This window comes from Amblyomma americanum, chromosome 3 (assembly GCF_052857255.1).
Source record: "Amblyomma americanum isolate KBUSLIRL-KWMA chromosome 3, ASM5285725v1, whole genome shotgun sequence".
In the NCBI taxonomy this organism is placed as follows: Eukaryota; Metazoa; Arthropoda; class Arachnida; order Ixodida; family Ixodidae; genus Amblyomma; species Amblyomma americanum.
Genome location: NC_135499.1, coordinates 84475398 through 84619576, shown reverse-complemented (window position 1 = coordinate 84619576; position 144179 = coordinate 84475398). Strand labels below are relative to the sequence as shown.

General features: G+C 45.8%; 1 protein-coding gene and 1 non-coding gene across 2 annotated transcripts; both read left to right on the top strand.

Annotated features, from left to right (window-relative positions):
• Positions 1–66596: 66596 nt before the first annotated feature.
• Positions 66597–66670, top strand: TRNAP-CGG (transfer RNA proline (anticodon CGG)). Its single transcript has one exon. It is a non-coding gene; the product is annotated as a tRNA-Pro (tRNA).
• Positions 66671–69761: 3091 nt separating this feature from the next.
• On the top strand, positions 69762–137639 carry LOC144123119 (alcohol dehydrogenase [acceptor]-like). The gene is made up of 11 exons (XM_077656021.1): positions 69762–69888; positions 80384–80586; positions 104013–104199; positions 108655–108786; positions 117638–117762; positions 117940–118107; positions 121323–121467; positions 122638–122792; positions 125682–125859; positions 131717–131936; positions 137454–137639. Exons 1-11 carry the CDS (start codon positions 69762–69764, stop codon positions 137590–137592), a joined length of 1779 nt encoding a protein of 592 aa, XP_077512147.1. The 3' UTR covers positions 137593–137639.
• Positions 137640–144179: the final 6540 nt, after the last annotated feature.

The window sequence follows — 144179 nt, the reverse complement described above, 5'->3', positions numbered from 1 at the left end:
CACGAGCCTGCAAGACCAGCGAGAGCTGCTCCGGAAGGCCTGCAGGATCGCGGCGGTACATGGTTGCGACGCATTCCATACTCGTTCCATTTAGCAAGGCAATACGAGCGATGAAAAAGTGTGTTCCATGCAAAAAAATGTGAAATAATCTTCCACACAGGCAAAATTTTGAGAAAAGATGTTTTACCTGGAACGTAGGTTGAACCAAGAAACGTTTACGTGGAACTGACATTAGGAGTGAAGATGAAGTGGTGTTTCCGTTGTTTTTAAAACTTCAGCGTTTGCAGCGAAATGCTTTCATTACCAGATTTGAAATGGTTCATAACCACCACGGATATCAATACTTTCCCACTCTATACGGTGATTGAAAAATAGTCTAACGTGAGAAAACAATCCCAACATTACAACGCATGAATGAAATGGGAAGGGCTTTTTTTAACTGAAAGCACATTTAATTGCTTGCACCAGCTTGTATTTAAAGTTTAAAGTGTCCATATTTTCCTTCTATAAAGGCTTCTAGACGCTTCCCAAAATTATTCAAAATGTCCGCGATGCATTTTACAGTGATTTCACTCCAGGTCTTCTGAAAAGCATGGTTCAACGATTCATTGGATTTGCGCTTCGAACAGCATGCTTTTTTCTTCATTATCCCCTAAACAGGGATGTGCTGTGAATTCAGATCTAAGAAATTTCACGGCGAAACTATGGGCTAGAGGGGGACGTCTGTTCGTCGGAGCGCCGGAGAGATAACAACAATTCAAGTCGATGTGGCGGCGCTGCCGTCGACAGTAAGGTGCTTCCGCGCGCCGTCTTGCCTCCGCGCCGCTAGGATTTTCCTGTCTTGTTTCGCAGCGTCTTGCAACGCCTAATATGTGTGTCCTAAGGGACCTCTGAAGTATCAGAAAATTTAGTATATGCAAAGGACCTATATTGCACTTAAGTCCGCTTATTGCATTTTTGACTGTTAGTTTAGCGTGCAGATTCGCCCGTTCGAAACAACTCAACGCTATGAATGCCGAAAGCTCCCGAACCCTCGGTTGCTATTTAAATAGCAATTTTGCCGTTTGTAGCTTTTAGGCTGCTGTAGGCAGCTCTTTATGTAACTCTTGTTTGATCTATTCGCACCAATTATCGAATGGCAGTTGCACGACGGGTGTGATGATTTGTGAGATAACCGCGGCACTGATTTTTCAAGCCGACGCTCACCGATTAAGAGAAATAATTTTCTTTCGGTACTGCTTGTTTCAACCCATTCAAGAATTAAACGAGAGCTCAGTGCCAAAAACGAAGCGTCAGTATGAGATAAAGAAAAAACACAAGGCAGTTTATTTCTCAGCATTAAATATTCGCGGACAGCTTGGTCGGGTAACCGCGGTTTTCTCTTGTATAGAACGAAAAGATGTATTTTTCCAGTACAATAATGAGCACAAATATGCCCGAAACCTGAGAAACTAATTGCATGGTTCCTGTCATTTCGCTGATTTTTTGTATGCTCAAATAAAAAATACAGCGCAAGCAATGAATTCGAAATTTAATTAATAAACCAGTTAATGCTGCAGTTATGTTCAATGCAGAAGGGCAGCAGAAAGTGTAGGGCAGGTCAGTTTTGAAAACCATGGTGGATGCGTTGGTGTTGAATATATGCTAGGGCGGGCATATGGGCGCATTGATGTAGTGTGGGCTATAGGGAACCTGTGTTGATTGCATACTTGTAGGCAGCAAAATTACTCTACCGCTGCGTCAGAACTACTTGCCTGGCATTAAGTTACTTTACAGTAGATGGAGGCTTCATCCATTCCCTATCCTTGTCTGCTAATTTCTTACCTTCAGGCATTTTAGACGATTGGCTCACTGCCCCAGCACAAATATTTCTCGGTGCACCTGCATCTCCTAATAATAAACTTTCGCTAACGATGGGATGAAAGCAGAGCGGATTGAGAAAAGGGGAATAGAGGGGGAGGTGCTGTGTTTTCTACAGAAAAAAAACTGCACTGGTCTTTCATTTTCTTTAGACGAAAAAGTTCAAACGTATTGTGAGAAAAAGTACTTTCTACAGCTTGTTATCCGACTTTTGGTGCAAGAATTGACCGTACAGCTTTCCTGGAAAATGAAAGTTGGAAAAATTTTATGAGCGAATGTTTCTTCGGGGCAAATAGCCGATCATTTGTAGCAGACTTTATAAATATACGGTATCTTGCATCGCACAGCGTAACTTCTCAAATGAACTTTCTTTCCTTCATTTTAAACACTGCAATTAACTCGGGAATTAAGTGCCGACTGGCAAACGAGATTTGTACACAGTTTTTACGCAACATCATAATTTATGAACAACTAAATCTGGCAAGCAATACCGTAAGCTGTGCAAGTTGGTTCATGATGATAAATAGCTCGAAGGGAAGAAGAAAGACAGACAGAACGACGTACACAAGCTGATGTGTACGTCGCTCGGCTCGTTTCTCTTCTATTCTTGGCGTTATTTGCCATCATGGAATTGATGAAACTAAGCGCCCTTTATATCAAATACTGTAAATTCGTGCTTCATCTTCTTCTGGCGGAAATAACTAATATCCTCTGCCTACACGCAATAATCGGACCGAGGTGAAACGCCAACAACCACACATGCTGGAATTTATACTACGCACCGAAATATTTCATGTATTATAACCAGTTCACAAATATATACTCTGCTTGCTTCATTATGCAGGAACAAAAGCCGCACTAGGTCAGTACTGTAGCTGAAAGTAGAAATGGAAAATAGTGCTTTGCTCGTAGGAGCTGTTCGTTTGTTTCATTCCGGCCTGAGAGTGCACGAGTCTACTATTGCATTTTTGAGTTCCGTAAGTTCATCTTCGTGTTCTTCTGTGGCGAAGAGAATCTGTAACGCTCTGGCAGCGAGAAGAGCAAACAGTGTCGAGGCTGACGCAGCTAATTACGTTAAAGATTGGCGCAAAAACGCGTGCTCGAAGCTTACGCACACAGCATCTCACTGCAGACGTGCGCGCCACCCATCGTTGTCGTGAAAAGGTGAAACGCCAGCACGCACAGCGCAGCCCAACCGATGCGCGCACCTCCCCCCTCTAGAATCATAGCCAAACTTCCTCTGCCTAGAAGCTGAGGAGGTTTGCTTCAAACCCGCTCGGGGGTCCTCTCCGCACCTTGCGCTGGAACCAAGTCTTGCCGAAGCCCCTAGTAAATGGTTCTTGCATTCTCTTGAGCCCAGGAATGATTAGGTCGCAGTTTGTCTTCGCGTTGATTCTGGCCTATGTTTCTACCAAAAAAAAATGCTTCATCTTCACAAGTCCTGAAATCTCGCCAAAAATCATGATGCCCTTGGTCAAACGCTTTTTTCTATTCACAGAATTCGCTTCGGATCGTTCGGCAGAAAGTCTCAAAGATTTTGCAAATTCCATGCCAATGCGAGAGCGAAAATCTTATCGTTGAACAGAGTCCAGTGAGGGGATTTACCGCCGTTGAGCTGCTTCATCATGCGGCAGTTTTCTAGTATGGAGGCCTTCCTCAGGTCCCTGAGCAGCTGTGCTTTTGCTAATTTGGGAACTTATCGAGTTTGTTTTCTTCATTTTCCCCTGCAATATCAGGCCAATAGCCTTAAAATAGCAGTTCTATATGAAAAAGAAACGGAAGAAAAACGAATGCAACAATACCGCTACTCAAAAGTGCAGACAAAATAAAATAAAATAGTATTTTTTTGAAGCGATGTTTACTGCCTCAGGGCATAAAAACTATGAAGTGAAAGATGAGTACATGCTTAAATAAATGAAAAAAGGTGGGCTGATTTGATGAAACTAAGAAGTGAACGATGATATAGACCCTGTGTCCAGGCAATATAAAATAGTATTGATATATAAAATAGTATTCATAGCGTGTTACAGTACTTTTCGGTCGCCCTGTAATTTTCACCGTTTATCGCCCTTGAGTCACTGCTGATTATTTTGACTGATCATTTTGCTTCCATCAAATGCAACGCAATAGGGGCTTGTTATTTCATTCCACCATATATGGACCAAGCAAATTCTCAAGAACGTAAAAATGAACAAACAACTCAGTGTGCCTATTGAGATATGCCATTTTCTCCTGCTTTCAACTGGACTTAATGCACATCCACCCGAACCCAAGAGCCAGTAGAATCTCTTTTGATTTGGACTTTAAGGAGATCTGTCGCACAATAACGCATCGCTGCGAATGCTTTCTAGGAATGTTTGGTTGCAAAATAGTGATTTCTCACATATCGGTAACAGACAACATACGTTATTTTGCAATCAACCTTTGTTTATCATAATTGTTTTCTGGTGCAGTTGATGCTGCAGTATAAATAGATAGTTAAGGACACGACAAGTTTATATTACAGCACCTAATTTCTGTCTCTAGATTTTAAATCTCTAAGCGACGCCCGGAGGACGTTAGAAGGCGCAGCATTTCTCCTGCCCCATTGCCTTTCTCCGCTTTATCCACATGCCTCTCTTCCCAAAATGTTGTTCTGATCACCTCACAGCAGCTGGCACGATACCCGTCCTCGGTGATCCCGCCTCAGAACATTTTCGATGGATAGGGTTGCCTGTCGATAACATTTTTCACGCGCTCTCTATGATAGAGCAAAACTTTTTATTTCCATGCACACCGAAAACATGAAGAGGGAATCCCGTAGATTATAAGAAAAAAATAATAATGAGAAAGCATTTTGAAACGCATCAGGGCTGCAATTTTTAATCGCTCTCCGAAACGCACGTGGTTGCGTTCTATGAATTTCGCAGACGCAAAAATAGAAACTTCGCATTGCCAGCTGTTGAAAATGCAACTGTCGTTATTATTAAGCTTTACTAATGCACAAATGAAGTCTTGGAAAACGGGAAAATTGTGCACCACCCACTGGGCAGGTGGGCAGCCTGCCACAAAACAGGATTCAGACAAAGAAACAAATAAATCAGCAAACACACTAACGGGCAGACAAACAAATATGCGAAAAAAATAAACAAACACATGGACTAAATGCGGCGAATGGCCGATATACGTGCCAAACACTGGCAGCAAAACAGAACCTTGAAGAACGCTATATGAGCCTTTGTGCCAACTGTGATCAACCGGAGGATGGTTAACGCGGAAATAGGAGGGGAGCGGCGAAGGAGTAGGAAGGTGTAACTGGAGGGTGGAGGGGGGGGCTTACAACAGGGACTGTCCAGAAAGTAGTTGCCGAAGGAGGAAGAGGAGAGTTAGCGGCGAAGGAGGAGGGTACGGCGAGAGCACAGAAAAAAGCCTCAGGGTGGTTACCACAGGAGCCACTCGTAGGATGGTTGACGGGGAAGAAGGAGGAGGCTTAATGCGGCAGAACGTGTTTATGACGAGGAATATGTAACCGGGAGGTGGTTACCACGAGAACTACCAAGAGGGTGGTTACCGTGGAAAGAGGAGGGATAGTTTCGAGTAAGTGGAAGAATAGAGCATGGTCCCTCTGCGGCAGCTTTTGCAAAGCGTGTCGCCTGAGGAGAGGGTCAGCGGTTGCGCCGCGTGGCTAGAGCGGCGGGCTTGAGCGGAGAGCTTGTCGAAAACGAGTATGTATGAAAAACTGAATAGGAGATTAAACTTTATTCTCAGAGGCTTCTCGATAGGAGCAGTGTAGGTAGCTTCGGTCTGCTTTATTTCAGTCCAGGGCCGCCACGCAGACAGCCGCCGCACAGGCGCGGTCTGTGAAAGTGAGCTGGTCCTCTAGAATATCGTGCTGGTCAAGGCCGCCTCTCACTCCTCAACTGCGGGAGTGTTGTGTGAAGTCGATACTTTGTTAGTCGGCAGACACACGTGGTGTGGAACAGTGTAGCCCTACCCCCGTAAGTAGACACCTATCCTCATACTTGGTGGGATAAATTTTACTCAGTATGTTCAGGCAATTTAAGGTGCCTGTCTAAAGCTGGCGCCAACGTGCCTCCTCCTCTCTGCTGAACTTGTGGTGAGGAGGAAGGTCGATACCTTCTGCCTCATCCCCTGATATGCCACGTTTGACCACCCGCTCTCTATGTGTGGCTTCGTGCAATGGCGTCAGCCGCGTGGTACCCACTGAGCCCAGCGTGTCCTGGTGCCCATAATATCTGATGTTTGATTCCAGGTCTTGCCTCCATGTAACCTTGCACCCGTAAGCAACCTTTTGCTAGTGAGCTGTGGTATGATCTTCAGGTCATTCACTGTTCACGGGTTAATGTATAGAAATTTCGTCGTGTATTCGCAATGCTCATAGGGAAACATACATAAAAGAGAGTGCAAAAAACACGTATTTTTCGGCGAGTCCGCCATGGTAGGCTGAGTGTGACTCACATGTACTTGCGATAGCTTGTAAGCACATTTCTTTTCTTCCATGAGGTTCCAGACTCCTTCGTGCAAAGAGTGTGCCAGTGTATTAACACAGTCTGGCTGTGTGAGTAGCATGAATTCTCGGCGACTGTTTTCGTTACTTCAGGGGGACAACTTTACCGAGTAGTGCAGGGGGTTAGACGAGTTGGTAAAAACTCATATTAGTGAAAAAGAGCGCGAGCTAGACTGGCTGCGTCAAAGAAACATGTCGCGGGTCAGCGCTTGCGGTGTAGTCTTCTGGTCATGTGTTTTGTCAAGTTTGGGCTGTTTTACCCAATTTGCAATGTATTTTGCCTGCCGCTTCCTTGAATCTCGGTTCTCTTCTTTTCCAAGAGAAAAGCTCTATAACTATCTGGTTGATTATATTCAGTAGTGTCTTGATTAACAAAGACTGGGGGCTAGTCGTTGACTCTAGTCGTTGACAGGGGGGCTAGTCGTTGACGGTGGTAATACACTGCAAGCGCTGCTGTGCAGGACTCTTTGCTATGCAGGCCCAGGCCAGAGTACTATATAACACGTCAAAACCATGCGGGTACCGGGTAGCGTCAAAAAAAAATTTCTTTAAATTGCACACAACAACGTCGGAAGTGAAGACCTACTACCAGGAGAAGGGCCTCTTATTACCATGTGGAACCGAATGACTAATTTTTCATGAAGCGAGAAAAAATTAAACCTGTTTTCTTAGACTGTTGAGTGGGCCATGTCTCTGGGATATTCTCATACGAATGTTGAAAAGAGACCCAAGTAGGTGCCTTAGTTGCTTTGGCGTTCGGCTGTTGATCCCTAGGTTGTGGGTTCAACACCAGCAGGGGCCGCCGTATATCGCTGCGGGCAAGGTAAAAAAATATCAATCGATTTGGGTAATTTCGCCACATACGGCTTTGTGCGCTAGCATGACATCAACTGTCGGCTGGAGCTACGACTTACTAGGTGGTGCCAGGCTACCACCTAATTATCCCCCAACTTGTTCTTCCGTTTAGCTACTGTGCAATCATCATTCGAATTACGTTCTCGTCCTAACCTGCTGCTGCTCATTCCGCTTTGCCCGGTGCAGTTGGGGACATTGCGCCGCCTAATTAGCGCCCAGGTTCTCGCCTGTTTACCGCGTGCTGCACCTTGGCAAGTAAGCCACCACGAGGGCAGGGGAGCAGTGGCGCAGTGGCACAAGGCAGGTGCTATGGCAGGTCTTGCCACCGGTTGGACTTGGGTTTCCTGGGTTACGTTGTGACCGAGGTTGCTCTTCCCGAGCAGCCTCTCATAATTAAAAGCGTTGCCGTCTGACATGGCGGGCAGGTTGCCCTACTCCCCGTTGGAAGGTGTGCAGCCTACTAAAAAACCGGCTTCAAACGAACAGGCGGACAAACACACAACGCCCAAATGCGGGGAATGGCCAGTATAAGTGCTAGCGCACTAAAAAAACGCCGCGTGCTGCGCGATGTCAGCGCACATCAAAAAACCCTAGCCGGGATAAATAATCACGGAGCCCTCCATTACGTCTTCCCTCGTACCTCGTGTGTCGCCGCTGAACACAAAACCACACGATTCACACTTTGCACGTGAAAAAGACGTTCCAAAATATGATTAGGAAATTATGTTTCTACCAGTGGTAGGTGATGGCGGCATGGAACTAGTTGGATACAACTCAAGAAGGCAGCAGCAAATACCCCTCAAACGAAGCCCTGCATCAAATGGCGTCAACCGATTGCTATGACGTCGCGGTTAGTCCCAGTTCACGGAGCCACCTGCCGGTCACCTGTTATTTCAAGCCAGGGGTTAACCGCGACGTCATGAAAACAGGTCGGCGCAATTTTGAGTGACATTCCCTCTTTTGAGTGACATTCCCCGCTGTCTTCTTGAGTTGTATCCGACTTTTGATATGACAACACTCTGTTACCTACAAAGCACTTGGAATTCCAGAATGGTACCTAGACATCTTGATCAGGATGCTAGGTCTCTGAGGTTGTACTGCGAAGAATCCATCAGCAACGTCACCGAAATGCTGATGCACCCGGTTATGCCTCCGAAGAACAAAAGTTTACATTTTGCGTGCTTGTAGCGGTCCGCAGCAACTACTTTGATGATGTGCATTTAAGCTTTGCTGATAGCCTTTAAGATGAGGGCAGCTGTTCCGGCCAGTTTGTGTATCATGACGAAAAGTAGTGCTTGTTCAGTCAGGACAAAACAGAAGGGAAATGAAGGGCATGTGGTGTCCACTACGTTTTGTCCTGTCTGATCGAGCGATACTTTTCGTCAGTTTTTAGGAGTCCGTGAAACCTTCATACAAGACGACATTCGACGATAAAAGCGCAAAAATTCTATTTTATTTAATCGCTGAGACCGCTTACGGATTCCAACCCAAGTAACGCGCTGTCTCACACGTTGCCTGAAAACGAGGGAAGCGGGTCGCTCATGCAAGCGTTTTTGACAATAGCGACCGGTCCCAAACTCGACACTCGTCACCTCCTCATAAAAACTCAAAATGACCTGGCCATCCTCGCCTAGTTTTTTCGCGACATCCAAGCTCCGCTTATCGCAGTATTTTGGCTATGGACATTGGTCCTATATGCAAATTTTTTTCGTGCTCATCGTGCACAGTGAAGATCTGTGTACTTGATTAATGTTTATGGCAGCATTAAAAAAAGAACTCTACAGCACGGCTTCGCCCATGAAAACGGCAACGGCATGTCCGCAGCGCAAAGTTTAAACCTGGTTTCGTGAACCTCTTGCAACTGACGCTCGAGCGCCGTTCACATCTGCCGCTGAAACTTGTGCAAATGCCCCGGCTTGCAGCTTTGAAACTTGTGCAGTAGGAATGTCTCTTTTTTTGGCGTGAGTCTTTTGTGCAATTACACTGCTAGCTCGCAATTCGCGCAGGTTCTTTGTTACATGACGTAATATTTGCCTCATTATATGCTGTTAACCTCTATGCCAGCCTTGGCGGTGGTTTTTCTGCTGATTCGGTGACGCCTGACCCGACATAGAGCAAAACACTTTTCGTTTCACAGATATTTTTCGTCAAATGCGGAGCTCTTCGGTACGCTTCAGCAGAAGAGTGGGCTTGGAGATATTCGCGGAATCAATGCAAACACTTGTGATATCGCCCTGCCTAGTCACATGATGTATTACGTGTTACTTTTTAAAACGAGTGCCTCGTGGCGACGTTAACGAGCGCCAGCGATTAACAAGCAACAAAACGGCAACGCTAAGCACTTTTGAAGAAAAAATTATTTGCCCACTTGCATATTAATTACATCTAAAAGGCAGATGGCATAAAGTGTGTTTTAACCAGGGTACTTGGATTATATTTTGAATGGCCAGCAGATGAAAGCGGCTGAGTTGAGACAACACATCTTTCGACGGCGATGACTCTAATGTGGCGCACCTACTTTATTCTCTAGCCAAATGACTCGACATACAAGGTGAAGATTGGAATGACGTACACCCAAAGCGCACACAAACAGAACTTATGACATCAGAAGACCTCCCGCATACTGTTCGCCTTTAGAGTTATCTATAGCTGTGAATTTTTTTCTAAGTGCAAAATTTTTCCCTGTATTGCTCTGCACTCCGTGTTGCCTCTTTCACCTCGATTTTGTACTGTTCATGCTGGCTTCCAAGATATAAGCAGGCACATTGCGCAACATGTTGCATACATTATAAACTGCTTTAGATTAAGATTAGGCAGGCTGTCGAGATTTCGAACGATTTCTCTCGGAACATTAACAGGAGAAGATGATTACAACTAAAACCTCGGTAAATAAATTTATTGAGATGGCTGATTTTCTACCTCTTAATTGTATATCACGTCACCAAATTGCGGATCTAGAGGGCGTTGCAGTGGGCTCAAGGATCTTCAATAATAATAATAATAAATAATTGGTTTTTGGGGAAAGGAAATAACGCAGTATCTGTCTCATATATCGTTGGAAACGTGAAGCGGTCTCTGGACCCGCCCTCTTGCAAAATTTAAGAGTGCAATTTTTGAGTCGGTAAGGACGTACCGAGCATTAGTTTGTGTAAGAGCAAGCGCAATTGCCGCCTCTACAGAGGATTCTATGGTGGATGTGGCAGGAAGATGGAAAGTGGCGGTGGGTCGGAGTGTGTAGTCGACGACTGCAATTCTCGCGTCTTCGCCCGTGCAGGCTAAGTACACCCATAGGCCGTCGCCTTCGAAGCGGGGTATTTGTGGAGAGCTTTTGCACGGGCTTTGCGGTGGACCGAGTGACAGGTGGCGTCGGTGTTCCGAGGGAGGGGTTTTACTAGGCTCTGTGTGTATGGGTCGGGAGACTGGTAGTAGTTTGGAGCCAGCTGCTGGTGTGCGAATTTGGAAGGTGTCAAGTATACGACGTTCTTCGAAAGATTGAGCTAGGCGAGTGCATTGGGCTTATCTGTGGGCCTCTATGACCTCGTGTGTAATATTGTGGAGGCCAAACTGGATAAATTTAGGGGTTTGGGTGTTAGAGGGAAGTGTAGGGCCTCCTTGTAAGCTTTACGGAGCATAGCATCTGAGGTGGCAATTACTTCTTGTCGGAGTCGGAGGTATGGGACTGTGTAGTGGAAGCGACTGAGTATGAGGGCATAATGTTTGCGAGAAACTCTGCGGATGAGGTGCGAGAGAGCCTCCGTCACCCACTAGAGTTTCCTTGTAGTAAATGTGTTCTGGCCGTTGTTCTGGGTGTGAAGACCCAGTATCTGGAGTGTGTCAACCTCCGGGACAGGGTGTCCGTCCAGAGTAACGGTGTTGGAGGCCGTGAGCAGGGTACGTGGTGAGGAGTGTATAAGGAGCAGATCAGACTTTTCTGGCGAAATGAGAAACCTATACTTGGTGCGTGTTGTTGTGTGATGTCTACAGCAGTTTGTAAGGTTTCCACTTTGGCGCTATTACTACCATGGGTGGTTCACAGAGTGATGTCCGCATAGAGGGTGCGTTGGAAGGGAGTTACAAACTTTGTCCGTAAAGTTCTGAGACTGAGTCCATTAAAAATAGGCGTTTAGCATTGAAATAATTTGTGCAGCACCCCTTCGAAATAGTCTCCCTTGCAGTCTATACAAAGCTTCAAGCGCTTCTTCAGGTCTTAGAAACAGTTGGAAAATGCTTCTTTTGGAAGGGCTGTCAGTTCCTTTATCGTGGCGTCTTACATGGCCTCCACGCTCCCATCGAGCGAACTTTTAGGGATCTCTTCAAAGGAGGAAACAGTAAAAAATCGCATCGGGAGAGGTCAGGAGAGCATTGCGGATGAGGAAGTACAGTAATGCTGTGCTTGACGAGGACATTTGTCACGCTCAGAGCAGCGTGCGGCCTTGCGCTATCGTGGAGAAGGCTCCATTGTCCAGATGCCCATAAGTCAGGGCGACGGCGTCGCTATGCATACGCGAATGTATTGGAGCACGCGGATATAAATCTCCTGATTCACCGTCTGCCCTTGTGAGACGAACTCGTGGTGTATGACACCTCTGGCGTTTAAAAAAAAACTATCAGCATCGTCTTTGTTTTAGACTTCTGTCGCCGCACCTCTTCGGACGCTGGAGAGCTTGTGGGCCGCCATTCGGCGCTCTGCTTCTTTGTTTGAGGATCGTATTGAAAACAACATGTTCCGTCTTCAGGAATGATGCTGTCGAGGAATGCAGCATCCTTCTCTCAGCGCTCATTGATGCCCGCGTGTCTTTCTGGTCCTGTGCGAGGGAGTTCGGTACAAGTCTGGCATTCAGCTTTCGTTCCCCACGTTCTCACCCAAAATTTGGTGACATGTTGTCTTACTAATGTCCAGAGCATCTGATAGCACGCGGACTGTAATGGTTTGGTCTTGCTGTACGATTTCCCTGATCCGAGCCACGTTGTTTCCATTCCGTGAGGTTGGAGGGCGCCCCTGCCTTGTGTCGTCTTCAACCGACGCTCTCCTCGAAGCGAATCTCTTGTGTCACTCGAAAACTCGCGCCCGCGATAATGTCTGGTTGCCGTAAGTGTCAAGAAAGAGCTCATACGTCTGTGTGGCTGTCTTGCCAAGCTTCAAACAGAATTTTATGTTTCAATGCTTTTCGAGGTGGACGAGGTGGCGACATTCCATGGCTTGCTTTGCAACTTCTTAAAGGGACGTCCACTCGTAGGCGTAGAGAGGTTAAGGTAAGATCTTGCCGTGGAGGACGGCTGACGCCTATGCAGCAGGAAGAAAGGGGCAAATCTGATGGTCGATTGCGTGGCGGTGTTGTAAGTGTAAGTCACGAAAGGAAGGACAGCATCCCTGTTGGTCTGATCTGTTGTGGCCTACATCGGGCGGATGCCCCAGAGATTAAGATTAAAGCCCTCGGTTAGCACATTAGCTTAAGGGTGGTAGGCAATGGTGGTCCGATGAATAATGCGACAATCTACAAGCAGTGATTCAAAGATGTGGGAAAGAAAGGTGAGATTTCTATCGCTTAGCAGCATGAGTGGTGCGCCGTGGGGGAGGTAATGTTCTATTATTCTGATATGTAGCAAAATCTTTTTTAAAGTGTTTCCAGAGATCGCATCGCACAGCTAAGACTGCCATAAAAAACCAATAGATGGCGCTTTTGGGTAACGTTTGCGACCAGATCGGTAGATGAAACGGAGGTCAAACTCATGGAGGCCGAAAGCTCATCTATCAAGGCAACTGGGCGGGTCTTCTAGACATGAGAGCCACCAGAGCGCGTGAAGTTCCGCGATGAAGTCAAACTGCCGACCGTACCGATAGGGCCGGAATATCGTTGGCGCATACACGACAGGTAAACACTCCTTCTCCTTAACGGAGTATTTACATTCAGTTTTTCCTAGCATGTGACGCATCGCCAACGACGTATTCTTCGGTCTCAGCTTTCCTCGAGACTTCAAATGGTGGCCAACGCTAAGGCTGGCGACGGACAATTTTTCCCGAAATGGTGGTACGAATGCTCTCTCTCTCTCATTAAATTAAAATAGGTCCTGAAAAATGGCCATTCCCACGGGTAGTGTAGGAGTGTGGCCTTACAGACGGAGGAGGGGGGGGGGTGGTAATGTAGCAGTTTGTCTGCAGTTGCCGCCAGAGGGCACTGTAGACAGAAAATGGGATACCTTCATAAAGTGTAGAAGGGACGCATCCTATTTGATTAATGAGAAAATTAGAAGAAAGGGTGCCCAATGGATGTCAAAAGTAAATAAAAAGGATAGAAAAGCAGCCCAAAAATTCTGGAAACATCTAAATGCAATGAGTAATAAAACTAGGCTAGAACAAAGGTTTATTGTTACAGATGAGGGTATTCGACTAGAAGGGGATGAAGCAATAAAACACATAGGAACAAGGATGACGGAAAAATTTTCAGCAAAGCACGTGGTACATAATTTATCGAAGGAGGATAGACCGGTTACAGCAATAGCTTCACTTGAGCAAGGAGAGTGGGAAAGGGCAGAGAAGAAGGTTCCTAGTGGCACATCAACAGGACCAGATGGTATCCCGATTATGTTGATAAAGAAGGTAGGACCAAAATCCAAGCAAACATTAATACAGGTAGTGAACAAAACGATAGTGGATGAGAAAGTCCCCGATGAATGGCGATTAAGTAGAATGAACATGATATATAAGGGAAAGGGGGACAAAGCAGACGTAAGTAACTATCGCCCCATAACAGTGACGTCTGTGGTTTACAGGGTGGTGATGCAAATTATAAAGGATAGACTGCAGGCTTGGGTGGAGAACGAGGGGGTGCTAGGGGAACTACAGAATTGGTTCCGGAAACAAAGGAGGTTGGAGGACAATCTATTTTCATTGACACAGTGTATAGAAATTGCGGAAAAGGAACATAGGCCCTTATTGCTAGCATTTCTGGATATTAGGGGAGCCTATGACAACGTTACTCAGGAGCATTTGTGGGACATATTGGGCACATTGGATGTGGAAAATGGAGTAATTAATCTTTTAAAAGATATATATAGATGTAACAGAGTGCTCATAAAATGGGAAAAAAATGTATCAGGGCCTGTAGAGATACAGCGGGGGCTTAGACAAGGATGTCCTCTGTCCCCTTTGTTGTTCATGTTGTACCTGCAAGGTTTGGAGGCCAAGCTAGAGGGGAGCGGACTAGGTTTCAACCTATCTTTTTTCAAGCAAGGGGAATTGATTAAACAGACATTACCGGGACTAATATATGCGGACGATATAGTGATAATGGCTGACAACAAGGAAGACCTGCAGAAGTTGTTAGACATATGCAGTACAGAGGGAGATAGATTAGGCTTCAAGTATAGTAAGGAAAAATCTGCAGTCATGACATTTAATGAAGAGGGCGGCGAGCATAGAATACAGGAGTTCGTGCTATAGGTAGTGAATGAGTACAAGTATCTTGGGGTGTGGATAAATAACAGTGTTGAGTATCTGACAGAGCATGAAAAATATGTAATGAATAAAGCTAGTAGGAATGCAGCTGTCATGAAAAATAGGGCACTGTGGAATTACAATAGGTATGAGGTGGTAAGAGGGATCTGGAAAGGGGTGATGGTCCCTAGCCTGACCTTCGGGAATGCGGTCCTGTGTATGAGGCCAGATGTTCAAGCAAGGCTGGAAATTAGGCAACGGGGAGTAGGGAGGTTAGCTTTGGGAGCACATGGCAATACACCAAATCAGGGGGTACAGTGTGATATGGGATGGGCGTCTTTCGAGAGCAGAGAGGCTAGCAGTAAGATAGCATTTGAGGAACGATTGAGAAGGATGGAGGAAAAGCGGTGGGCTAGGAAAGTTTTCAGATACTTGTATATAAAGAATGTTGACACGAAATGGAGAAAGCGAACTAGAAAATTGACAAGCAAATATCTGGACAGCAGTAAGGGGGCAAATCAGCAATTATCGGTTAAGAAAAAGGTTAAAGGAACAGAGAGAGCTTTGTGGAAAACAGGGATGCTGACGAAATCAGCACTAGAAACATACCGGACCTTTAAACAGGAAATTGTCAAAGAAAATATCTATGATAATTGTAGGGGAAGTTCTTTGTTGTTTGAGGCCAGGACTGGAGTTTTGCGGACTAAGACGTTTAGAGTCAGGTACCAGGAGATAGACACTTTGTGCATTGCGTGCGGAGAGGAGGAGGAAACGGCTGAACACTTGATACTTTTCTGTAAAGGGCTTCACCCTACAGTGGAAGGCAGCGGGGCTGACTTACCCAAGGCATTGGGGTTTAGGGATAGTGAAGGGAAAGTGGATTTTAAGAGGTTAGAAGTAACCAAGCGAAGGTTATCTGATTGGTGGCTAAAAGCAAGACAGGAGTAAAATTTCACAAGACATGGCTAGGTGGCTTGAGCCACCGCCCGATGTAAAGGGTTCAGCCGTATCCATCCATCCATCCATCCAGTGCGTGTAGAGGGGATGGGAGGGTGAAGAGGATGAATTTGTAATGAGTTGTGGTTTGGTGTGGTATTTGAGTAGAGCCCACGAGGTTTCCTGCGTTGGTTTGGGTGTTTCATCTTGCAGGTCCCGGAGGGATAGCTCTCTTGCCATCACATGAACGCGCTGATTACCGGGGATCCAAGCATACACAGAAACCTGGGTAACTTCAGACACGGCCGTCATGGTTCGCTATTATACAAGTATAACACAATATCGACGAATAACTTGGTTCATGATGTAATATTGAAAGAGGTATCGTTGCATTATATTAAAGATATCATGGGCCATCAAAATTTACGATCTGAGGATGTATACTATCACTTGTAAAAATGGATTGAAATCTATTGAACAGGCGCTTTTTTGCCCATCTGTTGACTATATTATGTGTTTATGCTGTTCATTTTGCATATGAGATGATCATGAGACATACGATGAAAGCCCTTTGCAAGATCGGTGAAAACTGCATCAATTAAAATTATCTGTTGCAAAATGTGCTGAAAGTAAGTAAGTATTTCGAACCGCAGCGATTCGCAAAAACTTGAGCGCCGGAATCAACGGCGGCTCGAAAACATGATATTATTGAGAGAGATATGACACTTTGATGTGCCGATAGGATATTTTGCAGTAAATTAGGGATGTAAGAGATTTGGAGCTATGTTGGCTATATAATTCATATCACCTTCTTTGAATATCGGTACAACATAAGCAGGTTTATAACAATCAGGAATATACAGATATCAATGGCTGTTTAATCATGAGTGCTAGGATCCATGATGCATACGGTAGAATAGTTGTCAGCACATTTTTTACAGATTTCATCTAGACCAGGGCTCGCTAACGTAGGCCGACAGTCAACAGCACTGAGGATAATCTGAGAATGTGTTTAAATACAAGGCGGTGTGTAGGACAAAAACAAAAATGAGTAAAAAAAATTGCAGGCCAGCAAAGTAAACTGCGGTAACATTTGTGGAAGCTACGCGCGGAAGTTCCTTTTCTAGTGCGGAACAAATACATTTCCAGACTACTCAGGATGAATTTTTGAGATGTTAGACATATCGACATTAAAAGTTTATTTTTTGCGTCGCCCGGTATTCACTTGCATGATAGCAAAGTTTTTGTACGATGTCAAATCTTTCTGCACTTTTTAGCGCACTTATTTCTTATATAGTTGTTTCTTTTTGCTCACACATAGTTTGCTATCACTTTTGAGCCATTGTTGATTATTGCCGTTGAAAGAGACCTTTTGGGAACGCATGTCTCCAGCGACGTTTTCAACACATCATAAAAACCTACGCAATTTTCGAACACTGCGATTAGATATGTTATTTCAAGAGAAGAACAGCAGCGCTAAACACCGTCGTTTATACCGCCTACGTCTTCTTTACAAAATAATTTAGCAATTTTTAAGACACGGAAGCATTTGGTGTAACTGATCGATACATACGATGAACAGGATGGCCGTTAATGCTATAGTGCACATTTTCAGACACGTTCGGGTAGGTTGCAAAAACTAAACCAAGAATGGAATCAGCTCGTCTTCGAAACGCAAAGTCGGTGCCAGTTGAAAGAAACTCGGCAAATCAAAAAAATTGAACAGAAACCCGGCGCAGACAAGCATAACAAAGTGAAACATATTACCAATCAGGCCGCCGCGGTGGCTGAGTGGTTATGGCACCCGGCTGCTGGCCCGAAAGATGCTGGTTCGACCCGGCCGCGGCGGTCGAATTTCGATGGAGGCGAAATTCTAGAGGCCCGTGTACTTTGCGATGTCATTGCAGGTTAGAGATCCCCGGTGGTCGAAATCTCCGGAGCCCTTCACTACGGCGTCCCTCATAGCCTGAGTCGCTTTGGGACGTTAAACCCTAATAAACCAAACCAACTTAATAAACCAACATATTGCCAATCAGTATCGCGGAAATTAACATCACCGGCGCGGATGTCAGGAGAGTTTGGCAGTGCGTTGTGGACATGTGTGAAAACGTCGCTTATTTCTGCAGCGAAGTCAGCAAAATTGTCTGGCTGTCTGTAATACGCAATGAGATCTAGGGTAACGGTCAGGGAAGCGCAAGCAGTTCACATATTTTGAACTGTACAAAACATGATAGGCCTAGTATGTGTTTAACTCCAACGATGATCCCATCAGCTTTTTTCATCTGGTCTGTTTCTAAGCAAGCAAAAAACTTCAATCTTATGTTCTGAGCTTCGAGTTTCTGAAGTTTACGATGTTTATTTACCAACGATGGCATTAACAGCCCAAATACGGAACAAGGGGGCAATCTGGTGTTTATTTACAACGCTACGAAAATTTGCTTTGCCTAAAAAAAACCGCAGATGTTTCAGTAGCCTGTCGTCAAACTTCAGCTTGTGATGGCTGGTGAGTTTGCGTAGTGCACATGCGTACTTGGACGCTTGCAGAATTATAGCGATATTTTTTGCCTCAGAGAGAAAGTTGATCAAAAGGACACGCGACGTTTTCATTGATGCTATGAATTTCACGAAAAAGTCTGAGCGTTTTTTGGGGAGAATTTAAATTCGTATTAAAAAGCCTTCTGCCGTCCAAACTTTGGGGCTGTTGACGTCTTTGAGTTTGAATGCACTACTAGATTTCATGCGTATAATTACGTAACTAAGGGATTTAACAGTTGTGGAGTGATGTTCACCTTGGTTTCGAGCATCGAAGCGACGGTCAGGGTCAATGTGGGCGACCTGTAGACCACTTAGCTTATCGCCAAAGTCGTCTTTTACTTACCTTAAGGGTAAGTGACTTCTTTTGTCTTTCTCAGATACACCTTGAAAACCAAAGTTCTTGTGGTGTGTATGATTGTTCATGTCGTCCGTAAAGTCGGCCAGTTTCCTTTTTTCGTTACGAGAATGAGAAAATACTAATGCATGTCTTTTCATCTTATTGACAGTGTCTTAACATTCGAGGCAGTTTATAAGCTTTTTCCGAGCTTATCTGCCGTTTCGTGAACCGTTGAAAGAGTTTATTTATTTCTGTTATAGCAGGCGATACAGCCTTGATAATAACAAGCACCACTCAGAGTGAAGCCGTATTGTTGAAGCCTTCGATTTGATTTGATGAAATTTGGCGGGACCCGGGTTCGTGCCCAAGTCGTCGCAATAGATGAGAAGGTAAGCCAAACAGAACCAAAGCATGACAATGTTACCTTAAGGGCAATACACTGCTGCCAAAACGATGCGCTTTGGCAGAGCACACGATTTGCGCGTGGTATGTGACAGTATTGACACCAATTTAAAAACAAAAGCTGCGCTCATAGAATTACATTTACGGAGACGTGTAGAATCAAACAGACACCAAGAGAAAAATAGCTAAGAGCATATGAATGTGGTGGAATGCATTTGGCAAATACTCTCTTGTCATGAACAGCAGCTTCAACACAATCGCTATAAAAACAATAGCAGCTTACAAGAATACCTCACTGCACAAGTATTTAAGAGTTGTATTTTTCTAGCACCCACCCAGAGATTAGAAGCTTCGAGGTCAGCAGAAAAGCTTGAAATCAAGTTGAGTTCAGTGCAGCGAAGTATGAAAGGGATGACGATTTATTTGTAACCCTAAATGACAGGAAAAGAGCAGCATGGGACTAAACGCGTGAGAGTGATATCCTAATTGATATCAACAAGAGGAAAAGACATCGGTGGGCAACTTATTGCTGAAGCCAACGGCTGACGGTCGCTCAAACTTACGGAGTGGATTTCAAAAGAAAGAAGGCATAGCAGTTGACGAAAAACTATCAGGTGGGTGGATGATATTACGAAGTTTAAAGCGATTGGCCCTCGTTTTTGCGGCCACGGCAAAGGATTGGGCTACAAGGCTATCGTTGAAAATGTCCTTTGTGGGGCAGTTATTTTGAAGCAAAAGGCACTATGGGATATTGCTAATACGCCTTTACGAAACTTATTTAAGTGATGTAATGCTCGGATTGAGCACACCAAGCGGTGTTGCACTCTTGAAGTATTCAGCAAAGGGAAAGTGCGAAAATGATTTTTTGTTATATGACATCAGTGGACGTAAAAGAGCCACATATGGTCGAAATGTTTCTGAAGCCCTCCGTTATGGTGATAGTCACAGTCCACATGCAGCTCCGAGGCCTTGAATCTTATCCATTATTACACGCTTTTACTGGAGTTAAAGCAAGGAGCTGAAGTACACAGAACTCTATGGATATATCGGCACCGATAAAGCAATATGTACGCTAGCTGTTATGAATTTGAATGTGCAAGCGACATCGAACAAAAGGGGGCGAAAAAAAGAAAACAGAGAAGCTTACAGGAAAATGGCAATGTTATCGGCAGCGTTTTAATGCAGCATTATTAGCTATCATTATTTCTGAAATGACAGAGAGGCGCGGACGCATGCAACACCAGCCCATGTCTCCCCCCTCCCCCCCCCCCCCCTCTAGTTATTTCCCACGTGAGCCGATAAAAGAGCGTACAGGCTTCCATACGACTGACTAGAACACTCGAACGGCAAACGAGGGAGAACACCTGTGTCTTTTAAGAGCCGCGTAGGCCTCGCAACGTGTCTTCCCGTGCATACACATTACCATGGGCTGTGTTTAACTCCTCTTGTCGTTAAAAGCGGTTTCAGGGCTGTCGGGCAGCGGTGACTGTCAGAAATGCACAGCAGAGAGCCAATCAAGCGCTCTAGAGGAGAGTGTTGTCGACTGCAGACAGTATTGCGCACACATTCAACAATGTTTTATGGCTACAGATGAGGCGAGTCTCCTTCCCAAAGCACTGTAAATTCATGTCACAGTCTGTCTCTGAAGGATCGCAAGGTTTGCTGGATGTTTACTAAGAGAGGGCTCCACCCTTATTCAGCAAAGAGCCATGCTTGCTTCGGTATAGTCTTGCAGCGGCTGACGCACAACGCACCAAACCCGTTGCTGGAAGATGCCTTTGTCACCCACGGTATGTAAGACAGCCCGGAATGAGAATAACAATAATGATATCAATTATGTATTGCCACATTACTGTGAACATATAAAGCCAGTGAAGCTTGAAGGACTAGGCACGGCAATGTTGGAAAGCGAAAAAGAATTTGCACTAAGTTGCAGAAATTTTAGTAATGAACAGACACTAAAAATGCAAAAGGAACATACCGCATTTAATTTGCAATGATTACACGCACTGTGCGCTTTGGCGCAACAGACAAGTGGCGCAGTAATTGTCTCACTTCTAGGTGGATGCCTCAACCATGCCCTGAGGGAAGGGAGGCAAGCGGTAGTGAAAGAAGAGAGCAAGTGGTGTCGTAGTGGAGTGCTCCGGAGTAATTTCCACCACCTGATGATCTAAAATGTTCAATAATATCGCGTAACACAAGGGTGCGTTTGCGTTTCATCTCCATCGAAACGTGACCACTCTCAGTCGTGTTCGAATCCCGCTAATTCGGCTAAGACAAACAAATCATAGCTAGGTTTTTAACACCTGCTTCAGGTTAGCTTTGAGCGCTGCGAAAAATACGTCACCTGTTAGGTTATTACGAATAGTAGGCACATATACACATCACCTTTCTTTACAATATCTCGTTAATTAATGGGGCAGAACCCGTATTTGTCGTTGACGTAGTGCGCTGGCAGCCACAAAGGAAACCGAATTTCTCCGACATGACAGTCAGACAAGACCAGTCAAGCCCTTTGAGGCATTTACAGACATGCCATCTCTCTTTTGGTTTTCTTTATGTAGTTTATTTAGACTAGCAATGTATAGTCTTTATGAACTCTTTAGACATGCAAGACCAAGTGCACTGAGCAAGAGACATCAATGGGAGAGGAATGGCCATCGGCAACAATTTGTAACATAGTTCTTACAATTGTCTATACGAAAGTTCCACTTATAAGAAGAATCAGCGCAAAGTGTTATTCGATACTGCAGGACGCTGCATGCAAGAGCATGCATGGTCGTCTTTTTCGCAGATAGAATGAGAAAAATTTAACAGAAACAATAAGTAGGCAGTGGTGCGCTGTCTGCTACAAATTAACGCAATATGACTGTTCTACGAAAGATCACTGTCAATCTACGCAGCTGTATATTTTATAGAACCGATGCAATAAACTGGAATACAGTGATGGCACTTAACATTAGAACTATGAAAAATATAGGTACAGTAAATACAGGTGTCTTCAAAGGGTTTTAACACCCACGACTTTAGCTTTCTGTAAGTTCACCGAAAGGCCCTCCATAGCAAACCAATCCATTGCGATGCATATATTTTCTTGATGTAAATCAACAGATGTTTTGCAGGAAACTTGTTTTCGAGTAAAACTATACCGCCTGAATTATTAACGACCAAAGAGTTGGACACTGCTAACATGAAATCTTTTATAAGCAAATTTTATGAAGCAGCGAAAAATTGAGCACCTGAGGTACACCACATCTCAGACTTCGTCGACTGCTAACGGCTGTGCTGCTGTCTAGGGTACGTCTTGTGGACGATTTTGCAAGTTCTTTTTCAATAGCTAGTGAAACCTCTAAAACTGAATATGCGCCATTTTGATTAAAGCGTTTCTTAGTTAACACTGTTTAAAGCTGTCGCAATAAAACGATACAGATACCAGGCAAACCGATTCTGATCAATATACCTATGCAACTGACGAAAGCATTCTTCGTACCGTGAAAATGCGCAGCAGTTCTCAATAAATCCAAACGAGTCGGTTATATAAAAGAATTTTTTTAAAATGAAGTCATGCACTCCAGTATTTTGTTTCTAAATTTGGGAGAGTACATTTAAAAGCGATTTGCACCTTTCAACATTCTTACATTTCCCAAATTTGTGTAAACGTCACACAATGAAGTTTTCAGTTGGTATTGGAGCAATTTATAAAAAACCTTTAAAACATGAAGTGGGCTTTTCTCAACAACATCGAAGTTACTCTGAAATGAAGGCAATGCACTGCCGTCATGATATAGTGGTTAATTGCGTTTCAAATTTAAGGCTGTGGGAACAAGATCATCTGCTGAAACTCTAAAACGCCGGAAGCACCTATGATATTTTTCAGAGAATAACTGCCCCGTCGCAAAAAATCATCGAGGCTAAGGCACACGTGTGGAGTATTTGCGACACATTTCAAGCGCTTCCTGAGAATCGCCTGAAAAGATTTCATGACGAAATAAATTTTTTCTATTAGCGCTTTTCGTGTGATATACCATTGGCCGTGGTTTGGCCGTGTTTCGAGCAGGTGGTAAAAACTGGCATCTTAAATATGGCCGTTTGGCGAAATGAATAAGAGAAGGAACTCCATATCCTGTGGCGCTATATTCCAACTGAAGTTCAAGGATTATAGGTGAGCGTTTACATCGCTTTTATAATCCATTGCAATGAAAAACAGTTTGCATTGCTCTGTTGAGCCTGGTATGATTACGTCCTCCTGTTTTACGCATGGCAAGGTTAGACATTTTTTCACAAGTTTTTGATATTTAGCAAAACATACAGAAACCTAATTTAGGCGGGTTCGAACTGCAGAGACATCACCTGTCAAAGATTCAAATTCAGGTGTGTAATTAGCTTTGATAAACTCCAGTGATAAAGGATTTATTATTCGCCTTGTCTCCAAATGACCCATCCACTTCGTTGCGTGTAGTGTGCTCAATGAAACAGCAGGCTGTAGGGTACTCATCCACCTAACCTATCGCTCATCACTTCCTCGCGAGGTGTGTTGATAACGTTTTCTATGGCAGAAGCTGAGGAAACAGCAAAGTAATCTGCCGCAAGAAATCTTATACGGCATGGCGCACCTATATATAAGCTTCCGTTACGCAGAACTTATCTATTTTCTCACACAATACAGATTAAGGATTCGACTTCAGATCCTCCCGAGTGTGCCACATTTTTGAGATTATTATGTACCCAATTCTTTAAGGTCGCCGACCGTCTTCGCCAGCTTCAAGATTTGTGCTTTCAATAGTACCGATCAAACTACTTTTACGAGCACTTCTGGTAGCAAGTCAAACTTCTATCTGATTGCTCTTACCGTGGCAGAAATTGCTTTCGTGCTGTCTCCTGCTGTGACGACGAAAACTATAATGTAGTTTTGTTTTATAGGTATCGATTTACCCTGTTTCAAGCACCGTTCTCTGCGGATTGCCCGTCCACATTTTACGACTGTTACGAGCTATATATCTCACGAGCTTTTAAGGGATAAGTGTACTGGAGGACAATACTGTTTTTCGCTGGTTTAGTTTTACTGTTTTATGTTAAGTCGGCTTGTAAGGTGCAAAAGGCAAGCACTTTATCGTACCCAGCTTAGCGAAATCTTCACATTCTCAGAAAGTGATTAGAAGTGAAATGTGATAGAATTTTAACGAGACTACATGCATTAAAGCAGCATTTAATGGGCTCCACTTAAGCGCTTTTCAACCTCAGGATGGCCCACATGGCTCCGCGGAAAACAAACTTGACTCGCTCTTCGCCGCGAGTTATGGCTTTCCTGTCCAATCGCGGTGATAGACGTGTCGTAACTCGAAACCAATCAAGGATCGCGAAGGTTTTTTTAAAATAGCATTCCGTGGTTCTATTTTTTTTAGTGTTTTTGACAAGTACTTCGCCGTAAGCGTCAGTGTGCCGAGATTTTGCTGCGGTTCGCCCAAGGTCGCACCTTTGCAAGCATTGCAGCGCGTCTGACCCGCCCACTTCGGGGAAACAGCTGCGAGTGTTCTGCTATTACTGTAACGCGTCGCATGACTTCCACAACGCCACACGCATCGCAAAACATCTGTTGTCCTTTAAAAAGTGTCCCCAAAAGGTCAAGGATGTGCATGACGCATCCGAACACAAACAGTCTGAGAGCTCGTCGGTGGCCTCGTCGAGTACGAAAGCACCAGGATCTGAGTGCAACCATCTTCGCTTAAAAATTCGCAAATATTTTGCCTTTTTTCTTCATGATAACATGTGAAATGATATAAAAAACTGATGAAGCCTTGACTTGGGATGTGTAAGGAAAGAAAAACTATTTGTCTTTATCGGTAAACGAGTGCTGGATCGCTGTCTTAAAGGTACCCCGCGACATCTATCAAGCATGAGGTATTTATTTTATCTGCAACGTAAGAGACATTGTGACCACTGAACGGCTAGAGAGACCACCGAAATCGTAATATTTAATATATTGATCTTCTCCAGACATGCTCGTTTCGAGGCGACGGTGTAGCAGCGCAGCGACGACTTTCGGCAACGAGAATGAGATGGCAGCCAGATTGCGCTCTGCGTTTTTGATTGGTTGGGCGTCCAGTTTGAACCTAGTGTCTTTACGCTCGCAAAATCAATCCAAAATACTGTCTCTCAGCACTAAAAGCTTTTCGCATGCAGGAAAAACTGAAATGAATCAATGAAAGCGAATGAAAACTAATAAGAATAACGCAAGGGGCAACACATTTAATTTCACCCTCATATACACCAAAAAGGCACCTATCATGCTAAAAAATGTGAAGGGAGAAGCCGGACAGGAGTCGGTTGGAGGGAGACCTAACAACATTGTCAACAAAGAAACCTCGGTTAGCTTCCTTTGTAGAGTTGGTCCCTCCTGCCCTGTCTATGGGGCCTATACGTGGGAACGACGCCGTCAAAATGCGCGGCACTGGTCTGCCGCGGCAAAGCAACAGTTGCATGCGAGGCTCCGCTGCGAGTGTGCTAGCCGCGGTATTCATTGGTAGCGCCCATTCTCAGCGCTGTGGGGTGGGTGGGGTGAAAGGGGCGACTGAAACTCGTTTTTGTGTGACCTTTCTATATTGAATTCTAATTTATACTGAGATATATGAGAATAAAGTTCGTTTCGATGCCCCAATTTCAATAATTCTTATCGCACTGGTGTCTGGAACCCAAGGGGAATCCATTTAAACGATTAATCTGCATTGAGGATAATATAGCGGAGCTTCTTCAAAAATAAATCGGCCTTCATACACACCACATAGCCGGTACTTTTTGAGCCACCGACGGCTTGGCGCTCAGTATGCGCGATTAGAAACTTACGTACAAGAAACTTATGAATGCGATCTGCCTTACCGCGCTACGAAGAGTCAATGGTGAATTTCGTCATCACTGCGCCGCAACCTGCACGTGTTTTACAAATCGGTTGAAACAGGCACGAATCGGCACACCGCGGTCTACATCAGCTACGGGATCTGTAACGTCATTCATTCTCTGAAACCGAACAAAGTACTTTTAGTTACCGACAATTTCAGTAATATGCAGTCAGCATGGCAGAAAGTTTTAGAGAGATTTCCGCGCATTGTAACCCTTGGATGCCCAGCGCATAGGCTGAAGCCGCTCCTCAATGACCTCATGCGCCTAAAAGTATTAGAACTATCTACAATCGTCCAGCAAAAAAATCAAATTTGCGAGAAACAGTCACGTTGTTGTCGCTGCGCTCCCACAAAACCAGGAGTCAAGGTACGACAAAGGATATTACCAAACACTCAAACTGCCTAGCGATACAAGATTTGGCTCTGTGACCCTCTCACTGATTTGACTTGAATGCCGCCGCTGGCAGTGCACTTTAGGCAGTGTGTTGGGGGTGCAGAACGAACATGAAAAAGGGTGTATTGTGTCCCTGCTTTCAGCATCAAAGCCTTGGCGCTGAAGAGACCTCAAGTAGCTGACGCCGGGCAGGGCACAGGAGAGCCAGCGCCAACGAAGCACCCGTCTTCATCCTTCCGACCTGCAATCAGTGCCCACGAGCTTTGTATTTGAAATACAAAAATCCGTACGATACGAGGCGAGCGAGTCAGCGGGTGGCGCATTCTGCGGCACGCGATGATCTGGGGTGAGGCGGCGCGCATTGCACATTTTACGAGCAACTCGTAGAGCGCCGTATGGGATGAGAACTCAATGGCCAAGGGGCGTACCGTGCAGACAGTGCGCGCGTAGGATACCGCCATGTCTGCTCTGAAGTGCATTGTTGTGGGCCGTTCACGCGCGGAGCTGAGGTTGTGCCAGACGGCTGACGCAACCTGACACCTAGCTGAGCAACGACAGCCTCCATGCTGGGGTTCCTAGCGGCCCGTTGAGGATCAGCGTACGAGCCTGTGTTTACGTTTGATGCTGGCCTAGTGGCCGAGGTATATAAATGAGCACAGCGGAAAAGAGTCCTCACCGGCGAAGAGTTTGGGACCATCGGCATCAGCGACCGATCCGACCGTAGCGCTGAAGAGAAAGCCATGCTCATTGATGGAAAAAATTACAGAATGTTTTTTAAGAGCGGCCGCCTGCTTTGTTCTTCGTGATTGTATTTTTTGGCATCTTCCTCAATGTAGCGCCTATTCATTGTTTTACTTTGAAAATGTCTCCTCGTCCTTGCTCCTTCGGGGCCACCACCGCGGACCCGAGTGGCAGCAGCGGTTACAAAGTCAGGAGTTATATTTGTTCAAACTGTTTCACCACCAGTTTTTGACAGTGTCGTGTGGACCGCGGTCATCAATTATTTAACTGTTGCAATGGTCGCACCATACCATCCTCTAGGCACTGGCAAAGTTTGTTTGGTATTGCTTACAAAGTCTTAACGAACTAGTTTTCTCACTCCAAATGTGGGATTATAATGCCTTGTTATTTCATTGAGCCATATAATGACTGATAATAACTTTCAAGAAGTTAAAAATTGACTGGGACGTTCACGTTCTAAGTTAGATCGCCAGTCTTATCTGAATTTGACAGAACTTTATGCGCACTCTCCCCGAACCCATGAGTCAAGAGAATTGTGTGTTGGTTTCGACTTCAAGCAGGCCTGGCGCACAATTTATGTATTGCTGTGATAGCTTGGAAGATAGTTCTGTTCGCACAATACTTCCTCATAGCAATTAAAATAGTGTCAGTTTGTATTTTATAAGCAATCTAGCCCCGAATCAGAACTAAAAGTTACCCGCTTCCCACAGGCAGTTTAGTTGGGTCATTTATTTTTATATTTTATACAAATGATATCGTGTCTACATATCCTAATCCGAACTTTATAATCTATGCTCATGGTACTAGTGCATTTTTCGTCTCACTCTTACTCAAACTTTATCAGCCACTGGAATGATGTCAGCATAAACATGGTGTTTTGTCAAACGAAAAATGCCCTAAAAGACGATTAGAAGCCTAAAGTCGTCAATTTTCATACAAAAGGTACATATTTTCCCGCCGACCACATCTTAGTATTAACGTGAAAAAAATTAGGTCATCCAAAAAGTAAATTTTATTGGAACATTTATCGAAGCCAACTACAGTGGGATGAACACGTTCATTTTGTCCTCCAAAACATTTTTATTTCACTTGCCTGCTAAACCGCAATGGGTGCACTTTATCCACACCCGTCAAATTATTGGTATACAATGCACTGTTTCTATCACAGATTTATTACCTTTGTCTGGTTTAGGGAACGACCGCTGCCACAAACAGACATAAACTGCTCATAATGGAGAAAAACATTTTGAGTGCCGTACCTAACGTTTCATATAAGGAGCTCTCGCTATCACTTGTTTGAAAAATATAAAATAACTAAGGCTTACGAATGTGCTTATAGAATTGTGTGCTTTTGAGGAAATTTTATTTTGGCGTTAAGCAAGCTAACATGACGCTAATAGAGATTTCAAGTCTGCATAAAAATATTGCAAAATATGTGATTAGATCTGAAAAGGTAACCAACATCATCTTTTATTCTCATCGTAACTTTCAGAAATTAGAAACACTTCCAGAACGAATAGCCAAAGCCTACAAAGAGACAAAAATGGAATACGTGGAATACAAGAAAAAAATAGATATAGAAAAAGGCATGGCAATGAGTAAACTTGAATGAAAACTATTCATGCGCTTTATGCAGCGCCGACTAAATTCTAGACAAAGGCCCAGACAATCTATAGTGTTCCTCAACTGTGAACTAATTTTGGGCATCAAAAGCTGGCTAATACTCTACCTAGAATCTTGAACTTACACACCCCATAGAGCATAAATCAGTCATATCTGACACTTGCCGACATTAACAAACTCTAAAACCCTTGTTCTCAGCTCGCACATTTTCCTTGAATTATGTTCCGTCCTATGTCTTTGTTTTCCCTCGCGATGTATGCCAAATTTTCCGGGTTTTCTTCTGTATGCACTTGATATTGAAGCACACAGAAAGTTCTGTAACGTTTGTACACAAGTCGCAACCAAGAGGAAGAAATGGGCTTGGGCAGGGCATGTAATGCACAGGCAAGGTAACCGCTCGTCCTTAAGGGTAACAGAATGGATTCTAAGAGAAGGAAAGCGTAGCAGGGGCGGCAGAAAGTTAAGTGAGCGGGAGAGATTGAGAAGATTGCGTGCATGCGGTGGGCGCAGCTGGCAAAGGACAGAGTTAATCGGAGAGACATGGGAGATGCCTTTGCCCTGCAGTGGGCGTAGTCAGGTTGAAGATGATGATAATGTCAAATCGAACCAATGTTTTTAAAGCACCTACTTTACAGATATTTAGTCACTGATTCATTTTTTTTCTTTCATTGTTGAGTACAACTGTACTTATATGTATGCTCTGCCCTGCGGCAATTGTAGTGAGCTCGAGGCTCTTCAAGCGGCTCAATGCAGCTTTTGCACCAACTTCTATCAATTTCTAAATGCAAATAAATAAACAAATATTGCTGTAAGAGGGCTTCTACACAAGTAGAACGGGGAAGGGGGATGCAATTCCCCAAAAGCTAAACGGCGCGCAACGCAAAAAACCGCCAATCTAACCGCAGCAGCGACCTCGCGCCGTACGGCGGCGCTTCTTTTTTCTTATTGCCATATTCTGTGGCAACATCAGGCTTGGACTGCGACTCAGGCTCTGGCTGCTCTGCTCAGCTGTGAACGATCGGCTACGTTTCGGGTGCCTTCTCGTTTTGTGGGCTTTGAGCACGCGTTAAGCCGTAAGTCCGGGCTATGTCTACCCAGTCTCCCGTCCAGGGGAGCTCCCCCTGGTCGGCTTCTCTATCCCCTGACCTCCTGCCTTTGGAAGCTTTTTTGCGCAGCGGCGTTCGCAGCATACCTGTTGCGCTGGTGCTTCAGGATGGCGGTGCAATCAAGGTGACCAACCCTGGAGCTGTTCGGGCTGCTCTGCAGTCAGCCACTTCTCATTATGAGTCAATCTCAGAGGTACGCCAGTTTGGACGCCGAGGGATTCTGTGTAGATCACGAGATCTCGACTGTGTCAGAGATTTACTAAAGGTCTCTTCCTTTGCCTCGCTTCGGGAAAGTTCATTTATCCTTTCACAACTGGCTTGCAAATAAGTTATCGTTAGAGGCGTGGACTCTTCTCTGTCTCCAGCAGAGACTCTTGAACTTCTGTCTACTGCAGCTGTTGTTGCTGTGCACCGCTGTATCCGGGATGTAAACAACATGCGGGTGCCTACCGAATTTGTGATTGCCACCTTTGTCGGAACTTCCTGCCTCTCTGAAATCAAGGCACGACCTCTAATTTTTCGGGTAGACCCTTTGTCATCTAGGCCTCTGCAGTGCAACAACTGCTGGCGCTATGGCCATAGCGCCGGCGGTTGCAAATCCAACTTGCGATGTTGCAACTGTGGGGGCGGTCATGCAACGAGCACCTGCACTGAGCAGAACGAGAAGTGTTGCCTGTGCGGTGGGGCCCACTCTGCAAACTACTCAAATTGTCCCTCCCGGGCGCATGAAATCCAAGTTCTAGAGATAATTGACAGAAAACACTGTTCGCACCGTGACGCTATTACAAAGTAGAAAGAACTAGCCCATGGTTATGCAGGTGTGACCGCTCGTCAAGGAGTCCCGGCAATTGCGGCTGGTGTGGAGGCTTCAATGTCTAAAATGGTAGAAATGATTGTCGCAAGTGTATCGAAGTGCCTTAAAAACGTTCTAGCGACTCAGTTTACACTTGCTGTGCAGGCCGGTTTGGCCCTTCTCTCGACAGCAATTCCGTCTACTCTTACCAGGTCTACAATTCCTAAAGCACTTCAGCCCCAGGAACGTACTACAGCCCCTTCCGCAGTGTTTACCTCGTGTATTTCGAGTGGTGATGATATCATCTATGATTCCGAGATGATGGATTCGGATGCGCGGGTTCTCAAGCGCAGCGGGTCCTAAATGTCTCATTCGTCTTCTTCTCCGCGTACCCAGCCCAAAATCAAAGAAGCAACAGCTTGGCACCAAGCCCATGGATACCATTTTTGGCAGGCAGTTGCTGCTGCTAGGCTTTCGCAACCATAGCGTCGTTGAGAGTTCTGCAGTGGAACTGTCGCTCTATTCTTTCAGCTTCTGCAAGAAACCGGAAAGAAACAATATTGCAGAACCTGGCTTTCAACCGACAAACATTTTCATTTTAAGAATTACCGTTCATTTCGCCTAGATCGCCAGTCAAGAGGAGGTGGTTTACTAACTTCAGTCTCTTCAAAATTTTGCCACAGGGCTAAGGTATCTTTTCAACAAATGTCTCCTGACTCCTGACAGGCGCTTTTTTGCCCATCTGTTAACTTTATTATGTGTTTATGCTGTTCATTTTGCATATCAGGTTATCATAAGACATATGATGAAAGCCCTTTGCAAGATCAGTGAAAACTGCATCAATTCAAATTATCTGTTGCAAAATGTGCTGAAAGTCGGCAATTACTTTGAACCGCAGCGATTCGCAAAAACGTTAACGCTGGAATCAACGGCGGTTCGAAAACATGATATTATTGCAAGAGATATGATTCTTTATTTTCCGACAGGATATTTTGCAGTAAATTACCGATGTAAGAGATTTGGGCCAATGGTTGGCCATATAATACATATCACCTCTTTTGAATATCGGTTAAACATGAGAAGGTTTATAACAATCAGGCGTGTACTGATATCAATGGCTGTTTAATCATGAGTGCCAGGATCCAAGATTCATGGGGCAGAATAATTTTCAGCACATTTTGTGCAGATTTCATCTAGACCAGGGCTCGCTAAAATAGGCCGACAGTCAACAGCACTGATGATAATCGGAGAATGTGTTTAAATACAAGGCGGTGTGTAGGATAAAAACACAAATAGTACAAAAAAATGAGTAAAAAATTGCAGGCCAGAAAAGTAAACTGCGGTAACATTTGCGGAAATTAAGCGCGGAAGTTCCTTTTCTAGTGCAGCACAAATACATTTCCAGACTACGTGAGGATGAATTTATGAGATCTTAGGCATATCGACATTAAAAGTTTATTTTTTGCGTCTCCTGGTATTCACTTGCATGGTAACAAAGTTTTCGTACGACGTCAATTCTTCCTGCACATTTTAGCGCACATGTTTTTTATATATAGGTATTTCTTTTTGCTCACACACAGTTTTGTATTACTTTTTAGCCATTGTTTATAACTCCTGTTGAAAGAGACATTTTGTGAACGCATGTCTTCTGCGACGTTTTCAACACATCATAGAAAGCTACGCAGTTTTCAAACACTGAGAATAGATATGTTATTTCATGGGAAGAACAGCAGCGCTAAACGCCATTATTTATACCGCCTACGCCTTCTTTACAAATAATCAATTTTTAGACACGGCAGCATTTGTTGTAGCTGATTGATTCATGCAATGAAAAGCATGGTCGTTAATGCGCATGTGCACATTTGTAGACACGTACAGGTAAGTTGCAAAAACTAAACCAAGAATGGCATCAGCTCGTCTTGGAAATTGAAAAGTCGGTGCCAGTTGAAAGAAAGTCATGGTGTCTTCGGCTGGTCGTTTTTGAGCGCTCTAGAGCGCTACGAAACGGGTGGTTGTATTCGGCTGGTCGAAAAAGAGCAATTGGCATGTATTCGGCTGGTTATTTCCGAGCGCCTCTGACTTGGAGCGCTCTGTGCCAGAGGTCTCCGAGATGCTCTCACTTTCCCGACGGAGCAACGAAAGCTCGGCTGGAGATCGCATCACGGGATAGCCACGTTTTCCGGTGTTGGGATCCGCGCCAAGCCAGGCCAAGCCAGTTCCGTAACCTGCTGAAAAATTTGGCGCCAACGCACGAACAGATCGAGTTGCCTCTACACCGCTGTGCTAAACTTTTTGGTTGTTTTAGCTCTGCTGAGTGCACGCAGTTTCGCAGCATCATGTCGAAGCGGAAGCGCCTAGTGGCGTTAGCGAAGCCATCAGTTCTTTTATTAGCTGCAAATGACAGCACCGACAGCAGTTCCGACGAAGATGACACTCACGTGTATATAGCGATGTTCACAGAGTTGTTCACTGTGCCGGCTAAAATACCCAAAGTGACAAGTTACGTGGACACGACGGTGCGACATTATTCTGAATCAGAGGTAAGGGCCAAGGTGCGGTCAATATTGCTAGCTCTAATTTACATGTTCAACAGTTCCGCAGGAATTTTCGCCTTCCGCGCAAGGCTTGCTACGAGCTTGTCTCCAAGTTCGAGGGCTCCAATTTCTATCCTTCAAGCAGAAATCACGGTGGCTCACCCGCCAAGACGGCAGAGGAGCATCTTCTTTCGTTTCTTTGGTAAGTTTTCTGAAATTTCTCTAGCATGATAAGTAGTTAAACAGTGTTCTTGCTCCACGCGATTTGAATTTACAACTAGGCATTCTTGCAGGGTTCGAGCTGAATTGCCGCCTGAAAACATCTTTAAAGCATTCTTTGTCTGTAGCTAATTTCTTGGACTGTGTCATTTGCTCGGTTGGCTATGTTTAAAAGTGGTCAATCTACAGCTGACTAGTTGGTACTGCAGTGTTTAGAATTTTTCGTCGCTAGCGCACTGCTTTCCTGAATCCAACCCAGTTAAATAGCCCACACATCGACCTAAAGGGGTTACTTTTACATTGATAATTCATAAAACGTGCAACATGCATGAGTAACATTGCTTTATAATTGTAATCGCATCAAAGCAATCTTAATTCTATGTAGCACTTGCAATGCATCAACATGCTCAAGAATGCGGTATAATAATGGCTTTACTCTTGTTTTTCAGGTATGCAAGTAACAAAGCATCCATGCGAGAGGTTACAGTACTCTTTAACATGGCAGAATCAACACAAATGGCAGTGATAGACAGAGTTCTTCAGTTTCTCTGTCATATAGCACCAGAAGTCATTAACTTCGGAACCGACAAGGATGCCATCGCTAAGGATTTTGAAAAAGTATGTACACTTACTGTTCTATTGAGTAGCACTATGCAAGCGCAGGCAGTAGACGACAGCCTGGTGAAGGTTGAGGTAGCTCAAAGTATCAAGTGTAGTCAACGCCTATCTTGCGCAAAAATCACTTTCTAGAGCGGCACTGATATGCAAACGCCTTCAACGCTTCATTTGAAGGTACCGCAATTACATTATGGATGAAAAATATTTGCATGCGTAATAGCACAAGGTATCGTTTTATCTTCTTGATTTTCTCACCTTTTCCAGGTTGCTGGCTTCCCCAATGTGATAGGATGTGTAGACGGCACCTACATACCCATGCGCTGCCCAAAGAACAAAGTGCGGTCCACATATGGAAACCGGCACGACCAGGTGTCTCTGACTATGCAAGGCATATGTGATGCAAATGCAAGATTTGAAGATGTGTTTACTGGCACGTCTGGAAAAATTCACGATGCTAGAGTGCTAAGGCTATCCTCTATCAGTAGTGATCTTCCAAGAATTTGTGAAGTAAACAAATATCATCTGCTCGGTGATGCGGCTTACCCTGTCAGGGAGCATTTGCTCACCCCATATAGAGACTATGGCAACCTTACTGCAGCAAAAATTGCTTACAATAACCGCCACACAGCCACGAGAGTGAAAATAGAAAATGCGTTTGGGCTGCTAAAACAGAGGTTTCGGCAACTCAGATACATTGAGCTAACCACGATTGACAAGATAACACAGCTTATAATAGCATGCTGTGTCCTTCACAATGTTTGCATTGATGCTGGAGACTCTACAGATGATCTGTTAACAGAGGAGGAGGTGGTAGAAAGAGCACTACACTTTGCCCAGCACTCATGGCAAAATGAAGTGGACCCTGAGCAATGTAGAGCGGGTCAGACGACACGTGAAAGTGTGCTACGTCATCTGGGGGAGCTGAAACGAGAGAAGCTAGCCGACCTCTTCCTAAGACGTGCTAGAATGAGGGTGCAGCATGATGCAAACTAGGCAATGCTCCCCTTGTTTGCAACCATGTACAGAGCTGTGGCTTTCTCTTTACATTCATTAAGGCATTACTTTATCACTTTTATTTTTGAGTTAAATGTTATCTTATTTTGTGCAAGGTGTTATATTCTGCTCCTTACATTTGACTTCACACTGTGAGCTTAGAAATTTCAGTCAATAAAATTGCACCTGGCTGTTTCATTCTTAGCAATGCAGTTGCAGTGTATTATTCATCTCACTTTCTGCTTCACAGTACTTTATTGCAAAGAGGTGAAATGACAATATTCAATTGTGCTCCAAACACAAACAAAAAAAGCTGTAAAAAATAAAGTAGGAATCCGTAACATATGGTTGTGGATGGAAAAGTTAAAAACAGCTGTGAACTGCTCCACAACTCTGTGTAAACAAGAAAATGATAAAGTAACACAGCTGCAGCTTAACAGCAATAAATAAAATATTGATAAATATGCTGACTATTGTAATAGTAGACTAGTAGTGTAAACATTGCCAAGATGTGACGATGTCTTCTCAGTCTTCGTGATGCAAAATTTTCTTCAGCGTTTCCATGTGCTCTGCATGTGCCCTAAGCAATTCCTTATGACATTCTTCTCTCTTCTTCTCTCTTTCTTCTTTTTTGGCTTCATTTTCTTGGACAATTTCTCTCATTTTCTCAAAAAATAAGTCTATGTGCTTTGCTCGTGAAGTACTTGGCCGCATGCTTCTATCTGCTTTGCGCTTTTTGCACGGCCTGACTGTATCTGGTTCCTCCAAATTACTTTGGCACAGATCCTCGGCTAACAAACCCTCAGATGCAGTATCAAGCTCTGCAGAGCCCTGACTACTATGGGATGAACTTCGCACATGTGTTGCTGGGTTTTTGTAATGGACATTTCCAATGCCTCGTAGCACCTCGGGCTCCAAGCTATCATCAATGGCCCATATAGGGGAAAATTCCTCTTCAAAAGTTGGCCGACAGGGAGCTTGTCCCGACGTTTTGTTGACCTTCTCTTCGCTCTTCTTTCTTTTAGCTACAGTTTTAAATCGAGTTTCACACTGTATTGCAGTGCGCTTGGTTCCAAGGACCACCTCTATCTCACGAGCAATCTGCTCGTACATGGCGCGCTTTGTCCGGAACCTCATCAGTGGACCCACTTTCGGCGTATACAGCGCATATTTGTCAAGGAGGTACTTCGTTTCCCCAGAGGTCCAGGGCGCTGTGTGGAAAACAAAGAGAATACTAATACATTTGGGTGTACTTGCGGGCCTCGGCAAAACAGTGACGCAGAAATTGAACAGCTACTTAATGCCAGCTACTGCAGTACATGCTTAATGCTACTGCAGTACAATAAAATCGATTTTATGCACAGCAGCTTCACATTACTCCCTGCAATGCACAACTTTTTAAGCGCACAATGCCCAACTGCTATAAAATGGCCATGGAAAATATTAAATAGATAGTATTAGTAGTATTTTTATTTCGCCATATAATAAAATATGCCCTCGAGGTGAGGCAAAAGGAGGAAGACGAGGAAAACCTCCTGACGAGGCCTACACCCCGAATAATACATCGAACAGTGGCCGCATGAAAAAAAACACACTTTCAAAACAAGGAACAAAAGTTATACGATAGAAATAGCAAACACTGAAAAAACGATGCAAAGATAATAAACAGCAATTGGCAGAAAACATGATACGCACACTCGGAAGTAAAGGAAGCAATGCAAAAGACAAAATATACAAAGTTAGCTGAATTTATAGAGGAAAAAGAATCTTCAGTTTTTTCTTAAAACCAGATACACTATGACTTTCTACAGCGATTTTTATTACAGACTGATAAGCATTACACAATGTTACAATTTGGTTATCTATGGTTTGTTTTCCATAGTTTGTTCTAGGTCTTTCAGTGGATAAGGCGACCGCACGTAAACCTTACGTAAGATTTCTTGAATTATAAGCATTTTGGAAAGACCTGAAATTATGCTTTACTTTATAAAAAATGTGAACAGCCAAACTCAAATTGTAGGAATGAAAGAAAGTGCGAACATGAAATGTTTCGAAAAGATTATTTTCGACAACTGGGCTTGAACATAATGAGCATAGAGCTCTTTTCTGAAGAGAAAGCAATTTATACGAATCAGTCTTGTTGCAAGTTCCCCACACCAGGTTGCAGTATACAAGATGGGAAAAACCAAGGGCAAAGTATAATTGTCTTCTAACTTGTAGTGGAAGTAGATGCCTAATACGATAGATAACACAAATAGACGAAGAAGTAAACGTGGGGAAGGGCGCACTAGTGCTGCATTTGAAATATTCCACAATCTCCATATTAGCAAATGAAGTCCGAGGAAACAGGCTAGACCATGCAGACGCTTCAGCATCCATGCTACTTGGCTGTCCATGCTCTGGGCTTGAGTACCGAGGCTCATCAGATGTGCTTGGCTGGCTACCTGAGAGAACATAAAGAAGGCAGGAGAGTCATCATATGATCGCTCAATGCGACGACCCTCACCCACACCGTGTTCTATGTTTACCAACATCAGTGTGTGAGGAAGAGCAGCATTAATTGGCCCCGACCTATAAATATGCCTATAAGTTGATATCAATACAGCTGAAGAAAACAAATCTGATACATTTTTTTTAGCGATGTGAACGACACAAAGTGGCCACTTTTTAAGGCAATAGCACGATTTTTTTATTTCCAAATATATTTTCATGCGCGTAAAGAAACTGGGTGGGCAGTTAAGAAAACATAAAGCGAAAACAACCGAAAATTAGATGCTGGCGAGGAAATACAAGCGGGGTCAATAGCTTTCCCACGCAGCGCTCTTGTCACTGTAATCGCTAGATAAGTATTATTTCGTAATTTATGTTTAACGCTGACAACTGTATCTATCATCGACCAGTTCGTTGTGAAGGCCCTAATATGCCACGTCATTGAGGAGTGTCAACAAAAACTGAAAAGCAGAGAGCTTGACGAAATGCGCCTGCATTTAACGTGCTACGGAGCACGCAAGTGGAAGCGCAGGCGAACAGCGGCAAAGTAGGAAGAGAGCGAAAATGATTCATCCAAACGCAAACATATGCGACTGGGGTTTAGATGCAAATTAACCTTCCGTATGTCGCTTGCGCAGAACATCTTCTTTCTTGAAAATAGCCCACCATTTAGGCGCCAACGCCACAGCGAGTTGTTGCTACACATAAGAAATTTGGTGCCAGCACTCGTGTTTGCACGTTTACATCAAAGCAACTGGTGCTGAGTTTAAAATGAATGCATTGCAGTCGCTGTTAACTTACCGTCCAGCATTGCGTACAGTAGCTGTTCTGCCGTAGACGGACTCGAATCCCCGCCAACGTAAACGGACGCCATGTTGTTTGTTGCTGAGCGGCGAAACCGCGAAATGTTGGCGCTGCTGTCGAGCGCTTCCGGCCGCTCCGAAATGCACCCTTGTGTTCGGCTGGGGCGCCGTGCCTCCGGCTCGGATCACGACCCGCCCGCAGATTGGTTTGCTCCTGGGTTGCTCTGATTTGGAGCCTCAAAGCGACCAGCCGAAGACGCCATCAGAAAATCAAGAAATGGAACAGAATCCAGGCTCAGACAAGCATAAGCAAGTGGAACATATTACCAATAAATATCGGTGAAATTAACATCTCCGGTGAGGATGACAGGTGAGCTCGGTAGTGCGTTGTGAACATATGTGAAAACGTCGCTTATTTCTGCAGTGAAATCGGCGAAATTGTCTGGCTGTCTGTAATACGCTATGAGAGGCACGGTAACGTTCAGGGAAGCGCAAGCAGCTCACATATTTTGAATTGTACAAACTATGATAGGCCTAGCGTGTGTTTAACTCCAATAATGATGCCATGAGCTCTTTTATCTGGTCTGTTTTTAAGCAAGAAAAAAAAAACTTCAATCTTATGTTCTGAACTGTGAGTTTCTGAAGTTAACGACGTTTATTTACGAACGATGGCATTAACAGCCCAAATATGAAAGAAGGGGGCAAGTTGGTCTTCTTTATTTACACTGCTACGAAAATTTGGTTTGCTTAAAAAAAACTGCAGATGTTTTAGCAGCCTGTCGTCAAACTAAACTTGTGATGGCCGGCGAGTTTGCGTGGTGCACATGCAGACTTGGCCCCTGGCAGAGTTATAGCGATATTGTAGAGAAAATGTTGATCAAAAGGACACGCGACGTTTTTATTTGAGCTATGGATTTCACGAGAACGTTTGGTAGTTTTTTGAGGAGAATTTAGATTTGTATTGAAAAGCCTTCTGCCGTCCAAACTCTAGGGCTCTTGACGTCCTTGAGTTTGAGTGCACTACTAGATTTCATGCGTATAGTTACGTAAGTGAGAGGTTTAACATTTGTGGAGTGATGTTAACCCTGGTTTCGAGAATCGATGCTACGGGCAGGCTCAATATAAGTGACATGTACACGACTTAGCTTATTCTCAAAGCCGACAAATAGTTACCTTAAGGGTGACTTCTTTTGTCTTTCACAGATAAACCTTTAAAACCAAAGTTCTAGCGGCGCGTACGATTGTTCATGTCGTGCCAAAGTCGGCCAGTTTCCTTTTATCGTTACGGGAATGAGCAAAGGCTAACGCATGCCTCTTCATCTTGTCGACAGTGTCTTAACATTCGAGACAGTTTGTAAGCTATTCCCGAGCTCTTCTGCCGTTTCATGAACTGTTGAAAGAGCTTATTGATTTCTGTTATAGCAGGCGATGGAGCCTTTATATTACCAAGTAGCACTCGGAATGACGCCGTATTGTTGAAGCCTTCAATAGGACTTGATAAAATTTGGCGGGACCCGGGTTTGTGCCAAAGTCGCCGCAATAGATGGGAAGGTAAGCTAAACAGATCCAAACTATGACAATGTTGCCTTAAGGGCAATACTTAGCTGCCAAAACGATGCGCTTTGGCAGAGCACCCGATCCGCGCGTGGTATGTCACAGTATCGACCCCCATTTCGGAACAAAAGCTGCGCTCACGCAGTTGCATTTACGGAGATGTCTCCAATCAAAGAGCCTACAAGAGAAAAATAGCTAATGGCATATGAATGTGGTGGAATGCATTTGGCAAATACTCTCTGGTCATGAACAGCAGCTTCAACGCAATCGCTATAAAAACAATAGCAGCTTACAAGAATTCCTCACTGCACAAGTATTGAAGAGTTGTATTTTTCTATCACCCACCCAGAGATTAGAAGCTTCGAGGTCAGAAGAAAAGCTTGAAATCATGTTGAGTTCAGCGCAGCGAAGTATGAAAGTGATGACGATTTATTTGTAACCCTAAACGACAGGAAAAGAGCAGCAAGGGACTAAACGCGTGAGGGTGATATCCTAACTGGGATCAACAAGAGGAAAAGACATCGGTGGGCAACGTATTGCGGAGGCCAACGGCTGATGGTCGCTCAAACTTACGGAGTGGATTTCAAAAGAAAGAAGGCATAGCAGTTGACGAAAAACTATCAGGTGGGCGGATGATATTACGAAGTCTAAAGCGATTGGTCCTCGTTTTTGCGCCCACGACAAAGGACTGGGTTACAACGCTATCGTTGAAAATGTCCTTTGTGGGGCAGTTATTTTGAAGCAAAAGGCACTATGGGATATTGTTAATACGCCTTTCCGAAAGTTGTTTAGGAGATGCAGTGCTCGGATTGAGCGCACCAAGCGGTGTTGCATTCTTGAAGTATTCAAGAGAGGGAAAGTGCGAGAATGATTTTTATTATAGGACATCAGTGGACGTAAAAGACACCCATATGGTCGGAATGTTTCCGAAGCCGTCCATTATGGTGATAGTCACAGTCCACATGCAGCTCCGAAGCCTTGAGTCCCATAAATTAATACATGGTATTACTGGAGCTGAAACAAGCAGCGGAAATACACAGAACTGTACGGATATACCGGCACTCATAAAGCAATATGTACGCCGTTATGATTGTTAAAAGTGCAAGCAACACCGAACAAAAGGGGGCGAATAAAGGAAAACAGCGAAGATAGCAGGAAAATGGCAATGTTATCTCCAGCGTTTTAGTGCAGCATATTTAGCTATCATTATTTTCGACATAAAACAGATACTCTAACGCAAGCAACGCCAGCTCATGTCTTCTTTTTCCCGAGTTATTTTCCACGTGCGCAGATAATAGTGTGTACAGGCGTCCATACGACTGACTAGAACGCTCGAACGGTAAACGAGGGAGAACACCTGTGTCTTTACGAGCCGCCTAGGGCTCGCAACGTGACTTCCCGTGCATACACATTCCCATGTGCTGTGTTTAACTCTTCTTGTCGTTAACAGCGGTTTCAGGGCTGTCAGGCAGTGGTGAAAGTCAGAAATGCACAGCAGAGAGCCATTCAAGCGCTCAAGAGGAGTGTGTTGACGACTGTACACAGTATTGCGCACACATTCAGCAATGTTTTATGGCTACAGATGAGGCGAGTCCCCTTCCCAAAGCACTGCAAATTCATCTCGCAGTCAGGCTCTGAAGGATCGCAAGGTTTGCTGGATGTTTACTAAGAGAGGGCTCCACCCTTATTCAGCAAAGAGCCATGTTTGCTTCGGTATACTCTTGCAGCTGCTGACGCACAACGCACCAGATAGGTTGCTGGAAGATGCCTTTGTCACCCACCGTATGTAAGAGAGCCCGGAATGAGAATAAGAATAATGATATCAATTATGTATTGCCACGTTACAGTGAATATATAAAGCCAGTGAAGCTTGAAGGACTAGGCACGGCATTGTTGGCAAGCGGCAAAAGAAATTGCACTAAGTTGCAGAAATTGCAGTTAGGAAAAGACATTAAAAAGGCAAAAGAAACATATCGCATTTATTTACCAATGATTACACGCACTGTGCACTTGGCGCGAGAAACAAGTGGCGCCGTAATTGTCTCACTTCTAGTTGGACGCCTCAACCATGCCCTGAGGGAAGGGAGGCTGGTGGTAGTGAAAGAAGAAATAGACCAGGTGGTGCCGTAGTGGAGTACTTCGGAGTAATTTATACCACCTGATGATCTTTAACGTGCGATGATATCGCGCAACACAAGGGCGCGTTTTGCGTTTCACCTCCATCGAAACGCAACCACCCTCGGTCGTGTTCGAATGCCGGAATTCGGCTACGACAAACAATTCACAGCTAGGTTTTTAACACACTGCTTCAGGTTAGTTTTGAGCGCTGCGAAAAATACTTCTCTTTGTATGTTATTACGAATAGTAGGCACATATACACATCTCCTTCCTTTACCATGTCTAGTTAATTAACGGGGTACAACTCGTCGTTGTCGTTTACGTAGTGCTCTGGCATCCACAAACGAAACCGATTTTCTGCGACCTGACAGTCAGACACGACCAGTGAAGTCTTTTGAGGCTTTGACAGACCTGCCACCTCTCTTTTGGTTTTCTTTATGCAGTTTATTTAGACTAGCAATGTATAGTCTTTATGAACTCTTTAGACATGCAAGACCAAGTGCACTGAGCAAGAGACATCAATGGGAGAGGAATGGCCATCGGCAACAATTTGTAACATAGTTCTTACAATTGTCTATACGAAAGTTCCACTTATAAGAAGAATCAGCGCAAAGTGTTATTCGATACTGCAGGACGCTGCATGCAAGAGCATGCATGGTCGTCTTTTTCGCAGATAGAATGAGAAAAATTTAACAGAAACAATAAGTAGGCAGTGGTGCGCTGTCTGCTACAAATTAACGCAATATGACTGTTCTACGAAAGATCACTGTCAATCTACGCAGCTGTATATTTTATAGAACCGATGCAATAAACTGGAATACAGTGATGGCACTTAACATTAGAACTATGAAAAATATAGGTACAGTAAATACAGGTGTCTTCAAAGGGTTTTAACACCCACGACTTTAGCTTTCTGTAAGTTCACCGAAAGGCCCTCCATAGCAAACCAATCCATTGCGATGCATATATTTTCTTGATGTAAATCAACAGATGTTTTGCAGGAAACTTGTTTTCGAGTAGAAGCATACCGCCTGTATTATTAACTACCAAAGAGCTGGACACTGCTAATATGAAATCGTTTATAATTAAATTGAATGTAGCATCGAAAAATTGAGCCCCTGAGGTGCACCACCTCTCAGACTATGTCGACTGCTAACGGCTGTGCTGCTGTCTAGGGTACGACTTGTGAACGATTTTGCAAGTAATTTATCAATAGCTATTGAAACTTCTAAAACTGAATATGCGCCATTTTGATTAAAGCATTTCTTGGTTAACACTGCTGAAAGCTATCGCAATAAAACGTTTCAGTTAGCAGGCAAACCGATTCTGATCAAAAGACCTATGCAACTGACGAGAGCATTCTTCGTACCATGAAAATACGCAGCAGTTTTCTATAAATCCAAACAAGTTGGTTATGTTGCAGAATTTTTTTAAAATGAAGTCATGCACTCCAGAATTTTGTTTCTAAATTTGGGAGAGTGCATTTAAAAGTGATTTGCACCTTTCAACATTCTACTTTTCCCAACTTTGTATAAACGTCACAGAAAGACGTTTTTAATTGGTTTTGGAGCAATTTCTAAAAACCCCTTAAAAACAACTATTGGGCTTTTCTCAACAACATCGAAATTCCTGTGAAATGGGGGCAATGCATTCACGTCAAGATATGGTGGTTAATTTCGTTTCAAACTTAAGGCTCTGGGAACAAGATCATCTGCTGATAGGCTAAAACGCCGGAGGCAGTTATAGTATTTTTCTGAGAATAACTGCCCTATGGCAAAAGATCAGTGAGGCGAAGGAAGACGTGCGGAGTATTTGCGACACATTTCAAGCGCTTCCTGAGAATCGCCGAAAAGATTTCATGACAATATAAATTTTTTCTGCCAGCGCTTTTCGTGTGATATACCATTGGCCATGTTTTGGCCGTGTCTTTAGCAGCTGGTAAAAATTGGCACCTCAAGAATGGCCGTCTGGCGGAATGAATAAGGCTAGCAACTCCATATTGTGCGGCGCTATAATCCAACTGAAGTTGAATGATTATAGGTGAGCGTTTACATCGCTTCTAGAACCAATCGCTATGGAAAACAGCTTGCATTGCTCTGTTGAGCCTGGTATGATTACGTCCTCCTGTTTTACGCATGACACGGTTAGACAGTTTTTCAAAAGTTTTTGATATTTAGCGAAAAATACAGAACGCTAAATCAGGCCGGCTCGAACTGCAGAGACATCACAAGTGAAAGTTTCAAATTAAGGTGTGTAATTAGCTTTGATAAACTACAGTGATAAAGGATTTATTATTCGCCTCGTCTCCAACTAAGCGAACCACTTCGTTGCGTGTGGTGTGCTGAATGATACGGCGGGCGGTAGGGTACTCATCCACCTAACCTACCGCTCATCACTTCCTCGAGAGGTGTGTTCATAACGTTTTCTATGGCAGAAGCTGAGGAAACAGCAAAGTAGTTTGCCGCAAGAAATCTTTTACCGCACGGCGTACCTATATATAAGCTTCCGTTACGCAGACCTCATCTATTTTGTCACACAATACAGATTATGGACTCGACTTAAGCTCCTCCCAAATGTGTCACATTTTTGAGATTATTATGTACCCGATTCTTCAAGGTCGCCGACCATCTTCGTCAGCTTCATGATTTGTGCTTTGAAAAGTTCCAATCAAACTACTTTCACGAGCACTGCCGGTATTGAGTCAAACTTCTATCTGGTTGCTCTTACCGTGACGGAAATTGCTTTCGTGCTGTCTCTTGAAGTGACGACGAAAAGTATAATGTAGTTTTGTTTTATGGGTTTCGACTTACCCTGTTTCAATCTCCGCTCTCTGCGGATGGCCCGTCTACATTTTACGACTTCTACGAGCTATATATCTGACGAGCTTTTAAGAGATAAGTGTGCTGGAGGCCAATGCTGTTTCGCGCTCGTTTGGGTTTACTGTTTTATGTAAAGTTGGCTTGTAAGGTACAAATGGCAAGCACTTTATCGTACCCAGCTTATCGAAATCTCCTCATTTTCAGAAAGTAATTAAAAGTCAAATGTGATATAATTTTAACGAGACTACATGCATTAAAGCAGCATTTAATGGGCTCCACTTAAGCGCTTTTCAACCTCAGGATGGCCCACATGGCCCCGCGGAAAACAAACTTGACTCGCTGTGCGCCGCGAGTTATGGCTTTCCTGTCCAATCGCGGTGATTCACGCGTTGTCACTCGAAACCATTCGAGATTGCAAAGGTTGTTTTAAAATTGTATGCCGTGGTTTTCAAGTTTTTTTTAAGTGTTTTTGACGAGTACTTCGCCGTAAGCGTGAGTGTGCCTAGTTTTCGCTACACTTCGCCCAAGGTCGCGCGTTTGCAAGCATTGCAGCGCGTCTGACCCGCCCACTTCGGGGAAACAGCTGCGAGTGTTCTGCTATTACTGTAACGCGTCGCATGACTTCCACAACGCCACACGCGTCACAAAACATCTGTTGTCTTTTAAAAAGTGCCCCCAAAAGGTCAAGGATCTGTATGACGCATTCGAACACAGTCTGAGAGCTCGTCGGCGGCCTCGTCGAGTACGAAAGCACCAGGATCTGAGTGCAACCATCTTCGCTTAAAAATTCGCAAATATTTTGCCTTTTTTCTTCATGATAACATGTCAAATGATATAAAAAACTGATGAAGCCTTGACTTGGGATGTGTAAGCAAAGAAAAACTATTTGTCTTTATCGGTAAACGAGTGCTGGATCGCTGTCTTAAAGGTACCCCGCGACATATATCAAGCATGAGGTATTTATTTTATCTGCAACGTAAGAGACATTGTGACGACTGAACGGCTAGAGAGACCACCGAAATCGTAATATTTAATATATTGATCTTCTCCAGACATGCTCGTTTCGAGGCGACGGTGTAGCAGCGCAGCGACGACTTTCGGCAACGAGAATGAGATGGCAGCCAGATTGCGCTCTGCGTTTTTGATTGGTTGGGCGTCCAGTTTGAACCTAGTGTCTATACGCTCGCAAAATCAATCCAAAATACTGTCTCTCAGCACTAAAAGCTTTCGCATGCAGGAAAAACTAAAAGGGATCAATGAAAGCGAACGAAAACTAATAAGAATAACGCAAGGGGCCACACATTTAATTTCTCTTCAAACTACACCAAGAAGGCACCTATCATGCAAAAAAAAAAAAAACGTGCAGGGAGAAGTCGGACAGGAGTCAGTTGGAGGGAGTCCTAACAATATTGCCAACAAGGAAACTTCGGTGAGCTTCCTTTGTAGAGTTGATCACTGCTGCCCTGTCTATGGGGCCTATACGTGGGAACGACGCTGTCAAAATGCGCGGCACTGGGCTGCCGCGGCAAAGCAACAGTTGCATGCGAGGCTCCGCTGCGAGTGTGCTAGCCGCGGTATTCATTGGTAGCGCCCAGTCTCAGCGCTGGGGGATTTAAAGGGGCGACTGTAACTCGTTTAAGTATGATCTTTTTATATTGAATTCTATTTTATATTGAGATATATTGAAATAAAGTTCGTTTCGATGCTTTAATTTTAATAATTTCAATCTCACTGGTGTCTGGAACGTAAGGGAAATCCATTTAAAATAATAATCTGCAGTGAAGGTAATATCGCGGCGCTTCTTTAAAAATTGTTCGGCCTTCATACAGACCACCAAGGCGGTACTTTTTGAGCCACCGCCGGCTTGGCGCTCAGTATGCGCGAGTAGAAACTTATGTACAAGGAACTTATAATTGCGATCTGCCTTACCACGCTACGAAGAGTCAACGGTGAATTTCTTCACAGCTGCACCGCAACGTGTGCGTGTTTTACAAATCGGTTGAAACAGGCACGAATCGGCACACCGCAGCCTACATCAGCTGCGAGATCTGTAACTTCATTCACTCTCTGGAACCGAGCAAAGTACTTTTACTTACTGACAATTCCAGTAATGTGCAGTCAGCATGGCAGAAAGTTGTAGAGAGATTTCAGCACATTGAAACCCTTGGATGCCCAGCGCATAAGCCGAAGCCACTCGTCAATGGTCTCATGCGCCTAAAAGTATTGAAACGGTCTACAAATCGCCCAGGAAAAAAAAATCAAATTTGCGGAATACACTCATGTAGTTGCCGCTACGCTCCTACAAAAGCAGGAGTGAAAGTACGGGAAAGAAAATTACCAAACACTCAAACTGCCTAGCATGACAAGATTTGGCGGTGTGACCCTCTCATTGATGTGACTTGAATTGCGCCGCGGGCAGTGTTCGTTAGGCAATGTGATGGGATGCGGAAGAGACACACAAAAGGGTGTATTGTGTCCCTGCTTTCAGCATCAAACCCTTGGCGCTGAAGAGACCTCGAGTAGCTGACGCCGGGCAGGGCACAGGAGAGCCAGCGCCAACGAAGCACCCGTCTTCATCCTTCCGACCTGCAATCAGTGCCCACGAGCTTTGTATTTGAAATACAGAAAGCCTTACGATACGAGCCGAGCGAGTCAGCGGGCGGCGCATTCTGCGGCACGCGATGATCTGGGGTGAGGCGGCGCGCATTGCACATTTTACGAGCAACTCGTAGAGCGCCGTATGGGATGAGAACTCAATCGTCAAGGGGCGTACCGTGCAGACAGTGCGCGCGTAGGATACCGCCGTGTCTGCTCTGAAGTGCACTGTTGTGGGCCGTTCACCCGCGGAGCTGAGGTTGTGCCAGACGGCTGACGCAACCTGACACCTAGCTGAGCAACGACGGCCTCCATGCTGGGGTTCCTAGCGGCCCGTTGAGGATCAGCGTACTTGCCTGTGTTTACGTTTGATGCTGGCCTAGTGGCCGAGGTAAATAAATGAGCACAACGGAAAAGAGTCCTCTCCGGCGAAGAGTTTGGGACCATCGGCATCAGCGACCGATCCGACGGTAGCGCTGAAGATAAAGCCATGCTCACTGGTGGAAAAAATGACAGAATGTTATTTAAGAGCGGCCGCCTGCTTTCTTCTTCGTGTTTGTATTTTTTGGCATTTTCCTCAATGTAACGCCTATTCATTCTTTTACTTTGAAAATGTCTCCTCGTCCTTGCTTCTGCGGGGCCACCACTGCAGACCCGAGTGGCAGCAGTGGTTACAAAGACAGGAGTTATATTTGTTCACAGCGTAGAAACGTTTCTTTTCGACCAGAAGTTAACATATGGGTATACCATAGCGAGTGAAATTGGTTTATATCTGTCGCCAACTGTCGGGATTGCAACCGTCGTCGCGGCGCAAAATTTTTAGTGCTACAGCGACACCTGGAATTTTCGAGAATCGATAAATGACGGCTGCATATCCCATGGGTTGTTGACGTCGCTCCTTCTCTGCTCACTGTACGGTATGCCAACGCTGCCGCTGAGAGCGATCTATTGCTTCGGTCTCTGTACTGACTTTACGCTTAGAACAAATAAGTGATCGTTTTTTTTTGCTTTTTTTTTTAAACCTTAAACACGCTTTCTGCGCTCCATTCTTTGGTTGTCTTACCTTCATGGTATTGTAATTTCAGGAAGCGCGCAAAACAATATACACATATCTCATGAAGAAGAATAAACCTCCCAAATAAATGATGAAAGGGCCTGCAATTCACCCGGCATGGGACCTCAACAACGCTTCTCAACCTACCGAGGCTTGCTTAGCGGTCCAGGCTCGACATCTGCAACTGTAACCAGTGTCTCCGCACGCGTGCAAATTCTTGGTGAGGATCCAGTTCATAACATTAAAGCAGAAGAGGGCGACGTCACCAATCATCTTGGAAACAGGCGTACAAATGGCTTCTTGGACAAGGTATTCTCTGAGAACTCTCGCGCTGCTTGTTAGATGAACACCTTTCTTTTTTTAACGGGAAGAAACCTCTAAAAAAATTTGAGTCATGAAGCCTTGAATCTGCACCACCCGGCCAAAACTGGAATCGCAGCTGTGAAAACGGAGGTGAATGCAGCATCTGCTTGCGTAATTGGGAAGCAAAAGGTACTAAATGCGCATGGAAAACACTGATAAGGACATTCTTATCATTGCAGAAGTTATCATGTCAGGGACTGGCAGTACGTGGTCATGATGATTCAGAAAGTTATGTAAGGCAGAATCTGGAACTTTCCATGAAATTTTAAGCAAAATGTCGGAAACAATCAGTCATAATGTTCTCCGGTCGCTCACAAATGAGGTTCTTGAACTGGGGCACTATGCCGTGATCATAGACGAGACAGCGGAAATATGTGCCAAGAAGCAGGTGTCGATCTGCTTTCTCATTGTTCAAAAGAGATTGAAACCCACGCGCTGTTCTGTGGATTTCATAACAACGCGACCACCAGAGCGACCACTCTTTTTCCTGTTCTCAAGGACGTTCTCTGTCATTTTCATCTGAGCATTGGCAGTTGCCGGGGGAAACGCTGCGATGGCACTGCAAATATCAGGTGACAGCACGCTGGGCTGCAAGTCCAAATGGAACAGTAGGAGCCGGGAGTACTGTACGCACACCGCCTTGGGCACATACTGGACCTTGTGCTGCAGATTTGTCTCAGAAAGTGTAAATGTGTCGTGATTTCCTGAGCATCATTTCAGAAATGATAAACTTCGTTACGTGCTGCCCAAAGCGTGTAGAGTCGATCCAGGCATTTCTGAAAGCAGATGATACCGTAAACATGCGGAAGTGTTGTCCCACGCGGTGGTCGCGTGGTTCCCTAAAGTTGGCTGTTCAGAATTATAGCCACCTGATCTCGTTTCTTAACGGCCTAGCATCAAAAGAATTGAACGACGCCGGAGCTAAAGCCAGCGGAGTTTCGAAAGCGCTGTCAAAATTCGACTCACACTTCATGCTTAAGCTCCTGACCTTCGTATTTTCGTGATTAGAAACAGTAGGTACTACGTAGTAGAAATTGACATTGAGATTTGATCAAGAAGAAAAAAATTGTCAACGCCGTCAGCGAGAGTCCCAGTGATCTTAGGAAGCAATATATTACCGATTTAAAATGAGATTCAAGCAGAACAGCGTGATTTGAAAGTGGATGTTAACGAGAAAGAAGCTCCTCCGCCAAGGCAAAGGTATAGTCTACGAGGAGATGAGGGCGGATGTCTGCCTCATGTTTTTTCTTCGGCTGATGACATGTGATTTCAGCAGTTCTATGAGGTAGTGGACACAGTACATTCCTCGATAAACGAGAGGCATTCGACAGAAATGTGGCAGCACTTGGCATAGATTGTGCAGTTCTTGAGTGAGAAAGGTGACAGGACGTATGTACCTGTTACAGTTCTATTGACACAATTTTGATCTTCGCCGCATTATTCTCATAGCCACAGCAAGGCAGCGCAATACACCCTTGAAAGCATTTCAGGACGTTGTAGAGGTGCTTAAGGGTGATACCGGTGAGCTGCTGCGAAATCTTTTGTCCGAGGTGGCCAAGCTTGTCAAACTTGCGTTGACTATTCCAGTCACGTCACGCACACCTGAGAGATCATTTTCATGCCTCCGTCGTGTAAAAGCTTACCTAAGTCCGCAATAGGGCTAGCGCCATTTAATAACATAGCAATTCTCCACGGGTACATAAAGCTAGCCGGCAAAATAATCTGTGATATCGCGTACGATTTTATTCAGAGATGTACCGTGCGAAGAAACTCACCCTTATTGCGTTTTAGCCCTTGTATAATATGAAGTACACAGAACTTCCTCACAGTAAAATACGCCGGCTTTCTTCAAGCTATCACAGCCCCTGAGCTCAAATTATGCCCTCCCATAAAATCGGAATAAAATTCACCGTGTGGCCGCTTCATCACCACAACCTCCCCTGTTTCACTCTTGTTTGCGTCTTCGTTTACATTTTTGACAGATGAAAAGTTCATATTCCGTCTTTTTAAAACGTATTCTTTTTGTGGGAATGTTCGTATGGCGCAGTGTTTCGCAGCGACGAGCAGTTTAAGGTATTTTTAAGTTTTGAGTTTTCAGACAATTGTGGTAACGTTTGTGGTAGCCGATGTTTTCTATCACTTCGACTAAGTACTATGTGCGAGAAGTCTTTACCTCCTAAAGCATGATTGAGACACGCTCAGTCCGAACTGCTTGTATTCCACTCCTTAATTCCTCCAAACCAAGAGTGGGCTTGTGTTGCATGGGATCCGTTCCTGAGAAAGGATATAAAAAAACGAAATGGTACAGAGAAAAGACGTCCGCTTCATTTTTAACGCTTATGGCAGCTCTGTACCTTGTACAGACCTGCCATACCTCGTACTACTGATAACATATACATAAGAAAAAAGGAGAGCACTTGCAAGAATTGATTTTCTTTACTCCCTGTTCTTGTGCCAGTTTATTATTAGTCGTCTTTCTTACATAAGTTCCCGATCCACACGACCGACTCGCTTTAGCCACAAACATAACGTTTCTCTATTCTTTGCATTTACCAATAAATTTAATGCTCATTTTTCTCCGCGAACTATCACAGTGCGGAATGCACAGCCTGTAGATGTGTTTTCGGTGCTATAGATGTCGCTTGTTTGGAAAAAAGTTTTATGTCCTATGTGTAGACTTAATGTTGTTTGTACATCCAACTCCTATTTCTTTGCACTGATGGTTGTTTTGGAGTGTTCGATTTGTGAAATGGTTGTTTTGTATTTCTTGTAATGTTGCCCCCCCCCCCCCTGCATTGTCTGTATCACTGCAGTTTGTGTAAATGAATAAAAAATGACTGTCTACGAAGAGTTAGTTATTTTTTACTTCCTTTGCTTCATTCATTTTTTTAGTATCTGAAGAACCATGGTGCCATTCTTCTTAGCATAATCGCTCGATTAGAATAAATAAAACTGTTATTTACATATCGTACTTCTCCGCCTGTGTATATCTGTTTCCAAGGAGCAAGTGTAGGGGGGGGGGGGGGGAAGGGAGGAACGAATGAAAAAGAAAGAAGGTGCTAATTGGCCCTAGTTCTCCCCCCTCCACCAATACTCCTCGCCAGATTTAAAACTCGGCACATATGACGTCACCTTTTCAAATTGTAGGCCCCAAACGTCTTTGAATGCTTTACCTGCAATTTTTCTATTTTCAAGCTCTTTAGGCTCGTCTAATTTTAAAACTTCTGCAGTAGTCTTTAAGCTTAGTCGCAATATTAAGTACCTGCGAAGCCGCTCAGGTTGGGTTCCAGAACCTATCCACCTGACTCAGGTGAACGCCACAGAGGACAGGGGCTGCTCTTAAGCCTGTACAAACGCACGACAGTGGAGCATAAAGGCTGTTAGTACAATCCACCGCTGTGGATTTTGGGCAGTAAGACGGGAGTTCAAGGACAACTTCAACTAGAATTCTATATTGCAGTAATAAAAACTACTTTTCAGATCGAATTATGATTTATAACAAAACAAAATTCGAGGAAGATCTAACTATTTGTGTGCAGGAATGTGTCTTGTGGTCTATAACGCTCACATTTTGGAATAGCAATTGCTTCACAGGCCTAAAAGTGGGTTCGCCAAGTAAGATGCCTCTCCAATGGATTAAATGTTTCACAGTGCAGATTCTCTTTTCTAGTGGTCGTTCTAGACAGAAGAGAAACGGGTTTATGTTGATTTGAATTAATAAAAGCGGCACAATAAAAACTGCGGGGGCAGAATTTCCCATTTCATGCTTTCTATACGAAAAATTAACAGCCAATGACAAATATTTATAGTGCACATGATACTTGTGAGAGGATTTTCTAGATCTTGCAATAAATAAACGCTCATCAATACATAGATGAGGCTGCTGTATTCAATAAGCCAGGAGAAATAACACTCATGGAAACACACTTCAGTGAGGATTTCTGCGATCCTACCTTTATATCTGAAAACTTCAAGCAGTCATGTATTTAGCTGTGCTTCTGTAAACATCAAACCAGATTTGAGGTTCTAGTAAAATGCGTACAAATTTTGCAATGAAACACCAAGTGTCAAATTGAGATGCTAATAGCTTATTTAGCTCCTAATTTATTTAGAAAGTATTGTGTGAATTATTTCAGCAGAAGTAGCCTGACTTGCCCTTTTCCACTAAGAACACCTGTTCCCTTGCATATCTTGTAAATCTTTTGTTTCCACTTCCGTATTTTTATTAACAATGACCTTGTGCTTTTTGGCTCTTTTTTATAGGTATTTAAATACCTTAGCTGCCCGCCTGTTATCGTCCAATTTCCTCTTGCATTCTTCATAGCATTTTACTCTGAGCTTCTCGCGCTTATAACGATGCCGAGCCCATATCAGCCTGTGCTGTCTTGTTTGCGGTTCTGCCGTGGGCACCTGGTGCTAATCTGCCAACACCCTGATTTACTTCCAATCTTCTTTTCTAAGCTTCTGTCCTTGAGCACAGAACGGCATTCCCAGAAGTAAGCCCCGGAACCCTGATTCCTTCCTTAATACCTCTTAGTACTTCATATTTGTTGTACCCCCATAATGGCCTATTTTTCATTACCTCGGCACCTGCTCGCCCTTCTGCGGCAACACAGTGTTCACGCTTTATCGTGTATATCTGTCATTGGTTTGCCTATACCCAGGGATATTTGTATTCGGCCACTCTCCGTATTTCATGGCCTTAGAATGTAAGCACCTCATCAGTTGTATTGGTGAAAATTATCACGCCTGATTTAGTTGCGCAAAAACTAAAACCTAGGGTGTCTCTCGTCTGCACAGCAATTAACCAGAGTTTGCAAACCTTCCTGGCTATCTGCTAACAGTACAATATCCGGAGCATAAATTAAACCCGGAAGTCGTGTCTTAACAACCTTTCCACCTAATTTGTACGACATATTATAGTCCTGATTGCTTGCTTGCAGAGTTTTTTTCGTAGTTATATAATAAAGCATGAACAGCAGCGGTGATAGAGGACAACTTTTCCCTAATAGTTGGTATACCTGGACAGTTGTACTCTTAATCCTCTCCGATGTTACTTCAACTTTATTTTTTCGATATATTTCCTGTAGAAAACGAATTGCCCCGTGACCGATACCTTCATCGTTTAATACGTTAAAAAGGAGTTCAACCCTCGTTAGCGCAAGCACCGCTTATGTCAAGGAACGCTAAATACAGAGGTATGTTTTCCGCTATAGTTAACTTTATGCATTGGGTAAGCACGAACAGGCCATCATCTAAGCGCGTTCCCCTTCTGAACCCGTTATGAAGTTAGAATATTCGATTACTTTCTACCCATTACCTCATTTTTATTTCACCGCCTGCCTCACCAGCCTGTATATAACTGTTGTTATCGTAATCGGTCAGAAGGATGTGGTGTTGCTCATATCTCCTTTTCGTTTATAAATAAAATTTATTTTACACTGTTTCCAGCTGTGTGGAATTTGCTTATTGGTGATCACTGTCTCGAATGCTCCTATCGGCGTTTCCTTGCCTCTTTGGCCAAGTTCATAAATCAGATTTATTAGGATTTTGTCTATCCCTGCGGATATGCATTTCGGAATGTTTGCTTTCGCATTTTTCCAGGTAGGACTGGTCAGTTATAAGCCGTTTGCTATTCTGCTGTCCTGAGTTGCTCCATCATTTGGGGAGATTAGCCTATCATCGTTGTATTAATTGTTTGTTGTCCAATAATGTACGCGGTGCAGTAGCTGTTTGCTCCGGTGGGTAATGTTCTCGGTGATCGAAACATCTGCGAGGGATTTTCACTTCTCCACTCATACGCCTCGAGTAGCCTGCTGTGCAAATCAGAGAATAGATCCAGGCGTTTTGTTTTTCTTTGATGGAAGTCTGTGAACTGATGAAGAGTGGTGATTTGAGCTTGTTAATTCATCAGTGAAGAGCAAATATGCAGCGCAAAAATGCACAGACGAAGCTTGTGTTTGCTTTTCTTCTGTCGTCCGTGCATCTTTGCGCTGAATATTTCCTCTTGTGTGATGAACAAAAAGCCCAAATCACCACGCTTCATTAGTTCGCTTCATGTACTGCGAGCTCTTTTCTATGTGCCATCTTCAACCCTTCTTCCTCTCCAAGTTCGCAAGTCTGTCAACATCAGTGATATCATTACCTGTTAGCTATAGGAAGTTAAATATTCTCTACATCATTCAGGTGACTGATTAAATTTTCATCCTGCGTTACAGCGATACCGGGAACTTCATTTAGTTTTTTGCTGAGCCATTGAAGATCATTAACTGTCGTTTTCTTCTGTTCTGCCACATGCAGAACAGTCTCAAGCTTGCTACACGTTTGGTCAAGGTAACAATATCCATTTCCTGTTTAACCTGTTGGTTGAGGATGTAATCGTATTTCTGTGATATCAGCTCAATTCAGGATTGAATCTCCCCATTTTGAGTAGTAAGCCACGCTATACCATTGAGACTCCGAGTTATATCTTCCACACAGGTAGTGATCTCAGGGTTCATGGCAATTTTATGACCACCGACCTTAATAGAGGCGTTGCAAATGCAGCAAAAAAGAAGCTGTGCTTTACTCTATAAAAGGTTCTTGTGTTAATAATTTACGGTAGTGCTTACCAGCGCTCACACTTTCTTGTACGCTTTGCTTTACTGAGAACTTAATTTATTGTTTTCCTGATGTTTTAATGAGCGAACCATGGAAAGCGGCAAGTAGTTAGGATCCTTTTTAAGGGATTATACAAGCCTAGCCACTCCCAGTGCGGTTTTCATGAACAGATGCCTACGGATATCTACGGGTCATTCAATGAAATTTGGCAAATACTCTTGATGTGTTGTAAAGTTCATTATTTATCGCCTATAATTGTCATTACTAAAATCGCATAATAATATTCGCATGGCTACACGATGGCTCGAGAGCGCAATTTTCACACAACATGTAAAAAGGATCATCGGTTACAATAATAAATAGGTATCATAAGAGACAGTGGCATGGGCTATGGTTGACAAGCTTAAAATACTAGTCGTTGAGCAGGTGTCCCTCCAGGCTGTGCTACTGCGCGCACTCAACAAAAGCCGAACCAAGTATTCTTGATATCAGAGGATACAGACGTACAGTTAATTGTGCGAAGTGAAGCACTAAACCAATTAGCACCTGGAAAGCACTTAGAAAATAATAAAATAATAGGTTGGCTACAAGAGAAAACAAATGAGTGGAAGCGGTCGATCGATACTAGGTACACAAGTGAAGTTGAATTAGTCAGTCGTGCTTTGCAAGCAAATTCCAGCGCATTGGGAATATCACTGTAGAGGCTATTCAGACGTTCCGAAAAGGCGATTAGAACACCGTCACCCCGTGGGCCTGCGCGTTCACAGAATAGAAAGGAGCGCTTTTCGACGTGGCAAAAATTTAAATGGTTCCTACAGTACCATTCATCCTGGTTTCTGTCAGCAGATGTGATGTTGGTGACATAAAAAAGGTTAGCGCGATTCCGAGCCCTTCATATATTGGCGAGGAGAAGTCAGGTATAATAGATAAGCTTCGCAATTGATCGGATGCGTTCGGTGTGCTTGCTCGAAACACTATAACTCTTACTGGCCTTGAACTCAACACGCGAGGTAGTAGCATGTACACTAGTTTCTTCACATATGCTACCTCATGCAGCGCAGTTGGAATAACATTTTAACCCGGTAGCGTGGAGGTTGTCATGTTGCAGATTAGCCGGCGTCGTCAGCGTCGTTGGCCATGAGCGAAAAATCTCGAGGGAGAGAAAAAATTAAAACGGCTGAACAAAAAATAAAATTGCATTCAGTTCAGTTTGGGAGGGGATCGCACCCAGGACCTTCGGTTTGAGAGACGCGCATGCTGCACATACACCATGAAGGGTTAGTTTTGTCATTACTTCACAAAGCTCAATACCACGAAGGCTCGTTGGATAAATGTGATTAAAGGTCACCTTGTGAATGCGACGTGGTCTTTCACTTAGTGAAGAGTCTCAGAGACATGTACTCATACGTGCATGTGCAATTGTATGCTAGTTAGGAATTAATTAATTGAGTAGGCGATGCGAACGCGACTCAATAACGCTATCGCTTAAGTGTCCCCCAAGCTTTTATTCAAAAATATTTTTGCATGCTTCCAATTGAAAGGTGCGCCAGGTGCACTTTGTTTTGCAAATTTTGAAATCGTTTTTCTAAATTAACTGCTTTTCACGCGGGCTGCAATCTTCAAGCATAGAGCCATTCAACATTTACCTATACACAGAGCGTTTTGCACCACCTCATTTGAGTTATAGGTCGAACGCTTCAAGAATTATTGGTCGTGCTTTGTAGGCATTGCAAAGATTATTCAGTGGACCCACACGATATCAGTGATATAGACAGTTATTGAGAGTTTTGGCTATAATAATTTCCAATTGATTTCTTCATAGTGAACCATGTTTTAGACCTATCTCAAACTTCGTTCATTGCGGCTTCTTTTTCACATTTTTTTGTCTACGGTTCTATAATTTGACTTGAGAGCAGCAAGATCCTAGCGGGAAGGTTCAAAACCTTAAGTTTCGTATCATCAGGGATAACGCAGTTTTAAATTACAGTAATGTTTCCGTATAGTGCATATTGATTGCATTCAAGAGTTTTAACATCAGTATATTAACGGGCTCATGTTCTGTGTTTGCCGAGCGCCTCTTCAGATGCTCAACTAGTGTAAACGTGAAAACACATCGAAGTATAATTATTCTTCCTGCCATAATGCATTATCTTTGAGCATTGTTGCAGTAGCGCAGCTTGGTCTAACGGCATCGGTGTGTGCGGGTCATATGCAAAGCTGAAAGAGCTTTGTGCCACTTGATGTTCAACTCATCTACGATGTAGCCGTACTCTTTTTCCAAGATGGCAGTGTTGTACCGTATGGGGTCCGGAAATTCAAAAAAAAAGCACTCTTACAATATTCAGGAGGATGACCAACAGGTCTGGCACGTGGTCTATTTCTACTGACTCGAACCAAGAATAGATGCCTGTGCGGGTGATGAATTGCAGCTATAGGAGCTTTACAGGCATGTGGCGGAAATGGTTTCGTTGCATCTAATAGCAAGCAGTAGTAGCGGCGTTGAACTTTAGGGGCGGCGCAGGACGCCAACATCCTGTGCCGGGCCATTGACAGCCTGGTGAAAAACTGTGTCGACTATAATTTTATGTTATAATGGTTTTAAGCGTGACTGGAAGGAGTGCTTTAAAGGGCCTAGTGGTGCCGGTAAAATCGTTTTTGTGAAGTGCCACTTTCAATAATGTGTATATATATATATATATATATATATATATATATATATATATATATATATATATATATATATATATTTATATATATATATATCCAGTGCTACCGGAGCACCGGGCGCGATATTCGGAAATCGTGGATTCGGATCCCACCGGCGGCATGGTTGTTTTTTTCTGCTGCTTTATTAGTAATTTGCTTTAAAATCATATCATTGGCACAACCAATTAAAAAAAATAGAATCATTTCCCAAAGCATTTTGGTTTCGGCGATTGTTGGCTTCCTTAATATATATATATATATATATATATATAGAAGCGGACGAGTTCAAGCGGGACAACGAAGAAGCAGACGAAGTGCAGCTGGGTTTTTCGAACGACGTCTGTGGAAGTGCCCGTCGTGTCGCCGGTCAACCAAGACCAACCGACCTGTGCTTAAAATAAACGCCTTGACACTTGGTGGAGGTGCCTCGGTTCCCGTCCCGGTCCTCATCCTGGAACTTCGAAGTGGAACGCTCCTCGTCTCCGCCACCATGCCGGAAGGTCCGAGTGAACCATCGCAGCCCATCCCTGCCACCGTACTCTGTCACGGGGTGCAGCGCCAGCGTGACCCTTCTCCATTTAGTGGCACCGATGACCAAGACGTCGACGATTGGCTGGCCTCCTATGAGCGCATCAGCACTTACAATCGGTGGGACGATTCCGTGAAACTTAGCAACGTCCTCCTCTATCTAACGGACGTTGCCAACCTATGGTTTCGCAACCATGAGGCCGATCTTCCCACCTGGTCGTCCTTTAAAACGAGCTTCGCCGACGTTTTCGGCCACCCCGCCGTCCGGAAGCTTCGCGCCGAGCAACGTCTTCGTGCTCGATCTCAGCTCCCTTCCGAGACGTTCACAAGCTACATCGAGGACATCGTTGACCTGTGCAAGCGTGTCAACCCCTCCATGTCCGAAGGGGATAAAGTCAACCACATACTTAAAGGCATAGCCGATGACGCTTTCCAGATGCTGCTGGCGAAGAACCCCACCTCCATCGCTACCGTCATCCAGCTGTGCCAAAGCTTCGACGAACTCCGCAAGCAACGCGCATCTTCGCGGCAGTCCGGCGCGCCTGCGGGGGGTCTTGCTGGCTTGGCCCTTGGTGGCTCGTCTGCTGAGCAGTCCCTGTTCATGCAGCAGGTTAAAGACTTCATCCGCGAAGAGATCGCTCGCCAGCTTTCTCTGCTGCATCACATTCCCGACCCCGTCTGCCCTCCGCACGACCTCGCGCCATCTCTCACGCCCACTATCCGTCGTGCTATTCAGGAGCAGGTCGCTGCAGTTCTGCCATCCAGTCCCCCACCTCCTCCTGTGGCAGCGCCGCTCACCTATGCTGAAGCAGTCACCAGTACACGGCGCTCGCCCACCTCTGCCGCCTACCCTAGCAGCCCGGCCTTTTATGCTCCACCGCCGTCTATACCCCCGCCGCAGGTCCCGGTTCGTCGACCCCGCCGAAACCCTACGAACCCCTGGCGTACCGAGGACAATCGACCGACATGCTATTCCTGCGGTCTTCCGGGCCATGTCGCACGCTTTTGCCGTCAGCGATCTCCTCGTTCTGGCGATTTCATGCGCAATTTCCGCTACGATTCCGGGCCGCCCTTGCCTAATGTCTCTTCTGCCTCCTCTACACATCGCTCCCAGTACCCTACTCGCCGCTCGCCTTCCCCTCGTCGACGTTCCATTTCTCCGATGCTCCGCCGCCCGGACCCTCTCCCAGAGGAAAACTGACTGCCGCAGTTCAGGAGGCAAGAACTGCGTGTTTTGCCGACTTTTTAAGTCCTCCGTGTTCTCCTGCTAACGTGATTCAGGTGTCTGTTGAAGGCGTCCCCGTTCTCGCGCTCGTCGACACGGGTGCTGCAGTGGCAGTAATTAGTGATGCTCTTCGCCGCAAACTTCGTAAGGTGACAACGCCGCTGTCTGACTTTTCACTACGTACGGCCACCTCTCAGCGCATCCACCCCATCGCAGCCTGCACGGTCCGCGTTTCTATCAACGACGTCGCCTACACCATCGAGTTTGTTGTGCTGACCGCCTGCTCTCACGATGTCATCCTCGGCTGCGATTTCCTCTCGACCCACCGTGCAGTGATTGATTGTGCCCGTGCGGAACTTGAGCTTTCTCCCCTGTGTGATGTTTCGTTGTGTGACCTACCTGTGCGCTCCGCTAAGCTTCTTGTAGCTGCCGACACCGACATACCTCCCTCCTCTTCAGCCCTCGTTCCGCTCCGCCCCGACTCTTTCCTCAGCGGCCCTGTTCTTTTCACACCTACCGCAGCAGCCACTCGCCATCAGCGCCTCCTCATTCCATTCGCCGTTGTCTCGATTTCCGATGGCCACTGCGCCATCTATGTCACCAACCCATTTTCTTGCCCGTCGTTTGTTCTTCGCGGCGAATGCCTCGGCTCTATTGAAGAACTGGACCCTGCTCTTGCTTCCGAGTTCTCCGATACCCGTGCCTGCTCCCCAGTTACTGCCTTAGCCTGTTGTGCGACAGCGCCCGATCCGATTTCCATCGACGTCTTTCGTCGTAACATCGCTCCCGACCTTCCGTCCGCTTACCGTGACCAAATCTTGGAACTTCTCTGCCGCTTCCGCAACTCTTTCGGCCTTTCTCAGCCCTCCTTGGGGCGCGCATTGGCCGTCTCTCACACAATTGACACTGGTACCCACGCTCCCTTGCGTCAGCGACCGTACCGAGTCTCGCCGAGCGAGCGCCGCGTCATCCGTGACAATGTTGACGACATGCTTCGGCGCGGCATAATACAGCCTTCTCACAGCCCATGGGCCTCTCCTGTTGTCTTGGTGACGAAAAAAGATGGCTCCATCAGGTTCTGTGTGGACTACCGCCGTCTCAACAAGATCACACGCAAGGATGTTTATCCTCTACCCCGAATCGACGACGCACTGCATTGCTTGCAGGGAGCGGAGTATTTTTCATCCCTCGACTTACGCTCTGGCTACTGGCAGGTCCCGATGGCAGCGAACGACAGGCCGAAAACCGCTTTCGTCACCCCAGACGGCTTGTATGAGTTCAATGTGATGCCATTCGGCCTCTGCAATGCTCCAGCCACATTCGAAAGGATGATGGACACTATTCTCAGTGGCCTCAAATGGTAAACTTGTCTGAGTTACCTAGATGACATTGTCGTTTTTTCCAAAGATTTTCCTTACCATCTGCACCACCTTCAGCGCGTACTCACTAGCCTTACTGACGCCGGCCTCCAACTAAACTTGAAAAAATGTTACTTCGATGCAACGCAGCTCACGATATTAGGCCATGTCATCTCCAAAGACGGCGTTCTTCCTGACCCTGCCAAACTTCGCGCCGTCGCTGACTTCCCCAAACCAACCCCCTTAAAAGAACTTCGCAGTTTTATAGGCTTATGCTCATATTGTCGCCGCTTCATCCGAAATTTCGCCAGTATCATCGCCCCTTTAACGCAGCTTCTTGCCGGCAGCCCGAACCTTTCGTCTTGGTCCCCCGCCTGCGATACCGCGTTCAGCACTTTACGCCGCCTGTTGGTCTCTCCCCCCATCCTTCGCCATTTTGATCCCGCCTGTCCGACAGAAGTTCACACGGACGCGAGCGGTGTGGGCTTGGGCGCAGTTCTTGCCCAGCGAAAGCCTGGGTATCCGGAATACGTCGTCGCTTACGCCAGCCGCGCCCTCACCAAGGCGGAATTAAACTATTCTGTCACAGAAAAAGAATGTCTCGCCATCATTTGGGCAATTGCCAAATTCCGCCCTTACATTTACGGCCGGCGCTTCTATGTCGTCACAGACCACCACGCCCTATGCTGGCTATCCTCCCTCAAAGATCCTTCTGGCCGACTCGCCCGCTGGGCTTTACGTCTCCAGGAGTTTGATATACACGTCATTTATCGCTCCGGCCGCAAGCACTCGGACGCCGACGCCCTTTCTCGTTCACCACTCCCATGCGAGTCAACCTCTGCCCTCGTCTGTGCCTACGAATTCTCTTCGTTCAACATCCCTGATATGCTCTCCGAACAACTGAAGGATCCTTGGATCACCTCGCTGCTAAACTTCCTGAACACTCCCTCGCCGCATCATTCGACCCGGACCCTTCGCCGCCAAGCCCACCACTTCGCCGTTCGTGATGGCCTCTTATACAGTCGTAATTACCTCCCCGACGGCCGGAAGTGGCTGCTGGTCATCCCTCGACACCTCCGTGCTACAATCTGTGCCTCTTTTCACGCCGCTCCACAATGCGGCCACGCCGGTGTACTGAAAACATATGCTCGCCTTCGTCAGCGATTATACTGGCGAGGTATGTACCGCTACATACGTCAGTACATTCGGTCCTGCACCGCCTGCCAACGTCGCAAGAAACCTCCCCACTCCGCCGCCGCTCCTTTGCAGCCGTTACCTTGCCCTGGCCGTCCCTTTGACCGCGTCGGCATTGATCTTTATGGCCCGCTTCCAACTACTTCGGCTAATAATCGGTGGATCATCGTTGCCGTTGACCATCTCACCCGTTACGTCGAAACGTCGGCTCTCAAATCTGCTACCGCAAACGATGTCGCTCACTTCATTCTACACAGTCTTGGTCTTCGTCACGGCGCCCCGAAAGAAGTTCTAAGTGACCGCGGCCGTGTTTTTCTCTCGGACGCCGTCGAGGCCCTGCTCAAGCAATGCCAAATCGTTCATCGCTACACCAGCGCCTATCACCCCCAGACCAACGGCATGACTGAGCGGTTCAACCGCACACTGAGTGACATGCTCGCCATGTACGTTGACACCGCCCACTCCAACTGGGATCAAGTGCTCCCGTTCGTCACGTACGCGCATAACACAGCTACTCAGACAACAACGGGGTTTTCTCCTTTCTTCCTCTTATATGGCCGGGAGCCTACATCCACCATGGACACCATCCTTCCTTATCACCCTGACCCTTCCGAGACCACCTTACTCTCCGAAGCTCACCTGTATGCCGAAGAATGCCGGCAACTTGCCCGCTCTTTCACCACACAGCAACAATGGGATCAGAAGCACCGTCCGGATTCCCCGGACCCTCCAGCGTCATACCCATCGGGCGCCCTCGTTTGGCTCTGGGTGCCTTCCTCCACTCCCGGCCTCGCCACGAAACTACTGTCTCGCTTTCACGGACCTTACCGGGTTGTCCACCAAACTTCTCCGGTAACTTATATCGTTGAGCCGCTCGTTCCCTCTTCGGACCACCGTCGCCAGGGGCGCGAAACTGTGCACGTTGAGCGCCTCAAGCCTTACTATGACCCGCCCATCCTCTCCTCTCCGTAAGTCGCCAGGATGGCTCCTTTTTCGGAGGGAGAGTAATTGTAATGGGACCGACAGGCGCAGCGCAGCGAAGAAGCGGACGAGTTCAAGCGGGACAACGAAGAAGCAGACGAAGTGCAGCTGGGTTTTTCGAACGACGCCTGTGGGAGTCGTCGTGTCGCCGGTCAACCAAGACCAACCGACCTGTGCTTCAAATAAACGCCTTGACAATATATATATATATATATATATATATATATATATATATATATATATATATATATATATATATATATATATATATATATATATATATATATATATATATATATATAAATATATATATATATATATATATATATATATATATATATATATATATATATATATATATATATATATATATATATATATATATGCCGGGACAATGAAGATGAAGTAAAGAACATAGGAGCGGGAAGAAGAGAAGGAAGTGACATTAACAGGCTAGGCAGTCGAGCGGACGGCCGATTCCTAGCTTCAGTCCTTTACAAAGGCACAATCGACTAACCTCGGGCCTGAGCCGGACCTCCCCTACCCGCTCCACCTTCGCAGCGGCCGGGTAGTCACACGCCTGAGATCTCTGTCCATCATCACCCTCCGGGAGTTATACGCCTCCTTCCCTGCAGCGCTTGGCAGCGCTTCGCTGTCCCCGGGGGGCCCAGTACTGGCATACAGCCTCCGGAGTTCCGTGGTTTTTCTGATGACGCCGAAGCGTGGATCCAAGTTGTCGACGTTGCTGCCCGACAGTCTTCCGCCACCACGCTCGCCGTCGCTGAAGGCCATTCCCGTGGTGCCGGCCGCGCCTGGCATTTGTACGAAGGCCGCCGCTACACCACTTGGACGGCCTGGATCGCTGCCCTTCTTGCCGTCTTTCCACACCTGGCCAGTGCGCACGACGTCAAATTCACGACGAAGGGTCCAGAAGGAGACGTCGCCTTGTATATTTACGACAAGATTTGTCTTCTTCAGGCCTGCGATATCGAGTGGCTCACGTCCGCTGCTAAGCAGTACGACGTTGACGGGCTTCACGATACCAACCACGCATCGATTATGCGTACACTGGACACCGACAGCCTCTACAATCTTTGTCTGCCGAGCGGCCGCCTAGCATGACGCTGCCATTCGTCGCGGGATCCTTGCTACCACCAGGACATCTTCCGCAGCACCACAGCATCGCCGCGGTTGATTTTCGTGCGGACAACTAGGCCACATGCACAAAGATTGTCCTCATGCTGCCCGGCCACCATGCCCTTCCTTTCCTGCCGGTGGATGTGGACGGCATCGGGGAGTTCACCGCACTGGTTGACACCGGCGCCCAGCGAGCGTTCTTGCTCCAACGGCATGTACCGGTCCCTTTTAGTCAATGGACCTCCTCTCCACTGCAAGCCTTTGGGGGAAGCGCCGTTCTCGTTGGTGCAGTCGATCTCTGCATCCGTACTGAGGCTGGCAGCAAGGTACTGATGGGCGTCCCGGTGTTTGCGGACTTGCCTGCTGACCACATCTTGAGTGCGGACTACCTCATGTCTGGGACGTGGCTCTTTCTATCCAAAACGGAAAAGTGCAGCTCCGCTCGTGCCGTCCCGCCCCTAGCCCAGCCGTGGACGAGCATCCTAAACATGCCTTGTCGCGACACTCAGTGGTGACAGCTGCTCTCGAACTCGGTCCAGCGAAAGTTGGCTCTTATTTAGTCAGCAGGATATAAAAAAGGCCCAAAACGCGAATGTGTTGACGTTCTACGCCACATTCCCGGTAATACAGGACGTTCTACGTTCGCCGCTATGGACGAGAGTGGAGCTGGTGAACACTCTCAAGGTTTGTTTACACGCAATAAATATATATACCCACGAGAGGAGCAGATTGGACAGCCATCGCCGTAGCTTAGTTGGTGGAGCACCGGGCGCGATATTCGGAGGTCGTGGGTTCGGATCCCACCGGCGGGGTGGTTTTTTTTTTGCTGCTTGATAAGAAATTTTGTTTAAGCGACAGATTAATCGAAGTAATATTAAAAAATTAAAACAAAGAATAGAATTATTCCCCTGGGCACCATGGTTTCGGTGACCGTTGGCTTCCTTCCTTCATATATATATATATATATATATATATATATATATATATATATATATATATAAGCAGACAAGGAAAGGGAAAAAGAGGGCTTGTAAATATTAGAGTAGCGAACAGCCACAGAAACCAAGGAGCATAGGGGATGATTTTTTGTATTATTATTATTAATTGTGCAGCTGATGAATAGAGATTATGAATGAATATTTTGTTGCTTTAAGATTATTGAATAGAAAAAGCAGAAGAAAAACAACCATATAACTCCGGCAGGAACCGAACCCACGACATCCGAATTACGCGCCCGGTGCTCTAGCAACTGAGCTATGGCGACGGTTGACAAATCTCTTGCTAACGGGCGTATTTAACTTTACGGTTGACGTAGCCTTGAGAGTGTTCAGCAGCGTCACCCTCGGCCCTAGGCGGCGGACGTAGTAGGTCCTTTATTAGCGCTAGTGTGACGCGGAACGCCATTGAACGGAGACAACGAAAGCTATGTAAGAACCCTCTTATGCTTCCTAGGGCACCAAGGCTGCCAGAACCGCGATGACCTCGAATAGCCAAGTAAGCACGCAAGGGAAGAGAAAATGAGGGGCTCGTTATAAAATCAGTAGTATTATTTATGTTTGTGTACTTGATGAAAGGAGATTATTATTTAATATTTTAATGCTTTAAGATAAACGATAAGAAAAGTCGCATAAAGTAAATTACTTATAAATCAGCAGTAAAAGCAACCATGCCGCCGGTGGCATCCGAACCCACGACCTCCGAATACCGCGTCCGGTCCTCTTACCAACTGAACACTCTCAAGATTCGCTTACACTCAATGAACATAAATACCCACGAGAGCAGCAGATTGGACAGCCGTCGCCGTAGCTCAGTTGGTAAGAGCACCGGACGCGGTATTCGGAGGTCGTGGGTTCGGATCCCACCGTAGGCATGGTTGTTTTTTCTGCTTCTTTATAAGTAATTTTCTTTATGCGAATTATTAATCTAAGTACTATAATATCCCACTGATAAGGTAAACACATAAAAAAAAATATTCCCTTATGCACCTTGGTTTCGGTGACTGTTGGCTCCCTTCATAAGTTTGTCAAACGGGCCCCTCATTTCCTTTAACTTATCTGCTAATAGCTTAACGAGGGTATCAGTTCTGGCAGTCTTGATGCCATAGGTAGATTAAGAGGGCTCTTGCACAGTTTGCGCCCTTGCCGTTAGATGACGTTCCACGTCACGCTCGCGGTATTACAGGACGTGCTACGTCCGCCGCTATGGTCGAGGGTGGCGCTGGTGAACACTCTCAATGTCAGCTTACATCCAATGAACATAAATACCCACGAGAGCAGCAGATTGGACAGCCGTCGCCGTAGCTCAGTTGGTAAGAGCACCGGACGCGGTATTCGGAGGTCGTGGGTTCTGATCCCACCGGCGGCATGGTTTCTTTTCCTGTAGCTTTATAAGTAATTTTCTTTCTGCGAATTATTAATCTAAGTACTATAATATCCCACTGATAAGCTAAACACATAAAAAAAGAAAAAAATTCCCCTATGCACCTTTGTTTCGGTGACTGTTGGCTCCCTTTATATATATATATATATATATATATATATATATATATATATATATATATATATATGTATATATATATACACTTATTAAGGAAGCCAACAGTCACCGAAACCAAGATGCATAGGGGAATGTTTCTATTTTTTTTTAAATATCTAGTGCCAATCAATTAGTTTTTTTAAAGAAAATTACTTATAAAACAGCAGAAAAAACAACCATGCCGCCGGTGGGATCCGAACGCACGACCTCCGAATATCGCGTCCGGTGCTCTTACCAACTTAGCTACTGAGCTACCAACTGAGCTACTAAAAATATAATTGATTGGCACTAGATATTAAAAAAAATAGAAACATTCCCCTATGCATCTTGGTTTCGGTGACTGTTGGCTTCCTTAATAAGTTTGTCAAACGAGCCCCTGAGCCCCTGACTACATTTGCCTTGCCTGCTATATATATATATATATATATATATATATATATATATATATATATATATATATATATATATATATATATATATATATATATATATATATATATATATATATATATATATACACACTCTTCGGAGGTGGTGGATTCGGTATCCCACCACATCGTGGAAGATCAGCAGATCAGTGGTGGGACGGATCGGTAGGGGAAAAAGAAGAGAAAGGGCAGAATGACGCTTGTAGGCTTCGTCGCGATCCTGCTTAGTTCAGTCCCTCTGGAAAAAGCCCTCCATGCGTACTAAGCACGTAACTGCTTCGGTGAGAGGTGCAGGGCATCGACCACGGAGCGTTCCATCTATCGAAGGAGCAGTATACTCGCTGGCTTGCCACCGATGCCATTTAGCATGACTGGAGACGACAATACCAAGCAATCAGGACCATTCACGGCGAACTGGCCACTTTATCGAGTGCCCCGGCCATTCTTTGGAAAACCTGAGGAGGACATTGACGATTGGTTTGAACACTACTAAAGAGTGGGCCAATATAATCGCTGGAACGCTGCTTCTAAATTGTCTAACGTGGTGTTCTTCCTTGCTGCCACTGCCTTCGACCGGATTCACTAGTACATGGGCTACCTTTACCAGCGAGATCAAGAAAAAATTTAGGGACACATCGGCAAAGAAGACATTGCTTCACCGGGCGCAAGTACCCGGAGAAACTTGCTATCGAAGCTATCTTAAAGCTCTGCAAGCTAGTGAATCCCAGTCTGCTTGAAGAAGACAATGTCGGCCACCTACTAAAAGGAATTGCGGAAGACGTTTATTATTTCTTGATTAGCAAAGAGAGCCTGAGAACAACCGCTGAGGTTATAATACAATTGAGAATATTAGAGGCTCTCAATCTGCGTCGAATCACTCTTAAATTCAGAAGACTGGCCAATGTCACCTCTGTAGCCAGTGTTGAAGCCTGTCCTCCACATTCTATTGCTGATGTGATACAAGAGATTGTGCGCGAGGAATTGTCCAGGTCCAGGGACACCTTCTGCCGTGCAGAGAATCTACGGCACAGTTGTGCATCGCAGGCAGATGTCGCCACCTTGTTCACTCCGTGCCGTGGGCACAATCTGACGGTGCTTCGCATAGAGACGATTGCAGCAACTTTGCCCAACGTTATGCCCACTAGCCGACGGGTAGGAGGCCCGACTACCCTGGCTGCAACAAACGTCGCGTGTTTGTTCGCCAGGACTCTTAAGGCGATCGCTGGCGCTCACAATATTTGTGTTATCGGTGTGGCATTGCAGGGCATATCGCTAGATGTTGCCGCCGCCGTTTCCCGACTGCCCAAGACTACCAATCCCCGGCGAATATTTCACGGACAACTGCACACCGAACAGTAGAGATCCTCGACTATGTCCGCTTGGGACACGTACCATTCGACCCATTTGCAGAGTTAATCATCTGCATCCGATCGCAGTGTGACGCTGCTACCTCAGCGCCAACGGCGGTTGCTATCCCCTCGACGTCGTGCTTCCCCTCCGCCTCCGAGAAACTATGAGGCGCGGCTGATGGAGGTGCGGCCCCCGATGAGCCCATGACCTCCATATCCCTTCACGTATTTGTGTTGAAGAACGAATTGGAAGTGTTTATTGATGGTGTGAAAACAATGGCTCTTGTAGACACTGGAGCTACAGTCTCCGTTATTAGTTTGAGGTTTAAGAACCGTTTAGGGAGAAAAGTAATGTTTAGTGGTGGTTGGGGGGAGGAGGGGAGGGGGGACCGTGCAGCTTTATTCCATGGTTCATAGAAAATGGACGTAAGATCAACGGTCGGGTGGATCGGTAGAGGAAAAAGAAGATGGAGCTCAGAAGGACACTTGTCCATACATTTATTACCCGCCATTTATTTAATTCATTTATTAACCGCCTGTGTCTCGGCCACTCCCCCGTAGTGGGTTTGTGCCAGCAATGTCTGAGGCCTTCCTTCCTTCTTTCCTTCCACTTGTAGGCTTCGTCGCGGTCCTCCTTCGATCCATCCCTCCTTAAATAAACCCCCCTGCGTACTAAGCACGTGGCAATATATTTATATGTATGTATATATATATATATATATATATATATATATATATATATATATATATATATATATATATAATGTTTTTGCCGACACCACTCGGCGCGGTTCAGGTGTCCGACGATACTATGAGACAGATACTGCGCCATTTCCTTCCACCCCCCCCCCAAAAAAACCAATTAAACCCCTCGGCTCATCAAGCATTACTTCCAATGACGCTTGAAATGGTTAAAACACAAAAACCAAAATTACAAAAATTCTAGCCGGCAGTGTTTTTTTTACAGGCAGTCAATAGCCCGCCACAGGATGTTGGCGTCCGGCGCAGCCACTAAAGTTAGGCGCCGCTTCTACCGCTTGCAACAACAGACCACGAAGCCATTTCCGTCACACGCCTATAAAACTCCTATAGCTGCAATTCATCCATCGCCCAGGCATCTATTGTAGGTTCGATTCAGTAGAAATGGACCTAGTGCCAAACATCTTCCTCATCCTCCTGAATATTGTAACAGTGCTAGTTTTCTTTGAATTACCGGACCCCATCCTCTACAACACTGTTATCTTGGAAAAAGAGTACGACTACATCGTAGGTGAGTGGGACATTGAGTGAGAAAAAGCTGTTTCATCAAGGCATGCAACCCGCACATATCGATGTCGTAGCACGATGTTGCGCTACTGCAACAAGGTTCAAAGATAACACATTGGTGCAGGAACAATACTAATACTTCGCAGTGGTTTCCCATTAACCCTTGTCGAGCCTCTACAGAACCGCTAAACAAGCACAGAACATGAGCAGATTAATATGCTGATCTCAAAAATATTACATGCAGTCAACATGAAGTATACGGGAACATTACTGTCATTTAAAACTGCGTTATTCCTGGTGGTAACAAATTTACGGTTTTGAACCTTTCCGCGAGGATTTTGCTGCTTTCAAGTCATATGCTTGAACGGTAGGCAAATAAAATGAGAAAATAGAAGCCTCAAAAATGAAGTTAAGGATAGGTCTGAAACATGGTCACACTCTGAAGAAAACAATATAAAGGTATTATAGGCAAAACTCTCAATAACCGTCTCTAGCACTGATATCGTGCGGGTCCACAGAATAGTCTTGGCAATGCCTACAAAGCACGACCAATAATTGTTGAAGCTTTCGAACTATAACGCAAATGAGATGGTGTAAAACGCTCTGTGTATGGCTAAATTTTTGAATGGCTTTAAGCCTAAAGATTGCAGCCCGCAAGCAAAACAGTTAATTTAGACAAACTCTTCCAAAATTTGCAAACCTAAGGCACCTGGCGCACCTTTCAATTTGAGGCATGCAAAAGTATTCTTGAATAAACGCTTGGCGGACACTTAAGCGATAGTGATATTGAATCACGTTCGCATCGCCTACTCAATTACTTAATTCCGAACTAGCATACAATTATTCATGTATGCATGAGTACATGTCTCTGAGACTTTTCACCAAGATAAATACCACGTCGCATTCACAAGGTAACCTGTAATCACATTGATCCAACGAGCCTACATGGTATTGAGTTTTTTGAAGTAAAGAGAAAAACAAGCCTTCATGGTGTATGTGTAGCATGCCCGTCTCTCAAACCGAAGGCCCTGGGTGGAATTCGCTCCCGAAGTGAACTGAAACCAAATTTATTTTCGGCTTACTTTTTTAATTTTTTTTCGGTTCTTCGAGATTTTTCGCTCATGGTCTACAACGCTGACGACGCCGGCTATTCTGCAACATGACAACCTCAAAGCTACCTGGTTAAAGATGTTATGCCAACTGCGCTGCATGTAGTAGCGTATGTGAGGAAAGTAGTGTACATGCTGTTACCTCAAGCGTTGATTTAAACGCCATGAATAGTTCGTGTTTTGAGCTAGCTCATCTAACGCATGTGATCATGTGCGAAGGATATCTATGATACCTGATTTCTCCTCATCAATATATGAAGAGCTCGGAATCGCGTTGACCTTTTCTATGTCGCCGACACTGCATCTGCTGACAGAAGCCAGGCTGAATAACACTGTAGGATCCGTTGAAATTTTTTTCTACGTCGAAAAGCGCTCCGTATTATCCTGTGATCGCGCAGTCCTATAGGGTAACGGTGTTCTAATCACCTTCTCTGAAGATCTGAATAACCTCTACACTTGTATTCTAACTGCGCTGAAGTTTGCTTGCGAAGCACGGCTGACTACTTAAACTCCACTTTTGTACCTATTAACGATCGGCCTCTACTACTCCTATTTTTTTGTAGCCAACTTATGAGTTGCTAAGTGCTTTCCAGCTGTTAATTGGTTCAATGCTTCGCTTCACACAAGTAACTGTACCTCTGTATCCTGTAATGTCAGAAATTATTGGTTCGGCTTTTGTTGAGCACGCGTACTAGCACAGCCTGGTGGGACACCTGCTCAACGACTAGAACTTTAAGCTTGTTAACCATAGCCCATGTCACTGTCTCTTATAATACGTATTTATTATCATAACCGATGATCCTTTGTATATGTTGTGTGAAAATTGTCCTCTCGAGTCATCGTGCAGCTATGCGATTATTAATTTGTGATTATGCTAAATGCAAATATAGGCGATAAATAAAGAACTTTACAACTCATCACAAGTATTTGCCAAATTTCATTGAATGGTCCGTAGATATCAGTAGGCATCTGCTCAAGGAAACAACTTTGGTAGCAGTTTGGCTTGTATAATCTCTAAAAAGAGATTTGAACTATTTGCCGCTTTCCATGGTTCGCTCATTAAATCGTCAGGGAAACAATAAAATAAGTTATCAGGAAAGCTAGGCTTACTAGAAAGTGTGTGCGCTGGTAAGCACTACCGTAAATTATGAACACAAGCAGATTATAAAAAAGTAAAGCACTGCAACTTTAATGCGGCATTTTTAATGTCTTTGTTAAAGGCGGTAGTGATAAAATTGTCATGATCCGAGAGCTCACAACCTGTGTGGCAGATATAACTCTGAGTCTTAATGGTCTAGCGTGGCTTACTACTCAAAATGGGGAGATTCAATCCTGATTTGAACTGAAATCACACAAATGTGATTACATCCTCAACGACCAGGTAAAGGATATTGTTAGCTTGAACAAATGCGTAACAAACTTGAGACTGCACTGCATGTGACAGAACAGAAGAAAACGAGGCTAAATGATCTTGAATGGCTCAGCAAAAAACTAAACGAAGTTCCCGGCATCCCTGTAATGCAGGATGAAAATTTAATCATTGACCTGAACGATGTGGAGAACATTTAACTTGCCATAACTAACAGGTAATGATATCACCGGTGTTCAGTCTTGTGAACTTGGAGAGGGATAAGGGTTCAAGATGGCACATAGAAAAGAGCCCGCAGTACATGAAGTGAACTGATAAGGAGTGGTGATTTGGGTTTGTTGGTTCATCACAGAAAAGGAAATATACAGCGCAAAAACACATGGACGACAGAAAAAATAAACGGAATTGTAGTCCGCGCGTTTTTGCGCTGCATATTTCATCTTTTCTGATGAACGAAGCAGCCCAAATCACCACCTTTCATCGGTTCACAGACTTTCATCAAACGAATACAATGCGCCCTGGCCTATTGTCTGATTCGCACAGAAGGCATCTCGGCGGGTATGAGTGGAAAAGTGCAAATCCCTCACAGATTCTTTGTCTGATGTTTCGATCACGGAGAATATGACCCACAAGAACAAAAAGCTGCTGCACCGCGTATAATATTGGGCAACAAACAGTTTTCCTTCTTCATGGACATCCAAAGTAATGATTATTTTAAGGAAAAGAGACGGCGATACCGCTGTTGTCATTCATTGCGTGGCCGACCTAGATAGCTAGATGGTGATATCTCCACAACCAGGCATTCCTTCCTTGTATTCTTTTGGGTTTCGCTTTAAACATGTCTCCAATCACTACCACGAAGGTAGACTTTGCAAACTTTACGGAGTTCGTCGATTCTGATGGTCGACAGTGGCAAAATTGTGTTCATTTCAACTTTGTGTCTGGAAGAAATAAGTGGGATGAACTCGATTATCTCCTGAACGAAGCGCAAGTACGCTTTGATGTTGCGCTCTTCTCCGCAACATATATTGAATCCGAAGAGTATGTGGGTACACTTCCGATGTATAAATCGTACTGCATGTACCGCAGCGGCAAAATATTTGGTGGTGTAGATTGCTGGTCACAAATTTAATGGATTCTGAGCTACTCCGAATTTTCTAGTGTTACTCCCTTTTATGAAACGCTTTCTGTTACAAGTGTCACTTCAATGTTCAGTGCGTGTTACCGCCCCCCTCTCCCAATTCTGACAACGCGGATTAGCTCTTTTCGCTTTTAGATTCATAATTAAATATTTGTGAGTGAAAGAATACATGACCTAATACTTGGCGGTGATTTCAATGTCAGTACGGTATAGCTGACAGTAGTAGAATGTTGGAACGAGAATCGCGGTTAAAAACCCATTTTTGTCAGAACATTAAAACGTCACGAAACCGAATCACTGCGCAATAAACGACAACTTTAGATTTGTTCATAATGACTTTTGATGTCTCACCCTTAACCGCCGCGGTGGCTCAGTGGTTAGGGCGCTCGACTACTGATCCGGAGTTCCCGGGTTCGAACCCGACCGCGGTGGCTGCGTTTTTATGGAGGAAAAACTCTAAGGTGCCCGTGTGCTGTGCGATGTCAGTGCACGTTAAAGATCCCCAGGTGGTCGAAATTATTCCGGAGCCCTCCACTACGGCGCCTTATTCTTCCTTTCTTCTTTCACTCTCTCCTTGATCCCTTCCCTTACGGGGCGGTTCAGGTGTCCATCGATATATGAGACAAATACTGCGCCATTTCCTTTCCCCAAAATCCAATTATTATTATTACGTCTCATCCTTAAAAGTTGGTACTTTAGTACATCGCGTTATTGCCCACTTGAACATGTTTATCTGTCAGTCGGATCATTAAAACACCAGATAAACCACGTTTGGCATTTTCTTACCGTTTTACGTACCATAATACATTATCTGGATTTCGAAACTGCCTAACTACAGTCAAATAAAACAAGGTGCTAGCAGCAAGCGACCCGAACATAGCCTACGACATAATTATACGAATGTTCACTGAAATCTACTTTACTCGTTTTCCCATCAAAACATTGAAAACATTCAAAATAAGTTCAAAACCTTGAATAAATGGGGAAATGATTAAACTGATGAAAAAAATGGAACAAATTATTCTAGCGATTCCTAAAAAGTAAGTCGCCTGAAACCCTCAAAGCATTCACGAAATACAGAAATTCAGTCATTAACCAATTTCGGGCTTCAAGAAGTCAATACTATCAAAAAATGTTTAGCTCAACAGAAGGATGCACGGAAAACGCTTGGAAGGAACGTAATGCTGCTCTTGGTACTCGATTAAAAACAGTGAGTAAAATTATATAAAATGGGACGGAACTGCATGTGTTGAGTTAGCTAATGCGTTTAATCACTGTCTTTTGTTAGTTGGTGACGCAACTACAAAAAGCCGTGAGTTAAGTTGTATGGACATGTTAAGTGACCAAACAATAATGTTACGTGGCGGCCAGCTGAAGAATGAGACGCGATGATCAATGGCAGTGAGGTGATTTAATGGCTGCTGGCTTAGCGCGAGCGCTCCTGCCCACTCCACTGCACAGTTCTTCGTCAGACTACTCGGGGCCACCGAGCGATCGTTGCGATCGGTGACAAAGAGACGCGCGAAGTGGTTACGGCCGAAGTGCCTCGTCGCAATATTTTTAAAGCCTGTCACGGGTAGTGAAATTGTAGCCACCTTTTTGGCCATGATTACCAGCAGGGCTCTTGATGAAGAATATCTTCAGATAAAACCTGTGAAAGGCGTTATTGACATTCTGGCACATTGTTTTACCTGCATTTTCAATTTTTTTTATTATCATTTCTTCATTTCTTCAGTACAGTACATAACATCACTGTCTGGAACCTTAGCCAAAGGCTAGTTATGGATCCATGCAATAAAAGCAAAGAGATTAGTGAGGACAAATGATTTCTACTGCATGCCAAAATAATACACATAAGAATGGTGGAAAAATGCAAAGAGTACAAGCAAGATGGTTCAAATTACAGAAATACAATAGGGCTCATGACAAAAAAAACATATGAAGACAGGAACAGCATTTTTTATACAAAATAAACGCAGTTGTCTTAGAAGTGATTTTTCAATGACATATGAATGGCAAACCCAAAATAGACACTACAGAGAATAATAAGAGACAATCACTAAGCGATTTGCATTGTAAATCAGGTAATTATTTGTTACAGAAAAAAGGTCTTTAGTGAAATATAAGGATTGGACGTTGCAAAGACTGCACAGGGGATTTTATTCCAAGTTTTTACCCCTTGATACTCGTAGCGGCGCTGGCCATAGTCATTGCGAGATGTAGGAACCAGAAATCTTCCCTGTGCTGCTGAACGGCTGTTAGTTGGGGCTCTATGGAATGTGTTCAAAGGAAAGGGGGAGGTGCCGAAGAGGACTCTTAGTACGAGTAGTGCAACGCGAAAATCTCGAAGCTGCAATGCCGGCATTATTTGGAGTCTAAAAAACAAAGGGCGAGAAGGCGTATATGGTGTTGTGCAAGTCATTATTCTCAGTGCCCGCTTCTGCAGGCGTAAAACAGGTTCAATGTAAGTGATGTAAGTGAACCCCCATGATTCTATGCAGTAAGTTAATTGGGACTGAAAGAAGCTAAAGTATATTGTTTTTAGTGTGTGTATTTCGAAATGTCGCCGAGCTTTGGCCAGAACGAAACATGCATAAGATAGTTTGCTACGCAATTTTTCGATATGCGGTTTCCAGTTTAGTGCAGCGTCTAAGGTTACACCCAAGTACTGAATAGTCTTAACTTCTTCAATTTCTTTATCTCCTATCGTTATTGCGGAGCAGGTATTCTGGTATATTTTATAAGGGGATGCAAATTGCGGAGCAGGTATTCTGGTATATTTTATAAGGGGATGCAAATATAATATATTTAGTCTTGCCTATGTTCAAAGTGAGTCTATTTGTTAAAAACCATTTATTGACTCTGAAGTTCTGAGTTTAAAGTATGCTTGGCTGTTTCAACGGAATTAGCGGTCACCAACAATGAGGTGTCGTCGGCGTACATAATGGCACGGGTATTTATTAGGCAATCGGGTAAGTTGTTTATGTAAAGTGTAAAACGTATAGGCCCCAGTACTGAGCCCTGCGGAACACCTACGGAAATAGAACGCGAACTTGACGCGTGTTCGTCAATAATAACACACTGCCGTTGCCCAGTTAAATAGCTTCTAAAGAAATCGAGTGATACATCTCTGAACCCATATCGTTCTAGTTTCTTGCATAAAATATCGAGATCCACAGTGTCGAATGCCTTCTTAATATCCAGGAATACACCAACAGAATTATTGTTATTATTGAGTGCTTCATTGATTGAGTCAGTTATAGAAAGCACAGCCGTGGTGGTCGATCTAAATTTCTGAAAACCATGTTGAACCGGTCGGCCGAAATTGTGCTGGTCGAGCGAAATTTTTCAATTTAACATGCATATTGCTAAGGCAAGAGTTATATGCTAAAGAAGGACTAGAAACGACACGTCCAGGTAACGTATTATATCTGTTTTACTCGTGTTTTCTAAAGGTCTGCAAAGGGTAATCCTGAAACGCTTATTTTCACTTAATGACCGTTTTGATCTAATAACTTCAGCCCTGTACGGATTTAGCCAGAATAGGCCTGTAGAACTCTCCTTCTTGTCTGAAAGATAATTCATTCTAGTAAAATTCAACATCAGAGATATAGTGCTAGTATTTTTGCTCGACTTTGAAAACAGTTTTACCTAATTAAATACAGAATTCTGCAGAAGCTAGACTATTATTGCATTAGAGCAAAGCATATAAATAAATTGCATCTCATTTGCAATATCGTTCTAAGTTTGTTGTGACTGAAGGAAGCATTCCACTGCAAAGCTATTAAGAACAGGTATGAAAGTGAAAGCCTCTTGGGACCTTTGCTAATTTTATTTTATATGATAAAATTGTCCCCACTGTTGAAAGTTTTCAATACATAATTTACACCAATGACACGACTTTATTCCTTTCATGTAATGTGTGCCTTGATTTGACCACTCGAACAAATCGCATGTTATTCAATATAAACGCAAGCGCTCAAATACCCGGCCTATAAATAAACGTTGAAAAGACCAAGGCCCTTATACTGCCCCCTATATTCTTAAACACCAAAAGTGACGTAGCGAAATCTTTTAAATCATCAGTCGAACATTTCTCAGAAAACATGACTGGAGTGATCACGTAAACTGCATCATTTGTAAGCTGTCCAGGACAAGCGGCATTATGCGCTAGGGCTGCTTAAATTTCCGCGCATCCTTTAGCGTACTCTTGCACAATTTTTTTTTATTTTCGTCTTTAATAAACTATGCGATTCTTGTTTGGTCCAAACAAAAGCTGAGAACATAAAAATCTTGCCGCCTTGCGAAAAATACTTGTCCGACTGGCATACAAAGTCATATATCGTTCCCACACTTCAGACTTGCTTAAAGAACACAACACTGCTGTGATTTCATCAATGTATGATTACAAACTATGGCACCTATATAAATTCGGCTTAAACAAATAATGACGCGATAACTTGTCAAGCAAAGTTAAACAAAAACTCTTCTCGTATAACGAGCGCTGCCGACAACCCTGGAATGTAAAGAAATGCAGACAAAATTACGGCACGCAAAAGTTAAAAACTGTATTGCCCACACTCCTCAACAATTTATTTAATGAAACGAACGCAGACATATCTACAGTGCGCTGGGGGAACAGGGCTCTTGCAACTGTCCCCACAACTTTTACCTGGCATCCCCGTAACATTCTTTTGTTGTACCGGAAATATTTTAAATGCAATTTTAATCCAAGAAGTTTCTTAGCAAAAATAATAAACGAAACCAATAATTCATTCCTTTTTGAATGCAGTCAGACCCTATTCCAAGCTCTGACTACGCTGACATCTTTACCGAAAAATTCAGTGCAGACGTTCATGCGTCATGACTGACATGATTGCTTTAAAGATGGTGCATCTAACTTCAACATTCCAATGGATTCGATCTAGTTTCGCTACAGCGGAATTATCAATACAATTGACAATTTAAAATCTCCCCCTCTTGTGGGCTTGACAACATCGACATCAATATTTCAAATATTACTATGTTGTTCTCCGCGATGTTCTCCGCGATGTTCCACGAGTTTAACGAGACGGCCAGGAAAGCAAGCGCGAGTGACAGCGGATGATCGCGCGTTTCTGCATACAAGTTCCTAGATGTGTGCGGATGCCAAATGCAATGTTCCTTGTAGCTGATAACACAGCGCGAAGACGCGCAATCAAACAATACGCCTGCAATACATGGTGCGTAGTGGTAATGCGCTAACCATATACGGACAAAATGAAAACGGACAACGAACAACCAACTAAGCCCCATTCCCGCACTCTTAGCCTGGTGCGTGTTTGAAACGCGCTATCATCCGCTCTCACTTGATTTTCAAACGCGCGATCACCCGATATCACTTGCACTTGCTTGCCTAGGCGCTTTGCGATTCGCGCGAGCCGCTTTGGTTTTTCGGCCGCTATTACATAATATTCAGAGCGGCCCCGGCGTCGTGAAGCGCAATCAATGAGAACAAATGAGGCAGAGAACTCACGAGCAGGCACCGCTTTAGTTTTGCCGCGCATGCGCACGGGACACATAACTCAAACCCACAGTCTACGTTAGATGGCGCTGCCTTACTCCACAGAGAACCGTCGGCGCGCTCTAGACAAGGCTGCTCACCACTGTACATATGCATGTCTTCTTCAGCAGAATAAACAGAATGACGTCTGCGCTCTTTTAAGGCGAAAACATTTCTAGCCTAATGAGTGGTCTCGACGAAAGTTCTTGACAGAATCTTTCCGCAAGTTTTGGTTCATGGGTTTATGCGGGTTTAAAGTCACAATGTGAGCCGGCCTATGAAAGACGCCATTGTGAAGGGCTCTGGAAATTTCACCACCTGGGGTTCTTTAACGTGCACTGACATCGCACAGTACACGGGCCTCTAGAATTTCGCCTCCACCTAAATGCGGCCGCCGCGGCCGGGATCGAACCCGCGTGTTTCGGCTTAGTAGCCGAACGTTATAACCTGTGAGACACCGCGGCGGCGCCCTGCTGCACGCAAGTGTCTGGAAGAACTGCCAATCTTACGAAAAAAGAACAAGAAAAGAAAATTGGGGTCTCTGTGCGAATCAAACCTGCGCTGCCGGCGTGCTAGAAGGGGAAGGTGCCACTCCCCCTCGACACGTTTTTGTGTTTATTGCCATACTTCGACAAAACTATGCAAAAAATCCGACGTTTGAAGCTGCATAAAGGCGCGTTTAGGGAATGTACAGTGCTTAAAAACGTATCTTCGCGATATGTCCTGAGGCCTACACGAGTAATTATGAACATGTTAGTTAAAGATGTCGAAATCAAACGAGTATCAAATTTTCTCCGTTTCCGGTAAATTTCCTCCAAACTTGGCGTGCAGTCGCAGCGTCATCATATGGCACCCACTGAAAACCCACTGGCAATTTACGGCGCTGGCTCAGCACATGGCGCAGGTGGCAGATCACACACAGCTTTCCCATTTCCGCTGGCAAGGAGACTTCAATGCACCTCATTATTTTTCAGTCTGTCTGTGTCGTCGCCCCATCCTTATTTTTACTCACGCTGATACATCAGGTGCAGTTGCTGACTTTTAGTAACGAAATTCGATCCTTTCTTGATCAAGCCTCCAAGGTCAACGAAACCGCTAACCAGGCTTGGCTTCGCGTTTTGGGTAAAAATTTAGTATCAGGTGTACCTACAGACACGGTATAGATAACCCCCAAAACAGCCTGTCATGGTGTCGTTCTTCAAATGGTAGAAGAACACCTCTGTTCGGTCATAATATGGGACAAATAGACAAAAAGATTCCTTTGTTGGCCTCATAGGCATTTGAGTTTTACTGTTTTTCTCGACGATGAAATGCACTTATTTCTAATTTTGATTTCAGTGGGCGCAGGCTCTGCAGGGTGTGTCTTGGCCAATCGGCTTTCGGCGGGCGGCAAAGCAACAGTGCTCCTCCTCGAAGCTGGGGGCCTCGAAGATGCTGCTGCACGGGTTCCCTTTTTCTCGGTTGTGCTGCAGGGCACAAAAGTAGACTGGGACTACACCAGCGAGCCGCAGACAAACGCAAGCTTATCAGTGGACGATCGTGTGAGTTTTTTGCAAAAGGAATGTCACACTGGCTGTGCTAACGAAACCACTGAACTAGTCACATGGGTTGATATTTGTATATTTCTGGGACAGGTTAGCCATGGCAGGTGCTAGGCAGTGTGATGTCGAGGTTTAATGTGGCGACAAAGTACTATTAAGTCATGAATAGACCTCGCGCTGGCCTCGCACGGACTGCGCACAGCAGCATCGGAGGCGTACAAAACGCCATTATGTTCGTCTACCTTGCGCAGTTCTACATATACTGCTTTTGCGTTGTGACTCGTAGGCAGTCTTAAGAGTCTCTGCCAAATGTTTGAAAATAAGCGCCCGTTTACAACATATGCCAACAAACGCGTTCGTTTGAGTATCGTTAAAGTAGTAGTACCTGTTGGCGCAGTCTGAAAAGGTAACCAAGGTTGCCACCAGGAAAGTGGCTATCTAGCAAGAGCTACATATAATCACCGACTCGCAGGCGGGAAGTCGGCTCTTGTTAGCAGGACGAAAACATAAGAGGCTGCACAAACTAACAAACTGCAGAAGCACCACTAACCCATCGCTCAAACCTCAAATCACCTGGATACCAGCGCACACAGGACTTGAGGAAAACTAGGTCGCGGATAGCATAACCCGAGGACATAGAAACTGAGGAGGCTACATAGAGACTCACGCCGCCCTACTAAACACTATACAAATTCCTATGGCCTAAAACACTAGAATACAGTACTTTTCGTGAATTCGTCAACTCCTCCCCACCATACTAGTGGCTGAGAGCACAGCAGGCTAGAGACTTGAGGGAGCTGCAAGCTAAAACTTTCCTAAATTTATATAAATACAGCATGATATTCCCTGAGCTCTAGAGAGACAGACACATGACAGTGGGGCGACGAGAGGCCCACAGCATACCACGTCAAGTGGGGGTGCACGGACGAAAAACCAGACAACCTGAAAACACACTACACGAAGTGGCAGTGGGAGGCCACTCTGTACAACTGTGACCCGACAATCCAGCGTAACCTGGTATCTCAGGCAAGAGAAACAGACTTTGGCCATTGTAATCTTTAAATGAGGACGCCACGCGCACTAGAAGACATTGTCTTTATTTTGAATTGCTAACAAATGTTTCTACTCCATGAATAAATGATTTTATAGGATGTTGGGAGTTCGTCACCCGAAAGGAGGTGTTTCTGGCCTGGAGGCGGCACTGTAAGCTCGGTCGCAGTGTCTATCCAGCAGCAGATAAACAGTTCAGGAGGAAAGAGGAAATAATGTGGAGGAAATGGCTATCTGGGGTGTTTACACTCTCAAGTGTAGAGTAAATGACATCCAGAAGTCTTTAATCCTAGATGTACGCACTGCAATAGCGTTGCAGATCTTGTCCATATGGTCTCAACCTGCTCTTTCTATAACGACCCGAATTGAAATGTACAATCCTGGGAGACCTAATTACTCAACCACGAAGCAGACGAACAACGCAAAGTCAGTCATCTGTATCGCCGTGACCGCCGTCGGGTGCCAAGTGATTCCGGCCGACGGTTAGGGGAATGAATAGATATTTAGGCTAAAGCCTTCTCCTCCGTAATTTCTGAAAGCTGCGAATTAAAGTTATTTCTCTTTGTCTTCTACTCTATCGAACACATCTCCTGCCATTGCTCATATCCCAAGAATTCGTTCATAACAATGAAGGACTAGGAGATAAATGCTACTCGAAGAGCAAGATTGTCTGACAAACGAAAAGACTGGTCTATAACTGTTTCTATACGTATGCCACTCTTAAATTCTTTAGCTGAATATATTGTGAGGCAGAAGAACGCACCAGCAAATTCACCTTTTTACTTCAGGTAGGCCGAAGCAGCAGCTACCGACTAGTCACAGCTTAGCAACACTTCGTCTTCTTCGCACGACCCGATGACCGATGATGATTACGCTGAGATGAAGATGAAGGTCACTCACAGTGCTTACAACATTCCCCCTCCCGAACGAAAGCGACCATCCTGGTCGCAAATTAAATCTTAAGGTCGGCGGTTAAAGGGTTTCAAGCGCGACACGTGCACAATCTCGGTGCCGCGACACCGACGATCGCGAACAGGCGATGCAGGTGTGATGAGATAGTTTACAGGGGAAGTTTGTTCCAGAACCGTGTACGGGCCAATAAAACGGCTCAGAAACTTTTCACACAGGCCGGGGATGCGAGTAGGTGTCCAGAGTAGCACTTCGTCTCCAGGGCGGAAAGACACTGAGCGATGAGTCGCATCATACGTGCTTTTCCTGGAAGCTTGAGTGGCTTCAGTTTGAAGGCGGGCACGATCACGGCAGTGGGCGATACGAGACACGAACTGTTCGTGGGAAGGCGCGGCAGAAGGAGTAGAAGCTGTGAAGAAAGATGCTTCGAGGGAGAAGGTAGGATGGCGGGCATAAACAAGAAAAAACGGAGAGTAGGTGGTGGTTCGTTGAACGGCAGTGTTGTAGGCGAAGGTTACAAAGGGGAGTAAAGAGTCCCAGTTGTTGTGCTGAGGGTGAATGTAGGTGGATAGCATATCAGAAAGGGTGCGATGAAAGCGTTCTGTGAGGCCATTGGTCTGAGGGTGGTAAGGAGATGTAGTTTTATGCACCGTGCCTGAAGCATGAAGCACTGCGGCGAGGACGGTGGAGAGGAACGACTTGCCACGATCGCTAAGGAGGAGGCGAGGGGCGCCGTGGCGAAGAAGTATGGTGTGGAGGAAGAAGTTGGCGATTTCGGAAGCGGAGCCGGAAGGAAGTGCTGCGGTTTCAGCGTATCGGGTGAGGTGGTCAACGGCAGTAACGACCCAGCGGTTGCCAGCTGGAGTCAAGGGCAGGGGTCCATACAAGTCGATTCCGACGACTTCGAAAGGTGTGGAAGGACATGGGAGAGGTTGCACGAGACCGGCAGGAGGCGACGTAGACCGCTTGCGTCGTTGACAAGGGATGCAAGACGCTACGTATTTTAATACTGAGGTTGAAAGGCCAGGCCAGAAGAAACGACGTTTGATGCGGTCATAGGTTTTGTGGTACCCAAGGTGACCTGCGGTGGGGTCGTCGTGGAAGGCTTGTAGAACTTGAGGACGCAGGGAAGAAGGAATTACGGGAACCCATGTGTGGCCCAGTGGGCTGTAGTTGTGCCAAAATAATGTGCCATCCTGTAACTTGAAATTTTTGAGCCGACGACGGAGACGGGCATTTGGAGGTCTAAGAACACCGCTGAGACTATCAATCAGCTTTTGACAGTAAGGGTCAGCACTCTGGTGGTGAGCAAGATTGCAGTGTATATCTGGCATGAGAGCAATAGAGGCGGCGCTCAAAGACTGCATAACTGTAGGGTTTAAATGGCTTGACTCCGTTGGGACAGGAGAGGAATGCGAGGACATGGGTTGCGACGGCAAAGCAATAGGGCAACGAGAGAGAGCGTCGGCGTCCTTGTGCTTCTTGCCCGATTTGTAAGTGACAGTAAAGTCGTACTCTTGAAGGCGGAGGATCCACCGCCCGAGACGACCGGACAGATTTTTCAAAGTGGATAACCAGCATAGGGCGTGGTGGTCAGTGACGACTGTGAAGTGACGGCCGTACAGGTAAGGACGAAACTTCTGAACAGCCCAGACGACGGCGAGACATTCTTGTTCGGTAATAGTGTAGTTTTGTTCCGCAGAAGTCAGAGTTCGGCTCGCATAGGCAACAACATTTTCTGTAGAGGTGTTTTGGCGTTGCAGAAGGACAGCGCCAATGCCATGGCTACTGGCGTCGGTGTGCAAAATTGTCGGTGCTTTATCATCAAAATGGCAGAGGACGGGACCCGAAGTCAGAGCACGCTTCAGAGTTTCAAATGCTTCTTCGCAAGCAGGAGACCAGATGAAAGGCGTGTCGTTGTGAAGAAGCGCATGTAAAGGTGAGGCAATAGAGGCGAAATTGCGGATGAATCTGCGGAAGTATGATGCCAAGCCGAGGAAACTGCGGAGATCTTTGACCCGAGTTGGACGGGGAAAGTGCAGCGCAGCAGCGATTTTTTCAGGGTCAGGCTTAATTCCTTCGCTGCTTACGAGATGGCCAAGAACTTTAATGGATTTTGATGCAAAACGGCATTTCTTCGTGTTTAGCTGTAGGCCAGCGCTGGAAAGTGCTGTCAAAACTTCATCGAGACGAGTAAGGTGATCAGGAAATGACGAAGAAAAAATGACGATGTCATCTAAGTAACAGAGACATGTTTTCCACTTGAGGCCGCGGAGAACTGTGTCAATCATACGCTCGAATGTAGCAGGAGCGTTGCAGAGTCCAAAAGGCATTACATTGAATTCGTATAAACCGTCCGGTGTTGCAAAGGCGGTCTTCTCTTTATCATCTTCATTCATGGGGATCTGCCAGTAGCCTGATCTTAAGTCAAGGCTGGAGAAAAATTGGGCACCTTGCAAACAATCGAGGGCGTCGTCAATTCGAGGGAGGGGATACACATCCTTACGAGTTATTCTGTTTAGAGCACGGTAATCTACACAAAAACGAACCGAACCGTCTTTTTTTTGCACTAGCACAACAGGCGATGACCAGGAACTAGACGATGGGCGTATGATGTTGCGTGCAAGCATGTCAGCAACATTTTCCTGAATAACTTTGCGCTCGGTTGGAGAAACACGATAAGGCCGGCGTCTAACTATGCTTGATCCGTCGGTGAGTATGCGATGCGTTGCTGCAGCGGTTTGACCCAGTGTGCCGGAATTGACGTCGAACGAGTCTGCGTGCTTGTTCAATACAGCGAGCAATGCGTCTGTCTGGTCTGTTGTCAGGTCGGTGCTGATCGTGTGGCGAAGTGCTGCACTGAGCGAGGCAGGGGATGAATCAGAGCGATCGGAGGTGGAAATGGGAAGAAGTGTGACAGGCTGGGCGGAAGCAATTGATGCAACAGTAGAGTCGCGTCGCAGAAGAATGGGCTCTGATGTGGTGTTGAATGCGGCGAGAAGAGAAGAACCGCTGGAGAAGCGAAGAAGGGACACGATGATGATAATACCTCTTGACAGGAGACGAGGGCTGGGTGTAATCAGGACGTCGCCATCGGTGACGGCGTCAGAAGTCACAGATAGAATATCTTCGTTGCCCGGATAGAGGACGTGATCGGCAAGCATAACTACACGGGAAGAAAGTGGTTCTCTATCGGCAAGAATGTTGCATTCAGTGACTTCAATAGTGGGAGGGGAACACGTAATGACTGCTGAGGCGTTTTGGAGGAAATCCCAGCCGAAGATGAGTTGATGGACACAGGAGGATAGGACAGCAAACTCAATGAAGTGCAAGATGCCATCAATGGTGACTCGGGCTGTACACGCTCCACAAGGGTTAATATTCTGTCCATTTGCAGCACGTAAAGGAGGACCGGTATAAGGTGTGCGCACTTTTCGCAGTTTTAAACACAAGTCAAGTTTCATAATAGAAATAGCGGCGCCGGTATCAATTAAAGCTTCCAGTTCATGTCCCTCAAGGAATACAGTCAACATGTTTGATGGGAGCAGAGGAGGAATTGGAGCGACGACAGGCGGTGCAGTTTTACCTCCGGAAACTGCACAGGTTAGTTTTCCGTTTGGCGGGCAGAAGCTGAAGATGGAGGGCGAAGGGGCGACGAAGTCCGGCGAAAGGGTGACGGGGAGCGACGACGCGATGGCCGTGCTGTCCTAGACCGGTCAGGAGAAGTCGGCGGGGAGGAAGAGGGACGGAGGTCATTATCGGTGTAGTACTGGCGAGGAGGAAGCTGGTAGGCGTCGTCACGTCGAACGTACCCATAGCTCGCACGCTCATCTCGCAGTCGTCGGCGACAAACGCGTGTTACATGGCCGCGGATTCCGCAGTAGAAACATACTGGACGAGGTGGGAGAGGCCGCCAATTACCATACACCGGTGGTCGCGGGGACAGGGCGGCGAGGCTGGGTGGGACGGGCGCGTGATGGACAGGAGGACAAGGAGGAGGAGCCGCAGTGACTTCAGCATACGTCGGAACGTAGGGAGGGGCTGGTGGTTCTGTAGCCATGGGACGATTGAGTGAAGTAAGCTCCTCCTTGATAATGCCACGCAACCCAGTAGATTGAGCAGGTGGGCGTGAGAAGGCAGGAACCGACGAAATATCATTGTGGAGCTCTTCCCGTATTATAGATCGTATGATGGTGCGCAGATCAGTTTCGGGAATTTGGCTCGGATCCCAGGTGTTGTTGAGGCGGCGCGACTGTAGATAGTCAAGTCGCTGGCAAGTGGCACGAATGTCTGCCACCGTGACGGGATTTTGGGCAGCTAGAGCTGCGTAGGCAAAAGAGCCAATTCCTTTTAAAATATGTCCGACACGTTCAGCCTCGACCATGCCATTGTTAACTCGCCGGCAAAGGGCGAGTACGTCCTCAATGTATGATGTGTATGTCTCTCCTGGAAGCTGCACACGGGTCTCTAGCTTCTTTTGAAAAGAGGTCGGACCAGCACCAACAGTTCCAAATATCTGGCGGATCTGTGTCGTGAATTGAGGCCAGTCAGGAATGGCGTCCTCATGGTTGAGGAACCACGTCTTAGCCACGTCACTCAGGTAGAATGAGACGTTGAGTAGCTTCATAGAAGCGTCCCAACCGTTAAAAGCGCTCACCCGATCGTACTGCTGTAGCCAGTCTTCGACGTCGTCACCGCGGAGACCGGCGAAAACCGGAGGGTCGCGCTGACGTGAGGTAACTGACCAAGTTGGGTGGGTCAAATGGTGCTGAGCAAGTGCACCTTGGGACGTCAGTGGTGCAGAGGTGGCATGGGCAGCCGTGGGATGCCCATCGGTACCTACAGGCGCCGGAACGGTGAGAGCAGGGGGATGTGACTGCGCCATGGCGGTTGACGTGCCGCCAAGAACACGACCGGAACGGAGCTCCAGGGGGTGCCGCGTTGAGGACGCTGGGATCAGGAGTCACCTCCACCACTTGTGAGGCAGAAGAACGCACCAGCAAATTCACCTTTTTACTTCAGGTAGGCCGAAGCAGCAGCTACCGACTAGTCACAGCTTAGCAACACTTCGTCTTCTTCGCACGACCCGATGACCGATGATGATTACGCTGAGATGAAGATGAAGGTCACTCACAGTGCTTACAATATCTTAAAAAGAAAATGCTTCAACTGCTGTCGCTGACTGTCACGCTACGCAGTGCTCACTGTCCTGCGAGTTTTTTTTTTTCGCTCGTTACAGTCATCATACAGCCCCGTCGGTTTTCCGCCCTATAGGTTTTCCGCCCTATAGTGAATACCCCTGCGGCGATTGTCTAAGGAATAAACTGAAGTCAACACAAAGGCAGTCTTTGTAGAATGTGGAACCTGTGGGCCCACACGGCCCTCGGACTCGTCGACAGGTCTGATAAAACCTGATAAAACCGGGCATCAATATTATTGTCAAAATATGCAGGCAGAATTCAAAGCGCTACATGTCTGGCAGATCTGAAGGTGGTGAGGAAAGAACGTGCGTTGTAACTCTGGCATTTTTTTTGAACTCTTCAATAGCTGCGCGTGGCAATGTATAAAACTACACAATCGGGCTGATCAATCGGGAACTAATGAATCGGGCTGAAAAGACAAAAAGAGAAGGGAACGGCAGTAGAGGCTTTGTTAGACATATTCCAGCCAAGAGGTTTCATTTTAGCCGTGTAGGAGAGCTTTTTAACACACCTGGGAGGATCTATACGTCGATAGGGCTAAGAAGACAGCTTCTCTCATTGTCGACAAACTTCAAACGCTGACAGTGCAGACCGCGACTCACTGCACCACGTAAAGAAAATCCAGCTGACTTGGCACTTAACCTTTAATGATTGGACTGAAAAACATTTAATTCGTCAGAAAAGGCAGAATGCAGATGATCCGTGCTAGGTGGCTATCAGTCCACGGCTGACAGCGACCTGGGTAGCCCATTCATTGACCCGGGTTTGAACTCCCAAGTCTCAGCTGACCAACACGGCCTCCCACTGCTCGAGAGTAGAAACCTGTATTAGAGATTTCGGGGGCGGCTCCTCTTTACAATTCCACAATAGGTGATCATAAGTGGCTAAATCACCCCATAATGTACATGCAGGGTCGTATTCACCGGGGTAGAATTTTGACAACAGGTAAGGCGTCATGAAGGATCGCGTCTGGAGTCGCCTCCAAGTGGTCTCCTGCTCCTTATTAAAGACTTTGGCTGGAGGAGGGAATATCCTCCTTTCAAGTTTAAAATGATTAGTAATATCGTGAAAAGATGATAGGCCGTCCTTCGAAAACCTCTCAGCAACGACAGCGTCCCCTGCTCAGCTGACGAATCCTCGAGCTGTTATGTGTGCCGCTTCGTTACCAGGGTTCCCCGAGTGAGCCGGGACCCATATCAATTCAGTAATTCAGTCTAAGTCTTTGGTTTGACCCAATATGCTCATTGCTGCCTGAGAAATTCTGCCCCTCGCATAATTGCGTATGGCAAATTTAGAGTCGCTGAGTATGGTAGTAGCTTCTGTGTTAATGATAGCAAGGGCGATTGTCGCCTCTTCTGCCGTTTCCGAGGATTTCGTTATGGTACTGCCGGAGACTATCAGTTTACCTTGCATATCCACCGCCGTTAGTGCGAACGCTTGTTTCTGGGGATATTCTGCGCCGTCTACATATACTGCATGTTCATCTTGGTTGTATATGTTGTGTAGAGCTTTTGCCCTAGCCCTTCTTCTTCCCTCGTGGTGAGCAGGATGCATATTCTTAGCTAGTGGCTTAACTCTTATTACCTTAGCGATGCGTTTAGGTATCTGTGTTTTGGTATCTTGGGGCGGCAGCTGTATGCCTAGTCCTAAACGATCAAGTATGGTTCTTCCTGCTTTGGTGCGGGAAAGCCGGCCTCTCTGCATTGTTAAGTGTGCCTCTGTAAGCTCGTCTAAGGTGTTGTGTACTCCCAAGCCCAGAAACCTTTCGGTGGAGGTACAGTTCAGTAGCCCTAATGCTACCTTGTATGCTGTTCTAATCATAGACTCTACTTTGGCTTTTTCACTACTGTCTAATTTTAAGTATGGGAGTGCAATACAAGCCTGCTTATTACAAATGCTTGTACTATTTTGCAAAGTTCTGTCTCCTTGACTCCCTTTTTTTTGCTTGCAATTTGTCTAATTAGTCTTACCGTCATATTAACGGTTGTCTGGAGTTTTTGTAGTGTTTCCTTGTTCTTCCGGTTCGACTGAAGGAAGAGTCCTAGGATTCTTATAGTTTGAACTTCCTTTACAGGGAGCCCTTCCACCCAGATTTTCAGTGGAGGCGGAGGTTTGCAATATTTTTCTCGAGGGCCCCTTGGTTTGTATCTGATTAGAAATAATTCGGAATTGGAGGGCGAGCAGGTTAGCCCTGCTTTACCCGCCAGGTCATGTATTATGTCTACAGCTTGTGGCAGGGTATCCTCTATCTGACCATCGCTGCCAGTTGTGGTCTATAAAGTGATATCATCTGCGTAGAATGTGTGTTGCAGCCCCTGGATGCCTGGTAATTTAGAAAGAATTTTAATTCGTGAGAGATTAAAAAGGAAGGGTGACAGGACTGAGCCCTGTGGCGTTCCTTTACCTCCATGTGACATAGAGTCTGATTTAAGCTCTCCCACTGCTACCTCTGCCGTTCTGTTACTGAGAAATGACTAGATGTACTGGAAAGTTCTTTCCCTGGGTTGATGTCCGAGAGATTCCTTAAGATAGCATCGTGCGTGACATTATCAAACGCCTTGTTCAAATCCAAGCCTAATATGGCTTTAGTTCCTCTGCTGCGTTCCATGTCTATTATGTCTGCCTTGAGTTGCAGCATAACATCTTGGGTAGAAAGATTAGCCCTGAAGCCTAGCATAGAGTTAGGGAGTAAGTTATTGTCCTCAGCGTATTCTTGTAGCCGATTGAGAATTATATGTTCCATTAACTTTCCTAAGCAGGATGTTAAAGAGATTGGGCGTAGATTTTCTATACACAATTTCTTGCCTGGCTTTGGAATGAGTGTAATCTTTGCATGTTTCCATTCTTGTGGAATGTTTCCGTCTGTGTATTTTTTCATGAGGTCAGTGAGTGCTGTCACTGACCCTGCGTCCAAGTTTCTAAGTGCTTTGTTAGTAACACCGTCAGGCCCGGCTGCAGACGTGGTGCGTAGTTGCCCCATGGCAAGCCACACTTCCGACTCCGTAATCTCAGCGTCCAAGTCCTCGTTTGGTGTTCCCTGATAGTTTGGCAGCGGTCCATCTGGGGTTGTGTTTAAGTATCGATCTCGTAGTTCCGTTAAGGACTCCTCTGTGGTGCCTTGATATTGATGCACTAATCTCATAAGTTGACCTCGTTTAGTTGATTTAGCCTCTGTGGGGTCAAGAAGGTGCCTTAGCAGATGCCAAGTTTTCCTGCACTCGAGCTTGCCATTCATGCGGTCGCAAATTTGCTACCATTGTTTGTGTTGAAGCTCTAGAGTATATTTTTCAATTAGTCTCTGCAACTGTGCAATTCTCTTTTTAAGATTTTTGTTTTGTTTGTTCCTCTTCCAGCGGTTTGGCAAGCTGAAATGTGCTTCCCACATATGCAATAACCTAGAGTCAGTGACTTGTCCTTCTTCCATGCCGATTTCGGCTGTGGTAGCCTTAATGCCCATTTTTAGTGATTCCACCCAGTCCCCGAGATGTTCAATTACTGGGTGTGTGCTTTCATCTTTTTATCTTTGTTCTCTTATTACCCTTAACTTGTCCCAGTCCGTAATTTTTACTTTGTTGAAGACTGATTTCTGCTTTGCTGTCTCAAAGGTGGTAGATATAATGTAATGGTCACTGCCTAGCGTGCGTCCTGTGTTAGTCCATGTTCGGTTTTGTATGTTCTTTGCCAGGGTTAGGTCTGGCGACGTGTCTTTACATATACTGTTGCCTAGTCTCGTGATTTCTTGGGGGTTGTTCAGGACAGTTAGGCCTAGATTTTAGACCACTTGCCATACCCTGTTGCCTTTGGGACCGGCTCTAGTGTATCCCCATTCCGGGTGTGGTGCGTTAAAGTCCCCTACTGTTAATAGCTGGGCTTAAGTCGCTAGTTTCAGAGTCTTGATAAGTAATTCCGGTATACCGGTACCCTTATCTTTGGGTGAGCTATATACATTAAGCAGAAACAAATTTGTATCTCCTCGCTTCTTGGGTAAAATCTCAAGGAGGACGTAGTCTTCCTTTGAACATTCTATGGAGTGCTGGAAGCTACTATATAGGTGGAATTTATTCACGTAACACAAACCGCAATTGTTCATTGTTTTCTGCCTCGAACATCACAAGACTGAACCCGCCATCCCTTTGACACTAGGGCTATTGGCTGTACAGTTCTGACCAACTGAAGAGAGGCATTTGTTTTACGCATATGGTAGCCAAAGTATCCTTTGTTTATTTGTTTATTTTATTTACCTATTTATTTATTACTATTGTTTGGAGGTGTGGGCTAGCAGTTGAAAAAAAAAATGTGCGCAGTTGAAGCAGCAGAGGGAGCAACAGAGAACGGTTTCAGGCTCAGAAGTTCTAAAACTGCCATGCACTGGAAAACAGCAGCGAAGAGGCGGTGAATCCGCGTCTCGCAGACAGTGGAAAAATTATATTCTACGAAGATATGATCGCCGACACGATTAATAGTGTGTATTTAAGGCAGCTGCACGTTACAATGCATCTCGTTCAGATGGTGCGCGCTCGGTTTCTCGGTACCGTTCGCGCTAAGTGACTCAAGTAAAATGAGTAGCTGCAAGGACATACTCGTTGATCTGCGCGGTCAAGTATGCTGGCCCGAAGCCTTTTTTGCTCACAGCTGCTTCTTTAACGTTTGTCCGCGGGCCGGCACGGTCACGCCTCGAAGCGGTCGATGAGCTGACGGGCTGGCTCTCAAGAGAACCGAAACAAACGTAGAAAGTCGCGCCTTATATTCCGCAAAACGACGTTTTCGACGCAGGGTATTACGTCACTCCTATAGTCATCCCAGAAGAAGGCACCCTGTGTGCTTCTCCATGAAGACCGAATCTATTGGCTGTGCAAGGAACTTAGCGATGACTGCATAGATCTGTTTGGTGTATTCGCTCATCAAAAGATGCAAGTCGGCATGGTGCCCTCCGCGTGCGTGGGAAAGGAGAGCTTCTGCACCCGCACGTTCGTTCGATATAGTTGGATGGAAACCTTGCGTGTCTTGGGTGTATCACGTGGTCTAGTATGCCGCCTGATGAATGTTAATAAGCATGGGTAATTAGGAAAATGATGTAATTAAGAAAACAGTACAAAATGGCCATCAAAGTTGTCCCGTCATACCCTTAGGGGCAACCTTAGTGCCTCTTTTTATTTCAGCACAAAGTAAGCCTTTCGTTACAAGTCGAAGAGTAGCCGCCGCGGTGGCTCAGTGGTTATAATGCTCGGCTGCTGACCCGAAAGACGCGGGCTCGACCCTGGCTCTGGCGGTAGAATTTCGATGGAGGCGAAATTATAGAGGCCCGTGTACTGTGCGACGTCAGTGCACGTTAAAGATCCCCAGGTGTTCGAAATTTTTCGGAGCCCTCCACTACAGCGTCCCTCATAGCTTGACTTGGTTTGGGACGTTAAACCTCACAAAAACAAGACACCAATCAAGTGCGAGGTACCTATTAATGAAGAACTTTTGGTTGAGGTCTAGTGAATCCAACCGATGCAGTAGTGAGCTTCGTTTCCTTAGCAGCACTCAGATACAACGCACGCTTGGCTTCTAGAAGAAAAAGTTGATGTTCGTGTTGGTTGCATTGGCTTTCCCGTTTTCTGTTCGAGGACACTGAGCAATGTCGATGTCTGATTCATTCGGAGGGACCTTAGTCACGTGTTCTACTTTCATAGACATCTCCACGCTATGTCCTTGACTCTCGCTTGCAGTTTCTTCAGCTCAATATTTTTTAATCGGCTGTACCGATCCATCTTCGCGGTCCAGTCCTCTGCTTTACATCTTTGATCGCTTAGATTAATTTTCTTTTTGTCTGAGAGCAATGCAGTCCTCCTTCACTTTACTTAGTACATAGGTGATGTCATGAATCCCAAAGAGGACCTGCTTGAAGTTGTCAGCACAATCAGAACAGTTCTTCATGCTTTGGTTTACGCTCTGCAATTCGACTCACATTTAGCGTTTAATTTATGGTTTGGTGTAAGGCGGTTTAACATTACAAAGTGACTTGGGCTATGAGGGACGCCATAGTGAAGGGCTCGGGAAATGTGGACCAACTGGAATTCTTTAACATGCAGTGACATCGCACAGTAGACGGGCCTCTAGCATTTCGCCTCAATCGAAATTCGAACGCCGCAGGCGGGATCGAACCTGCGTCTTTGGGGTCAGCAGCCGAGCTCCATAACCACTGAGGCACCACGGCGACGTTCAAACTTATTGTTTAATTTCTGCAAAGCACTTAGATACATAAGACGCAAAGAAAAGTAAAAACTAAAAGTAGGCCATGGCAGCAGCGACAGCAGAGTAGTAAAAAAAGCCGAGAAACTGTTGTGTGTATTGCGAGGCTGATCTAGTTCGCATTACGTTCAGTTCGTTCAAGTTTGGCTACGTGTGGTACCAGAAACAGCGCCGGATATGAATGAATCATGAAAGTAGAAGATGTTCTGACCACATGAACGGGAAAGGTACAAATGTTAACACTTCAAACCTATTTTGTATGTACCGATCAACCTCGCTCTGAATATACTTGCGCCACCTTTTCGCTCGTACCCAAGGCAGGCGGCATGAATGAGTGCGCTAGAGCTAGAGAGAGAAACGTCATCAAGTTACATATTTTGATGACCTAGTTACTTCATCACTCTGAAAACAGGTTTCCTCTTATACAATGTGTTCCACAGAACTTTAACACCGAGGATTTGATTAAAAAAAACGGCGCAGCGCAGCTGAGTGAGAACAACGACGCATTGTTTTCCATCGTGTGGCACTCCTCTTAGCGTTTTTTACATTTAACCTAATAAGTTATTCAGCTAAGGTTAATTACGCAAAACGTTTATTATTCGGTTTAGGGTCACGTGTATTTGTTTAGTTGGCGACGACGTTACAAAACAACAGACCCAGTTTGTTTTGTAGTGTCTTGTACGTGGTCCTATTTTCCGGGATATAAAGAAACCCTGCAAAATATGAAAACAAGGGACATGATTGCGCGCTAACCCTACTATATTTTGCAGCTCCCAAGCGCTTCCTTATTGAATGCAGTGTCGAACTCGATATCTTCAAGTGAGCTGCCGTTACCACCCACAGCGTATAGGTTTGAAAGCGCGTCAACACATTCTTCCTGAACATGGAAAGCTCACCGTGATCTCGGAGAAGTGATAAGCAGGTTGTCGGCAGCCACTTCAGCCGAAGCTTTTACAATCGTAACACAGGCAGAACGAAAGAGGAAGGAAAAGCAGCGAAGTCGCGTATTTAAAGGTGCCTCTGCTTTTTTTTATTTGCGTCGGTTTGCAGTCTGTCCAAAGTGGCGCCGGCCGCTTACTTGGGCACGGTGAGCGCGCACGTTTCATTCGTTAGAAACAAGGCTGGAGACGGTGGAATATGGCAGCACATAAGCACTGTCACTAGTTGTTTTTGTATTTTTAGCAGGATTTATTGACCCGCCGAAAAAAGGGACCACGTCACGTAGGAGATGCATTGCCACAAAAAACTTGATTGTTTCTTAACCCCCTCCACACTTTAACAAGAAGCGCGTATCCTGCAGTGGACATTAAAAAGTTTGCATTATTGGTCTTAGCGCAGTAGCAATAAATCGCATTTAAAACAATTCTAAGGAGCGCCGCTTGACGGGGTACAATATGGAAATTGCATAATCTCTCGTGAGAGATCCACATTTACAGGAGTCCCGGTAGCCGCGGCTGGTGAGCCGCTGGGGCGGGCTGTTGACGTTGCTGGCCAGGCCGGTTGCCGAAAGCGTTCTGTTCTGCGCGAGGCAGGTCGCGCCGACTTCATCAGCCCAGCGCCTCTACAGATGCTTTTCCCCCAGCGCGGTACGCCATAAAAGAAAAAAAAACGGTATGTACAAGTATGTACAGGTTGTTCAAGTCCAGGACACAGGTTCAGCCACAGGTCGGGTGGCTGAAACAAACTCGGGCTGTCGCGCCTAGATGCTGCGCTAATGACAAGAGGAGCCAAATGATGGGGGTGATGACGTAAGGAACTGGCAGGAGAAGAGGAATTGGAGCCGAGGTAGACGTACTGCAGTCTAAGATGTACTGGTGGCGCCGCCATTTCGGTGGAAGCGGGCCGGAAAATGCCATTGCAGAAAATGCACCCATGCATGGCGGGAGTTACGGGTGATATGGGCTTTCCGCTGGCCCAGTGGGTGCAGACGAAGAGATGGCGCGCGGAAGCAGCCGCCGTAGAAGAGGAGGGAGAATGTCTCAGCCGCTGCAGACGGTGAAACAACGGCACACGGCACTGGTCTGGAGGTCTGCAGCGTGGTACACGGGCTGCCGTGCAGAGAAGTGGTTGAATTGGTAGACGAAGTTCAGCGTCTTTATGTAAAAACGAGCTCACTGTGGCAGTGGGACGGGTGACTGGGGGCACAAGAAGCAAGTCCGGGGCGTATTTGTCGAAATGAGAAGGATATGGTAGGGCTGTCGCGTGTGTCGCGGAGGCACACGCACTGGTGAAGGCGCCAGGTGGGCAGGGATGTGCGGCGGGCGTTCCGGGTGGCACGTTATGCGCGACAAGGCCCTACGGTGGCGCGCAAGCGGGGCTCGCAACAGTAATGACAGTTGAGCGCACTGTGGTTGGGCTTGAGGGAGCTCGCGAACTGCCAGTGAAGGTGCTGCTGAAGTGAAGGGCAAGTGAAGGTGCTGCTGTCGGTGATGGCCCAAGGGCAGGCGCCACAGCTGGGAAACAGGGCTGGACAGGAGGCGCCGTGGGACGGGAGATCACAGGTGGATGGCCTTGCATAGGGACCGGTGAAGCAAACTTGACAGATATCGGGGTGTGCTTTGAAGCACCTGGTGGAGAAGGTTGGCAAGAGGCTGTCGTGTCCTCGCGTGGCCCCTGCCGAACCATGGGGGGGGGGGGGCACATACCGTGGCGACGACAGTGGAGAGACTGGTGTGGGGAGGAGCGCCGGCGTAGGAGCGGACGGAGGGAAAGCCGAAACAGCTCGGGTAAGGAAAGCGGCCAGGGGTGGTGGGTCTATTGGCACCGCAGCTTCGGAGTCGGGAACAGGAGCACAGAGAGTCGGCGAAAACTCCAAGCCGAAATGTGCCATCGGGCCCTTCTTGAAATCGGCGTATATGTCGGGGCCAGGAGGCGGCAACCGCAGCTGTGCCAGGAGACCGGGTGGGAGTTCGCCGCTGGTGTGCTGATAGTGCAGCAGCTGGCTGGACACGTTGTTGATGTGAAAGTGTGAGTCCAGCAGCGGCAGCCACAAAAACGGGGTCCCTAGGATAATAAATGGGCAAGCCGGGCAGCCGAGGAAAGAAGGAGCGCTAATAGGATTGAAGGAGCTCACTGTATGCGGTGGTAGGCGCGCACATGGCGATGAAAAGCTGCCGAAGGCCGGTTGCGAACAGCGGGCGTGCATCGGTAAAGCCAAGTGGAGGGACAGGACGGGCAGGAGCGCACAGCCGGTGTGAGCGGCGTTTCGTGCGTCGGGGCTGTTTTCCAGGTCACCAGATGTGGTGGGAGGTCCACATTTATTAGAGCACAGTACCCGCCGCCGGTGAGCCGGTGCAGCGGGCTGTTGACGTTGCTGGCCAGGCCGGTTGCCGAAAGCGTTCTGTTCTACGCGAGGCAGGTCGCGCCAACTTCATCAGCGCCGCTGGCGATGCCAGCGCCGCTACACATCCACGTCCGGTGCGCTGCTTTTTTTGAATCCTTGGCTAAAGTTATGTGAATCACCCTATATATCTGATGCCGACAAAGCGGACACAACGGACAGGTCAAGGGCAGCGCTTCCAATATCAATGTCTCGCCAATACTGGCCAGCGAACGTTAACATTGGTATCCGCTCCTAGGTTATCATCTTTCTCCATCATGATAGGCCCGTTCCCTCGTCCTCTCAGACCATGGCCTGTAAATTTCACCACGTTTCATTTTCAACTCACACTTTTTGATTCGGTTCTTATAAACGTTTTTATTTTATATTATGTGAGGCAATTCCCATCCGAAGTGCGCAGTTATATAATAAGGACCATCAAGAGCAAGAAAGCAAAAAGGAGCGACTAATTTCACTAGTCCCCATATCTGTTCTGCTTGATGGACAGAATTTGGCTTGAAAACAAGCGATGCAGCGAGCATACGTCATGACCCAATTTGGAAATATAAGCATCCTAGGAGAAAATAAGCAAAAACCAGTATTCGTCAAAATGAACTGCATCAAACTCGCCAACTCACCATTCTTCGTGACTACGTCGAGTCGCGGTGGCATACTATATCAAAATCTTGACAGCCTATGCAGGGAAGTTCGGACATGTTTTGTAAGCGGTTTTTGCTATTTTTCGGTTGTGCAATGGAATTTTAAAGAATTGAGATCTTCAAAAATCTACAAGTTTGCAAAGAAATCATGTCCGTCAAAAACAAATCTCTCTCTCTCTCTCTCTCTCTCTCTCTCTCTCTCTATATATATATATATATATATATATATATATATATATATATATATATATATATATATATATATATATATATATATATATATATATATATATACATATATATATATATATACGCATATATATATATATATATATATATATATATATATATATATATATATATATATATATATATAATCACCAAAAATTGAAGAAACATAACAGGATGTAATTCACGACGTTTCGGCTGGAGGACCAACCTTTTTCGAAAAAAGCTGGCCCTCCAGCCGGAACGTCGTGAATTAAATCCAGTTATGTTTCTTCAATTATTGGTGATTTTATATTATATTGACAAAGTCTGCTGCCAGAAATCACTTCTGGTATATGTATATATATTACAAACGTAGGCTGCGTTGGATCCGCAGGAAAAAGATTTAAGGTAAGTGGGCACTTCTACAAATGAAATGAGGGGCTCGTTTGACAACCATATTAAGGAAGCCAACAGTCACCGAAACCAAGGTGCATAGGGGAACGTTTTCTATTTATTTTTTTAATTTCTAATGCCAATCGATTGGTTTAAAGAAAATTACTTATAAACCAGCAGAAAAAACAACCATGCCGTCGGTGGGATCCGAACCCACGATTTCCGAATATCGCGTCCGGTGCTCTTACCAACTGAGCTACGACGACGGCCGTCCAATCTGCTGCTTTCGTGGGTATTTATGTTTTGCGTGTAAGCGAACCTTGAGAGTGTTCACCAGCGCCACCCTCGTCCATAGCGGTATACGTAGCACGTCCTGTAATACCGCAAGTGTGACGTAGAACGACATCTAACGGCGAGGGCGGAAACTGTGGGAGAGCCCTCTTATGCTACCTATGGCATCAAGACTGCTGAACCGAGACCCCCATTAAGCTCTTAGCAGACAAGGCAAATGAAATGAGGGGCTCGTTTGACAAACATATTACGGAAGCCAACAGTCACCGAAACCAAGGTGCATAGGGGAACGTTTTCGATTTATTTTTTTAATTTCTAATGCCAATCGATTGTTTTAAAGAAAATTACTTATAAACCAGCAGAAAAAAACAACCATGCCGCCGGTGGGATCCTAACCCACGACCTTCGAATATCGCGTCCGGTGCTCTTACCAACTGAGCCACGGCGACGGCCGTCCAATCTGCTGCTTTCGTGGGTATTTATGTTTTGCGTGTAAGCGAACCTTGAGAGTGTTCACCAGCGGCACACTCGTCCATAGCGGTGGACTTAGCACGTCCTGTAATACCGCAAGTGTGACGTAGAACGTCATCTAACGGCGAGGGCGGAAACTGTGCGAGAGCCCTCTTATGCTACCTATGGCATCAAGACTGCCTGAACCAAGACCCCCATTAAGCTATAAGCAGACAAGGCAAATGAAATCAGGGGCTCGTTTGCAAACATATTAAGGAAGCCAACAGTCACCGAAACCAAGGTGCATAGGGGAACGTCGACGTAATTAACGGGAGATGTGCGCTCCAGGACACGGTAGGGGCCGTGATACTCGGCGAGAAATTTCGAGGAGAGTCCAGGAGTACTTGATGGTATCTAGAGCCACACAAGAGCACCAGGAGAGAAGTGCGATGTGGTGTGAGCGTTGTCGTGGCGGAATTTATGGCGATACTGGGCGTCAGTTGTGAGTGACCGGGCGATTTGGCGACAATCTTCGGCGTGTTGCGCGGCTTCAGAAACAGGGGTATATTCGGAGGCGTCAGGTTGGTAAGGCAGAATGGTGTCTATGGTAGCAGATGGATGACGGCCGTAAAGAAGAAAGAAGGGAGAGAAGCCAGTAGTAGACTGCTGGGCGATGTTGTAGGCGAAAGTCACATAATGGAGGATGAGATCCCAATTCGAGTGGTTGGATGCGACGTACATAGAGAGCATGTCCCAGAGGGTGCGGGTAAATCGCTCGATGAGGCCGTTGGTCTGCGGATGATAGGCGGAGGTGGTACGATGGATTATGTTGCACAGGCGGAGCAGGGCGGTGACGACATCGGACAAAAAGGCGCGTCCGCTGTCGCTAAGCAGTTCACGAGGTGCACCGTGACGAAGGACGAAACGTTGCAACAACGTAGGCAACAACGTATTCATCAAAACCACAGATGCGCTGGGCGAATACGGCGCCGAGACCGGCACCACTGGCGTCCGTGTGGACCTCGGTAGGAGCGGTCGAGTCGAAATGGCGCAGTATGGGCGGCGCTGTGAGGAGGCGGCGCAAGGTGTTATACGCATCGTCGCACGCCGGAGACCACATCGATAAGTCGGAACTGCCGGACAATTGTGTTAAAGACGCTGCAATCGAAGCAAAGTTGCCAATAAACCTCCTAAAGTAAGAGAACAGACCTAAGAAGCTGCGTAAGTCTTTGATGGAAGTGGGTTTGGGAAAGTCGGCGACAGCGCGAAGGTTAGCTGGGTCGGGACGAACGCCTTCCTTAGAGACAACGTGTCCTAAAATTGTCAGCTGACGCGCAGCAAAACGGCATTTATTCAATTTGAGCTGCACTCCGGCGTGAGAGAGGCAAGTCAAAAACGTGCTTCAGGCGGGATAGATGGGTTTCAAAGTCGGGGGAAATGACGACAATGCCGTCGAGATAGCATAGACACATTTTCCACTTGAGTCCACGCAAAATGATGTCCATCATCCGTTCGAAGGTTGCAGGGGCATTACAAAGGCAGAATGGCATCACAGTAAATTCATACAATTCGTCGGGTGTCACAAAAGCAGTTTTGGTACGATCGGCCGCTTCCATGGGTACCTGCCAGTACCCAGAACGTAAATCTAGGGAGGAAAAGAGCTTTGCCCCTTGCAAACAGTTCAGAGCGTCATCTATGCGGGGGAGCGGATACACATCCTTGCGCGTTATCTTATTAAGGCGGCGGTAATCGACGCAGAAGCGTATGGAGCCATCTTTCTTTTTCACAAGGACAACAGGCGATACCCAAGGGCTACTTGAGGGCTGAATGACGCCGTTTTGAAGCATTTGGTCGACTTGCTCTGTAATAGTCTGGCGCTCGGCTGGAGACACACGATAGGGGCGCTGCCGCAGCGGCGCGTGGGCACCAGTGTCGATGCGATGGGTGACGGTGGAAGTTCGGCCCAAGGAAGTCTGGTGAGCGTCGAAGGAGGAGCGAAATTGATGAAGGAGGGCGAGAAGCTGTGTTCTGTGCGGCGGGGGAAGATCGGCGTCGATGGAGCGCAAGAACAATTCGGTAGAAGAGCGATCTGGCGTAGAGGCAGGAGGGCTGAGTGCGTTCATGGCGAGGAGTGGTGTATCGTCGGTCTCCTCGCGGATGAGCATAGATGCGATGGGTTGCACACTGCCGAGGCACTCACCAAGGCGCAGAGCGGTAGGGCAGGAAAACGGGTTAGAAACCAAAAGTATCGAAAGGCCAGCGGACACAGTCAGTACGGCGTATGGCAGAGGGAGACACTTGCGGTGCAGAAAAGTATGGCCTGGAGTAAAGAGGACAGTGTCGTCACCGATATAGTCGCAAGACAAGTGTACAAGAACGGAAGAGCACGGGGGAATGTCCATGTCTTCGGCGGCGAGGGCTTTAACACAGGCAACAGGAGGAGTAGCGTCCAGAAAAGAATTGGGCAGAGAAGAGAACCCGACTTCCGCTCGAGCACAGTCGATGATAGCTTCATGGGCGGAACGAAAATCCCAGCCCAGAATAACAGGATGGGAACAGGAAGGCAGCACGACGAATTCTATCGTGTAGAGGGAGTCCTGAATCACAACTCGAGCGGTACACGCCGCGGACGGCTTGATGTGCTGAGCGCTGGCCGTACGCAGCGACAGTCCAGCAATCGGCGTCTTTACCCTCTTCAACGAACTACATAACTTTTCGTCCATAACAGAAATCACTGCACCGGTGTCCACAAGGGCCAAGACAGTAATGCCCTCGACAGAAATTTCGATCAGATTAGCAGGGGATATGTGAGGCCTTGAAAAGTTCGACGGGGACGCAGTTCTCGCCTCAGGAACTGCGGCACCTAGTTTTCCTCCTGAGGCAGATCTGGGCGACGTCGCATAGGGGAAACGGAGCGGCGCCTCGGTGAAGGTGCACGGTGTCTAGAAAGGGCTGAACGGTCAGGAGAAAAAGGACGACTAGACGGCGGCTCAGCAGATCCGGAGTACTGACTCGTGGAAGGCCAGTAGGCGGGAGCTGGAGGAGGTGGCGCGTAGACTGGGAGACGGCGGCGACAAAGCCAGGCCACATGACCAGGCAAGCCGCAATTGTAGCAGATAGGCCGGTTGTCGATGGTGCGCCAGGGATTGCTTAGTCGTGGAGCCGGCCGAAGAGAAGGAGCCACCGCTCGCGCAGGTGTTGGAGGCAAAGCACAGGTAGGCGGTCGAGGTCTGGCGACGACGTCCGCGTATGTCAGCGGAGCGGCGACAGGTGGTTGCGGATGGGCGGGCGGAAGAGCCTCGGCAGCCTGCTCTTGGATGGCGTGTCGAAGGACCGGAGCCAAATCTGGAGCTTGCCCTGTAGGGTTCGGCAGAAGAGAAAGCTGACGCGCCACTTCTTCCCGAACAAAGTCTTTGATTTGTTGCAGGAGCGATGAAGTGTCAGGTGCTGGTGTCAGTCCAGCAAGCGACTCAACCTGTCGAGGGTGCTGTCGAGTCAGGAGCCTCTGCTTCCGCAGCTCCTCGAAGCTTTGACAGAGGGTGACGACTTCCGCAACGGTGCGCAAGTAGCGCGCTACCAGCATCTGAAAGGCGTCGTCGTCAACACTTTTCAAAATGTGTTTAATCTTGTCAGCTTCTGACATGTTGAGGTTGACACGCTTGCATAGGTCAATGACGTCTTCGATGTAACTGGTAAAGCTTTCGCCGACCTGCTGAGACCGTTCACGCAAGCGTTGTTCGGCGCAGAGTTTCCGAACAGCAGGACGACCAAACACTTCGGAGAAGGTTGTCTTGAAAGCAGACCAGATGCTAATGTCCAACTCGTGGTTCCGATACCACAGGTTAGCCACGCCGGTGAGATAAAAAAATTACGTTATTTAGTTTGGTGGCATCGTCCCATGTATTTTAAAGGCTCACCCTCTTGTAAGACGTGAGCCAATCTTCGACATCCTGCTCATCGGTCCCACTGAAGATGGTCGGGTCCCGTTGGCGAAGGGAGCCGGCGCAGGTAACAGCTGGGTCCACTTGCACGGCTTGATGTTGAAAGTCGTGAGGCATCGCAGGTGGCGGGAGAGTACGGTTGCGCAATTCCAGGGCTGTTACCTGGCTCCTCCACGAAATGTAAGGCGGGGGTTTATTTAAAACAGCCGGGAGGAAGGGAGCAGCGGCGAGAACAATCCGAGGGCAACCAGGTCGGGCACAGACACACGTGGCGATAACAATACGGCTGACGCGCAGGGCCATCTTCTTCGTTTTCACGAGTCATCTGCTTCGTCTGGGTCATCATCTTCTTCACAATATATATATATATATATATATATATATATATATATATATATATATATATATGTGTGTGTGTGTGTGTGTGTGTGTGTGTGTGTGTGTGTGTGTGTGTGTGTGTGTGTGTGTGTGTGTGTGTGTGTGTGTGTGTGTGTGTGTGTGTGTGTGTGTGTGTGTGTGTGTGTGTTTATGTTGTTTTTACATGTTCTTTGAGGACTAATAAAAGGGTATGGTTCATATACCTCAGCAATTTTAGGTGTATACTTTACGTCCCGCCTGTGCAAAATAGTAAACGCCTAATTAATGTCCGCTATGCATACAGGGATATGGCGAACACTACCAAAGAATATTATTCAAATGGACGACCTTCTTATGTCCAAGCATTACACCTAAAATACCAATGCAGACCACCAGTGCCGTTCATTTGCAGATAAATCGAATCCCAAGAGGTAAAATCTTCGGCGGCTCAAGCTCAATCAACCACATGATTTACTCTCGTGGAAACCCGAAGGATTACGACAGATGGGAATCCGAGTTCGGCGCCGAGGGATGGGGCTTCGATGCTGTCCTACCCGACTTCAAAGCCATCGAGACTTCGTACCTCGGAGTTGACAACGGTAAGGGTGGCGTGCAATTCTTTCCGGATTAACTCATTTGTTCTCCTAATGTTTACGATTTCTGTTTGCACCTTCGCCTTGCCGTTGTCAAGAATCTACCTGCTAAAAAATAGTAGCAGCTCAGAGTTCACTATTCATGCCTTTTCTATCAAGAGCACTTCGTACTACAAAGGGCAAGCCCATTTCATTCGAAGAAGAAAGCTCTCGTATAATTAGCGTTGCCATTAAAAATGCGTTTGCAATAAAATTCCGACGTCAAAGAAAAAAATGCTAAAGAGGAGGTGCGTGCCCCCTGTCGCCAGTGTTCATGTCTTTTGTTTGTGATTTTTATTTTCTGGTGCCACGGGAAGCATATGCCTCTGACGACACCACGAGTTTATGAGCAGCGGCAGTAAAAGGTGTGAGTGTAATGACAATAGTATTCAAGCAACAAGAATAAGCTGGGAGCATTAACATTTGCAAGCAAGAATTTCACACGCCTTTGAAAGTATGTTAGCTAAAGAAAAAAACACCGTTTTTCACAAATACTCTTGGCCTTCGCCTGCAGTGTATGACAGCGAACACGTTTCGAGAGTGACTCTGGCTGCGGAACTGCAATGGCATTTCTTAGGCCCCTTCTGTGCAAAATATCCAGACGGTCAAGCTGTGATACTGACACGGAAATTCGGAAATTAAAGGCAGTTGGTACATCATGTGACTAATCACCAGTTCTTCGTGAACTCTTACCAGTGAGGAAGCGTGGTTTTCCCATTGCGGACTTGCGATTCTACGGAGCACATTCAGATGCTAATATAGAGACGAACATTCGAGTCTACAGCTCATCGCCACTGTAGACGGGAGTCAAAAATGACGCTCAAAAAGCGCATGTGACGGAACTGACGAATGCAGCAGTGACCGAGGACTATCTTCAATCGAGCATAAGGTCTTCTTATACCTGGAGACATGACGAAGCCGAATTTTTCCACTGACAGAGGCAATCCCAAACCCTGAAGGTAATCTTTTACAGAAAGTAGGGCCGGTCAAGCTATCCATGTAAATCGCTTGTGTCGGTAGCCAGTAAACTAAAGACAAATGTCGCCTGCATATATGGACATACGCACATTTATTTATTTACGGTACACCCTGCAGTGCCGAAGCATTTTAGCAGGGGAGTGGGCACAACCTAAAGTGACGAGTACGTGAATATAATCCCACCAAAAGGGAGGGATGACAAAAGAAAAATCCTGCGAGATAAGTAGAACAGATAAAAACACAAAATACATGCAGCGCTTTAGGACAAAGCGCACAGTCATTGGTTTAAGAGAACGGTGCAATTAGAAATCATTAATTATACTTAAAAATTCATCTCCGGGAGCACCCTAAACTTCAGCTGGCAACTTATTCCATTCAGAAATACTGGGGGAAAAAATACTTCATGTAGTTCGTTTTGCAGGTAATTTCGCGCATTTTGAAACTGTGCTCACTTCTGTTTGAAGCTTATAGAGGGGTGGTTTGAGGTATATAAGCTTGTGAATGCCTGTCGATTCAGTGTATATTGCATGCAGTAGTTTCAGCCGGTGCTTCTGGCGTCTTATGTGTAGCAGTTCTTATGTCACGTCTTTTATGTAGCTTATGGCTGCAGTTTGTCTGCACTGAATCGGCGAGACTTGCCACTACAACATTAGAAAGCGTTAGGGAAGGAACACTTCCGATACAGGCCTTTAGGTGCTTATGGTACTCCTTAACCGCACTCGAGTTGCACTATCACTGACAAAGGAGGGTATGAATCTTACGAGACGCGCCTCTACGCCTTTGCTTTGTGGACTATTCCGTATTGAGCTCTGAAGGACACTATCATAAGCCTTTGCGAAGTCAAAGAAAATAGATAGTGTGGAAAGCTCAAAGGCGTTGTGATGTTCAATTTGGCTTACAAAGCCCAAGACGTTATCTTGCGCACTTAGACCCCGGCGGAAACCAGTCGCACATTTTATTAGTGCTTTGCTGTCATCAAACCACCTCGATATTCGTTCACTTGACAGCTTCTCCATCATCTTAGCAGCACAAGATGTCAGTGATACAAGACAACACGAAGCCAGGTCCACCATCTCTTTGTAAGGCTTTAGCACAGGAACAACACAAGCCACCTTCCATGACGGCAGAACGTCGGCAGTCTACCAAACTCGATGGACGTAGTAAGAAGCGACTTCCCGTGTTCTAGAGGCAGGTTCCGCAGCATTTGGTTGGTGATAGCGTCGGGACCTGGTGTACACCGGCTCCGCAGACGGCTGAGCGCTGTCTGGAGCTCTCTAAGCGTGAACGGGGCTTCCTTGACAGATGTGCAGGAAGCAGGCGGATGACAGAGGTTAATTCCAGAATTTGCACGTGCAAACGCATCTGCAAATGCCTCAGCCGAGCGCGCAAGGCCTGATTCCCCAGCAAGACTGCCAATGACTCGCCATATTCTCGTCATGGGTAAAAATACAGGCAAGCTAGCTCAGAAGGAGGCCCATTGCGACCTACAGAGATTTTTCGTGTGTCATCGAATGGCAGAATTCATCCTACTAAAGGCAGTTGTCAAGCCTGTGTCATTCTTTTTCCGCAAAATTTGTCGCTCCGTCTTTCTGCGCACTGTGCAAGGGTTTTAATCCGGGGCCTGAAAATGGTGAGAAATCTTGTCCGCCGAAGGTGCTGCCAAATTCCTGGAAATCATTTCATCAATAACATCACTGGATACACATGGTAGGTACTATCTGGACTTACCACAGTTGATAACATGGCAGATTCCAGAGCCGCGCATACGAAAGTCGCCAGCAAACACAAAAAAATCGGGTAGTGGTCAATATCCATGTGGTCACGTGCCATCGACCACTTCACCTGGACGCCAAGTGAATGCCAAGTCATGGCCGTAGCTATAACTGAGGCTGGAGGTCGGAAGAAAATGGTTCTTCCATCATTGGCAACACACCGGTCGAAATTGCCAATGGCGTCGACAAGTTTGGCTTTGCAGGAATCCGTGTTTCACCCCAGACAGAACGATGGGCGTTGAAATTTGCTATCATCTTGTGCCTCCGCATCTATCACATTTTTTCGCGGCGGTTGTGTGCCGACTGCAACAGCCTACTTTCTTCTAACCGCATGCGCACCCGCAAACTACGCGACACGCAGCGGCGGCCCGCTCCTTCTACGCAGTTTGGGATGCTAACAGGGCTAAGTACTCCAAACGTCAGGTTACACGCTTCTGTCCTCGGAAAAAGGTAATCACAGGTGCCTTGGCCGATGGGACCACTGACGACGGTTCTGAGATTGTAAATGTCTTCTCATAGACCCGATTACATGAAAGCATGCGGTAGTCCGTACTTTGTTCAGGTGCCGGTATTACTTAGTGTTGCTAATTACTAACACCCTTCTAGCATGTCAACTACAAAACTGGCCGGCACCTCCCGCGAAACCGGTGTCTGGGCAGAGCAATGATTGCGCATTCCGAGGCCTCTGGTCAGGGGATCAAATTTGGTAACGTCACTCTTGTTGAAAGCCAGCCAAGGTAGTTCAGCTAAAGCTTTCAAATGGCTAGTTGGTTTACGGATTCCAAACACTGTAACTAACGCTAAGGAGACACGGACACACTCTAGACTTGCAACTGATGTTTGATTGCGGGACGGAAATATTTATACGCTCGCTCAGCATTTTTTAACGCTCTATCTTTTAGTGTATTTAAAATGAATTTTTATAGCTTGCTATCGAATCACAAATTTATGTCATTGGGCTCTATCGCAGTTTAAGCTTATTTATGCTTTCATCGGTCCTAATTTTAGGTGTTATGTGCCTTCTTTTATTTCAGAGCTTCATTTATTGTTATTGGTGTTGTTTTTTCGGTTCTGCTTTTGTAACGTTTACACAAGTTCGCATGCAATACTGATGTCATAATTAACCTCGGGATTTGATTTTGATGTTGCCTTTCTTTATCATCACTTGACGCGACTGCAGCTGATAGGTGGCACCAGCTGAGAGAGTGTATAAATATTCCCGTCCCGTAATAAAATATCAGTTGCAACTCTAGCGCCTTTCGTGTCGCTTCTTTCTGCGCCCGTGTTTTTTTAGCGCTTGTTACCTTGTCGGAAATCAAGGTAGTTGCGGCGAGAAAGTTGAGCAAGGTACTTAAGACTTCAACGTCATGTTACGTGAGCCTAGTTCGCTGAAGAGACAGCTTCTGGAGTCCTCGCATACACTAAACTTATTGGGGAACATAAAAAAAAATCTCGAGGGTCCTGCAGTCCGAGTACGATCACAGCCTTCGCATAGCTGCATTTTGCGCACGTGGCATCCCGCACTGCCACGAACCGAGGCCACGATATAGTCTCCAATATGTCGCCCCCCCCCTGCCTTTCCCCCTCCCAACAAGATGACTCACATGGCGGGGAGTCTATTGTGATGCTTGCCATCATTTTCTCAACCTGAAGCCTTATTTTCATTCCGCAGGCTACCATGGTGAAAGTGGAGAGGTTCCCGTGTCTTACCCGACGTCACATACAAAGTCAACCGACGTATTCCTAGAGGCGGGTCGAGAACTTGGCTACAGCAATAATGACTACAACGGCCCGAACCAAACAAGTAAGACGACACATATTCCTTCTGTTCTTGTTCCTAGCGAAAAAGGTTGGCATTTTAGACCGAGAAAACAAAATGCCCATAGGCCGCCGCGGTAGCTCAGTGGTTATGTCGCACGCCTGCAGACCCGAAAGACGCGGGTTCTATCCCTGCCGTGGCGGTCGAGTTTCGATGGAAGAGAAATTCTAGAGCACCGTGAACTGTGTGTTGTAAGCGCACGTTAAAGAACCCCAGATGGTCGGAATTTCCGGAGGCCTTCACTACGGTGTCCCTCATAGCCTCAGTCACTTTCTGAGGTTAAACCAAAACGACCAAAAGTTTGCTCCGTTCTGTGACCAAAATCCATTAAGCGAAATCGTTTGCTGTTTTTCACACCATCACCACATCGTAATTTTCTTTTTCAGATCCTGATGAACGGGAGAGATCTTTATTAGCACATACTGTGACACTTAAGCCACCAGTTTCATTCGTAGCGTCAAGCACCCTTTTTGTAACTAGCAATTCTGCTCCATGCGTTTGCTTGAGACTTACTGACCGTTTTGAATGCTGCTGAATTATTGCAATAACATACTACCCCATTTAGGAAGCGATGAAAGCAGGGCAGGTCAATTCAGTTCACCTTATGCTCAAATACCTCCATACAGGAGTGTTATATTGGGGGGTCGGGCTACACATTTCATAATACACTAATCATAATGCCGACATTGTGGCCACCTGGGAGATTTTTAGAGGCCACATAGTGACTGCAGATCGGTGAGGAAGGACATTCTAACTGCATGTGGTTGGGAAAAAAGTTGCAGGACGGTTATCCCGGTGCAACACATGATTCTGTGAGAACTATTAAGGTATCTATATTTTGAAATATTTTCAGGTATAAAATATGAGGGAGTTTTCGCCACATACTACTAGGCTAGCTGTATCTTCTCCAATGCACCACTCTATCCGCACCTTCTCCTCGGGCGGCGCTTATCGCAGCAGCTGCCTTAAATGGACACTGCTACATTCCTCCATCTCGCCATTCTCTACAACCTCCTTCCACTCTAACTACCCTCCAGATGGTCGCTGTAGTAACCACCCTTCGGTTGCGCATTCCAATGATGTCGCCATAGCCTCTTTCACGGTAGCCCTTCTTTGCTTCGAGAGCAACTACAGTCAGGGTTGTTCTCGGGGCAACCGCCATCCACTTGCGTCTAAACTTCGCCACTCTTCAACGTTCAATAACAACCATCCTCCGGTTCGGGATTCCTCCGCTCTCACCGCACACTCCCCCCCACTGTAAATACATTCAGTTTACACCTTCCTACGCTCTCGCTATTCCCTTCTCATTCCCCGGCAACCTTCCTCTTCCTTCCAGGGTAACTGCCAACCAGCTAGTTTCCGTAGCAACCACTCACCGGTTCCGCCTTTTTACGCTCTCGCCATACCCTCCTCCTTCCATGGTTAACATCCCCTGGGTGAGGATTTCTCCGGTCTCGCAATAATCTCTTCCTTCCACGGTGAGCTCCTTCAGAATAGTTCCATTGGCAACAACCCACCGGTTACGGGTTTCTCCATTCCCGCCATACCTTCGTCCTTCCACGGTGAACACCATCCGAGAGGTTGCCATGGCGACGCACCACCTGTTACGCCGATGGCTACGGCATATCACTGCTACTACTACTACCAGTTTAGAAGCACTTCTTGTTAGGCTAATTGGTGCATGGTTGTTCTTGAAGACGATTAGTGCCCACACAAAAGACAGACACAGGAAAAATAATAGGAAGACGGAAGGAGTGCATTCTTTGCGTGTTTTTCCGTCGTCCTGTGCACAACTGGTTTCTAAGTATTCCTACTACTACCATTATTACTACTACTACGGCGCAAAATGGAGGAACGAGCGCTTAACACTGTCCCTGTAAAGAGATGTAATGACACAAATGCTACCTGGTGCGAAGGCATGAGGACGAACACATAGAGACAGGCATGCCGCCAGCTACCATCTGAATTTACTTTTCAGAAAGGCATCTAATAAGCTATAACGACTACCTTCTTCAGATTTTGTGAGAGGTGGTGAATATCCGTATGATATCACGACGATCAGTTGCTTTTTTTGTTCTTGACCCCTGATTCGCATTCGACTTTGGCTTTAGTTGCTTTATACCTTGCTCACAAATGCTAATAATCATGTGTTCCCGGTAGCCAGCGTGGCGAAATCGCTTAATTGGACAATCAACGCTATGCGTAATCTCACGCTCGCAATTCTTTTCCAATGTTGGATAATTCCATGCTGGACAATTCAGGAAGGCGCTCTATTGGGAGAGAACAATCCTTTGAATGACCTGAGATTATAAAATAAGAATACCAGCAGGGCTTATAAAACAAGTTTTCTCGAGCACTGTCAAAGGTACCAAATAATTAAGATTACAGAACAGTGGTAACAAAGACAAGGGAAGTAAAGGACGTAATACGCTAGCGCTGACTGACAACTGATCTTTTATTGAGGGAAACGCCCACAATATATAGGAAAGCAGTGGCAGTTGTAATCAGTTCCAGTGAACGTCACATAGTGTAAAGGGCCATAAAAGCAATAAAAGACATAACAAGAGATACCATACAAATCTGATACTTCTTACCTATTTTTGAAAGCAGATGTAATACGCTTGCTTCTTCATTATAAGGGAGTCAGGTTTTGTAGCAGGAAGTTAAAGAAAATTTGAAGTTCCTTCGTGAATAATCGGATCTCGATAAAAGCACGCATTCTTATGCCACTCGTTACACGAAGCAGTGGTGGTCGGTCACGGCCCTGACAAATAATGCTACTAAAAAAAACGTCATACACAATGCCAACACTTCGAAATTAATTCCATAAATTAGAGATTGATTTACTAACAACTTTTGTACGAAAACTGCGCTAACAATTTTAGGGTCCTTCATAACTAGGTAAATAAAAAATGTGATCTTTTTCTCTTTTTTGAGGTCACTTCGTGAATATTTTAGGTCAAGGCGTATAATTCTGTGTATTTTGCATAGCGAACATTTCGTGTTTCGATTTTGTGTTCTTAACACTTTGCCCTATCTCTGTCTGCTTTACGAGAGAGGCTGCAGGCTTTATTCACGTCGCTCTTTCCCAAGCGACGTCTACCCACAGCCTCCCCAATCAATTTTAAAATAAACAAGCTATTGCTATTATTATTGTTATTGTTATACATGTCCGTCTGGTTTAAAAACACTTATATGGAGGACCAGTAGGCTATTATTGCTGGGCACTTATTGGGTGCTCCAAGGGTTGTATAGCCAGTAAAGCTGTCACTCAGTTCCTTTAAAGCCTTAACGTTCTAGTTCCCGAAACGGCATGCTAGCCGAGGCGCAAATGTTTTCGCATCCACCGACAGCCAGCTCATAGGATCTCGGGACAACTCAGCCAGCTTGCATTGGCTCGCAACAGTGAGAGATTGGGCTACTTGGTAATAGCAAGACATAAAGGCAGGAACAGCGTCAAAGTGTAAAGGCATATAAGGGATAAACGCCACCACGCTGTAAGAAAGTCTTTCTCTAATTCGAGAGTTGGTGGTATCCACTCTCCCTGTCAGCCGAATATCCGCGAGTTTTTATTTTTAAATGGTTAGAAGTTTATTCCGCTAACTAATGCCCTACTTCCCAGGCTGGACTGGTTAGGAAAAGAGCCCGCGCCTTCAACTCACGTCACTGTGAGCTTGAACGCCAGAAATGGGCTTTTACTATACATGGAGAATCTAGTGGGTAGTTTGCAACAGCGCAAAGACGGGACCAAGATAATGAGACACACAATTGCGCTGGCAACAAGTCAAAATTCGTCTCAAGGGCAAGTGTGTGCTTCGTACTTTTTGTCCCATATTATCGCTGCTAATTCCTTTGTGTAAGTATGCACCAGCCAGCACGTATCAGCGTTGTTATCGAATTTAAAGCTCCGAATCATCAACGATCCGTCGAAGGAGGGCAGAGGCAGCACCGTTTTATTAATATTGACGAAGCGTAGGCTGATGGGCCATAATGCGAATCATCGGGAAAAAAATAACAAATGAAGAGAACGCGTTCACAACAGGAAGTAGAATAAAGGAGGACACTGGAAGGAGTAGATTACTCGTTGCTCTTGTGAGCGTGTCCTTTTCACAGTCTTTTTCTTGTATCCCTTTTATTAACACTCCACTACTGAAAAGCCGAACACCAGGCCGGTGTAAAGCTTGTACTAATTAGAAAAACCGGTCGATAATCGGCGGCATCGGAAAGTAAATGCCGCACCTCCCGCCTGCGAGCCTGATGCTGAAATTACTACGCCACAGCTTGGGTCCGGACGAACACCAGTGTTGGTCTGTTCAATGCTCTTATGTGTCTATTTCTCTTTTTTTTCCCTTTAAATCTTGGCTCTCATTGATTCGTTCCACTCGCGGCTTCCGACGGCGAAGCAGTGTCAGTGGAAATGAGCATGAAAACGGCCAAATTTCGCACCGTCGCTGCATGCGCACACGAGGAGCCTCGAAAAATATTTCCTGTGGGCCACGCTTTATTCAGTCCCACTTCGATGTCTTCAGTAAAGTGTTTTTACTCTCCATCTAATCATGAGCATCGGTGAAGTCGATCTCTTGCATCCGGTTGTTATGCTGCGAATTCTTCAGGCAGACAGCATGTTGCGCCAAAAATATTTGACGCCTGCCCTGTGATTCACTAGTATCCCAAGCAGCTCTAGCCAGGACCGCATTCTGTCTCATCGTCTGCCAGGCTTCGGGCAATGGAAACTGACCGTGCTCGGGTAAGGACAGCAGGAGCAATTCATGCGAGGAAACGAACTGCGTAGTATTTCTCTCGTTTCGTCCTTGTGAGCACTCAGCGTATTGAAGCTACAGAGAAATAAGTACCAACTAGCGTATTTAAATCAAGTGCACAGAAAGCAGAGCCCACTTCTGCTCAGCCTTAAGGGCTTTAGTCAGTTAATGCCCAGATATGCAGAACTCATCGTTTGTACTTAGCATTCATAGATCACCACGACTCCTCGCACCACTACCAGTGCAGCGGCTAAGCGATGCGCCACTGCACTGGCAGGTGGCTGTTTCTATCACAGCCACCTCTAGGGTCTGTGCGACCTACGTTGCTCCTCACGAGCTACCTCCCGCGACCAATCATTAATTTAACTGCCGCCTGCCTCCTATTGGCTACACCTGGCGCGGCGCTCCTCAAACCTTACCCGAGCATCCTCCTATTGGCTGAAACTTGCACGATGCTCCACTGAACTTACCCCAGCTTCCTCGGATTGGTTGCTGCTTGCGCGACGCTCCTCCGACTAACCCGAGCTTTCCCGAGTAACTAGAATTAGCTCGGGATAGTTCGCAGCGCAAGAAAAGAAAGGGTACTTGCTCGGGGTTGTAAAAAGTAGTCCACAAGAACTCGCGTAAACTTCTGTTATTCGGACCACAAGAGAAAAGATTCTTGCTTGGGGCTGGATAATACGGTCCACAAGACAAGATTGTTAATCGAGGTTTGTAGGTCTGGAATAGTGCTTTCGGACTAGAAGATGCATTTAACGGGCCACAATCTCACGTATACAGATCAGAAAGACCCTTCACAAGATATCTGATGCCTGACCGGGCCTGGTGGTAGCGGCGGACTGGTGTCCGGACGCCATTATGAGAGTTGATGTTCCACCCCAGGCCGGTCAGAATGAGTCCGCGGGTCGGATGTGGCCTGCGGGCCACAGTTCAGATTGCACTGATTTAGGAGAACGAAAGTGATATACCCTAAAACTTCGATTCTGTGAGTAGTGAATCACAGATTGCGGTGTAAAAAACCTATAGTGATGTTTACGTAAGGATGTTTATGATGTGCGAATAAAATGTTATAATGTGCGTTAGGGTACCGCTAGAACACCTAAGGAAAGAAGCGAATTTCCATTCAGAATCGGACGAAACATACTTAGAAAGAATCTGAGACAGGCTTTGCTTGAAGGAAATCAAACATGTCTTAGTAATATAAGCAAACGTTAACCGCTATTTTCACCTAGCTTCATTTCGTGCACCAACTTGCTGACAGATGCTGAGATGAAAGCCGTCAGAGATCGGATGGAAATTTATGCGACCGTCTTCAAATAAAATTGACGTTAGATCTTATATTAACTGGACGATCAATAATGTAAATGAGGTAAAGCCAGGGCCTAAGCATCATACCTTCAAGAACACCAGAAATAACTGAAGAACGGGTGGCTGAACATTTGTCTGAATAGACAGATTGCTTTCTGGTAGTCAAAACGCTGCAAAGCCATTGTCTTACTCAGAATTGAGGTTTAAGCGCAGAATTTTTAGAAATAGATAATAATGTAATGGTTTTCATACTCTGCAAACACAGAGTTAATAAGAAATTTTAAGTCAAGGGTGGAGCTTTCAATTTTAGCAAAAAGGTTGTTTGGGTGCCTCAGGAAGGTTTTTAAGAAAACGTGAGGTCAGGATGAAAGAATTGGTCAAAAATGAGGAATTTGCCACTGCTAGAATAAACGACATGCACTATAAGTTTCTAACAGGCGCTGCCAAGAGAAATGCGATGGTAGTTTGACAAGAAAGAGCGACAAGGTTTGGTTTATGGGGGTTTAACGTCCCAAAGTGACTAAGGCTCTGGGAGACGCTGTAGTGAAGGGCTCCGGAGATTTCGACCACCTGGGGTTCATTAACGTGCACTGATATCGTGCATAGTACATGGGCCTCTAGGATTTCGCCTCCAATGAAATTCGACCGCCGCTGCCGGGATCGAAACGGCAGCCGGCAGCCGAGCGCCATAACCACTCAGCCACCGCGGCGGCTCCCTGTGTAGCTGCGCTGAGATAGACAGCATAATTATAGTTCTTTACATTTTTGCAATCTGGTCGTGTACAGCAGGAGTTTTTTTGTCTTGCGGTGTGAACAAATATTTACACAATCAGTCATTTTAAACTTTCAGATCAATATAAATCTCACAGATTAATGAACTGTGCATTATAATCACAGCAAAACTTTGCGCTAATGCTGATATGGCAGCGATGAGGTACGTTGTGCGGAGTAAATGCCCCGCCTTTGGCCAAGGTGTTCCTGGATCTATAACCTTCATCCCATGCTCCCAACCCAAATACCAGATTTCTGAGTGTGGTCATGGCCGATCGCAGGCAAGTTCGAAAGAGAGCGGCTTTCCTGAAGGTGCCTCGTTTACTTACATGAAGCAGGTCAGCTCAGGCTCACTCGAGCAACAAAATTTTGGAAGCAAGCGACATGGGTATTTTTTTCTCACTGACATGGACATCAAAGAAATATTGGTGCCAGATTATGGCAGCGGCTGCTCCTCTCGACGTAACTGAAGAAAACAAGCTATGACGTGGGTAGTTTTTCACTGCGGCTTAGAACGACGCTGACTCCAATTGCGACGCTCGTACCGTTTTCTCCTGCGAAACTTCGGAAGCATTAACCATTTCGGTCAAAAAGAGAAGCCGGTGTGATCAGCCCCAGCTGGTTCGAGAATTTATAGACCCATTCGCGTGGCCACGCAAGGCTGCCAGTACTGCTGAACTGTCACAGAGCGAACGCAAATAGCCATATTGGCCTATGAGGGACTTGACTGATTCATGGCTGAGGAGAAGGGTACACTGAAGCTGGCGCTGATTCAGGGTTTCGGAATCAAGTTCGGTTGCCCAAGTGGGCCTCCGCAGCAGCCAGGAGACCAGGGAATAATGGACGCGTCCTTGAGCTGGCTGCTTTGCACATATACACTGCGTACCTGCCCAAGTTTTTGTTGCGGAACGAAGCACGCTGGATGGGACATCGACGGCAACATGAAACCAAGGGATGTAGATATAACAGCCACAACAGTATAAAGGGCATGCCACTCGCCTCTTCTTGCTTTCGTGAGAGCCGGATCATGGGTCCAGTTCGCTCGGGTTCACGTGGTTCACATCCCATGTAAGGCATATGCAAGGTGATCACCTAACTTTTAGAACCCTGGACAAACACCAAAACTAAGTTTATAACTTCACAAAACCTTCGTTAGCATACATTCCCATAATTTTGTTTTCCAAAAAAGCACTGCGAAGTATAAGCAACGCTGTATAGTACAAGGCGGCGTAGGGCTAATTTTCACCACGTGCAGTTTTGTACTTTCCACGGAAATCTTTGGTACATAGGAATTTTTGAAGTTCGTTTCAGTGATAATTTCATTTCCGCGTTAATCTTGTGGCGTTTTTGGGTGTTTACAACATTACCTCACATGTTGCCCCGGTCACGACCTGGAAAGGAGTGTCGCTATCACCTCCCTAGAGAAGGCTGGGATGCCACACGGGTCTGTAGAGGAATTCGCTTACACGCGTTAGAACCGTACAGTGGGGATGGACACTTGCCACTTTCTCCTACAATTTATTCAGGATACTGAATTGAACTGATGGGGAGAGTAACATGACCTTTTTGGGTATTTGTGGACGTGGCTAGGTCTCAAAACGCTGCCGAAATCTCACATCCTTAATTTACTTTCTAATGCGTTGCTACGTTAGAGCAAATTCCTGTCATTCTGCCGCAAAGCTAACCCCACCTGAAGTCAGCAGCCTCACCCTCCGTCCCGCCAACTCGCGCTCAGTGTGCGCTCGCTGTAGCCTGTGAGCAACCACGGCGAGTGCATATTTGGTCTAACAGTGGTCTCTCTAAGCGGACAAAAATCAGACACTTTTCTCAAAAGCAGCTGACTTAATGTTATCTGTGCTAATGGTCATTATCAGCTCTACTGATTATTACAGAAGTGGCTCACTATTGCTACAGTACAACCCTTACAAATAGGATCGTCGTTGCTTCTGTCTGCCCTGCTGTGCCGAATGTTTCCGGCGCATTATTTCTTGTTCCAGGCTTTTCACTCGTTCAGAACAACATCAAGAACGGGGAGCGCTGGAGCTCGAGCAGGTCGTTCATCAACACCACGGTCCGAAAGAGAGCAAACCTAGACGTGGCACTTTTCTCGCACGTGACTAAGGTATTGGTTGCATGTAGCTTCTTTTTAGAAAAAGGCAGTTCTTCAACTCTTAAAACACTTAGTAAAGTACCCCTGAGATGTTTTGTATATTGATGTAGTGATCTTGCTGTTGTTGGGCTCGATGCATCTCAAACTTGAAATTGATCGACATAAATTTGAGATGAACTCTGTACACAGGTTCTCTTCGAAGGAAAAACCGCCGTTGGAGTCGAGTACAAGCGTTACCTTACAACTCACACAGTCCGGGCAAAAAAGGAAGTTATTCTCTCCGCTGGCGCCATAGCTACCCCGCAGCTTCTCATGCTGTCTGGCATTGGACCGCAGGAGCACCTGGAATCCTTTGGGGTATGTGCAATGCCTCATGTTCTAGCAATGGTCAATAATTACCCTGGAAATGTTTATTTGTTGAAAAGTTTTGTGCAGCCGGCAGGTAAAATTTTAAGCGACATACGCGAGACGAGGAGGAAAAGGAGGAATATGAAATTATGGAGGTTAACCAGTGAGGTTACAACGGTTCCAGCGCCTCCACTACTTGAGCCATGTGCCTCGCCTTGCTGTATCGAATTTTTAAGACCTGGCATTTTCTTGGAGAGTGCGTATGTGCAGTTCAATGAATTGTGAAGTGTCCTTGACCCTCCTGCGCTGCAGAATGCCGCGACTAAGTCTCTATTTATGTCGATCTAACTTTTCTCTGACCAACCTCAGTAAGTCTTTTGGCGAAATTGAGTCAATAGATCACTTTTCCCTCTTTTTCCGGTGATTCGCTTCTCTCTGTAAAACTTACTTGGAGATCCCCCTCGCTCGGCTGGGGCTACCGCTATCTATATTCTTCCTCCTCTACTTCGGAACAAGCGCCAAAGGATATGCCTTTAAACCAGTGTGCGATTTTAGTCACGGATATATAATTGCGTCAGATACATTCCTACGCTAGAATGTGAATTCACAACTTTGTGACTTCCGTTTTTTTAATCACCTTTTTTAATCAAAGTTCGAGTCTTCGTGTCAAAATCATCCAATTACTCCTCTCCTTGCTCATGTGTGCGTTTCTAACAGCAATGCACCCCGGCCAATCCCCAGCCTTGGGTACGTGCCATTAAGCCTGAGCAAATCATCATCATCATCAACTAGAAAAATCTAGTTATCTCTCCGGCACATCATTGTGAGTGTGCCCTGTAACCAGCGGTCACAGTTGATTTTTAGCTTCCGCAAATAGTCGAACAATTCTGAAGTACTTCTTTTGCAACCTTAAAATGCCTTCTCATTTTTGAACACCAAAAAAGTTCGTTCTATACTTAGCGATGTCCCAAATGATCCTGTCGGAAACGCCTAGCTGCTTTTTCACGTTCAACTTTCGCTGCTGGACGAAACATACACCACGTTTCCTGCTGTAATCAGTTTCATGCTCATAAAAACCCTTATTGTGAATGGGAATACTAGCCACGACAAAGAAGTTTCAGGCAATATTCGTATTCTCTTGAACACAAACTGTCATTCTGTCCTCACCTCTGAGGTGATGAAATAACATTAATTTTACCCGTCAAAGAATCAGAGGGCGATGAAGACTTCAGTCGTGCCCATCGTGAGCTTCCTCCCTTTTCAGCAGGCTGGGATCCCTCGGGATTAAGCGGTGTTCAGGGCGAGACGGATGATATTTTTTGACCTTCTTCTTTCTGGCTGACCATTAAAGCCTCCCAGGACTCTATATTTCTGTCTGGTTCGTCGTGGCTAGGGCATGTCCACACCATGCGGATCATGTATGCAATTTCTTTACACTGTTTACAGCTCGGGTCTTGGATCGCCGGATGCCATCTGCTTAGTGCTTGTGGGTTGGGAAAAACCCCCGTCTGTAACTTTCTCCATATGACCTCTTCCTTTCTGCTGAGATCCTTGCATGCTCCAGGTAGAGTCTATGTTTCTACTCTTTAATGGCAAAGAACATCTGGGTACGTGCTCAGCTCATCGTCTGTCTGAAGGGGTTCTGTGCTCGACGAAAACGCATTGGAATCCCGGTTTGTGAGCCCTAGGCCAATGCGTGCGCCGTCTCGTTTCCTCGGAGGCTCTTGTGGGCCTGCGAACTAGAAGCATTCCGAATTTTGACTGCTTCAGCATATACCCTGCCTGCGTTGTAGTTGCGGATAGCCGATATTGAATCTGTTACAATCACCCTGACATTCTGTTGAGTTAGGGCCAGCGCAATCGCTATCTCCTCAAGCCCGAGTCTCGGTCTGCGCCCTCCCTGGCTGCTAGGGCTACGAAATCCGTTCTGCCTTCGTATTCCGCCTCTTCCATGTAAACCACGTCCTGGCTAGTTGTTCTCTGTAGAGCTTTCGCTCTGTCCTTTCGTCTACCCTCATGGTGTGCCTGATGCATGTTCTTTGGGAGAGGTGGTATTCTGATTTTGTTCCTTAAGTCTGTTGGGATATTCTCCGCATGTGTGAGCCACGCTCGAGTTTCGAAGCCTAGATTTTCTAGTATTTTTAACCCGAAAGGCTGCGTTGGAGTCGTTGCTGTTGCGCTACTCTGGTAGCCTCAATGAGCTCGTCTAGTGTGTTTGAAATTCTTATGCTCAGAATGTTCTGGGTGGATGTGAACGTGGGGAGGTCCAGGGCGGTCTTGACATCTTTCCTGATTAGGATTTCAGTCTTGTTCTTTTCTTCTTCGGCTAGCCGTAGATATGGTGCCGTGTATGGGATTTTATACTGATTACGAATAATTGTAGGTACGTCCCCTTGATTCCCGCGTGTTTCTTTGCTATTCTTTTGAGTAGCCTACACCTCTGGCCTACACTTGATTTGATTTTTTGTATCGTTTCGGAGTTAGTACCGTTTGTCTGTGTCCTAAGACCCAGTACTCCAGTCATGTCTAAAGAGGGTATTTTGTCCCCGTTTACCGTCAACGTTATCCCATGTTCATGGTTCATTCTTTGTCTTTTTTGTGGGCCGAGAAAAAGCGCTTCCGATGTCTAGTCAGAACATTTGAGTCCTACTTCTTTTAGGTACGTCTCAAATTCCTCTATTGCTCTTTGGAGGGTACTTTCGATGTGCGCATCACTGCCTCTGGTAACCGAGAGGGTAATTTCGTCCACGTATATTGCGTCTTAGAGTGATCCTATACCTACCACTATCTCCGGCAGGCCAATCATTGCAATATCGAAGAGTGTTGGTGATAGAATGTAGAAATTTGTTTCGCAAATTAATAGCCATTTTGCCGTAACCTAGCTCTTGATATAAAAATGTCTATGTCCTGCACTATGCTTTCGTAAAATCGCGCTAAAGCGCTGCAGAAGCCGTCATCACTATCCAATAGAGTCACATGGTATTTCTGAAACTTTTTTCTAGATGATCTTGAGTTACTGAGCGCAAGTTAGAAAGCCCTCATCGTTTCACACATGCAGACGCGCGCGAAATTAATGGTGCTGTCATTTTACAATAGGCACGCGACCGTTATGGCTACCGAAGATGCTTTCTGCTGATTTTCATCGTATTCTTCTTGCTCTAAACATCGGCCGACAATATGAAAAAAAAATTTTGCGCCAATCTTGCGCTTGCGTCATTTTCCAGATAGATGTCATCGCCGATCTTCCAGTCGGCGAAAAGTTGTTCGATCATGTTACCGTAAACGGAATAGCGGCAACGACCGAAGAGAATATCGAGCTCAACTATTATGATCCATCGACAATTCCTGAGTATGCTCTTAGCAGGACAGGTAGGTACCAAGATTTTAGTAAAATTGATCAAGAATACGTAGTATAACTGAGAGCCAGCCTCTGCGTTTTGCACATTTACGTTAAGCAAGCTGCCGTTTCTAGCCGAGTGCGCTATCTTAGCTCACGGTCTAGTATTAAGAATGGGGCGAACAAGCACGAGCTGTCGGAGCAGCGTTTGCAGTCGGATATGTGAAGTGAAAAAAATTTGATGGAACACTTTAGGTCCGCTTTGCGGGTGTGACGGGATAGCATTGGATGTAATGCTCTATATAACATTGGTAGATCCCTGGGAATCTATATGCCACTCGTGACACCGTGGCGCAGAGGTTAAGCGATGCACCACTGCCCGGAGATTAGAGACGCTGCCCCCGTTGAGGCTTATGCGATGCATGGTGCTCTTCCCGTGCAGCCTCTGGCGACCAATTATTAATTTAACTGCCATGCGTCTCGCTCGTCAGTTTACAATAACGCCGACGACGATGCCGGATTTTCTGCGCTAGCTTCTTAAGTCTATCACGTTAACTTGCGAAGCAGGTTTTCTAAAGAATATCTAATAGCCGAAGAAACTTGGAATGTTCAGTGGAGCCACTAGAGCGCTTCGGCTATCTACAAAACACCGCGGAAAACTGATTACAGATGCGGCGCCTCTCTTGCAGGCATGCATGCAAGTGAAATTCGCAGACTTGACATCCCGTTAGCCTACGCTTTATTATCAGACGTCATTGAAAAACGGCAATTCTGAGGCAGTGTTTTCAATGTGCCTAAAGGATAGCAAATCTGATTGAATAATACTGCTAACATAGAGATCCTTCTCGCGGCCTGACGTTCTTGAGAGGTTTTGGCACGTGAAGCTACACCAGATATGAGTAATCGTAGTTACACGTTGCCGGTGAAGTAGCTGGCTGAAGCGGAGTTGTGGCCGTGTAGGAAGTGCTTCTGTATTCTGTCAACTAATACTCTTTTCAAAAATGGATCGTCGATATGGCACACTCTAAGCATTTATGCCCGGGAGGTTAGAGGAGGCTGTTGTCGAGGCCCTCCAAAAAGGCACGCAGATGCTTTCGAAAATGTCTTCACGGTCGCTGACTGAGAGATACCGCTGCAACGCACCAATAAAGGACTCTCTAAAGCAGTGTGCGACGTAACACGAGCTTTTTCTCTTCTTTCAGGTCCTTTGACTCACGCCTATGGTGTCGAAGGCGTGGCGTTCCTCAGCACACCGGGCTCTGATCCCACACTTCCGGATATTCAGTTCCTTTTCGTCACGCTCAATCCGACTACCATTGAAGCGGGGTACGTTGCTGGTCTAATTGGTATTTCGCAGGTGAGTTTTCAAGCCTGGTTGCGCCAGAAAAATTTTGGCGCGGTGTTCACGCAGACTGACTTGAGTTTCAGCCTCAGTTGTGCGTGTGAGAGGCACGTGACGAGACTGTCTTGATTAGTGGGTCACATAACGCTTTAAAATAGGTTGTGAAGACATAATAGAATGTATCATAATAACGGCGCGAGATGCTTTGTATATGATGACGCAATTCCATGATAGCGACGGCCAAGAGCTCTCGGGAGTGGGGCGGGGAGTACGGCGCTAAGGCCGCCAGTTTACGGACCTGCTGTCGTGATGTCATTTCATACGAAGAATGAGATCTCCGTGGAACAGGCCTTGGAAAACAGCCGCTGCAGAAGAAAAGATGGAAGACTTTCAACCGGACTGACAAAACGGTCACACTAGAACAGGACTGCAATCAGCTCTTTTGGAGTAATGCGAAAGCATTTGCGTTTGAACGTCAGTAACTTTTTTGCAAGCAATCGTTGTCACGTGACACCTATCACGTGGCCTTTGGGTGACGTCAGCAACTTTCTTTGCAAGTCATTGTTGTCACGTGGCACTTGTCACGTGACCCTTGGACGCCGTCAACAACTTTTTTTCGCAAGCCGTCGTTGTCTACCTTCAGTACTCATCCCAAACACACAACCGTCATACACACAACAATGCGTTCACTTCGTGCCCCTCTAACACGCTTGAACTAACCATCCTTAGCGGCCTGTCGTCTCCCCCAGCGCACATTTCGGACAGACGGTGCACAAGCTGAAAGACACGAAGACAGTGTCTATCAAGCGGACTGGTTCCCGTTATTGATGTCTTGTCTTTTTCTTGCAACCTTTATAGTTCAGTTATGTTAAGACGTGCGTTTGAGCTCTGTGGTGTTTTGTTTTCATTTAACTTGTTCGGCTATTGGCTGATTATTTTGTAAATATGCATACAGCTCTTTACTGGATATAAAAGTGAGAAATAAATACCATACTGAAAAAAAGACTGTGGCATATGCTTGGCGTGAACACCTGTCCCGCAGAGGGCTTGGGTTTGAACCTCAATGCCGACAAGCTTATTTTTTCGAATGAGGCCACGTGAGTGGTACCACTTCCTGCGTACGCATTTTGCGGACAGCTTCTGTGACAAGTTCTTCGCATGGGGCTTTCGAATTTATTAGATTCCGAGACCCTTTGCTAGGCTCTAAAAATGCAGCAGACGAATAATAATACCTGGCACGGGGCCGCGAAGCACAAGTTTCGCCAAATAGCCGAAACCTCAGGGGACCGGTCACTCCTCTCAATTTAACCAAGTATCCTCACTATGCACCACTCGCTTGCCGCAAGCTGTAGATCCGCGGCGTTCGTTGCAGACAAGTGAATGCCCCCAAGAACTGTCGCCTGCATGTTGACACACACTTCTACAGCTTGGCGCCTCTGAACACCATGCCGCTGTGTTGAGCTGACCACAGTACCCTGAAGCGAGTTTCTAGAAGTGATCAAGTAATTACAGTACTTTATCTCTCTCACAATACTAATACATTACACTATCTTACAGAAGTAGAAAACCCAAAATCCCATATTCTGAGCAGCCTGTTCCATGAAACATCAGGTTATTCTCAGCTGTGTTCCGAGACCTGTCGTGTTCAGCTGCTGCTTTGCGAATATGAATCCTTTGGAGGTCGTCCATCACATATCATTGGCAGGTGGTTTTTGGCCATGGAATTTGAGTCCCATAAACACATAACTTTATCACATTCAAATTTATAGTTGCGTTGAAAATGCAACCAAAGATTACAATCTAATGTAATAGCTGTGAGCAACACTTCGGATTTTGCGTCACGCACCGTTTCCACGTCTTTCGCTCGCACTCTCAAGAGAGGTTCCACACACAGAGTAGCTTAGAGGGCCCAAGACAGCTCCCCCTTCCCTGCAGAGAAATCCGCGTGTAACATCGGGGTCTCTAATTCTTTGCGAGACATCAGCCGTCTGAGAAGGACATGTTGTCGGGTTGGTTGGTGAAGTACTTCTCACATGGTAAAGTTACATGAAAAGAAGGGTTCAGGACATACGCTCGTCCTGTGCCCTGTCTCGTGTGTGTCTTCTATTCGCGCAACCTTATTATGTCAGAAGCTATCTCAGGCCGAGCTTAAGCCTTTTGCTTAGCGAAAATGATTGATTTTGAAGCAAGGATATTTATGCTGCATTTAAAACGTGCGTTGTATTCAAGAATACACTAAGCTTTGTATTATAAAGGTTCCTGAAATTTCTTGCCCTGTATTCGAAATGTATCCGTAATATTTGCTGAAAATTCTCCACTTAAAGCATGCTTCGCGTACGTTTAAAATAGAGGACAAAATATACATGCGGTTTTATCATGTTGCCCATGCAATAAAAGTACTCTTTTGTAGATATGAAATTAATTCGTCCACACTATACTTCATTTCGAACAAATGGTAGTCCTTGTAAACATATCATAAGTCAAAAAACATGTGATAAAAGTATCTTTTAGTGTTCCTGAAATGCACTAAGTGGGCGAGAGTTGTATTTTAGACATATTTCTGAGAGTACTAAAGTATAACTCCCCCCATATTAAGCAGGCATTCATATTGAAAGTTAGGTAAAGAGAGAAAATAACGTACTATTAAAATAAAATTATTAAAGCATGCTTGAAACTCCTTTCTAGCACAGCATTTTTACCTTAAGCGTTAGGACAGGCATCGCACAAAAATTAAATTATTTACTCCGAGCTCAGGTCGCAAGATTGAATGCATCTAGAAACCATGTGACACTAGGCCTTATACTTCTGACTCGTATGTGATACACTGTTCATTGCAAATAAAGTGCAGTTTGAATTAGAATATTTGAGCCACTTTCACAAACACGTGTACAACACATGTTTCAGATTTATGACACCTACTACAAGCCAAAACGTGGACAAAATGTCCTAATGATCGTGCCAGTGCTTTTACATCCAAGTTCGTCGGGCTACATTCGGCTAAAGAGCACGGATGCTGAAGAATACCCCATCATTCAGCCCCAATTTTTCTCAGAAAGCAGTGATGTGGACACTATGGTTGACGGTATGTACATTAACGTATATTGCTTACGACATTTTTGTCAAGAAACTTTTTTTGTCTTCTGCTACTTAATTTTTCTACATCGTTTCCATTTAGGTCAGTTTTGTAAGGCACAAATAAGCCAAAGCCTCGCCTGATCCCGCGCACATTACAATGCACATTTGTATCTTACCGAATATTTAAAAAAAAACGCATCAAGGCTGCAGCCTAAATGGCCTTGAAATTCAGAGAGCAGTCACTGTGCTCCAACGTAGTAAGCACTTCAGGTAGCGTGAAACGATACGGGCGCTCTGAGCAGCCTACCAAGCCTACCAAGTTGGTAGATATGTATAAACCAGGGGCCGTATTCCGAGTTTGTGTCATAATAAAAAGCGTCATAATCTGCCCCAGCGGCCACACCTGATTGGCCGAAACGCCGGAAGGGGATGCAGGTTCGGTTGCGACTGTGAGCTGTGGCAGGGTGTCACTGCGTTGCGGTTGCAGCAGTGAAACTTCCAGCGTCGCTATTGCACTTTGCCAAACCGACAGACGAAAAATTCAGTCATAAGTTTAGTTCCGTATCGGATTCCACTTTAAAGGGATAATATAAAAGGTGCTTTATTTGCCCATTTGACTCAACAAATACAAGCAATAGTTCAAATACTTTTATGCAGCCTAAATCCCGGAGGTGTACTTAAACAGAAAACATTGTACGTAACTACGCATGGTTTTGCAGTGACAGAAGGCGGCCGCTACAGCCGTAGTACGCCAGTGGTAAATAAAAACCAGCTATCTTGTTCGTACATAACGGCGTTTTACATTTATCTGGAGGGTAAAAGGGAACAGAGAGGAAAATTTGTAGGCATGCACTCACTCGCTGCACATTGCGCGCTCCGTGTCGTGCTGAACCAAGACGCTCTGACGACTTGCCGTCTGCAACATCGCTGAACGTAAGTTGGTGCTTTGATCGGACTGTTGTGTAGACGGTAATTTACGTTTTTCAGTATTTTTATGCCGGCACTGCAAAATCTGAGGGATGCCACTGTTAGTTCTTTAATTTTTACGCAGTAAATAAATTAAATGGATGCGCTAAAAATAATTTGCTGTGTTTCTCTTCATATTTACATTGGGAGGCTTCTCAGACGAAGTTTTCATGGTTTCGCCATGGTGCGAAGCGCACGCATGGACACACTGACGCCAGAAAACTAACTTGCAGGCTAACTCGCGAGCTCAATGCAGAGCCACACCACAGCGGCTATCGAGAACCTAAGGGACGGCAAAAAATTACCTTTGGCATGTAAAAAGCGTCGGTGTAGTATCCCGTCGCTGCCGACTACTATTCGTGCACATGAGCGGTTTCATGCTGCCAGGCACTACAAACGGTCATGATGCAGGGCGCTTCAAGAGATAATAGAGAGTTAAGGAACAGGAAATGGAAGTTTGTACACCGTAAACGCACGCACTTTGCCGGACTTTATTGTTTATGTTGCAATATTCAACGTTCGCAGACGAGATAACTTCGGTGATAGTGGTGCCATTTTGTTTGAATGAAGAGAACAATTTCTGCAAAAAACCGGTGCTCGTTAGACCTAAGGGCTACCGATGCGTCCAACGAAATAAAGAACAGACCATATTCATCATCCATCCAATTTGTTATAGGCAAGATAAGACGAAGCGAAAGCTCCGTAAACATTGAGTAAGCTGAGATTTGGGCGAGTTGGTAGGCATTCATGGTGGGTAAACAGCGCAACAAAGGCGGAACAAAGGCATGACAAGCACTTCGTACACAGTTTATACCGAATTCACGCTCCGTAAAACGCAGAAACATCGACGAGTTCACTTCGCAGTGGGAGGCTCTGCATCAAAGCGCGCCGGCATGTTCGCTGTCGTTGAACATCTGCTGTTATGTGTTTGACGTCAGCGTCCGGTTTCTTCGACACTTTTCTGCTGCATCCGAACCAACACACCCGCTTCCGCCGTTTCAAACAATCCGGTATGGCCGCTTCAGCAGAATATGACGCCTTTTATTATGACACAAACTCGGAATAGGGACCAGATTATCTTGGTACTTTTATTTAAACGCGCAAGCTGTCTTGCAAGTGTTTAATTAAACATACGTCATAAAATATTGTAGCACTTTTATGTAGGTCCAGAGGCCCATAGAAGAGAGCATAAAGAAAGCTTTAAGGGAATAACGTTTATTTTACGGCCGCCCGACTTTGTGTACATTCACGGGACCACCAAGGATTGAAATTTGGATTTGGATTAACGCTGCCAGGCCGACCGTTTGCCCGGGTCTGACGAGGATTGTCAGCGGGCATGGAATCAGATGGTTCGGCCTTATTAGCAGTCACACGTCATATTCATCGATATTTTTTATGGTTTTCATAAACTCCCGCTCAAGCGACTAACAAGAACACTTGGTGGTCTAAAGTGGACTGCCCGTAGCCAGTCGACTTTCATGCGCCAAATTATTTCCCTTAACTCGAGAAAAACTTTAAATTTCACTGGGTGTTAGGCACGGAGTTGTTTTGCTTTCATATGGGCCGTTGAAATTAGTTGGAACGTTTTCTTCAATATATGGCAGCACATCTTCATAATAAACACCAATGACATAAATGTCAGTTTTTTTATCATAGGGTGAACAAAATTGAAAGATACATTTTTAGCAGTAAATGACGGTTTATAATTTATTAAAGTAAGAACGTGTACAGAATCAACAGTTTAGCACAACTTTTGCATTGTATGGAAAATACTACGGTTGTGCGTTCCTTGTGCGGTAGGCAGTTCATTACGTTTTATGAACGGCGAGTTCCTTGAAATAACGAATATTTTTGCTTGTGAAGATCTGATGAGATGAGACGAGCACCAATCTTTAAATGCTAGCTGATGAGAACGCGTTATTTGTGTCAAAGGTTGACCTGTGTATATTAGTTTGACTGGTAGCAGCTACAGCACCCTTGATACCAGGCGATATCTTGGCACGAAAAAAGAAGAGACACTCAGACAGCAGTCATTGTATGTTTTTTGGCAAGATAAAACACGAAGGTTATAAGAGCCCGGAACTACCAAACTGTTTCGCGCAAATCTTCTCAGAATGAGCGTTCCATCACATACTCTCTTGAAAAATAACAACAATAATGAAAAACCTCCTGTTTGGTCCTGCTTTGCTTAGATTAACAGACCGATTAATCCAATTTCTCTGGGGGCAGAATACAACTGCCTTCAATTTAGAAACACATTTATAATATGGACAGAAAGTTAGGCAGGCTCTAATACTTTATTTTCCTCTGGATTCGTGCTGAGAAAAAAAAATGTGCCCGAACTTTTGTCTCCAGCATATATTACGAATTTGACAGCTGAAATGCGCTTTCTATGTCGTTTATGCAAATTTTGAACAATAATCGCCATAGGACGCTGCCAAGATGGGCATCGTTTTATAGTAAGTGAAAATAGATGTGGAAACGGTTACTTGTAATTGCTGTTGAGTTAGAATGTGACCCTACAAATTCCTAAAAAAGGAATGTTCAAGATTTGATGTGAGAGTAGCTTAACGAACATCCTAACCTGTAGTATCTGCGTTCGAAATAGTCGAAATTAATTTAATTTTGGATTAATTATGCTACCTTAGTTTCATGATGACTAGAAAATCAGAATTCCGCGACATTACTGTTCTACTTAGTGAAGAAACTGTTCATTCATTTTTGGAGCAGTTCCTAGATGCCTTTAAAGAGGAGGAGTAGAATATATAACAGCCTGGATTACCATATTTTAAAGACATCGTTAAGGGCCCCTCCCACAGCAAATCCGGCGTCCGGTGTCGGCGTTGTGAGCGAAAAATCAGGAGCATTACTCTGGCAGGTGGTGAGAAACCTAGGAGGCAGGTGGGGCCACTTAGGTAACGTGACCTTGCGGCGTCATCCCAACGTATTCACCGTGGCAGCTAGCAGTTAAATCAATAATCGGTCGCATGGGAAATGCAACCTGGTTTGCACAAGGCCCACCGCTCGGAGCCCCTGCCATCTCAGGATCTTGACGCACCGCTTAACCACTGCGCGAGGAGGGGTATGAGGAATCACAAGGATCTATGGATGTTAAGTACAGAATGACCTTCGGCAGATATGGGAATTAACCCATTACGCTCTCGTGGCATGGTCTTAGGGCAGAGCTTGAATAAATTTCCTTGAGCTTGAGCTTGTGTAAATTTGCTTGAGCTTGAGCCTTCAGTTTTTTTCTGTGCACTCCTTTGAATATAACTAAAACTATTGCTATTTGCCGGATGCGCCAGAAATCGAAGACGTAAGGTATGAAACATATTCCAGCAAATGCGGTATACGAAAACGCCTTGGTTAATCAATGAAGATCACAAATTCTATTTTCTTTTTTATATTTGACCTCTTTTGTACGTTTAAACAATCGCAATTCTTTTTATATCAAGAATTTCTACCTAGAAAATAGCCAGCGTCGCCATGAGGCAGCCATACTTTTTGCTGCTCCTTAGCATAATGTCTTGATCGTTTAAACTTTTTATTCTTGTTACTTTGCTCAAATTTTCTGTTCAGTTGAATTGCTGGGGCACTTCAGACTTTGTTGCAAGAATCGACCCATTTTGAAGGAAGTCGAAAGGCTACTTTCGTTCCTCTGCTGATTGTTTTGTCAGCCCAGAAGGTTTCATAACAGGTGTTAAAATTGCGTTTAGGTAGATTATCTCACCTATTTCCATCTACTTCTAATCTCTTTACCACCTTGACAACTTTACCATCACAGGCGGAAATTTGTGTACTTTGCCTTCTGCACTAAACAGCTTCAGTTTTGTTATGAGACTGGGAGCATCCAGGCCGGATTTTTTCGCATAGGTCCGACAGTTAAACTTAGATACTCATTTGACTCGGGTTTGCACCATTATTGTCGAAGTTGTTTTTCAATGCATAAAACTCCAATTTCTATTTCCAGCCGAGAAATTGGAGTTTTGTTTTTTTTCTTGCGTGCCCGACTTTCCATGTCAGCAGTCTTTTTCCTAAGAGGCGTTATGTATTTGAGCCCTGATTCCAGAGAATTTAACCTTGTCTTGGTATTTAGATGAAAAGAACTAGAGTGAATTATTGACAGCTTCAGTTTTTTTTCCCGTCGTGCTAGTTCCTCCTGCTTCGATTTAATTTGTTCAGGTGAAGAAGCACAGCATTGAATGTTGACAGAACATCCTTCAATACCATTAAGCCGAGTCTAGCGACCGGCCATCAGTCAGAGAACTAGGGTTCCTTGGCCATGACTCAACCGAGATTTGTAATAGGTGAAAGTGGGGCGTAACCATACCAGCTCTTTGATTTTTACATTTTTTGATAATCAAAAAATTTAATTTCAATTGTTTATATTGTGGCATGCTCTTCTAATCTCTGTGCCACCGAAGCATGTCTCAACGTGGTATAAGCTGTAACCTTCAAAGCACACAGTGAGACGCAGTTGCCTTTATACACTAAGGGCATTCAGTTGACATAACTGGTGAACCGCTATGCGCTTCGGCGTGGAAAAACAAACAGACACCTGAGAGCACCAGATAATCACGTTTTTTTTTGCACCATGGCCAAAATGGACAAAATCCAAGACGAAGATGAAAAAAATATGACCCTAAGAAACGGTGTGCTTAAATGCGGGTTTTAGCAATGTCATAGCGGTTAGCCGTTCACAGATGATACTATTACCACAAGGGACTGACGCCTGCGTTACGATCGTGTCCACTCTTCAAGAATCGGCGGCAAGTGATCATGACTGGAGTTCTTCACATAGAATTTTCCACCACCATCACGGCAAAAGCAGCTCAAGTCTCATTTATGTTTGGTTTCGGTCGTCGCGTGATGTCCTCTAAACATGGCCACCCTTTCAGGCGCCAAGATCGCCCTGAAGACCTTACGAACCGAAGCGATGAAGAGGGCTAACGCAACCGTGTGGGACATACCCTTGCCGGCGTGCGAATCCTCTGGTCCTCTGTGGAGTGACTCCTACCTGCGATGCTTTGTGCGGCAGACATCGATGAGTGGGTGGCACCCGTGCTGCACTGCTCCCATGGGGACGCACCCGCAAGCCGTGCTCGACGCCAGACTCAGGTGAGTATGGCCGCACAAGCGTGCTGTTGGATCCCTTCTTCGGGGGTCAGTAAAAACAAAATACTACTTATTTTATACCCATTTCTTTTAGTCGAGGGGCTTGCAAAGAAATCCGATAGATGCGAGCGCCGAAGCTACAGCCTCCAAATTATTTTAGCGAGTGATGCAGAAACATTAGTAGAAATCAGCGTAATAAAAATGAGGCGCAACATTATGAGATTACCACGCGTCTAAAGAAGCGTAAAGAGGTTGGAAGCGTTCTACCGTGTTCAAAGCGTTGTATAAAACTTGTGCCGGACTGTGTCCGAGAGAACGATGAGGTAAATAAACAATTCAGTGATGTGCGATTGAGATTCGTTTCGTCATCTAGTCGCTGCTATTGCTGATATATGCTTTGAAAATTCTCGAAAGAAGACAGCTCGTTTCTCGGGCATTTTCAAGAGCATCTCTCATTGTGCTTTGTGCGCAAGGCTTAACTTGCGATGTGCAAGCGTTCAGCACCATTTAAATGACAAACTCTTTGACAAACTCTTAAGGGAGCGTAATCGCAGTAAGTGAACTAAAAAAACATTAGTCGAATATCATAGTTTTTAAAACCGACCGATAAAGATTGACTTTCAATACATATTTCATGGAGATCAAACGCCAGGTTTTAGGTCATTATTAACATATAAGTGACGCTACGGTGGAGCGATTGCCAGCAGAATAAGCAAGTCTGATCCCACCTGTAGCATATATATACAACAACTCAACTCAACAAACGCCAACGCCGATCATTTGCCAAAAACAGGCTGCTGGTTGAGCATATTGTCCGTGGCATCCGTCGGCATCGAGACTTGAGTAATTATTTCAAACCTCAAGAAATTTCTAGGCTTTCGCATTCTATAACCCGAGAGTCTTAAAGCGGGCATGATGTGCGTCCGTGCTAGTGAAAAAGGGTGTTCGGGTCGTTGGGAGAGCCGTCTATGAATAACAAGGTTGCGCTAATAATCTATCCACGCCTATACGCCCTTGTCCCAAACTAAGCGTCATTTCTTGTCCGGGGAACAGTCCCGTAAACGGACTGAGTAATAGAGAACGAAATAATACAAGTGGTAGCGTGGAGCTAATATTCTTTTGTTCATGTGCAAAAATCTGTGGAGCGTGCGATAAAGAACAAGAGCAACAAAAAAAACGAACCTATGCTACATTAATCGCTAGAGACACATTTGCCTCTATTTTGTGTCTGCGCCTTCCCAGTTGCTCTCTCTTGTCTATCTCTCCACTCTTGCTTTAGCTTTATTTCTATCTTCACAACGCAGCTCAGGTGTTCACTCCGAGTGAGACGGTTGTCACGCATTTCCTTACAACTGCTTTCTTCTCCTCAGGCCCCTCTTTCGTACGAGAGCTGTCTGTTCTTCTTTGCATGTACAAATGTATCTGCATGTAGTTAACATCCTGCGGCACCTTGCTTTCGCTCCTAAAGTTCCTGCTCATGGATTTAAAGATCTTTGCGTCCCAAAGCAGTTATTTCTGTCTTTGAGGTTCACTGTAGCGGAGGGTACCGGAATAATTTAGAACACCCACAGTTAACTTTTAAGCAGAGAAACAACATTAGTTTATCATTTTGGCATTTCGCCCTCAACAATATATATATCCGTCGTGGTTTGATTCCCTTGGCAGTCTATTATTCAGCACTGTTTGCATTTAGGTATGCACCAAATAGCCCCCTTTAACATCATGACTTTTGTTCGCGAGATAATTACACCGAGTTTGATGCGGCTCTCGTTAGTACGACCGGGGGTGGGATGCATTATCAAGGCATTCGCGGACTGGTATCAGTTTAACTCATTGTTTATGATCGCCATTCCCTGGAAATGACTGCGTGTACTGATGTGGCGAACGTTTTCGTGCAGAAATGCATTTTGCACATTACTTATCTTCTTCTCTGCGTGATCTCCGGACTTTCTGCGTTCGCCCATCCCTTTTGCGCATTAAAACCAATTTCCCGAGCGTGCAAAATGAACACACAGTCTTTAAATGCTCTTACCTCAAGATTATAACAAGTCGCCAGCTCTAGGTGCAATGTGAAATGGTTAAAAAAATGTGGACGACACGGGTAACGGTACAGCGATTGTGGTTACCCGCTGTAGCCGAGTTTTAATTCATGTTAAGCGTATGGCTCCCAGGTACTGTGCGATGCCAGTGCAGGTAAACAAACCCCAGGTGGATGAATTTTATAAGGAGACCTCTTCTACAGCATCCATCATAGCCAATGCATCTCTTTGGAACGCTAAACTCCGTAATATGCCTTACCAATGAGTATTTTATTGTCTGCGAAATGTACGGGCCGCGAGAAATTGATCTCCTCGGGAAGCGCGGCTGTGGGCAGCCGTCTCAAGCGCGTGCTCCCCGGGCAGTCTTCTAATGCTGCGCAGACTGCGAATTGCTTGTGCCTGATGACGTTAGCCCTGAAGTCGCCGACAAGGACGCTTGACGTAAAACGATTAAAACCTACCATCTAGGACGAAATGCTGAATACGCATATGCAAAATCTGCGTTGCTTAGATTTAAAAAGACGTTAAAGATGATAGCAAGAACGGTTAAGCGCTTAACCGCTTTATTTCGCTTAAACATTCGTGCAGTTGCCTTTTAATCTGTCTATCAATCAAAGCAGCGCGTGTCTTGCATATGATTCTGTGTCAAATATCCCCGTTTCCATCACTGAACCCATTCAATCTACACAGGAGTTTCGTAGCTTTTGAGAGCATCTTAGAGCCGAGTGCCGCACTCGTCGAGAGCGAAGGTAGCGCGACTGTCTACGCTAGGTGTGGACGCCACTGGAAGCTGACAACGCATCGGTGGGGAGAACTTCGCTATAACAGCTAGAGCTGCAAGTGTTTCAGCAATTAAGGGGATCCGGACCTGCGGCCATTTACTGCGCGAGAGGAAACGTGGTTGTGTGACGCCTTAAACAAAACGGTTATCGCCGCAACGTTGCTGTCAGTGCTTACAATAGATGTTCGCACTAGCTGAAAACTAGTGTACTACTGTCAGCGTTCTAATTAAGTCTTCGAAACAGACAAGCGGTGATCAGGAGCGAGCAGCCACGTACACACAGGATGAGCAAGGCAAGTACTATTGGAGGTTCAGCATGCATTTAACAGACGACAGCACCAAGCCGTACGGCATGCCCAACATTGCCTGTAAGGAGGCGCTTCAGACAGATTTGTACGTAATTGATTGCTTGTAGTCGAGTACTTGTAATGAGTTACATTCTCGTGTAACTTTTCCAATTAGCTGATGAAATTTTTCAAATGGTAAAGTTCAGGGTATTTAATTGTTGTTTATTGCAATGTAATAGCGGTAATCATATTTTTGCAAAAGGCTACCGGAACAAAACGTCCGTGGCAATTGAGACCTTCATTCCGTGTACGCTGTTATCGTTACCGAAGTAACGGGAGCCGGCGGCTGTCAATGCGCATGCGCCCGTCGTCTTGAGGGCTCCAGGTGGCGTCGGGTACTCCGAAGGTTTGCGCTCGCCTGCCTCAGCGGGACCAATCAGCGCGTGCGCACTGGCGGTGGGCGATGTCCCCGTACTCCGGTAACGGTAAGACCGTACACAGTATGCTCAAGGTTTCTAATAGAGAGTTTCAGCATGACTGTACTGTCAACAGACTAACTACGGTAACTGCTATCCCGGCCGGGCATTACCGGGGCAAGCCCGGCAATTGGTAGCAAAGGCAGCGTGTTATCGTGTTTGCCGTACGGCTGTTCGGCTACGCTAAAACTGTAATGTCGTTTGCGGCAAATACCATATTTACTCGAATCCAGACCGGCCACTCTTCTAAACTGGCACCAGAAAGTTGAAATCTAAAAAAAAAAAGAAAATCTTTTCTCGAATTTAAGCCGCCGAAAAAAGGAATTGAGACCGACACCAGGGACAACAAAAAAAAAAATGCTTTTATTTCTACGAACCCGCTCCTGCTCACTCGTCCTGGTCTTCGCTGACCTTCTTATCAATGTCCTCTTCGTAAAGTGCAGTCTTTTATGCCATCAAGTGCATTGGAAATGCTGCTCTTTCGGGAACAGCACGCAACCAATCTTTGCAGGATGTAATTCCAGGCTGCAGTGTAACGACTGATGTCTTCAAAAGGAAATATGGCAAAATCAACGAGGAAAACTTTGGAAAGCAACTCCTCTCAAAAATCAGCAACGTGTAACAAAATACCAAGCAATCCGCTCTAGTTCATTGTGGTTTGAGCGACTTTTTGTTATGACAATATTGTTGTAAGAAAAATAATGCATTAGTAATCGATTAATGTTTTGTAATTATTCAGTTAAGTTTGGGGGCTGTAATTTACCATTGTAATCAGTCACATTTGAGATCGAGTAATAGTCATTGTAATCGGGTACTTATTTTTTGCAACGTGTACACGACTGCTCTCAGGAGACATCGTGTGTGGGGGAAGGGGCCTCAGGAGCATTGCAAGGGTCGGGGACCAACAACGAGGAGAAAGGATAGCACCGACGGGCGCAGAAATTGGTTGAACGAAAGGTGGCTAGGAAAACTAAAAGGAGCTTCACGAGTGTTCTTTCACATCCCCTATAGAGCACGGCCCTGGCGTTCCCTCCTTATTCCGCGAATAACGGTGCAGGAAACAACGACTGGTGCCATGAACATTTGTTGCATATGGCCAACCAAATTTGACGCAGCCCCTTGTTTCATCGCGTCATGCGAAAGAGGAGTGCAGGCCATGGCTTTCATGGCTGTTTTCGCGGCCCGCAGTAAGATTCTCCTTAACTTGTTCGCTCGCTAAATGCAGGACAAGAACGCAGTCGCTGGTTCTTGCAGACATGCACGACTCGTGCAAAGGTTAAAGTGTTACCGATTATTGTTACAACTACTCAGCGGAAAGCTCCGCTCGCAGTGGTGTTCCCGCCGCTGCTCGATTTGGCGAGCACGCTGTTCATAAGTTCGCACACATTTAGCAGGCCGCCGCTCCGTCGACGGTCCGGGCACAGCCGAGATGAGAGCTCTCGCGAATGCTGCCCTCTTACGCTTGTGATACTCCTGAATACATGCTGCGTTCACCTTGCGGCCATGTTCGGTTTGACAGCGATGCCTACCGTCCACATTCGGATCGACTTTCCCGTTGCCGACGCTTATTGTGACGCTCACAAACATGCCGCATGTCGGCTGCTGACTGCGGCTGATCGAACGATCCCGCGCCCGCCATGGCGTAGGAGATGCAGTCCCTGAGTGGCCTGCGTTCTTAGCCGCAAAGAAGGCGAAGCGGGCATAGGCGCCTGAGGAGCATTCGTGCTGCGCTGCAGATGGATGTTTGTTCATATGTAATAAAAACCTATCGTGGCTGAACTCTCTATAGCAACTTTTTGCTGTAAAATTCTTTTGCGACACCCAATTTTGTTTTCTTTCTGTTCTGCTGAAGTCAACATAAATGAACCTGACCAGAAATTTAACGAGTTAGCGGAACGGACAAACAAAAAGAGTGAAGTATTTGTTGTTTCTTGCAGAGTCCTTGGCGGTGTGGAGAACCTGCGTGTTGTCGACGCTTCGTCAATGCCTTACCTCCCGTCAGGCAACCTCAACTTCCCCACTATGATGATGGGACATAAAGCAGCCGCCATGATCATAGAAGACAATCAGCAGTAGTGGTGAAGATAAAAATATCGCCTGCAATTCCAGCCAGTTGCTCATCTGCAGCTGCGCGCGAGCTCCAAGACATTCTGATGAAGATGCGGAGGGTGACAAAAACTCCAGTTTATAAGCGGAGCTCACCTTCGCTCACTTCACAAAATAAAATTATTCCCTCAACAGGATGAATTTTTTTTTTCAGCTGAGAAGTTCGTGCGAGATTTGAATACCTTTCCTCTTCATTTTTATGGCTGAGCTTTGTTCAGTTCATATGAATAATAATCCCTCTTTTCTTTTTTGAAAAACTGCGCCTGCAGCTGCAGTCTGTAAGCTACGCACTCGGCTGGAGACCACGGCGAACGCTAACATTCGTAAGCCAGCAAAATTATTCGCTGCAGTTTTTAAAGCGCATTTTACATTATAGCAAATAAGGTGTAAGGCGGAAATCTGATGGGTCGAAGGAGGAGACGTCAATAGAGAGTAAAGCAACTTTCAATGTAAGTTCGTGGTCATAACGGAAAGTGCCGTCAATAAATCTTCCGAACACGATCTTTTCAGACAAAACGGCGGTTGGTTTATTGATTGCAGTTCCTTATTTGAGCTCTGAAATGCACAGTGAATTAAGTGAACTTAGTCTAGGTATTCAGAAGGTGGGACTATACGATACCTAAGTTGGAAATTGCTTCACTTTTGAGTGCGATTAACTTTAAATGAATGAACACTACTTATACACTAAGGAATCCAACAGTCACCGAGAACAAGATGCATAGAAGAGAGTTTCGGTATCTCTTTTTAGTTATCTAATAATAATATTATTAACCCTAATTTTCATCAAGGTGATGGGCAGGTTGGCGAAAAATGCTGATTATATAGTGTTATATTATTGTAAATGGGTTAGCTTAGAAGCGAATGCCGAAATTGGTCACCGACGTGCCCTAAGGAGGGCGCGGGAAGAGCGCCCCGTAAACCGACGGTACACGTTGCTGGCGGGAGTCAAGACTGGCCCCTCTCCTTGAAAAGCGGGGAGCGTTTATTATCTTTTCCCTCTCTTTTTTTCCCCCGTTTAGCCGGGTACCCCTGAGAAGGCGCCTGCGGTTTCCTTGGCGTCTGCTGCCTTGGGGAATCGTCTCACCCCTCCCTTTGTTATGAAGCCTGCTGCACAGCACTGGGGACGAGCCGTGTCTTAGTTACGCCTCTACAGTCCGTAGTAGATAACAGGCTTCCGGACCCGGGTAGACCGGTGAAGCTGGGGGTGCAAAGGGGCCGCACTTGACTGCTGTTGCCGCGCCGAGGCTGTTGTAGACGGCTCGGTGCTTAATGAGCAGTGAGGTGGGGACAGCTGTTCCGTGCCCGTTGTCGCTGCTAGTGCAGGAAGAGGCTCCTCGTCGTCTGAGAGAACGCCGGACGTGCTTCGCGGTCGCACGTGGTCCGCGTGCCTGTTCCGTCTTCGAGTTCTATTTGAAGCGACGAAGAACTTGTGGGATGGAGAACCGTTCCGGCAATCCAAGCTGGGCCTGGTCGGAAGTTTCTAACAAAGACGGGCTCACCGGGCGAAGGAAAACAGCTTTTGCGTGCGTTACTGTCGCAGCGCATCTTTTGCTTCAATTGCTTGAAGTCCGCATGCGCCCTTAGGTCGGGGTGCATTCGCTGAATGGGCATTTGGAGCTGCCTGCACATGAGGAGCTCAGCGGGAGGGTACCCAGTAAACGCGTGCGGCGTTGTTCTCTAGGAAAGCAGGATCCTGTCGATGTTTGTTTGGAAATCTCGAGGCGCCGCCTTCTTGAGTTTCCCCTTAATTGTTTGCACAACGCGTTCCGCTGCTCCGTTCGATGCTGGGTGGTATGGTGGGATCAGGATTCGCCGAATGCCGTTCTTGCTCAAGAAATCAGCGTACTTCTTGCTGGTGAATGCAGTGTCGTTGTCGAAGACAATGGTGTCTGGAATGCCATGTGTGGAAAATATCGTTCGCAGGCATCGAATTGTGGCGTCCGCTGAAGGTGCATGAACGGGAGCCACCTCTACCCATTTAGAGTAGGCATCGACTAGGACAAAAAAGTAGTGTCCTTGAAATATACCACCAAAGTCGACATGCAGTCTAGACCATGATTTCTTCGGAAACGGCCACGGATTAGACTGCTTTCCGTCCCATTCTCTGGTGTTCCTGACAGATTCTGCGAAGTTGCACTTTCTGTGCGATTCTGCTGTCTAGTCCTTCCCACCAAATGTGGCTCCGTGCGACTGCTTTCACCTTTTCCACACCTGGCTGAGTTTCAAGAAGGAGATGAAGAACTGCTTGTAGTTCTTTAGGAACGACAACTCGTGTTCCTCGCAGGACACAGTTCTCATGAACACTAAACTCTGTACGGTTCTTCTGAAATAGTGTCAAATCACTCCCTCTTGGCAGCTCTTCACCAGTAAGGAGCGCCAGCCGTAGGCGTGACATAACAGAATCACGATCTGTAGCTTTGGCAATGGCGGATGGTGAAAGAAGTCGAGGATAAGTGCTTTCAAGCATGAAAATATCAGCACGCTTGGGTTCTGTGCCTGGCTCTGTAGGAAGAGGTAGTCGGCTCAGCTCGTCGGCGTGGCTGATGCTGGTGCCAGGGCGGTACACAAGAGTGTACTTGTACGCTGACAGGGTAATTGCTCAGCGTATCATTCTCGGTGATGATCTGCGCGGAATTGGCTTGTCCTGTCCGAGAAGTCCCAGAAGTGGTTTGTGATCAGTCACCACTTCAAAATCGTGGCCCCAGAGATACTTATAAAACTTCGATACGCCGAAAATTAAGGCAAGGGCTTCTTTATCCAGCTGACTGTTATTATTTTCTGTTGGAAGAAGGCTTCTCGGTGCGAAGGCAATGGGACGTTCCCCTGTTTCATGTCGGTGTGCGAGAACAGCTACGATTCCGTACGGTGAAGCGTCGCAACTGAGAACGATTTGCTTGGAAGAATCGAAATGATGTAGTACCGGCGCAGAAGTCAGGAGAGCTTTACTTTCTCTGAAAGCTTGTTCTTCTACGCTTGTCCACTTCCATGGAGTTTCTTTTGTAAGTCGCAGATTCAAGTGCCGGAGAACTGTCGAAAGGTTAGGCAGAAAACGCCTGTAGAAATTAATGAGTCCAAGGAAGCTTTGAAGTTGCTTGACGTCCTTGGGACATGGAGCATTCACGACAGCTTCCATTTTCTTTGGTGTTGACCTCAGCCCGTCTGCGTTTATGACATGCCCAGGTACTCAACTTCTGTCGCTAGAAATGAACACCTCTCTAGCTTGAGCTTGAGGCCTGCTTCCTGTAGACGCCGCAGTACACTGACTACGTTACTCAAGTGATCTGCGTCGTCCAATCCCGTTACCAAGATGTCATCAAAGTACACGGCGACATGGCGCATGTCTCGTAGCAAGTTTTCCGTTTCTCTCTGGAATATGGCCGGCGCTGAAGCTACTCCGAAAGGTAGTCTGGTGTACTGGAAGAGGCCCTGAGGCGTATTGATGGTCACTAGCTTCTGTGAGCTCGTGTCAAGTTCTACCTACCGGTAAGCGTCATTCAGGTCCAGCCTCGTAAACTATTTCCCACTTAGAAGTTTCGCTCATAGATCCTCGAACTCGCGGCACAGGATATTTTTCCAGCCCTGTGGCACCGTTAATTGTGACCTTGAAATCGCCACATATGCGCACGCGGCCGTCTTGCTTGAGCACAAGAACAATTAGGGCTGCCCGTTCAGACGTTCTGACGGGTGTAAGTACCTTTTCTCGTTGCATTCTTTGCAATTCTTCTGCAACTTCGTCTTTCAATGCAAAAGGAACCGTTCGTGGTTTGAAGAATTTCGGAGGTGAATCTTCCTTGACAACCATTTTGGCTTTCACACCTTTGAATGTTCCTAGTCCGTCTGAAAATAATTCTTTGTAGCAAGTCAGCAGCTTGTCAACGCCCGTAAGTGAGTCAATGGATCTGACGTCGTTTAGGTCGAGCTGAAGCGCACTGATCCTTGTTTCGTCCGAGAAGGGTTGGACACTGGTCCGGAGCTACAAAGGCAGTGTTGCCTCTCTTTGTCCGAACTGGACTGAAACGGTAACCGTGCCCCTAACGGGTGTCAGTCTTCCGCAATAACTCTTCAGAATAACGTCTGATGGGTCTACTGAGAGCTCGGGAAACCGCTGTTGGAATGCGGTCTCCCCTATGACGGAGACACTGGCCCCTGTGTCTAGCTCCATTCTAAGAGGCCTGCCTGCGACTTGCAAAACAGCTACAAACGTAGGAATTGTTTTCTCGCTGTTCATCTGCCACGTCTCGTAGACTTGTGACTGGATTTCAGGAAGATTTCCACTGTCCTCAAGGCTGCGAACTGGCTGCTTTGTTTGCCTTTGCGTACTGCGCTTCCTTGACACGTTCTTTTGCTTCGTGTCGGCAGCCTTTGAGTGGCGTACTCTGGCCAGATGCCCGATCTTGCTGCATGCGTTGCACCGGAATTTGGCGTGCTGGCTGCGTAGTGCGGCTCTCGACAGCGATAACAAGTTATCGTCTGTTTCATTTGCTCGCTCTTCGCACTGTGAACTGTTTGCGCTTCGGACATGCCCTGAGCTTCATCAACATGCTTGAGTCTCTTTTAGTCGTCTCCATTGCAATTAGGAGCTCGACTGCTGACTTGAACGTCAGGTTTGGCTCTTCAAGCAGGCGTCGTTGCATTGACGCGTCATTATTGCCGCAAACGAGTCCGTCCCGCAGCATGTCAGGAAGGAAGGTGTCGTACTCACAATTTGCTGAAAGCTTTTTCAGTGATGCGAGGTAGTCGCTGACAGACTCCTCCGGTTTGCGAGAGCGACTATTGAATCTGAAGCGGCAGACCGCCACGGAAGGCTTCGGAATGTAGGGGCCCGAAAGCATGGAGAATATCTCGTCGATAGAGACTTGACCTAGAGTTTTAGGCGTCAGCACGCCTCGCAGTAAGTACTCCGTCCAGGCTCCTCCTTCCCCGTGGAATGGCTCCAATGCTCCGTAGGTCGGCATGATTGCAGATGATGCGATGCCGGAAAACTTTCACCTCGTCTCCAGAATGTTATAGTATTGTAAAGGGGTGAGCTTAGAAGCGAATGCCGAAACGGGTCACCGAAGTGTCCTAAGGAGGGCGCGGGAAGAGCGCCCCGTACACCGACGGTACACGTTGCTGGCGGGAGTCAGACTGGCCGCTCTCCTTGAAAAGCGGGGGAGCGTTTATTATATTCTCGCTCTCCCCTCTTCCCCGTTTATCTGGGTGCCGCTGAGAATGCGCCTGCGGTGTCCTTGGCGTCTGCTGCCTTGGGGAATCGTCACATATAGCTTGACTATTTCCAACGCCGCACCACTCGCTCATAAATAAAATAAAAAGTAATCACTAGGAGATAAAGAGGGCACTTATAGTGTCGCAGAAAGATGAATGATTAAAAAGTATTGTTATTTCTGGAAAGTACTCGATGTTTCCCATGATTTAAATTGGCAATATTGTTTTCATGAAATCAAGAAAACGGAAAATATCGCGGTATAGGAAGACATACTCGCAGATTTTGCCTGAAGTGCAATAAATGAAGCGAGTGTTCTCGTAATCTCAGTGCAACGTCCTCACAGCAAGTTAGACCGCCGGGAAGATTACGTCCACGTTATGGATTCAATGCACAAGCGGAGCTTCGCGGGTTTTTTTTTTTTGTAGAAGGACTTTCCCGCTGAAAGGTTGATCGCTTAGGTGTACGGGCCACCGCGTGCCGAATACGAAGTTAGCGCGGCGTCTGTGTTCAAGCAGCTGTGCTAAAGATTGCAGACACAATGCCATGTGCTGCTCTTACAGCCTACAAAATGGATGTTTTTCAGCACCAACAGCGTTGCAAAACAAGAAATAAAACTAGAGGTCGCCGAGCTAATTCGAGCTTCTAATAAGAGTCCTCAATAGGCGGCTATCTAGCCATCTCTGTCTCCTACAACTACCAGGCACGAAATATACCGGTTTACTGCCGAATGGAAAAATGATTTTTTTCGTTCTGCCCGTTTTAAAAATCGGTCATAAGTAGGACGCCCATCGTAAGCCCACCGGACATCCGGTTTGGAATGTTTATGATTTTCGGATGAACAATGGACATCCGGATTCGGATCTCCGCTTTAGAATCTCTTTAGTTCTTCCTTCGGATGTTCGAATTCGGCTTCGGACGTAAGGACCTTAATCGAACGTCCGTCGGACATTGTTGGCCAAATTTTGTTTATCGTGGACGGCAGCTCGCACCCATGCAGTAGGGAAAAAGAGGAAACCCGGTGGTATACTGCGTAGCGGTGTTGTATTTGTACGTCACGAAAGGAGAGCTTCCCAGTTGGTCTGATCTGCTGTACCGTGCACTGTATGTCCCCGAGAGTAAAATAAAACCGCTCGGTCGGCCGTTTAGATTGTGGCTGATAGTGAGTTGTGGTGCGGAAAAAGAAAGCTTGACGACTTGGGAAAGAAAGACACGAACTTAATCGTTTAGTGACTCACGCGCCGCGCCGTGGCAAAGAACAACATATATTGCAGGATGAGAGCAACTTCACAGGCAGAGCCGAGGGTAGAGTGCTATCCCGACATACTGAGTAAGGTTGACTATGCCGACGACA

Bases quoted from the DNA above. Each gene is read 5' to 3' on its own strand.
- LOC144123119 (XM_077656021.1), top strand. From the start codon at position 69,762: ATGGACCTAGTGCCAAACATCTTCCTCATCCTCCTGAATATTGTAACA. The intron at 69,889-80,383 runs GTGAGTGGGACA...TTTTGATTTCAG, and splicing joins AGAGTACGACTACATCGTAG to TGGGCGCAGGCTCTGCAGGG. The intron at 122,793-125,681 runs GTGAGTTTTCAA...CACATGTTTCAG, and splicing joins GTCTAATTGGTATTTCGCAG to ATTTATGACACCTACTACAA.